We start from the raw sequence: 144,179 nt of genomic DNA on the forward strand, positions 1-144,179 counted from the left end.
TACCTATACATGTAGTTTAAATGTAGGGCACTACTAAGGACCTTTACCTATTTAAACGAGTAGTGACTGTACCCGTCCAATACAGCCACGCTGGCGGAGTAATTTTTGGTATAGGGGAGACAACTCGAACTATCAGTTGCATCTGTTTACAAACTGCCTTCTGCATTTGTTTGTAACAATATCGAGAGACGGAAAATGCAACAAAATTCGATGATGTGAAATTCATTGATTGAAATGAAAAAAACAACAACTTTGGTTAAAACTTCAGATAACATGAAATTTCACGGTGGGGTATAATGACGACGACCTTTCCATACTTGCAAATTAATTGCATAACTACTGTGTTTGTCCAGTTTTGTGGTAATAATAGAAATTTCATGGAAGTGGGGATAGGGTATAATCGCTAACCAATACGACTCGAAAGGTCAGGATAAACGTTCCAAACCAAATACGGCGGATCCTTGTATGATGCAGACATTGAAAAACTATATCAGTCTGGACAACTTGGGAACGTAAACCCGATATCTGTTGTAAACACACTATGGTATAACAACATCCTACACTTTGATATGACGGGTGGGGCTATGGAATATGGAGCTATGTATTGGGGTGTTGTTGTTCTGTAACACAACACTGACATGCTTTGGGTTTATACTGCCGTGTCTTACGTATAAGATCGGGAAATGATTTGATGGTTACTGTTGACTGTATGCATTTGTTATATGCGAATAATTCAAACTTTATCACAAGAATAAGATCCAAAACACGGGGACATTTTATAAGCGTGACATTCTTATTCACTCACGCATTTTATTTCGACGTGTATTTACACACAAAAAGACAAATCACGCAACCATGGTTTTACCATTTCAAGAATAAGCCATCAAAGTACTATGGATGGAATTTACACTTCTCATTTTGTAGTGACCGATTATACTCGAGGCTAATTTTATACAAACGGTGCTTGAATAATTGAGTACCGGATAATGCAGGCAAAAGCGTGGACAGCAATGGCCATGGTTATAGAGAAACCACTGTTTGTAAAATGGAACAAACGTTTTCTCCAATTGCCACTTCATTCAGACAAGATTCATCAAATCTGGGAAAAAACAGGATCTTATAGATTATCATTGTCCAGAAATACATCGAGAGTAAAGACTTTCACAGGGAAACTGCTGACACCATGATGGCATCCTACAGGCCTACAAAATAAAAACAGTACCAGTGCTATCTCAAACGGTGGGAGAGGTTCTGCACTCATCGGAATTTGGATCCATTTTAATCTAATTTGCACACAGTCCTAATGTTTTAACACATCTGTTTGAAGAGTGGCGGTATTTGGCGATTGACACTGGCAAGATGGCCCTAATGGAGCTTTGGGTCAACCCACATTGGTTAAGCGACTCACGAGAGGTGTTTATAGTCCAGTAAATAGAGATACACCCTCAAATGGGATGTGAAGACACAAGAGGTGTTTGTAATCTAGTGAACAGAGATACATTCTCAAATGGGATGGGAAGACACTAGAGGTGTTTATAATCCAGTGAACAGAGATACACCCTCAAATGGGATGTGAAGACACGAGAGGTGTTTATAATCTAGTAAACAGAGATACACCCTCAAATGGGATGTGAAGACACGAGAGGCGTTTATAATCCAGTGAACAGAGATACACCCTCAAATTGGATGTGAAGACACAAGAGGTGTTTATAATCCAGTGAACAGAGATACACCCTCAAATTGGATGTGAAGACACGAGAGGTGTTTATAATCCAGTGAACAGAGATACACCCTCAAATGGGATGTGAAGACACGAGAGGTGTTTATAATCCAGTGAACAGAGATACACCCTCAAATGGGATGTGAAGACACGAGAGGCGTTTATAATCCAGTGAACAGATATACGAGCACTATGTAAAGATGGATTAAATCCGTTATGTAACCAAGTGGTATCAATATAGACAAACCCCACAGCGCCAGGTAGACATTTGCTTCAGTTGCAGAGGCACAGGATGTTTCAATATCACATGTAAACGCAATATGGTGATTTGTAAAAACTTTCCTACTGTTTTATAACAGAAAGGATAGTTTGGGTTTTATTAGTTAAACGTCATATTAACAGCGCCAGGGTCATGTAAGGACGTGTCAGATTTGTTTGTGGAGAAAAACCAAAGAACCCGGAGAAAAGCCTTCCACCATCTGTCAGTACCTGACAACTTCCCAACATGTGATTCGAACTCGTGACCGAGAGGTGGAGGGCTTGTGGTGATATGTCGAGACATCTTAACTACTTGGCCACCGCGGCCCCTTGATCGGATAGTATTGTCTCGCAATCGCGGGGGCTGTAATCATTATTAGTGACATCGTAATTTTTGTTTTGAGATTTGTTGTTATGTTTTTTTTTCTGGCGCAACTCTCGAGTGATTTCACAGTGCCCTTGACATCTGATGAATTAAAATTGATAAATTAAACAAGACTTACCTGAAAGGTGAAGTTTGATTCAAAATTATACTTCATCATTGTCGGGAAACGGAGAAATTGCATGCCCACACTGAATGACTAAATGTTAGATAAAGAGAATTTCGTTTTCAGATTGGCACTTGGTTTTTTCCACTTCCATAGGGATCAACCAACTAAATAAAAAAAGACCTTCGAAAGGGCCCCTGTGTATACAAGATTGAGCCCAGGATAGAATTTTAACCCGGCCACTGATTGGCTGGCTAATTATGAATTTCAAAAGTAAAAATGTTTTCTGACAGGTAATTATTCCTAGATAACCGTGATATCAATTTGGAAATTCATATTGAGATTTAGGTTCAAAATATCAATTTTGATAATGAATAGGTAAAAACATTAGAATTTCCGGATTTTTTTAGTGCATAATGCGCCTGATTTCAATAAAGCTACCGTGGTTGGAGTTTGAGCAGAAGGACCCAAACTTTTTTTCTATCTAGTGTTATATGAGAACCTAGACTAGTTTAACACTGTGGTCTATGTAAAATCATTTAGTTGGTTGCTCTCTTCCATAAACATGTGATTATTCTTCGATAATTTTATGTTAATTATTGAGGTCCAGGTAGCTAGCGCTACCTCATGCGATTCCTGCGTTCCCGACAGTGATGGAGTAAGATTCCAATGAAACTTCAACTTCCAGGTAAGTCTCTTTTAGTTTATCAATCAGTAATAATTGTATATGGTTAAATACTAGTACATATACATCGAATTGCTCGGTAAAATTGTATGAACACAACGTTGATAAATTTATGCATTGAGGAAAAATGCATATTTTTCGTATTCTTTCTCCAAATAGATAATTTGAGGACAAAGAATGCGGGAACATCGAAATATAATATTGTAGTTTATAAATTTATCTGCATAATCATTGGTCCGGTAAACAACTTCATGTGACAAGTTTGTGTTTGACGATCCGTGAACAATTTTAGCGCGTTTTAGATATTGTATTTCAAATGGGTTAAAAGTAAACTTACCGTATTGCGTAGAATAGTTAATCATCATTGCGAAGAAAACGATGAATAACCTTTCCTAGATTTCTACCTGATCATCAAGGTTATACTAAATAACATTGATTCCAAAGGTACGTATTGGGGTATTATATTACCTAATTCTCAATGTGAATTGATCGCAATATTAGCATCATTGAATCGAAGGGATCGTAATTAAGAGAGATGTGGACATTTATGAAAATACTAGGCTTAATGTATCCGAGATAGCAGGTTTGTCGCCTGCCTGATGTGGACGAAATAAAAATGTTTCCTAGATTTTTACTTGATCATCAAGGTTATACTCAATTATGTTGATTCAAATCTCAATGTGAATTAATTGCGATATCAGTATATTTAAGGGATCGTAATTTAGAGACGTGTGGACATTTATAAAATACGGCTCATTGTATGCGGTTAGCAATTGGTAGACTGCCTGATGTGGACGACATAAATAAACTAATCATTATTCGTATTTATTTCTATATATTAAATTAATGTAAAAAAATGAAAAGGATAAACCAAAGTCTGAGAATTATGACGCCACACTGATTGGCTAGCGAAGGTAAAACATTTAGTTTATAACTCTCAGCAAAGTGTTAAACATGGCGAACTGTATGGAACGCCATAGCTCTCTCGTATAATTCAAATATACTATATGAATTTGTGTTTTCGTAATATAATATGGTTTTATCATTATATGATTTGATCTTATCAATATATGGTATCATTTTATCTATATTTGATTTGATATGATCAATATATGATTTGTTTTTATTATTGTTTTATTTTCATTTGTCATAGTAATATTTTCTTGTATCATTATATCAATCGATTTCACCATTATTTGATTTGGTGACATATTTATATGATTTACATCTACCATTGTTTTATTTGGTGTTATCATTGTATTATTTTCATTTATCGTTATATTATTTGATTTCATCTTTATTTGATTTGATTTTACCATTGTATGATTCTACTTTACATTATTCCCAAACATCATTATTTTATTCCATAGATACTTTATATGGTTATACTTTTCCATTATATGGTTATACTTTTCCATTGTATGGTTATACTTTTTCATTTATGGTTATACTTTTCCATGATATGATGATACTTTTCCTTTATATGGTTATACTTTTTCATTGTATGGTTATACTTTTCCATTGTATGGTGATACTTTTCCATTATATGGTTATACTTTTCCATTATATGGTTGTTCTTTTCCATTGTATGGTTATACTTTTCCATTATATGGTTGTACTTTTCCATTGTATGGTTATACTTTTCCATTATTAAGGTTATACTTCAAATAAAGATGAAATCAAATCAAATAAAGATGAAATCAAATAATATAAACAATAAAATTAAATTAAATTAAAGATAAATCAATTGATACTTATGGCAACCACGCCGCATTACTTCAACGGTTATTTCATAAACATGGTTTCTCCGAAATTTGGTCGTTTTATCTGGCCAATCGAGTCACTCACCTCGATTATATATTGACATATTTTAATTTATATTACTTATTAATTATGTGTACCTGGTACTGGAGTGATATGAAAATATGTGTTTGTGAAACCATCTTTGAAAATTTATCTTTGAAAAAATACGCTCTGATTTTCCTCTATTTTCATTGCCTAATACATGGTCACGTAAGGTTCAATATATAGCATATTGACTCGGTGTTTCAATTTTCAGAAACATCGATCGCACGAGTCAATATTCTTTTGCGAAATTAATTACCCAAGCGTTGCATTCTTCAGGGTGGTGTTCTTTGACCAATGCTTTTCTTGTAATTAATATGCAGATAAGGTTTAGTTTTTGACAAATGACATATCTAATATAGAAAATAAGGACCTTTGTTTCGGTTCATATGGTGTTATATCGCCCTTTTAGAATTCAGAATAATAACCTCGATCGATATAACACTATAAAGACCTCAACCAATGTCCATAATTGATATGCAATGTATATTTGATACTCTCCGATTGTCAATTATTTTCAGTCGCTAATGACGTTCAATATACAGATCAACTTACTGTTTCCATTCTTAGAAACACCGAGTCAATATGCCTCTGTAAACGCAAATGTTGCGTTCTTTAGGGTGGCGTGTTATGGTCAACGCTTTTCTTGTAAATAACATGCACATTTAGACGACAATGGTTTTGACATTTGCAAAAGAAAAGACATATCTTATATAAAAATAAGGACCTTTGTTTCAGTTCATATGGTGTTTATCGCTCTAGAAGAATTTAAAATAACGCCCTTGTTATTATATATACTACCAGGACGGTATAACACCAAATGGACTGAAACAAAGGCCCAATTCAAATTTAACTTTGGGAGTTTGAATTCCGATTGGTCAAAATTTAGATATTGTCTAATTGCGGTGAAACTGGTAAAAAAGTTTTATGGGATGCCGAATGCATTGGTACAAAGGAAGGGCGTTTGGATGACTTTTGTAATTGTAACTCATTACAACCATCACGTATTATTCTTATTCTTATATGTTATTGTTGTTGTTGTTCACCATTGTAACGAAATAGAGGTTGTCAAGTGGTCGAATTTAGATATACCCTGTTATCAAGGAAAATTGGTGCATAGTGGTTTTAAGGGATAGCGAATGTAATAGTACGACTTCAGGGGTGTTTGAGGGGCTTATGTAATGTTAACTCATTACAAGTATTACTTGTTATTAATTTTCTTATTCCCGCCAAGAAGGTTTCTAGGAATATAGGATCCGCTACTATGGTAAAAAGGAGGCCTCTGATTGGTCAAAATTTGGATATGTTGCTACAGAGGATGAAAATTAGTACATAGGGGTTATATGTATCACTGAACAGTGAACAGAAGGATATGATTGTGGTTGGTGTTTTGTAGATATCTGTTATGGTTCCAGTAATTGTTATTTATATGCTATTTATTTCACTAATGTCAATATGATACATTTGCTTTGTCCATAAGGTAAGATGAGAAAGCTGTCTTCAGGCGAGAAAACTTATACCCACGTGCACTCCGCCCATAGTACACACGCACCTGACGGTGGATGGGGCTGGATGGTCACATTTTCATCCTTTGTGATCAGTTTATTTGTCGACGGATTAAGTTTTACCTTCGGGATTTTCTTTCCGGAATTCCTCACTTATTTTGGAGAGAGCAAAGGGAAGACTCAGCTTCTGCATTCTTTGCTATGGGGCACATTTTTCAGTCTCGGTAAGTTAAAACGTAGCTGTTTAAATGTTAGCATTATCTACAATAACTTGATATACATGTATGATACTGCATGAAAAAGGTCAATTAAGTCGCATGTTGCATTAGGATACTGCGCGAACTGATGTTTATGCAGACATTTTTATTTGTTATTTTAGTCCAAACTGTTTTTAAAGGCTTCTATTTGACACAAATTATTAAAATAAGAATATACACCTGCAGAACACAAATATGATAAATGAAATATTACACCTGCATCAGCCATCTTGTATTATTCAATAAATTCAACGCGTTGTCAATTGATATTTTCTCAGACCATAGTAAAAAGCCATGACACTCATAGTATGCATGATATGTAATTTTCAAGGGAAACCTGTTGACAGCATAAGACATATTAGATTATTTCTGATTAACACAAACGTCTTAATTGGTATTTACTTCATCTATAAAATGACATATATCAAAATGAAAATACAAAACCTTGCACTAATCGTGAATTATTGTGATTATTCCAATGTGGGGTATTTTGTTTAAGGTCCTGTTGTCAGCATATTGGTGAACAAATATGGAAGCCGGTTGGTGTCCTCGGCGGGGTCAGTCATCCTGAGTGTTGGGATATTTCTGTCTTCATTTTCATCAAATCTGGAGATGATGATATTCTTCTACAGTATTGTTGGAGGTATTGGCAAAGTGTAGCTGATTTCAGATAGTAAAGACAACTTAAATATCTCATTTGAAATTCAAAAACGATATTTATTGGCAATTAAAAACTGTTAGATTAAAAATTAAATAATAATTAATTTTCAGCCTTGTTTATTTATTGGAAAAAAGGAATAGTAAATGTTGTCAAACATAAAAAGTGAGATGGAAAGGTTTGCTAGTATCCACCTAATACATTTATACGATAAATAAAATCTTCAATCTGTTTGAGAATTTTTATACATTCTAAACATTTGATTAATAGCACATTATTGAATTTGTTTAATATTTCTTGTAAACATAGTTACATGTACTCGTGTAGCATACTCTCTATCATGAAAGCCATTACATTAATTATTTAACTTCATAATTTGATTTCAAGGAATCGGCTTCGGTATGCTGTATTTGCCATCAATAGTGATCATTGGTGTCTATTTTGAGAGGAAGCGAGCATTAGCTACAGGGATCGCCGTTTGCGGGGCTGGCGTAGGAGGCTTTGTATTCGCTCCTCTCAGCGAATTCCTTCTAGAAGAGTACAGTTGGCGAGGAACGTTATGGATTATTTCAGCTATATTTCTCAATGGTGTAGTTGTCTCCACCACCTTCAGGCCTCTCAAATATCAAAGCCAGACGAGGGGAAATAACAAAATTAATTCTTCATCCCATAAGATCACTTCAAAGAATTCAAATTTAAGCCGCCGTAGATTATGCTTGTCCTGTCATGACATGTTTGATTTTGCTCTTCTCAAAAGTCCAACAATGCTCTTGTACGGAGCATCCTGTTTCCTTGTTATGTTTGGTAAGTATATTTTAATCAATTTTATTTTACAAGAAAACAATCATTGATATTTCAATGTATATCAAATTGTTATCAAATATAAACTAAATGCATTTCAAGACATAAAAATATATATTCGATACTACTGTAGAAACCTTTGGTAAAAAACCAGTGGCTATTGATATCCAACTGTTAAACGTCCTACCAGATACAATTCACATATCGTTTGTCATAAAAGAAATATATAATGTAGATGTCTGTTGGGGTTCAACCTTGTTTCTTTTCAGGGCTTTTCATTCCAACAAATTTCTTGCCTGCCCATGCTAGTGACGTCAATCTCTCAGCCAGTGAGGGAGCCCGTTTTATATTAATTATGGGCGTGTCTAACACCGTTTCACGAGTTGTGATTGGCTATATCACGGACAAACCATGGGCCAATAGTTTGATTATAAACAGCATTCTCCTTATCATCGGTGGTGGAGCCACGTGCTGTGTTCCACTTTATACAACGTCAGCAAATCTTATCATCTACTCTGTCCTTTTTGGGGCGGTTATCGGTAAGAATATCGAAAATAATATAACCTATCTGTAACTGTTGAATAAACAAAATGTGTGTTAGAATCTTAACAAATAAATGCATTTTCATGGGCAGCAATCCTTTTTGTTTTATAATGTGTGTATTTACTTTTTAAATATTACGAGAATGATACAAAACTATTTAACATGAACTATTACAGGCTGGTGATGTCTAATACCATATGATTCATGTTCGTTTAAACGTCACTAATAAATATTCTTGTTTCTGCACTTTAAAGCTTGAAGCTGAACGTTTTATTGGGAAACATTAACATCATTATCTTATAATTGTTAAACTTTTTGTGGTTTCACCAAATGAAATGGATGTGTATAACTAGAAAGATTTCGATTGATTTACTCATAAGACAACTCGTACACTATTAACATTTTTGTGTACTTCTTGTGACCAATTATCCGATGAAGGTGATATGCAGCGTATTACATCGTACTAGTCATCGAAACTATAAACATGAAAGATTCACTGACTATGTAACGAAGTAACAAATATCTTTATATATTCCAAGATATTTGCAGATAATTGTAATTAGTTTTTCTTAGCTTTGTTTGTTTATTGATATAAGCAAAGTTAATTGTAATATGTGGTTGGAGGAATGTGTTTTTATATTAATATATTTTCCAGCCACTTTTATTTGTCTGAGAAGCATCCTGATGACGGAACTGCTCGGCGTACACAGACTTAACAGTTCTTTTGGATTGGCGAGTCTGAGCATGGGGCTATCGACCTACTTTGGATCGCCAATAGCAGGTAATATCTAATATATAGTATTACATACCACTTTTGATGGGATAATTGCACGTACCATGCGATACCTGATAACGTTTGCGCTGGACTGTGGTTTATATAGGTGATGGAATGAAGCTAAATGTAAAAGATGATATTCCGCGCTAACGTCATTTCAGCGGGAATATTGGAAAATTACATTCCATCATCACATGAGATACTAGTCCCAAATTAACGTTATGGGGTATCACGTGGTACATTAATTAGTCTCATTTAAATATGTTATGTATTCGGTCATTAGATATGTAGGAAATTTTGACCAAAAGAAATTGAAAAAACCCAATTCGTATAACTTAAACGTTGATTTTTATTATTTCAGGAGCTTTATCGGACATCAGTGGGAATTACAACATGGCGTTTTACTTTGCTGGAATTACTTTAGCTCTTGGTGGTACAATTTGTCTTCCTCTCAGACGCATTTCTGAGTGGGAGAAAAGTCGAAGCTTTGACTTAAGCACTTCACTCTCACTCTCGTGTAATGAGGAAACAATAAGAGAAAGCAAAAGTGGGTCATCGTCAATCTATATAATATCAGAAAGCTGCAGAACTGCAGTTTGAAATACGTTGTCACAATGTTGATGTTAAAATAAGTAAATACATACATTTTTTGTAATTCCGTTATGTCTGTTTCACATAAAAAATATTTTATTCAATTCTTTACATTGTGATTGTATGGATATTTCGTTAACTTCGGGAACGTCGTTTTCACCAGTAAAGTTTATATATTAGCATATAATAAAAAGGCATGTTGGAAAGAATATAACATAAAGTGTCATGTCAAAATGTTAGAAACAATTCTATCACTTTGTTCTGGACATATGAACACTATCATTGTGAGGCAACAGATAAAAAATAAGTTTTTCGACGTGAAATTGTCTCAATTAATATGTTATATTCATTTACATATTGTATTACAAAACAATGGCATTATGGAATGATGTTAGAGAATACGTTGCTGTCATAAGATAAACCTCGATGGAAAGACATTTGATAAACAAACTTCAACTTTCAATTAACTTGCACCTGTTGAATACAAAAGAAGTTTATAATGGATAATAATTAATTTTTCTTTGTTTTCATACCAAATCTGGCTTTCTGATTGGCCAATATTTTTTTTGCATACCATTATGAAAAAAAATCCGAGAATGGCGCGAAACCCCGACGTTATAGTGACGTCACAATAGAGACATTGACGTTTCGTATTGATTCGGAAAAAAGAATCCCTTGAAAAACCACTATAATTTTACATTTAAACATACTTCATTTTCTCAAAAAGAGTATAAGATTAATTATAAGTATTGATGTCACTATTTTTTTTATTTTATCGGGTTATGAAAAAAAATGTTTGCAAACTTTTGTGAGAATCCACTACGCGGATTCACACAGTTTGCAAACAAATTTTTTTTCATACCCCGATAAAATTAAAAAATAGTGACATCAATGCTTAAATGAAAAAAGTATTTACAGTGAGAGTGACTTATTGACCGAATGCTTGTAGTAACCCTACACACTATATACCACTAGCCATCCAAATCTTATCGAGTTCTAAAATTACGTGGGGATTTTTTCTAGTGCTCTCGTTAGACAGTTGATCGGTGGTTTTAATGTATGAACTGTGGCATTTCCCCCACTTTCTAAATACAGCACGTAACTAACACACGCTATATGAACTTAATAGTATAATGAGAAATGTCACGAAATCTACTTCTAATACACATGGAATTCAATTGTTCATTTCTATATTAAAGAAGAAGAAAAGAGAGAAATTAACATGTGTGTAATTTGTAACACACTCCATTTTTACTGCTAGGTCCACGAATATACACTGATATTCCCCGGCGTTAGTAAACACCACAACTAAGTATTTTTTATAATTAGTAACCTATAGTTATGTAAATAACTTTTTAACTTATTTTTGTAATCCGGTTAAAATTTAGAATGAACCCTAGCGGAAAAAACACGAACCAAAGATGCAAAGTTCTAGCCTTAAACAAGTAATCAAATACCACTTAATAGCACAACATCGAACAATCAAGTAGGAAAAGTAGTGGAAAAACTATAAAACGAATTGTATAGTCTGTCTAAATACGACGGTATGTTACGAAAAAATCAGGCATATACCTTCAATATGTTGTCTTTATATCACTGAATAGGAAGAATTTAAATCCAACCGGGGTATACATTCAAGAGAGGGCAAATCGATTCCCTGATACACTTTAACACCCCATACACATGTAAATAGGGGGCAGACTCGGCCAGTATATATGTTCGGTGAACATGCAGATACGTTTTAACCTTAAAAGCGGCCTTCAAATCTACTGCTTTTGTAGAAATAGTCAATGGTCTCTCCTAGCATGTGTATCAAAATATATTAACTAACTTCAATAAAGTGTAATTTGATGTTAACAATTGCCTCGATTTGTCACTAAAGGGTTATCCGTGCTTTCTTTAAATTTATGTAAATACAAACAGTCCACCTTTTATTAGTAGCCCTGAATTCCGATGTCAAAATCTAGTATCATGGTACATGTATTATGAAATAATATCCATTTACTCGATATTCTATACCTCGTATTAAGACTACACATTTGTCGTCCAGCACGCAATATAAATATTATGGAGAGCAGGGTATCTATATAGAGATAGTTTTTTAAATTAGAAGTAAATGGGAACTCTTTTTGCATAATCATTAACGATAAAATATATGTGTACATTTTAAGCTTAGTTGAACACGTTTTTCTATTTTATCGACCTCAATTTATACACAATTTTTATTTGTCTTTTCAAATTGGCGTTTGTCATTTAGATGTTTAACGAAATCAATCCCTAATGCTGTAGTTAAATCCTGCTCGCTGAGGAAGTTTGTTTGTGGGTGAGAATGTCTGTGTGTGTGTATGTGTGTGTAGTTATTGAAGCTACCTTCCTTGTTAAGGGGTACGTGTAAAAAAGTTTTACCTGTATAAAGCTTTTAAGTGTATACGGGTGTTTTAGTGCGAAGATGATCGTGGCGTTAATACCAGCTGGGAAGTCAAGTGTAACGTTATTACCTGTACTTTTTTAGCGTGTTAGACATCTTGAATGACACCACAGATATTCTCGCTGGTTTCTCTATGGACTTTACAGCGTAATCGGGATATTACATCAAGTATAGTTAACTTATAGGTATGTACTTTCATATCTAGTTAGTATTTAAAGCTATAGTTCACAACATTCAGTGTTCATCGAGTGTGTGCCATGGGCTTTCTTAGAAGATTGTTCGGGTTTCGAAACACTAAATGGCGACAACATTTTTTTATCTTAGCTGTAGCAGTGGTAGTTCTCCTAACATGCATCATTAATCTTATGCCGCAGTTGCTCTTATCACCTACGACAGCTAAACCCGATTTTTACAAGAAATTTCGATTCATGCAAACTCAACTTGATTTCAAATTTACAAATGTTTTTCGTTCAAAGGATCTGAACGAAACAAGTTTTTGTCTGGACTACATCAATCCAAGGACTAAAACAGATTTTTCTACAAATTTTGACAGTATGACAAATCAAAATCAACCTATCATGTATTTTCGACCGGAAGTAAACATAACCACAGAAGAAAAGAAGCGGATCCTACGGCTCCTTCCGGATAATTTTCTTCACTCAAATACTCCATCTGATCGAGTTTATGAACAATTAGAGCATGTGCCTAAAGGTTATACAGATAATTCGAGCATAAAAGTAGTTTATATTTGGTATTTAGAACAATGGAAAAACGTCTCAACGGGCTTGGAATTCTTCAAACATTGCAAGGTTAACCGCTGCAGTTTGACTCACGATAGGGCAGCCGAAGCAACTGCTGATGCCGTAGTGTTTTCAAATTCTGGACATTTACCAAGCTCGCCTCCATTTAACAAATCCTCATCTAAGCAAATTGCAATAATAAACATTAACGAAAGCCCTGATAGATCCTGGTCAATGGAAAAGTATAAAAATTACTTCAATTGGACAAATACGTTTCGTGTCGATTCAATCATTTATGATCCTTATTTCAAAATTGGACGAGAATGTTGGGTACCTCCGAGTGTTCCTAATCCTGGTCGAAATTACGCGGAAGGTCGGACAAAGAAGGTAGCTTGGATGGTTTCTAACTGTTTCCTTGTTAAGAGTGGTCGTATGGATTATGCCAGAGAATTAGGTAAACACATTCAAGTGGACATTTATGGACAGTGTGGTACATTATCCTGTCCAGCGTCGAAACATCGAGAGTGCGTGGAAATGACTAGAAGAGATTATAAATTTTACCTGTCATTCGAGAATCACAAATGTCATGACTATATTACGGAGAAAGTGAAGAATGCATATGAGTAAGTTTTCATATCTATTTTCATATTGAGTTTTTCATTGTGATTTATGCTATTCAACATGCACTAATATTAGACATTTCCACCAACTGAGCGATTGTGAGAATAATCTGTGTATGTGAACTTTGACGAGGGTCGTCTCAAAACATTATTTGTTAGCTCAGTCGGTCAGACACGTGACACGTGGGTCGCTAGTTCGACGCACGTCTTGTCGAGATGAAATATATTTTTTTATATTATTCACAATAAAAATGAATATAAAACAGAAAACCCATTCATTTAATTAAAGATGCTCCATCGCCAACAGAGCATAAACGATACCCATCATTTGAACAATAATCGGTGTTAAATCATGTATATATATGTCTAATTGACACAAAATTATATGATTATAGAAATAATTTATTTTGCTTTTTTCATGCTCTATAAGCACTTAAATTTATTCCTTATTAAACACATAGTGCCAAGGATTTTTTTTCGGGACGCAATTAATTATTTCTAATATATTTTGTTTTCTTGAATTAGAATTATCTTTTCAATGGTAGTAATAATGTAAACTAAGTACCGGTGTAAATGTGTGTTTATATTCTGATAGCACACATATATAAAACTTTATATCAAGCGATTTACTTTTGAGACGATCTCCTGCAGAGTTCACATTCACAGCTAATTCTCACGTTCGCTCAGTTGGTGGAATTGTCTAAATATATTGATTAAATACAGACTACATGTACCGTCAACATAAACCAAATAAATACACTCACCAATCATATGGTGCAATCAGATGAATTATTGAGTGATACTTTAAATGTTGAGTGATCCTCAAAATTCATAGCCAGAATATTCAAAGTTAACTCATGACGTAAATATAACGAATGTAGGTCATAGCTACGATATGACAAAGTCATTAAGGTGAATACAATGTACATATATAAATACATATAACACGACATGCATGTATATGTGTGTACCTACATTATACACGGAGTTACATGACAAAAACGAAAGAAATTATCAGGTGTTTTTCTCAAAATTGTCAAACTTAACATAACATCAAATGAGTTTGTGAAAATAAAAAGATATTTATTAGATAAAACATATCGTCGAAAACATACGATTCACCGCTGTGCCGTTAGTTACAAAACGATAGAGCTATGACGCTTGGGTTTCCTACGATGGCTTAATCGCTGGTAGTAAGAGAGAAATGTTTGAATAAATGTTAAAATATCCATAAGAATAGTATTCAGATCGCATTACATAGAAAACTTTTGCACGATTTTGTTAATATCACGCACTGTGTTTTACGTTGTCGCAAAGCCACGTACACGCGAAGCGGCATTGAAGGGTGTAGTATATACATTAAAGACACCCCCTTCACGCAAGACTGCACACCCAACATTCTTACTAAAACAGACATTAAACCTCTACAAAATAGATATATCTTAAACTCGAATTATCATTTTGAGTGATAGCATTGTCAATACCGCAAGCATAGTGGAAAATAGTGAAACCGGGTCAGCATTCATACTAACGTTGTTATATTATAAATTCGAATAATCATTTTGACTTAGGTATGGTGGGAAATTGCAGAGTAAAATAGTTCAACCTATTGTCATAAACGCATACATATGTGACAGACTCTCTGCTTAATATAACATACGATCTACTATAATACATCATACTGCTGAACCCAAGTCAGATCTAGTCTACAGGGTATAAGATCCATTAAAACCACCAACCTATCCTAAAACATCGTGGTTACCTTTCGGAGTTAGAATCTTATCCAATAGTTAGACACATCTAGTGACATCGCCGTAATGTGTACTTATCTAGAGGAGGTTTTTAGGTCGTTTATGCTTAAATTGTTATGCACAAAGTCATGACTGTTTTGTATATTATTACACTACATAGTCTCTTATGTAGTACTTATAATAGCGTATCCAATGGTGAATCTTTCGAAACTTGCAGTACTACTGATAAAAATAGTTTTGTAATTCAAATAAATGATGAACGATCGGTGTGGTTTGCTTACATCTTTTTCATAAATAAGCAAATAAGATTCACAAAGGCAGTTGTTGAAGGAATAGTTAACACATTACGTGTATTGCCATATCTGTAGTAATGACTTATCAGTATTCAATTTGGAAACAATGTTTTGTTAACACAAACAAATACTACCATATTTTTATTATTAAAGTTTCTGTATATGATACCTAATTAGGGTTCACGACTTACTGTATTTCTGTGTGGCAGATTCATATAGGGAAATAAAAGTCTCCTATTATCTAACAAGAATATGAACAAGGCACATACTGTATGTTTGGATTACATTAAACCTTATAACTGTTTAAAGAAATAAAAATAGCAAGCTTCTTTACATGATTTCGGTTTGATTTAACAATATGCAAATGATTAATTGTGCTACATCTGTCTTGTTGCAGTGCCGAGTTAATACCAATAGTGTTGGGAGCCAGAAGAGAGGACTACGCTCAGGTTCTACCCAAACACTCCTACATCCATGTGGAGGATTTCCAGTCTCCTGAAGAATTAGGACAATACCTAAACCTTTTGGACAAAAACGATGACCTATATAATGAATATTTTAAATGGAAACAGACAGGAGATAAAATAATGAACGCTTTAAATTGGTGCAGGGTCTGTACACTTTTACATGAGACGTCACTTCCGGTTATGTGGTATGAGGATGTAGAACGTTGGTGGAAACCAGAAGGAGTTTGTAATGATGATAAGAATTGGAAATGAAATAAAGTTAGTTCATTATAAATATTTAGACTGTATGCACTGTATACGAGATCAGGCGTCTTTATCAAATAGAGAACAATAATAAACATGTAACAATGTCTGGATCCTTATTGTTTTGAAACAAATCAATTTGATTTTATTGACTGCTGTGATGATAAAAATCATAACATTTAACGACGCTAGATATTTTAGTTATTTCTAGACAACCATACCAAATTGTTTCTCTCTCTCTCTCTAATATATATTGTGTGTAGCGTGTGTGAAGGGCAAGGTTCGTGTTTAGGGAGACTGTGGTATGCCACCGAAAACACCTAGCAATACATCCCATCTGGTCACAAAATACTGACTACGGACGAACCAGTCGTCTTACTCCCTGTATGCTGAACACTTAGCAGGAGCTTAAACTACCACTTTTATAGACAAGTTGACACTAGCTGCACAGTGCACTGTCATTTGTAGCTACATGCAATACAGGGTACGAACGTCGGAGAACTAATTTTATATAGACCGTTAAGAACATCACGATAAAACATTGCTTCAATTACATGCATGATAACCAACATTAAATCGCAATGCATCATGTTCAAATTCCAGGTTGAAAATTACGTGACTCATTGTAGGCGGAATGTTGTGCAATAACAGAACAGGATATCGACATATTGTGATTTCACCACTTAGACAGATAGTCTGCATAGTTTGCTAGGTCACACAGCAACACGTACAATGTCAACAATTTTTGACTGTTTGAATGCTGCTTATCCATATGAAAAATGGTTATAAGATAATATCTTAAAGTCAACGACGGTGGTATTACACCATATGGATCTCAATGAAGGTCTATCATTGATAACAAATCGTGAACAAATATAGAAAGCGTCGGATGGACAGAAGTTGAGCAGTCATCGCGCCTTGACAATTTTTTCTTCTAGTATTTTTGCCAAATATTGACATGATGTTAAAATCAGCATACAGCAGAATGAGTTCCAAGACATAACAGTTCGTTGTTAGATTGATCATGGGGTTATCTTTCTTATTTCCAATATACTTTTGTACACATTTTGTTGATACGTCATGTGAACGAGTTCGCTTAATACTACACCTTGTTTTACTAACTGGCGATTATCAAAATTCAAATTATGGTCTGAATTTTGCACCACGTCGAATATCTTAAATTTGAACCACTTTTTATGTAAACCGCCAATGGCACTGGGCATGTGACCTTCCTATTTAACGACGTTACCAGGAATGCTAGCATTTGCCTGGATGGCGATTCAGCTGGCTATATGAGCAGAAAACATCTTTATTCGGCCAATGAATTCTAAAATGTTTGCTTTGGTGACTATTTTAAAAGGTGGTATTGGAACTATTGCATGCTGTGTATGGGGACACAACGAAGGAGTGTCAAAATATGTCTTAACAGTTGTCATGTTATACTGGTTACATAATGAAATATCGAAAAATGAAACAACTATACATCAGTTAAATATCATTATATATACTTTATTATAATTCAACATTTTTGCTCTTCAATATGCTTAATAAAATTGGTTTTCGACATTTTATAAGAACTTGTTGATTGAAGTGTTCTTTTTCATCTTGCATTTAAATTCATTTGACATATTCATTTCATAACATTGAATAAGGAATAAGATTGAATGTTAATGAATCAGCAATATCTTGATATTGTGTCGCTGAAAAGCGATGAGCACGTAAAAACTACGTCATATCCTTTGAAATGTATTTATCGCAAAGACAATCAGATTAAATCAGATAGAGAATAAAGACCAAATATACCAAACTGTATGAAATAAAAATAAAATATCATTTTTAGATCATATAAATATTACTGTACAACAGTACATAATATAAACCAAACAAGGAATACATGGGATTCTTCAAGGGTGATCGGGTGGTGTAGTGGTTAAGCCGCTCGCCTTTCACCTAGCCGGCCGGGATCGATCCCCGGCACGGACGTGAAAAGGTTAGGGGTCACCTGCCCGATCACGAGGGTTTTCTCCGGGCACTCCGGTTTCCTCCCACACTAAGACCCCTTACGCGCTTACATCCGGGCCATCGAAAGTGATTTGCATAAGTTGTATAACTTGTTTCGTAATCGATGTAAAAGAAAAGTTTATATTTTAATACATGGGATTCTTCTCGAATTGTTAGTGGACCCATTACAACCATTCGTGTATACGTACGTTCATATAGGTATGATACAAGTGTTTTGTAAAAGTTAAATAGGATGGAATGTGGGGATACGAGTTGAGTAATAAGGTCATAAATATTGTTTTGTTGCGGAAGATAGTGCTTCAAAATGAGGCATTGTGGTTTAGTCTATGTGGTTTGCATAGGGTCGGGTATAGTAAAATAATACAAAGTATATGGTGGAGAAATAGTATTTTGAAGTTAATAAAACATAAGTCATACCGATAGGTATATACAGACATAACATGTTCCCATGTTCTAGCTTTAAATGTTGATAGATATGGGAAATCCTTGCAAACAAGTTCAATCAGTCTTTAATACATTGTACATGGCATGTAAAATCATCTTCTTTTAAGGGTTTAGGCTTAACTATATAAACAAATTGTTTTTTGCTTCAATTGGCCTATGAATAACAATTGCATTATGTCATTGATATCGCTATATACCTGGTTGGTTATTCCGTTACATATACTAAGCTTATAATATACACATTTATCTATCTAAGAAATTAATGAATTACTTGTACCTGATTTGTACAAAGTAATGAATATATTTATATGAAGCATGCTCATATATATAATATAGTTATTATTACGATAAACTGTGGGTCATATCCGAAACATGCGGTTTAGTTGCCCTCTTTTCCTCTTGTACATATCAGTCGTTCTAAATCTTGGGTGCCGTGCTTTCGTAGATTTCCTGTGGGTTGCTCCTTCCCATGTCGATTGCTTCGTAATGTCCATCTGTAACAATAATTTTTATTTATAAATTTAAGAAAAAGATCGGTAATATCGTTCAAAAGAATAAAATTAAAATATAAAAGAATAAGCTCAAAAACACATTTTTTGTAAATTTTATTGTGGCGATATGTCGAATGCAATAGAATCCACCTATTTTGATTAATTTTTGTTATGCTTAATCATATTACTACTGCAACTTGGACTGAATAACTTTAAGCTATGCATACATTATATATTTTGTTCGGGAGACAACCTGTTTTCACATGGTTCAAAATTGAGGTCTTAAGTCTGCATTGTATTTATTTAGTATAATTTATCAAATTGGTGTCCAAAGTTTTCTCCTTCTAAAACCCGATTTAGGAACTCATCTTATTTAACTGACACCATTGTGTGAAAGATCCATTTTTACTTACTAATATATGTGTCTTATTTACAATATTTTCACTAAGACCTGGCGAATCGACCACCAGTCTGAAAGTTGATGTAAATGCCGATTTTGGGCGATTAATATTTTTTCCGGATATATTATCCGGCAGACGTCTCCTATTTTTTACACGCCTTGAAAATTGCGCTGGAAAATCTGACGGGATAATTTTGGACATCAGCACAGTGATTTCTATCACCACTATCGTTAACAACTACTGCGTAACTCAACAAATCAAGATAGGAGACATTGGTATTCGGTAAGAAATGCATATATTTGATGATACTGATTAAATAAACGTGAATTTGAACTGTTTCAAAGTGTTGGGTGGTCAACATAACCGAAATGAACAATATGAGTCAAAATGTAGACGGTACTGTTAAAAAGACCTCTCCTAGGTCGATGCAGACAAAAGGCGAACTGACGGCCAAGAACAAAAAAAATATGATGTCCGAAACGTCCGATGCCCAAATAAATGATGAAAGGTCGTCTCTTGAACGTCATGATCAACGTGTCAGAACTTTTACACAAACAGGAGAGACTATAGTCTTGATCAATTAAACAACCATTATCAAGTTTTAAAGAGACTTTCTGATTATATTAGTGAAATAGTTTCGGACAATGTTTCAGTAAAAGTAATCATCAAAAAGTACACGTCATGTATGCAAAACTATGAACTCTTTCTCCAAATGCATGAACATAATTTACAAAGAGAGACAGATAGTGACCAAAGGGACCTCTATACCGGATCGTTTATTGCCCGCGATGAGTTTCTCCGAGACTTCAAAGCTAAGACGGAGGAGTATTTCGTTAAAGTATCTGTCAGCAAAAGTCAGCATGAACAGAATAATGAGGATGATGAAGGTTCTCGTACTGGTAGTAGCAGGTCAACATCATCGAGCAAAATATCAGCAAAAAGACTCATCAGCCAGAATGCTGGCATTGCAGAAAAAACGTGAGATAGAAATAGCCAAGCTGTCCTTAAAACTTCAGGAGAAAGAACTTTAATTAAATACAGATTTAGCTGTAGCAAATTCAAAGAGTAAAATGCTCAGTGACTTAGAAAAAACCGACACTAGTGAATGTAGGGCACAGACATTTGTTCCCCAAACTTACTACGCCAAACCCAGCGTTCCTACCCCCGAACGTTATGTCGCGAGTGATAATAGACCATTCTTGTTCAACTCTATTAGAACCAGTGCGCCTTCGTCCGAACAGAACACGACAAATCCTAGCGTACCATTCTTGTCGAGCCCTATTAGAACCAGTGCGCCTTTGCTCGGACAGAACACGACTAATTATGACGTACCATTCTTGTCAAGCTCAATTAGAACCAGTGCGCCTTCGTTCGGACAAAACACAACAAATCCTAACCGCGCTCTCTTTTCGAACTCTGTCGGACCAGTCGCACCTACTACCGAACGGAATGATACTATTCACGTTGAAACACCTATTACAGATAACGCAACGCTTGTTAATTCAACAAAAGATGCTATAAACTCTGTTGTTCAACATCTGAGGAAAACGATGCCAGAAATTAAAAAGTTCACCGGTGATCCACTCGAATATAGGAGGTTCCTTAGACAGTTTCAGGCAAATATTATCGCGAACACTGATCATGATGATGAGCGGATGAATTATTTAGAACAATTAACTTCTGGGGAAGCATACAAAGTGGTTTCATGATTCGGACATCTGAGTGGAGATCGCGCTTATAACGCAGCTATGAGACAGTTAGAGGAGAAATATGGCGACAATGAGGTCACAGCGACTGCGTTCATTAAACGAGCTCTTGATTGGCCTACGATACGTGCTGGTGACTCCAAATCGCTGGACGAGTTCGCATTATTTCTTGTTGAATGCGACAACGCAGCGGAAAGCATGAATTCTGGGAATGATCTGGGATACGCCGAGAACATTAAACGACTTATGTGTAAATCACCTTTCCACATGCATGACAAGTGGCGCAATATTGTTTTCCGTACCAAAGAGATGAAAGGTAGCGTGAGATTTAAAGACTTTGTTACATTCGTAAAAACAGAAGCAAAGAAGGCGAACGATCCCACGTACAGAACCGCAGCTGTTAACGGCTCAAAAAAAGCAAAGTTCAAACGAAACGCACTTCTAATTCCCAACCATTGAGAAGTACAGCAGTCTCTAACGCAGCTGACGTTGAAGCAACGCCCAAATGTACTGGACCTAGTCAAGAACTCAAGTGTACGTACTGTGATTCTAGCTCACATTCAGTCGGTGACTGTTCTGGTATCAAGGCACTTGGCCTTGAAGACAAATATAAACACTTACGTGAGAAAGGCCTATGTTTTGGATGTTTGAAGAAAGGACACTTATCGCGACATGCAACAGACAATATCCTACGATTTTGCATGACAAATCGAAAGTGAAATTGGAACCGGAATCTCAAAGCGACGAAACTTTGAAAGGCGTCGTAAATATGAATTATTCTGCCGAAGAAGGTCGAGTAGGGGCCGCAGACGTTTCATGTGCTATGGCGATTATCCCCGTTAAAGTTAAACTTAAGAATCGACCTCATACCGTAGAATTCTATGCATCCTTTGACTCCGGAAGCAGCGTATCGTTCTGTACGGAGCACGTAATGAAACAACTGGGTGGTAAAAAAACTCAAGTTACTCTGAACACGATGGGTAATCACTACAAAATGAGCACTTACGCCTTGAATGGACTTCAAGTTTGTGACTTAGACATGGAAAACGTAATCACTCTGCCAAAGGTGTACACTAAAGAGGAGATGCCTGTCTCGCGGCACCATATACCGAAAAATGAAGAAATATCGAAGTGGTCTCTTCTGTCTGACATATCGATACCGAACATTGAGGCGAGCATTGGAATTATGTTGGGAAATAACGTCCCAGACGCTTACATCCCATTTGAGGTGCTTATCGGTCCGAGTGGCTCGCCTCACGCCACAAGAACGCGCTTGGGTTGGATCGTGTGGAATATCATACGAGATGATGCATCACAACTGGATGTGAATCGGCCAGAAGTAGAAAGCGATATCATGTTAAATGAACTTGTTAGAAAATCATTCAACCATGATTTCCCGGAGCGTGTTATCGACGACAAACATGAAAACTCTGTAGAAGATGAATATTTCCTTAGACAGGTAGAGGCATCTGTACATTTTGAGAACGGTCACTACTGTAAAGCTCTTTTTTTCGTGATCGCAACGTCAAATTTCCAAACAACAACGTGCAAGGCACACAGAGACTCAAAAGCCTGAAAAATAAGTTGGTCAAAAACCATAAATTCAGATCGGACTACGTGAACTTTATGGACAATCTTTTGAGCAAAGGTTACGCAGAGCCAGTTCCTGATGGTCAGCTTGAGAGAAACGACGGTCGCGTTTGGTATTTGCCTCATCACGGTGTATACCACCCCAAAAAGCCTGAAAAAATCCATGTCGTATTTGACTGCTCTGCATCGTACATGGGCTTATCTCTGAACAGTCAGCTCCTCCAAGGTCTGGATCTCGAGAATAAACTGTTAGGTGTTCTAATCCGGTTTCGCGAAGACAAGGTGGCCGTCGTAGGTGACGTGGAGGCTATGTTTCATCAGGTGATCGTTCCACCAATTGATAGAGACTGTTTGAGGTTCTTCTGGTGGCCTGTTGAAAATCTCGACAAAGAACCCAAAATGTACAGAATGGTGAGTCATCTCTTTGGAGCAACCTCGTCTCCGAGCTGTTGTAACTTCGCGCTAAAATGCACGTCAGGAGAAAAAGGTCATCAGTTCGAACCGATTACCACGGAAACCATCAAGCGTAACATGTATGTCGACGAATGCTTGACTTCAACCGTATCCGACGAAAAGGCAAAGATCAACGATCTATCGGCTCTGTGACAGGAAGGAGGCTTCCGTCTCACAAAATGGACAAGTAATAGTGCGGCTGTCTAGAGGTAATCCCAAAGGAAAACCGCGCGACATCAAAACAGCGAAACCTTGAATCTGATTCACCAGTCGATTGTGCTTTGGCGTACATTGGTTCACAGAAAAAGATACGCTGGGGTTTCAGATAAACGTGAAAGACCAACCCCCTGCACGACGAGGAATCATTTCGATAGTCAGCTCGGTCTATGACCCTCTTGATATCGCGTCGCCAATCATCTTGACGGCCAAGTCGAACCTACAGAATTTGTGTAAACAAGGAATACGTTGGGATGACGACATCACTGACGCAGATCTTCGCAAGTGGAACACATGGATTTCACAACTACACGAACTAGAAAACGTTGAAGTTGAAAGGTGTTACAAACCCAGTGAATTCGGAAACGTGACGTCAGTTCAGCTTCATAGCTTCTCGGACGCGAGTGATACAGGCCTAGGAATGGTGTTTTACCTTCGGTTTATCGACGAAACCGGTCGCGTTCATTGTTCTTTCCTACTAGGGAAATAACGAGTCCCGCAATTGAAAACTGTAACAGTACCAATAATGGAGCTTACTGCGGCTTTATCGGCCGTCTAGCTGTGTAAAAAGTTAAAGGAAGAACTCAGATACCCAATCAATGAAACGTTCTATTGGACAGACAGTACATGTGTTGCGATACATAACCAATAAGAACGCGCGTTTCCACACTTTCGTCGCCAATCGTGTATCGGTCATTCGCGAAACTACAGAGGAAAATCAGTGGAGGTACGTCAATACGAAAGAGAACCCTGTTTACTGTGTTTCTCGTGGTCTGAGTATCGGCAAGTTTCGACAGAATCCTCAATGGATCAACGGACCAGACTTTCTGTGGAAATCGGAATGGCCAGAGTACCACCTGGACAAAACAATTGAAAACGATGACGCGGAAGTGAAACGTAAGATGAACACAGCATCCTTGGACAAGACCAATTCACGTGAGGGAATGAACAGACTGTTAACGCGATTCTCGGATTACACGAAATTGAAAAGAATCACCGCATGGATGTTAACGGCAATCGGAAATCTGAAAGCAGCTGTGCAACGGACAAAAGACATAATTGACCGTATAAAGTCATCTGAATCCAACACGCAGAACCGTGAAAAAATGATGGAAACAGCGATACTTGCAGATAGACAAAGTAGGTTAGCTAGCAGAAGCGCCAAAACGAGTGAAATCTTTGTTTCTGACGATTGATGCTTTGAACCGATCTGAGATGGCACTCGCGCGGTATGTACAGTGAACAGACTTTCAAGATGAATTTGAATAGTTCATCGAAGCTTCGCGATCTGGATCCTTACATAGACAACGGCCTTTTGCGTGAAGGAGGAAGACTTGAACGCGCAGATATGTCGTTTGACGCGAAACACCCCATAATTCTACCAAAGGAATCGAAAATGTCTCAACTTCTAATTGAAAACGCACATCGGTCTGTTGGACATCACGGGGAAAACTCAATCTTGACTGTACTTCGTCAATGGTATTGGATTATCAGAGCGAACGCGTCAATAAAGCGAGTAGTGTCGCGATGCGTTATATGCCGAAAGTATCAGGCTCCGTCTTATAGTAAAAAGATGGCCAATCTACCCCGCGAACGTCTGGTTCCCGACAAACCACACTTTACCAAAGGCGGAATGGACTTTTTCGGACCACTTGAGACTAAGCGTGGTCGTAGCTGCGTGAAGAGATATGGATTGGTCTTTACATGTTTAAGTACGCGAACAGTCCATCTTGAGTTAGCGTTTTCTCTTGACACAGACTCGTGCATTGATGCGATTCAAGATTCATCGCACGTCGAGGAGACCGGAGTTCATAAGATCTGATAACGGAACTAACTTAGTTGGTACAGAAAGAGAAATGCGAGAAGAGGTTCAGAGGCTTAATAGTGACAAGATTCGCAACAGCATGGCTGCGAAAGGAATTCATTGGGAATTCAATCCTCCCTCGGCTTCACACTTCGGTGGTGTGTGGGAAAGGCTAATCAGATCTGTCCGAAAGGTGTTACATTCAGTCATGCGCGAGCAACCCGTCTGGCTAGACGATGAAAATCTCCAGACTCTGTTTTGTGAGGTCGAGTCCATCCTCAATGGTCAACCAATTTCCAAGTTATCGAACGATGTAAATGACGTGCGTGCACTCACACCGAATCACCTCCTTCTACTTCGACCCGGTGAATGGTTTCCCCCTGGAACTTTCAAGAAAACGGACAATTCCGTTAGGAGGAGATGGCGCCAAGTTCAGTATCTCGCTGACATATTCTGGACCAGATGGAACAAGGAGTATCTGCCCTTGCTTCAGAGCAGACAAAAATGGACTAAAACTTAGAAAAACTTGAAAGTCGGCGATCTCGTGCTAGTGATGGACAGTTCTCCGAGAAACGCTTGGAACATGGGACGAGTGCTCGAGGTTAACATGGACAACAAAGACGCTGTAAGAATCGTAAAGGTTAAGACCGCCTCTTCGGTTCTGACACGACCAATTCAGAAACTGTGCCTCTTTCTGGAATCTGATGTTTGTGACATGAGAACACTCATGATTTAATGTGTAATATGTGAACTTTTGAAGAAAAAATGACTCGTATAATTAAGAATAAAACTACTAATATGTGAAGGACATTGGAATAGAGACTCAGAAAATTAAGATTCGAATTCATACAGTTTTATGTTTTTTCGAAACATTTTATTTGTCGCGATAAGTTGAATTTCAGTTAATTATCATATCTAGATACAAAATTGGTGCATTTACTTATAATTTAGATAATTGTGTTCCTATGAAGAACAGCAATTAAGAGGCCGGTATGTAAATGCCGATTTTGGGCGATTAAAATTTTTTTTTCGGATATATTTTCCGGCAGACGTCTCCTATTTTTTACACGCCTTGAGAGTTGCGGCCCTTGGGTTGTCTGCACAGGAAATGGAACATCTGTCGGGATAATTTTGGATATCAGCAAACACATTTTGGTTAATCTATCACCACTATCGTTAACAACTACTGTGTAACTCAGCAAATCAAGACAGGGGACATTAGTATTCGGTAAGAAATGCATATATTTGATGATACTGATGAATAAACGTGAATTTGAACTGTTTACAAAGTGTTGGGTGGTCGAAATGAATTTGAATTTACGCTGATAAAACGGATCCGACAGTTGATTTAAGACCAAATTTTTGACCGCGTTATATCACTTTGTGGAAGCTTTGTCCTGTTCGAAATTTTTTCAAACAAACAAAAATGCAAGAGTTTCCATTGGCATTATTTACCATGAAACCAGGAGTTTTAACTCATTGAATGTATTGATGTTTTTTATGAGTGTCTACACATGCTTTGCAATAACAAATAATTTTTGAATACGAACCCTTTTCCTGCTCTTTTTTGAGGTTTGATCTTAATCTACAAGGGAAAATGTGTACACACTTATATGATGAGTATCCTTAACATATACATTCTAGAGGGTAATTACATTGTAAAAGGGGTGGATTGTAACCGAAAATACGTTAGGCTGATTACTACACTCTTACAAACGTTTGAACTGTAAATCGATCTGAAAGTAGGAATGAAACACAAACTGAACTCATTTTTATTATTAAAACAATGCCCCATGCAGTCATCATTTGTCTTTTAAATGGCACGTAAACAAAAACACATTACAACTTACTAGCAGTGTTTGTTTTTAAAAGCGCATACGACTTATATCAACTACACACATATATATCAAATAGACCAAAAGTAAACGGACATTTACCATATATCATGGATTCTAGATGAATGGTTATCATATAGGGTTTATTTGGCTTTACTCCTACAAGCCATGTTTAAATTTTATGGGAAAATCATCCGGCCATATCGATCCACATGCAGACATCGGCATGTATATATTGGTTTTATATCATTATCAAACCCATCAAACTTTTATTTCTTCCAGGTGGAGATAAATCGACATAAAAAGAGAACAAAGAGAGAAGTTCAATTAGTATAAATCAAAGAGTAATAGGCAAGCATTTACTATTTTGCGTGAATTTTCATCAAAGTCACTTTCACCATATTTAAAAAATCCAAACGCATTCTGGTAGATAATATTGGTAAAACTAGTACAAATCCGCAAAAGGAATGCATGGTGTGTATTATATATACGTACCGAAGCATTACTACAAAGGAGACGATAGCGGCAACCAGACAGAATGCTGCAATTACTGCAAGGACTACCACAACCGTCATGTTCTGTTGCTGTTCTTTGGTATCTGTAAAGAGAATATAATATGGTCGAAATTAAATCGTAGCATATTATTGTGCTATAGTATTATACATGATGCCAAACATATCTAATTGGTACGGTTAAAGTGGTATATTGTTAGGTATATACTAGCCCGAGATACTCTGGCCCTGTCACCAGACTTAGACATTGTGACAGATTGATGTCTGGTGTAGGGCCAGAGCGCACTTCAATATGAAACGGTGAAATTTGTCGACATCATTTGTTATCGAGCCGGGTCATGTTCAGTATTGTTTAAGTCTGGCGTCAGAGCCACAGTATCACGGGCTAGGTAAATAAGTGAAACAACTTATTTTTGTGAACTGTCCATTACAGTCAATTTATAAAAAGCATATATCACATTATCTCAGGTTTAAAAAACGTCTATGATACCAAAACGGAACAAACATCACCGAAAACAGAAATCTACAAGTGAAGTGAAACATAGAAGCATTAGATACATTATGTTCTGTGAAAATGTTTTGCATTTTCCTATATTCCCACCGCTGCCACCAAAAGGTTACGACTTGCAACGCTAGGATCTTGTTACACTTGTTTAGTCAGTTCCGAATAGGTTTCAATATCGGTTTTGCTGAAGTTGGTCCATAAACGAAACTAAACTAAATGAGAACGGATTTAGTAAAAATATGCCATAACTCTGTAATGACACCAAAGTTAATTTCCAATGTCCGGAATTACAACATCTATCCAGCCGAAGACAACAGGGCTATTTTGCCATTGTTTAACAGATTTATGAGTTCAGAATAAGGGGAATAACTCTCCCACGCTTATTTGTTTTTGCGATATATTTCATAAAAATGATATTAAATGGCTGATGAAGTTGAAAGCACGTTGAATATTACAAAAAACAAAACAGACACAACATATGTTTAACAAAACCGCTCTCAGCAGACGACAACTTCGGCGATGTTGTAATAAAGCGTTTCAGTGACCACGACTATTGCGTCCAAAACGCTGCCAGGAAAATTAGTCAAGGTACGTACATAACAGATTCCAAGTATGAATGGAAAATCATACAGTTTAAACTTATTATGAGTTTTATTTATCAAATATTCGGAACTAGCTAAAATTCGGAATTTGCAAAACAACTGTATTGTCTAGACAGATGAAGCGTAACTAGTACTTGAGGTGTTTCTGCATGTACTTAATGATGATAAAATAGATAAAATGTTAATATTGATTAACTTGTACATAGTCATACGATCCAGTTAGGCCATGGGCTAGGAGGTTCCCACATGCACCCCTCCCCCAAACCTCTTAACCCTTATGACCCACTGATCACAAATCAAAATGTTAACATTGCATAAGTTGGGATAAACTTCCGGTTATGACGTCATCAAGATGGCCGCCATCTCGAATTTCACTAAAAAATGAAAATAGTCATAACCTTGGCATTTTTCAACCGAAGTAGAAAAATGAGGTATCAAAATGACCACAATAGAACACCAAATACATATCAGGACCAAATAATCCAATATATGTAGTGATTTTTACGCAGGAAATGAAAAAAATCGGATTTTAAGCTCAAAAATGGTAATTTTTTAGTAAATTTTTCATATTTGGCTTAACGCAGAAAAAATGTTTTTCAACAGCAAACTGTTATTTCTAATCAGTTTTTAAAAATTTGTAAATCAGTTTAAACAACAACATCAACCTCGAATTTAACTAAAAAGTGAAAAATAGTCATAACAATGACTTTTTTCAACTGAAGTAGACAAATGAGGTTTCAAAATGTCCACAAAAAAAAAAAAAAAAAAAAAAAAAAAATACATATCAGGACCAAATATAATCCAATATATGTAGTGATTTGTTCACAGAAAATGAAAAAAATAAGATTTTAAGCTCAAAAATGGTAAATTTTCAGCAAATTTTTCATATTTGGCTTGACGCAGCAAAAATGTTTCCTAATACTAAATTATTATTCGTAATCAGTTATTTAATCTCTTGTCAATCAGTAAAAACAGCAACAGAAATATATAAAAATGCAAAAGAGAATTATTGTTATACCATCATTTGGTTTACAAAACAGTATCGGTGCGTATACAGGGCATATGACTGTTATTTGTTACCAAACCACCGACACTACAGATTCCCGGTGTTTTCGAATTACCTGAATTAAAAGTTGAATATCAAAGTGAGACTTCAAAAGAATCCATTTTCATGTTCGATATTTTGTAGCCTATTAGCGTCTCAAAATGAATTATTACAGTAAAACGCCAACTAATATATTAGCTGATGAGCTGATGTGACATTCAATTACTTGGTTACCATCATGGTTCTAACTTGTCAACCGTCCATGGCCAGAGTTAACATAAGAAACATCGGCTTCAGGGATGGAGGCTCTTCCTGTTTCCAACCTAGTGATTCACATATCGTATTTGACGTTCCAGACTTCCCCGGCATGATGGAAAAGACACCAGATCCACATTCTGCGAAGGGTTGAGCTGGTTCTCCTTAATTCGTATGAAGCACAATTCCTCAATCTTTTGAACCCTAAGTGACCATAGATGGCACAGGAGAATTCTTTAGGGTCATAAATGAGGTCTGCAGTGAAGTTCCACTATTTGTCAAGTCTGTAAAGCACTGTAGAGAACTATTTTCTGGAAAGTCTTCAATGGTCTCTTTCCGCATACACCAGATGTGACCAGATGTGACACAAACAGCACCTTCAACGGAGTGGGAAAAGTCAGACCAATGAAAAACATTTAACATTTATGACCTCATTAATGACCTCGATGATATCACCTGTGCCATTTATGGTCGCACGAGGGTCCACAAGATGGATGAATGGTACTTCATACGAATTATGAAGCTATGTGCAAAGGAGAACCGATTCCACCATTCGAAGAATGAGGATCTGGTGTAATTTCCATTTATGTCGGAGAAGTCTGAAACAACATATACGATATAAGAATCTGAGGGAGATCCCATATCTCTGAACCTGTTGTTCTTGATATGAACTCTGGCATGGATGGGTCATGAAAGATGACAGGCTAGAACAACACTGGTAATACAGTGATACATCAGCTCATCGACATTGAAGACGAAGCTATGGCTTTCGACGAATTTGATACAGATAAACTCTGATTTGGACTAACAGCTACCAGACATGCCGAGTCTCTTCAGTGGATGGAGCAGTGAGGTAAGAAAGCACACGCAATGATAATGGTTATCATTAAGAACCAGTGTAAAAAATATGTGAAACTGTATTAACCATCTGACATTTTGCTTATGCTATGGATAGGAAATAAACAATGAATGTGCTCATTTTCAAAGACACAAACGTTTTGGAAACTGTTAATGATATTAACGGAAACACAGGCTTAGCTTAGGTTACATTTGTTAAGCTATCAGTAGGTGTTGTGCTGTAAAAAATATTTTGAGACACTGCTAATCTCCAAAATTTCAAACATGAAAACGGATTATGTTAAACTGTGACTTGTCATACCTAGATTTTCTGTCAACTTTACATTATTTTTTTTTCTTTTTATAAATCGTCAATACTCAATGATATATTTAAGTAAAATGATACACCAGCAAACCGTAGTGTCAACGGTTTGGAGTTCGAAAAAAAAAGACATTTGTGCCCATTATACGCACCCGAAGATGTTTTGTAAACCTAATAATTCTCTTTTGCATTTCTATACATTGTTTTTACTGATTGATAAGAGATTAAATAACTGATTACGAATAATAATTTGTTGTTGAGAAACATTACTGCTGCCTCAAGCCAAATATGAAAATTTGCTGACAAATCGCCATTTATTTATTGGATTATTTGTATTTGTTGTTCTATTGTGGTCATTTTGATACCTTTTTTGTCTACTGAAGTTTAAAAATGTCAATGTAATATGACTATTTTTCACTTCTTAGTGAAATTCGAGATGGCGACCATTTTGATGACGTCATATTCGGAACATGTACAATGTTAACATTGGTTTTTGTTATTGTTGGTGTTTGAACTGATTAATAAGTGGTCAAAAAACTTATTAGAAATAATAATAGTTTGCTGTTTGAAAACATTTTTTCTGCGTCAAGCCAAATATGAGAAATTTGCTAAAAAATTACCATTTTTGAGCTTAAAATCCGATTTTTTTTCATTTCCTGCGTTAAAATCACTACATATGTTGGATTATTTGGTTCTGATATGAATTTGTTGTTCTATTGGGGTCATTTTGATACCTCATTTGTCTACTTCGGTTGAAAAATGTCAATGTTATAACTATTTCCATTTTTTTAGTGAAATTCGAGATGGACGCCATCTTGATAACGTCAAAACCTGAAGTTCATCTCAACTTGGGTCATAAGGGTTAAGAAAAATATTGGTTAGGAGGTTTGAGGGGGGGGGGGGGGGGTTGCATGTGGGACCCACCTAGCCCATGGCCTAAGTGGTATTCTTACATCCTCCTTCATTGTCAGAGTCTTTATCGCAGAGGTCTCCCCGTTTACCCGGACGACAACCTACAAATGATCAACGTGTCCCAATAAACAGACTGGGATATTTGTGAAATATTCGAACAAAACAGAATACGATGTTAGCGTTATCATGCTGATAGTATTGGATCGTAATGTTTTATTCTATTTAGCGAACACTTGTCAGGTTGGCACGATCATAATGTATCTATTATATAGAATACGCTGAATATACCTTAGACGATTTGATTAAGTCAAAAAGTAAGTCAAAAGATGGATAAATGTAAAAAATGTAGAGCTTTATGAAACAAATTAGCACAAAAATGTCTGATTTTTACTTTATGTTTTTGTTTATTTATAATTATAACTTAAATCAAATTCTAGAATCTTTATGAGTTTGTAGTTCGAGTATAAAAAAATCTTTGTATGAAGGTAGAGTGTCCTTGATTTGGAAATTTAAAGTACTTTATGGCTGCAGTTTTTGTGGGATTAACAAAATCCTTCACATATGATGAAAGTATATTGAATGTGGATAATTGTTTTTTTTATTAAGACCAAAAGAAAGTAAAAGTTATACAGAAATTATTGAACTGGCTATGAGGAAATATCTACTATGAATTCTGAGAAAAAAAGACGGCAATAATTATAAAGGCTGGGTGTTTTAGACCAAGCGGAAACTGCAATTACGACGGTATCGTGATATGCATGGTCAATATATGGTTTTGTAAACTCTAATATACTTACTGAAGCAGGAACCATTTGTAGCGTGACAGTTGCTTAGATAGCAGTTGTCGGAACAGACTCCATTGCAGTCCCCATATCCGTATGTTTGTCTTGGACAACCTACATACGTATTTATTAATTGTAAAATAATATAGATTAATTTTGTAAATGCATGTAAACAAGAGACAAAATAATAAAACAGAGGCAAGTAAAGCGGACAAAGGGAAATATCAAAGTTGAGCTGATCTGCTTCAGAAAGATGATTAGCACTGTAAACTTAGCATAAGTCTCAGATTTTTTTTTTTAATTTTCACGGGTGTTCAAAACATTACTTGCGAAACAGAGCAAAAATGACAAAAACACAAAAATGGGAGCGAAAATGAAATACGTGTTAAACACACTTTTCTCGTGTTAATTTCATTTCGGTATCTTTTGTGACGTCCCCTAGCTTCAATAACACTGCGACATCGCCGACGCATGCTAGCAATTAAGTCCCGTTTCCGGTTTTGCTGGATGGATGCCCATTTCTCTTGCAGGGGCGTTCCATGTTTTTGCAGTGACCTTGGCTGGTGTACGCCGGAAATAATGGATTCCTGTATTATGTCTTACATGTGCTCTATCGGATTTATATCCAAGGAACGAGCAGAACAGACCACGCGTTCGACAATTTCCATTTGAAACTCGTAGTCAAAGGTTTAGTAATGCTACGTCACTACGAAACGACTTTATAAACGCCACTAAAACTCGAATATCCACGCAATCATTTCATAAAAGACTTAGTCCAGTAAAAATACGAAAAATAGAGCCCCAACCTCCAAATAATTGCAATAGAATTTGTTTTCTGCTTTTGGGGTTGGAGGATCTTAGTATTTTACCATAAAAAAGTCGCCAAAAATCATATGTTCGGAAAGTCGGTTTTTCAACACCCGAAAAATAGGAAAATATAAAGAAATCACACGTTTGACCACTTTTAAAAAACAGTATTTGCTGTTTTTGCAATACTTGAAATATTAAATCGGGTATATAGTAAGACAAACTTTAGGCTAGTACAAATAAGTTGAAATTTCTGTCAATCCAAGAAATAAAGAAGGATGAAAACGGCTCAAAACCTTTTGAATTTAGCTAGCATTACCGTTTTAGATGTAAACATTTATAAAATCTTACACTGAACAATATCAATTTATGTTTTATGTCTTAAAGAATGACTTTTTGATATTAATGCATGACCGATCATACATAAACTAGGAAAAAACACTAAATATTAACCTGTCAAATTGACTAATCGTGCCAATCTGAAGTTTTTTTATACATGTACGTAGATTTTTGGCGAAACATCCATTTTGGTAATTAATATTTCGGAAAATAAAAAAGCAAATGCTTCCAAATATGTCATATCCTTTTTTATACATTGTACTTATTATTTTGATCATTTGATGTAAAAACGGTGTAAATATGCACATCTTATTTAGTAGTAAAAACTTCCTATGACGTTAATTTGGCTGAATACCAAAATATGTCTAAGTCCATAAATCCTCAATACAAAAATCTTAATTTTTCGAATATGCTTTATTCGTTTAACATAAAATTTTGCCAGTAAATAAATCAGAGCTGTGTTGATTTTTAGCTGTAAAATTGAAATTGAACTTTTATTTTATTCCTTTATCTCATTGAAAATTACGTAACTCCCATCCGGTTCCATTATGGAAAAATGAAAAAATGACCAAAAAAAACTTCAATATCAGTTTATAAAGAACGCTCAATTATGGTGGTAATATCATCCAAAGGATTTTGCAATCTGATTAGTAATAAAATAGATATTCCCATTGTTGATATTTCAACTTAAGGACTTGGCCAGTTATAGAAGTTTAGTCAAATTGGCACTAAATTAGGATTTGATCAACCTCACTCCTTTTATATATGGGGATATCTTGATATAGTTGTCTCTTTAAGGTGAGTATGGCCTACATAGAATCTGAATTGATAACTATCTTAACACTTGAGACGGTACTTACTGAAAAATTATTGAATAAAAAAGAGACATATTATTCAATTTGGACAAAATATCTTACCTTGGAAAAGGCCTAAAGACCAACTTTGAGCAACCATGTTATCTCAGATATTGAAAGTAAAATGTTTTACTTTTAAAGACTTTAATCAATAAGTTTTATTTTAAAAGATTCTACTAAAATGAGTATCAATGGTATTGTTGATGATAACATTTTTTTATCTTAACAATCCAACAAAAGCATATTTGGCTGTTACAAGGACATAATTATGCCATTTTCATGCTGTCACACTTTTTCCCTGTGTTGATTTAAACTTAGGTTTTTGGCAATCTGTGATGTCCTTATAACGTTCTTGTCATACATTAATTTTCTAGTATCTCATGATACCCATGTAAGTTTATATTTGGCTTCAAAGTTGGCAAATTATGCAAATATCCCTATTTTTCTGATTTTTTGGGGTCAAGAAAAACACATACCCATTTTTTTTTATTTGTGGCGACTCTTTTCCTTGTATAAAACAAAGTCAAATCTGTATGAAAAACAAAGAAAAAGTTCTGTTGCAATTATTTTGGGGTAACAACTATCTTTACTGGACTAACTTCACCTGGCAGGTCTGAGGGCCCGTAGACCTGAGTGACGATTTCCTTGATCGGTAGGCATGCTCAGGCTAAACTTACATGATCCCGCGATCATGCAAGATGGACTATCGGAGACCGAATTCCTTTTCTGTTCACAGACAAGTCCAGCTTCTGTCTCGACTTCACAGACAAGTGTGCTTAGGTGTGGAGACTATCAAATGAGCACTTTCACACAGCCAACGTGTCCGAACACGACCGACATGGCGGTGGGTCTGTGATGGTCTGGGGCGGTATAAGTGTCCAAAGTAAAACACATCTCCATTTCTTCCCGAACGGGAATTTCACGGCTCAGAAGTACTGCGATGAAGTCCTAGAAGTCTACATTAGCCCGTATACTGGTTCAATTGGTCCGGAATTCATTCTAATGTATGATAACGCTCACCCACATAGAGCTCGAGTCTCTGACGCCTATCTTCAGAGGAAAACTATCGAGCGCATGGACTCGCCTGCTCTTTTCCCGAATCTAAATCCGATAGAGCACATGTGGGATATGCTACAGGAATCCATTTCTCCCCGTGTAAACAAGCCAAACTCACTGCTCTGCGAGAGAGGAATGGGCATCCAACCAGCAAAACCGCAAATGGGACTTAACTGCGAGCATACCTAGGAGATGTCGCAGTGTTATTGAAGCTAAGGGACGGCACACAAGATACTGAATTGAAAATTACACGAGAAAACTGTTTTTAACGCGAATTTCGTTTTCGCTCCCATTGTCGTGTTTTTGTCGTTTTTGGGAGTGATGAAAGAGTACTCGTGAAAATTCCATAGTTTTTCTGTTGGAACCTGTGTTTAGACATCTTAAAGACACCGTTAAATTATCAATGTGAATAGTGTACATTAAAATAAATTTGATATACATAAATGTACTGCAAAATAAAAGTGATCCTTAGCAAATTTTGAGTAGTATAGAGTAGCTTGTACTCAAGCAAAAAAGCAGCTTACAAAAGGAAAACCTAACTTTGTCAAAGAAACATGATATAATTTGCACATCATGTACCAAATTATTTTAGATATTGATTTAGAACGAATATCATATAAGAATAAACAAACACATTAAAGGTTTATCTTATTTATTGCCACAAACACTGCCAGAGCAGGACCGAAGAACAATACTTCATTGTTTCCATGCGGAATGCTAAACTGTCTTACACTTATGTATCGTTTAAACATGTTAGCAAATAACCAACCATTTTTAAATTAAGCTTATGGTTTAAAATCTGATGTGTTAATCCGATGCATACCAAGAAATAGTTTACATTTGTTCTAACTTTAACTAGGTCTATTTATTTCATTTTGCTCCTTACCATGCATCAGCTTGTAATATGCATGCATATTTTCACTGAGAGCCATAGGGCACCCTACAAACAGTATCAGGGACCACTCACAAATATTGGAATTATATTGAGTTTTCAAAACCACCAATTTACTAACATAAATTTTAAGAGCGATCATAAATACTATTTGAGTTAGAAGAATATACAAATGAAAATAATGTGACCTTAAAAGTATTTAATAAAAGATTATAACAATGAAATATACTTAGGTATATTCTTTATAACCTTTGTAGTATACAGCAACTGTAAGATTGGGTGCGGAAATGTTTTCCTTTTTTCATCTGTTTTAATAACTTATCCCTCTTTTTTTCTTACAGAAATTCATACTTATGATTTACATACATACCTGTATTTTTGTACCATATCTATGCCTTACTTTGTAACACTTCGATTTTGTTTTGAGTATTTGTGAGTTTAAAGATAAAAAGAGAATAACAATGTACTTACCATATACTTGCACCTCACATAGCTCTAGATAAGCATACGTAGAATACCAATCGTGCCTTCTTGGATTGTTCCTGTAGTTGTAAATGGTCACATATTGAGCTGTATAAGGACACTGGTGGGTTATAACCAGTTCTACCTTAGTTAAATTATTACTCGTGTCTTCATAACAGAGGACGCCATTTCTAAAATCTGTGATGTTGGATAAATATAATTGGTAACCAGCAAAGCGAAATCTGAAGTTATCTGAAAAAAAAATATATTTTTACCTTTTCTAATAATAAGAGAGGATTACCGGTTGGTCATATAAGCTGATGACCTAAATTTTCGTGTCTGCATTTATTTTTAAGGTTGGACGTATGCTCTTGAAGTATAAGCAGAATACCTCAAATTCTTATGAAAATTTCACAAATTCAGTGGATAAATTGACATAAGATATAATACGGTTTTTCGATCTTCATAGCATTTAAACTTTTTTTTTATTAATTTGGAAAAAAAATATCACTGAAAATTTTTGAATCATTTTTATGTGTTGTCATTTGATTACCGGTATATCAAATTGTCATTAACTGTAGATCAATGGGAAGATAACCTATTAATTAGGGAGTTATTTCATTGGAGTAATAACTTCTAATCTTTTCAGAAGGAAAAAATGTTTTTTTTTTCTTTTTAAATTAGTTTTTACAGAAACAACTTGAACGAACTACTGAAGTATCCGTTTGTTTAAATAAACAACACAAATAAAAAAAATGACAATAAAACAAACTATGGATATACGCTATTTGCATTGATGATAAGAGATTGCACTGTTTAATTGATCAACATTTATTGAAGAACAATAGGATAACATGTTAGTTTAGAAGTTCACGTACCTCGATAGTATATGGTGATGTAACTAACTGTGGCTCGACTTCCAAGATCAACTTGCCACCAGACTTTATTTTGTGATTCTGCCGTGTGCGAACAGCAACCAGATTCATGTTTTTGCTTAAAACAGCCATCCACTGCTTTGACGGCGGCTGTATGTTTGCTGAAACTATTGCTCTGAACAGCAGACTTTCCGAATGACAGGTTTTCTGCAAAAGTAATTCTGAATGGTTGATGTGAAGTGATACATGCAGTTGATAAGGCATCAACAATAGCATAGTTTAATAAAAATGTGTAATATATTGTAGAGTCCAAAATAGACCTTTCCTGAAATAATGCATGCCTGGCATTCCTAAATCAAATCGAGGCTAAGTGGGCATATGCACCGTAACAACGTATATACAGTAGACACAACATATCTTACAAAACAAACCACATTGTTGTTCATTGTTATGAAAATAGGATCATTTGCTCAGTTTCATCAAAGTGCTTAATGCTAAAATGTAAATGCGTGTTGCTTATCAACATAGGAAGAGTAATCGGATATTTTCCTACCTTGAGGGTAGCACAGAAAAATCTCTTCCCGAGGAATCTCCTCCGAGGGTAGAGCTTTCTCTGTCCTACTCTTTAGGTAGGGAATGATCATGTTACCTCCCCTGTAACTTAAAAAAAGTGTTTAAAACTAAAATAGTCTAAAATGTAGCTTATTTCAAGAACCGAATTTACTAACTCTATCAAATTAAGGCTTTTTATTTTAATTTGTCATTAACTTTGTTAAACCCGTTGCGCTGTGACCAACAAGAATCTAAATCATTTTTAAATACTCACAGAAATATTAGCATACATTGTATCAAAACCATTTAAATACGGTATTTTTACCGGGTAAATATCAACGAAATATGTGAAGGCAGGTGGACTAAATGGTTATTTGCAGATGACGTTTTACATATTCCGGTTTAGTACCCGAATGTGTTCTACGCGTGCAGTCTATCTTGCCCAAGGAGGTAAGGCAAAGAAATCTTACCCCCACCAGAAGTGCGGATATCTCTGTCCGATGGGGTATAAAAAAGTTCATAATGTTGCAGGACAGTGTAGGCTTTTATGTACAATATTACAATATATACTTGTACTATCAGTTATTTATTTGTATACATATGAATTTATTTTCCACACAGTGCAAGAGTTGAAAAATTCATACATGTGCTTTACCTAAATAGAACAAATATCAAATTATCAGATTTGACAAGTGTTTCGATCTTAACCGTAATTTTCTAAGTGAATGTACTGGTTGATATTTCTATGCATAGCCTTTTCCTGCACTTTTTGTGCATTATCATTACGACAATGATTTCAGAGTTGATAGAATCTTATTATCATTTTTATGACGATAATTAGAGTGAATTATTTCTAAAGCTAACATCTTAAATCTATATTTCCTGTGGATATTGAAGAGCTGAAATGGACATCAATAATTATATGATATTATTATTATCATTATATATTTACGGATATGATCACTTGTACGATATAGTTCATATAAGGATTGGAAAGCGTTTGTATTGTGTGTTCGGTGTATTTAGGTTTAAAATGGGTGGTGTATCGATGTCCCATTTATGTGTTTGCTTATGCTTATGGGCAGATTTGTGCACTTATTTGATAGGATTTGTATTTTGTGAACATCAGTGATCTTTAAGAGTGGCCCTATGAACACCGACCCTTAAATTTCGAAAAATTGACCCTATGTTTCAGGAACTTTATTAACATTTCTTTGTCAATGCCCCCTCAAGAATGGCCAAATACTTGAAAATGACCCACACAGTTTTTCAGTTAAAATGGTCCTGCAGCATTCTTAATACACTAAAGTACTTTATGTTTGTTATATAATGAAGAAATGGGAAAAACAATTTTCTAAGTGAATGTACTGGTTGATATTTCTATGCATAGCCTTTTCCTGCACTTTTTGTGCATTATCATTACGACAATGATTTCAGAGTTGATAGAATCTTATTATCATTTTTATGACGATAATTAGAGTGAATTATTTCTAAAGCTAACATCTTAAATCTATATTTCCTGTGGATATTGAAGAGCTGAAATGGACATCAATAATTATATGATATTATTATTATCATTATATATTTACAGATATGATCACTTGTACGATATAGTTCATATAAGGATTGGAAAGCGTTCGTATTGTGTGTTCGGTGTATTTAGGTTTAAATATGTGGTGTATTGATGTCCATTTATGTGTTTGCTTATGCTTGTGGCAGATTTGTGCACTTATTTGTTAGGATTTGTATTTTGTGAACATCAGTGATTCTCTAAGAGTGAATCGCGTCATAGACTAATGGTGATTATTGGAATAAATTCCACGTTTGTTCACGCGTCATAGACTAATGGTGATTATTGGAATAAATTAGGATTGCAATTGTAAAGACGACAGCCAGAGCTAGGTGTAGATTGTGATAACAACTTTATGTGTACCTTAATATGAAAAGTAATAAGAACTAATGGTCTCTCAATTAGTTCAGTTTATCAGATGAAGACAAAAGAGTTACGCCCCCTGTCCTTCTATAGCAGTGGAACTCTCCTGTTGGGAGGTGAATAAAATCCTTTTTAATCTAGTTTACGTACAGGGAAGGTGCACAATATTTGCTCCCATAGATTTGTTTGCCAAAAAAAAAAAAATCGCTTGTTGAAGTTTTGTGGTGCCAGCAGTAATTTAGTGTTCATACGGACATTCTTTGTGTGTCTGTTATACAGAATTGGTTTTTTATTGAAGCGGATGTCGTTCGATTTTGATATATCGTGTGGTCAGCCGTACCGCATGGTGCGGCCATGGCCTTCCTACCATCGAACACGTGTTCGTCCCGGTTCCAGTTGTTAACACCGTTTAAAAAGAAATGTCTTGTTCCTGGCATCGTCGCTAATATTTTGCCGGAATTTTACTGCATTATCCCATACCGGAATTTATTTCGGTATTTTTATTTTATTGTAAAATTAATCTTGCACTTCTAGTTCATAGCAAACGGAGTTAGCATTAGCGGAGACATGAATTAGGTATTGATTTTGAGTATCACTATTTTTATTCGTATCGTGATATATTTTCAGACTGGTAGTCGTCATTATTTTTTAATGTAAGTGGCGATAATTAATTCGTTTAAGTTGTGTTTGGACCTTGGTATTGTCGTTGATGGGAGTTGCTGCCCTTTGATCATGTGTAAGTGTTGTCATCCTCGGTGCCCCGGGCGTTATATATGCTAACGCTGATAGGTAAATGTCCAATGCCGAGTTACCGAGGATGTAGGGGCATGTTTGTATGTCGGATAATGTCGACTTGTGTTCTATATGTCCTTATTTGAGTTTCAGTCGTGCGGGGTAAAGGAAAGCGACCCTCGAGGCTCTCTACCAGCCCCTATGTAAGGAACAAGAATGGTTCCATGTCGTTGAGTGCAGCAGCCAGTCGGAGTGAGAATGGTCCCAGTACTTCGAGTGTTACAGCTCCAGCAGTAGCTAGTGGGGGTAACATTGTAGATGATAAAGACAAGGCAAATCTATTAAATGAATATTTCTGTAGGATTACTAATATTGACGATAGCAAGTGCCTATTTTACAGTTGAAAACTAATAGTGTTTTAAATAATCTACTTGTTACTTCTAATGAAATTTGTGGTGTTTTAATTAATTTAAAGCTTGGAAAAGCTTCAGGTGAAGATGGTATAAGTCACCATAGACTTAAATACACGGCTGATACAGTTTGTAAACCTCTTAAGGTTCTTTCATCTACCTGTATATTTCCAAATATATGGAAAATGGCTAAAGTTATGCCTCTCTTTAAAAAAGGAGATAGACATTCTATATCAAACTATCGTCCCATTTCTCTCCTTTCTACTGTTCACAGTTGGGAAAGTGTTTAAAAGGGTAATGTTTAAGCACGTGCATAATTATTTAATAATAATAATAATTTATTTTACCAGTTTCAAGCCGGATTTATGCCTGGTCATTCAATAGTATACCAATTAATTGAAATATACCATAACATTTGTCTAAATCTAAAAAAAAAAAAAAAAAAAAAAACCATTACCCGGTACTTGTATGATATTCTGTGACATTTCTAAAGCCTTTGACAGAGTCTGCCACAAAGGTCTTATAATTAAATCAAAATCATATGGTATTTCGATCGGGTAACCTATTGTCCTGGTTAGAAAATTACTTAAGAGAAAGACATCAAAACGTATTTATAAACAATTCTTCTGATATTGGTATGATATGAGAAGGTGTCCCTCAAGGCTCAATTCTTGGACCACTTCTTTTCCTTATTTATATAAATGATTTAGCTGATGAACTTCAATCAACAACACGTTTATTCGCTGATGACACTACCCTTATAAAGTCATCATCTTCATGTCGTGAATTAGAAGCAGATTTACATAGGGATTTAGATAAATCAAATCGATGGGCAAAACGTGGCTTGTTTCTTTTAATCCTAATAAAACTGAGGTAATTTTTATATCAAATTTTGATAACATTGACAAATATTTGGACTTAATTTTTGATGGAACATTTTAGATTTTAGTAGTTTTCATAGACATTTTGAGGTCATTTTAATTCAAATGCTAAATGGTCTGATCACATCAATGAAATTTATAAATCAGATATGAAAAAAAAAAAAAAAAAAAAAATAATAAAATGGAAAAAAAATAAAAATAATAATAATATCCTAAGGAAAATCAAATATATGTTAAAGCGTGATGCTCTTTTAAGAATTTATAAGTCTTTTATTTTACCTGTTCTTGAATATGCATGTGAAGTTTGGGACGGATGTTCTCAGGCTAATTATTAGCGGATTACCGTGTTATACTAGAAATGAATCATTATATTTTGAAACAAATTTGGAACCCCTTTCGGACAGAAGAGCTAAAAGAAAACTACAGTTACTTTATAAGATAAATAATAATATGACTCCAAGTTATCTATCAAACTTATTACCTCCTACTAGGCTATCATAATCCTTATACTTTAAGAAATTGTGAAAGTTTCTAAATTCCAATTATCGACTCTACTACAACAAAATCTTTCTTTCCCACTACTTAAAGAAGCTGGAACAACTTAGATGTTAAAGTTAAATCTTTACCTTTAAACTAGCTCTTTCTCAGCCTATATCTATGAGTCTACCATGTTATTTTAATTATGGAGAAAGAAAATTTAATATTATACATACTAAATTAAGTCATCAGTGTAGTTCTCTAAAAGATGACCTTTTCCGTGTAAATTTGGCACCAAATTCACCAAATTCTATTTGTATAAATTGTGGCTACACTTGTGAAAATGCTAACCATTTCTTTTTTTTTTGTATGTTAAAATTATGCTGCTGCCCATACAGAAATGCTCCAAGTTTTAAATGATTTAGATATACAAGTAAATTTAAATTTATTACTTTATGGAAATGAAAACTTGGCTTTGGAAGTAAACTGTCATGTATTTGAACTTGTGCATTCATTTATAAAGTCCAGCAGAAGATTTGGAATTCTACATAATATTATAATACATAGTATATATCTTGTTATTATATACTCTGACAAATATACCCGTAATTATTATTTATACCTATAGTATGTATGTCATATTTCATGTTGATTAAAGAAGGCTTCTTAATTTGAAATAACTGCCTAATCAATTTGTACATTTATGACAATAAGATATGTTTAAAAGTCAAAGGGTAACAGGGAACCGGTCCATGGTCCTTTACCAGCAGATCAGCTGGAGTCTGTTTTGAGCAGGTGTCTGCCAGGGTTGCCCAACAGCTAGTGGAAGCAGTCCATCAGGCAACTGAGCTGGTTTGCACAACTCCCCGACCTGAAGGTACTAGTAATTCAGAATTCATTACAATCTTTGGCATGAAATGTAAGCCATTTTAACCCAATCCTACATCAGGTTCAAAGCGTTTGTGACGATTTGGGTGTTTCAGTATCATGCACTATAAGACAAAAGATAATCATTAGGGAATTTGTTGGCCTTGGGCAGCTTTTGTCAAAACCTGCCCCAATTGTTGAAGATAAACATTTTTCTGTTGTTAACGGGCAGTTGGTAATGTAAGAAAAACAAAAGAGTGTGAAGATAAATGACATTAATATGTGGACGGATGCTTTTACTATTTTCATTTCTGTCTATACATCTGCCCATCCTGAGGATATTTCTGGGTTGTTAAAGTATATGCATACAGTTAGGTTAGGGGCCAGGAGAACTGGGGGACTGACATGGAAATCTTATGACGAACAGTTTCGCCTTAAAAAGGTTCGTCACAATTCATTGCTATGGTATCAGGTGTACCAGGAGTTGTGGCTCCTCTATATGTATGGAAATTCTGGAGTAGTAGGTAATAAGTCTGGTCAAAAACAAACAGATGTCTGTAATTCATGTCAAGACTATATGATAGAGTTGATAGCCGTCTTCCTATCTCATGATTACCAGAGTTGTTAGTTAAGTTAATACAGATATTATCAGTGGTTTGTAGTTGGTATTATTTTCAGCTCGCCTTTTACAATTGTTGAACCACCAGCCCATTTAGTTATACATTGTGGGGTGAATGATGTAGCACAGGTTAATTCATGCGAGTTAAGGCATAGGCTGATATTAAGGATTGTTGACGAATTTTCAGGATATATTCCCTACCAATAGACTGGTGTGGTCAGCCATTTTACCTTGCATTAATTGGCGGGGTGAAGTTAATTTACAGTTAAACTTATTCCATTGAGAATCATTAGCCAGATAGGGTCTTGCAATGGTAGGTGAGGTGGTTGTTACATTGAGACATCCAGAAATAACTGATAAGAACTAAGTTTTGTTTTCGGATGGTGTTCACTTGAGTCGGATAGTAATCTGTTTTTTGTATCGTTTGCAGCATTTGTAACTAGCACAGAAAGAGTTTCTTCTCCTTTTGGCGAATTAGGCACTTGGGCCTGGTTGCTTTAGTTTTAAGCAAATGTAGTTGGTAATTGTTTGGTGCACGTTTCGTTAAGTTGGTGCTTGCAGTCAGGACAATAATAAAAAAGAAAAAAAAAAAATGATAACAAAATTTATTGATTGATTTTGTTTTGCTATGCTGCATTGATTTGTATATTTTGGAGGAAGAGTTTGATATTGCTGGTTTTATTTGTGGTCGCCCTAATACGCCCAAATTTTGGTTGGGTCGGTGTCCTCTTTTATGCGATTTGCATAATTTTTGTGCGTACATTTGTTTGGTTACGCTTCCAGCAGAGCAATTGGCTCATTTTGACATCTGCTCTTCCTCATATTTGTTATTTTGGCACTTATTTGTATGGTGCATCTTGTTATTTTAGCATTTTATATGCCATTTTTGATATGGCTTGGCACTTATTTGTATGGTGCATCTTGTTATTTTAGCATTTTATATGCCATTTTTGATATGGCTTTACGCAGCAAATTTATTTATATTTGGCCATTTTTTCTTGGAATTGTCCTGACTGTAACGCATTTCTGTTGGCGGTGACAACATCTAATGTTGTCATTTGGCGGTGTTTCACTTGGAGCAACAGAAAATGCTGATATAGAATTTGTAAGTCTATTATATACAACAGCTTCTATTTTGTGGAATTTCCTGTTCCCAGTTTCCATTTTAATATTAGCTGTTTTTAATTCTCATGTTGAAGCTTTGGCCAACTTCTGCCATTCCTATTAGGTTAAAAAATATATTCAAATATAGTTTAATATTCCCATTGAATGCTAAGTATCATTATGAAGGTTGTTATTGATTGAATATTGATTGGATATTTTCAATTAAAATTAAGTCTTGGTAAATATCAATTTTTTTGTTTGTCTTCTATTTGATAATAAGAACTAATGGTCTCTCAATTAGTTCAGTTTATCAGATGAAGACAAAAGAGTTACGCCCCCTGTCCTTCTATAGCAGTGGAACTCTCCTGTTGGGAGGTGAATAAAATCCTTTTTAATCTAGTTTACGTACAGGGAAGGTGCACAATATTTGCTCCCATAGATTTGTTTGCCAAAAAACCCACCCTTCCCACCCATTTTTTCTATTGCTAGTGTGCTGATTGATATCTTGCGTTTCTGCTGTCGGTTTTTAATTTGTATGTTTCAGCTCATCACTTCCTGTGTGAAGATCCTTCGTCGAGGCTTCAGCATGATTTCCCAGAGTGCAGTGGAAGTTATTCCAGGGCATCACAGATTGTTTGGGACATATTGCGGTAGCAAGAATTATCTGAACTTTGTCGTGAAATTAATTGTTCGGTGTAAATTCCATTTGGCGGTGTTTCACTTGGAGCAACAGAAAATGCTGATATAGAATTTGTAAGTCTATTATATACAACAGCTTCTATTTTGTGGAATTTCCTGTTCCCAGTTTCCATTTTAATATTAGCTGTTTTTAATTCTCATGTTGAAGCTTTGGCCAACTTCTGCCATTCCTATTAGGTTAAAAATATATTCAAATATATTTACACTTGCTAGGCTTGGTCACTATACGCTAATACTAGCCGATTTTGTTTACCATAACTGCATGGTCTGTGCGTACTGGTAAAAGGGCTACTTTTTTTAAAAAGAAACACATGGCTTTGTTTACATTTTGACGCAACATTACGTGTATATTGTTGTTTTTCATAGAATTTTGGAAAAATGTAAACAATATATACATGTTTTATATTTATATATGATTCAAACAATTTTTAAATTAACAATTGTATAAAGAAACGGAAAAAATATCCCGACCGGGGCGACGTGCTTTCATTTTGGTTAAAAATGATGGGTGTCAAATGTAAACATTACCTCTGTGCCTATGTTCGTCCTACGATCGAGCCTTTGGGGTGGACGGGTGTGAGACACTCTGATAGAGGTCAGTTATAAACATATCCTCTTGTCTTTGTTCTTTGAGTATTTAATCATGTGTATTATAAAACATGCACCGCTAATAATCCACGTGTTGACAGTTCCGCGTCACCACAAATACATTGTATCCATCGAACACAAGTGAATTTGTTTCATCTATCGATGGCGATATGGATCTAAGCGTAGATTATATAATCACATGGCTCCCAAGGATGTAATACCGTCAAGTCAGACGACATCTCAAACACATTGAGCTACTTGAAAATCGGTGTTTTGCCAACTTCGGCAAACTAAAGTGTGTAAGCGTGCGTCAGCTTTGCCTCGCTGCACAATAACGGTCACCGAGTTCACACATGTGGCCGTGTACAAATTCTTTATGTTATTACGCTATATATTAACTTTTAGCAAAATTGAATATATATTTAAAGTTCTGATCTGATTAAATAAAATTATCTCTGAAATTTACTTTGTTTGTCATGTTTATTTTACACTAAAATATTGAACTTTTTTGTCGTAACGGAAGAATAATTCTACCTTACGTGAAGCGTCACCATTCGCTGTTCAAATGAGTAAGCTCCTCCCACTTTTGACCGACTTTTATTGAATAATTACGTCACTATCAAATGACGATTTTATTGCATAAAATATAAATAAAAAGTCGTGTGAGTGTAAATATAGGGATTGGATTTCGTTTTTGTGTTAACCATGCTTGTATGGAGTAATTCCTCTAAGAATATATTCAATATGGCCGCTAACGCGCCCCATAGAATATATTCTTAGAGGAATTGCTCCATACAAGCATGGTTAACATAAAAACGAAATCCAATCCCTATATAGTTTAATATTCCCATTGAATGCTAAGTATCATTATGAAGGTTGTTATTGATTGAATATTGATTGGATATTTTCAATTAAAATTAAGTCTTGGTAAATATCAATTTTGTGTTTGTCTTCTATTTGATAATGGCATAATGCGATCAGAGGGGACAAATATGTTAAATATTAACAGACTGGGACCCAAATACTGACCTAAAAGGGAACGAGGGAGAAGGCAAATCGACGCTCTGAGATTGAAGGTTAGGAATGGTATTTATGTGATTTAATTGTTTGGTTAATGTCCCTTGTTTATAGCCGTATTCAATTAAGGCAATGAGTTTGTCTCAGTACAGAAAATCACTGACATGGATATCGGCATTTTCTTTAAAGGGGAAAGCACTAATTCAACCACTGATGTGATCAGATCGTGCAGAGGGCGCATGTAGGCTTTTTCTGCTCTCCGATGCAATTGAATCTATTGATTTAATAAAAAAGTTTTTGAAATGTGATCAAATTGATTTTATGCACCTTTATCTTTGGGATTATTATGTAAACTCGTTTATGTTTATCATGAAAAGAAAAGGTCAGTGAAATGATTACAACATATTCACTACTATTACTGCGCATGTGTAACTACCAATCCTATGGTCATCTAGCCACGGTTTGGTTCAAGCATGGACACGGGCAACATAGTTATGGGTTGAAAGCAGTATGTGCCCTTCAACATAGATTATCCACCTGAATATGATGTCAGAGTTGTCTCATGGAATTGCCATCTACAAGTACTTACATTCTGTTCTGTTTTGATGGACAAAGAACAGATACAAGGAAATTTGTAGAAAGAAAATCTTCATGGGAGCCATGATTGTATAAAATCCGCGGTTTTTCATTAGAAAATTCGAAAGTACATCAGGTCTATGCACAAATAGGCAGAGAATCTTGATGACGACCTCTTTCGACTGCTTATGAACAGAACACCTTTTAATCGCTAACAACTTGTGTTGCGAGAGGGAAAACATATTATCAAGCAATCTCACCTAGATATATCACACATAACTAAATCATGATGTGAATATGTAAACATAATAAACGGAAAACATGACTAGCAGGTTTTACAGTTGAATCAATGAAGAGGGTCGGTAATTATACGTCAGTCATAGGCTTGCAGTTGGTAACATGAATAATGTAAACTGAACTTCACTGGGAAATGCGATCGAGATGACTCGGCAGACCCTTATCTTCTCGGCTTTTCTAAGCATCACACAAAAATATACTTTGTATTATATTCTCTATATATCAGACGGAAGCCAGCCAGCCTAGTTGTATGTGCTCGGCCAATCTAATTACAATTAGTCTTGTACGATGCTCTACGTTACGCTACAATGCAAGATCTAACGATTCCCCGTTTATTTTAACTTTTCGGGGGGGGGGGAGGGGTGGTAAGATCGCAGATATACAAGGCATGACACCCCTGTAGCATTATTATTCTGCTTTGTTAGCATCCTGTTACCGAGGCAATGTTTCAGCCAATACCAATGAATTTCGGTAGTCGAGATCTTATGTTGTGTATTTATCCTTGTAGGAGTTTCAACCCTCTTCATAAGGTTCCGGTAGGTTTTCTTGAGAAGACGATCTCCGACAACATCTAAGACGTTTTCAAATTCGACGACCAAATTTCTTGAGAAGACGATCTCCGACAACATCTAAGACGTTTTCAAATTCGACGACCAAATAAGTTCATGTTTCTCGGACTGTCTACCCTCGGACTGTCTACTTTCACACAATAATATGAAGTATTATTGAGTTACAATGTGTAGGTTTTATTGAAACACAATTCCAGGCGGCAAGAAGTCTCCCGTCATTTTGTCTTGAAAATATTCTTTGATCAAATTAAAGTTGGTGTTTATTTAATGTTATATGGCTTAATTAACATTTATCAACAGCTGGTAGGTTGTTTAAAGATGGACTATCATGTATCTTTGCGTTAACACATGTTTTGCCATATATGACACATAAAGTCTGAAAGCTTATTTTCACAGTTTCACTGTTGCAAGCAGCTGTCATTTCTCTTCGTTTCTCGTTCTTTATCTTGCTGTCTTAAGCCGTTCGCTGTGCGCCGTCTGTAATGTTTACACATTTTGAACTTCTCAATTTCAACCTGTTAAATACCTACCTGAAATGATCCTGACATGATCTCGACCAAGTTTTGTTCTTTTTCATGTTGATCCTGATATAGTCTGGGTCAAGTTTGGGTTTTTACCAAATACATGATGATCACCATGACACCACATCTAATTAATTTCATATACGACTGCTGCCAAGTTGTCAGATGACCGTTTAGACTATTGGGTCTCTTGCTTTTTTCAGCTGTGTGTTGTGATCTTTCCCTTGACCGACTTTTTGTCTTTTTTGCCTTCTATCAAACCATGCCAACACTGCTCTGTAATAGTGTTTACTCTACTTTCTCAATATTCACAATGCAACGGCAATGCTTCTTTTTGATCATTGCTCAGTATTTTTCATATGAGATTGTGTAATAAAATTTGTCTGCTATCACTTCATGTGTCTTATTTCCCATGTCATTGAACCATACACCAACACATCTACAGTTCTTATTAGTGACTGAGATTACAATCTCGTTTCTGTATCTCTTAGTCTAAATTTATAGCGTTTCTTTCTTTTGAAATTACTTGCTACTTGGCATAGAAGGAGTCGGTTGTTTTAATCCAATTACTTTCTACTTCTTTAAACAGAATGCATTCTTTCAACTGGGACTATTGCGATGGAAAATATCGTTATCTTCTACGCATACATGAATATGATACTAGTCATTTTCTACCATGATACAAATTTATAAGGAGCAGATCTAGCGCAAGGTAGTCATCTGTCAACTTAATCGTGAATTTTGTGCTGGAGCAAAAACACACTCAATCGGTAAATATTACCTATCACATAGAGTAAATATAATTATCTTACAAGATAAAAAACACATAGTGAGTGAATGAATGGGATGGCCAATCAAGTAACAGTTTTTAAAATCTAGAAATAAAATATTGGATATGTGATAACTTATGACTAATTACAACACAACAGAACAGGATTCCCCCTTGCTTGGTCCTAAAAACAGCTTAACCTTTATATCAACATATGGATGTACCATGACCAGAAAAAAACTTCTCAATCCCTCGTGTCAAGCATATAGAGCATGCAAGCTATTTCTATACAGTCTGTTTCAAGATGAAATAATTCAGCAACAGTCATGAAGTTAACTTACGTCATATAGCGAATACTACATATATATTACCCAAACACACTAAACCATAAACACGATCATCATACGTGTACGCATTACATCACAATGCCACATATGTATTACTATAGTTATTTTTAGTATCAGCAACATGTTTGTATTATCAACTATGCATAATAATCATATAAGTATAATTAAGGTGTGAAGCCCAATTGTTACACAGCCTTAGAACGACTAATATTCACATGCAGGTTGTGTCCTTCAACGAAGACCACTCATCTGAATGTGATATCTGAATAGTCTTATGTCTACAAGTACTTACCTTCTGATCTTGTTTGGTGGACAAAGAACATGTACAAGTAAATTTGTAGAAAGGCAATCTTTCTGTTAGCCATGATTGTGTAAAATCTGCGTCGCTGTCACTGGAGAACCCGGAAGTATATCAGGTTTATGATGACATATTTCGAGGCTTGACTGCTTAAGAACAGAAGACTTTTTAATCACTAACATGACTAGCAGGTTTTACAGTTGATGCAATGAAGAGGGTCAGTATTTACGTCAATTAATCATAAGATGTTTGCTGCTGATAACATGTGTGATATATACGTGGCGTTTTTTCAAGATTTTCTCAACATTCTTTTAGCTTTTTCACTGACTGATTCACAGGCATTAAATAAATACCCAATTTTCGACAATATATGCCTTTGCGTTTCTTTTCAGCATAATTCCTAGCATAGTCAATGCTAAATGTTGGGTATGAAGTGGACAGTTTGGTTTTATTAGTTTAACGTCCTATTAACAGCCAGGGTCATTTAAGGACGTGCCAGGTTTGTTGGTGAAGGAAAGCCAGAGTACCCAGAAAAAACCACCGACCAGCGCTCATTACCTGGCAACTGCCTCACATGTGATTCGAACTCGCGACCCAGAGGTGGAGGGATTGTGGTAATATGTCGGGACATCTTTAACCACTTCTACCAAGCCACGAAATCAGTTGTTGACATAAATGTATATTTGTTAGTTTTTTTTTCTTTCTCAAAAGCTATAAACACTTAGAATCATATCCAATATTTAGACACATTTAGTGACATCGCCGTAATGTGTACTTATCTAGAGGAGGTTTTTAGGCCGTTTATGCTTTAATTGTTATGCACAAAGTCATGACTGTTTTGTATATTATTACACTACACAGTCTCTTATGTAGTACTTATAATAGCGTATCCAATGGTGAATCTTTCGAAAGTTGCAGTACTGCTGATAAAAATAGTTTTGTAATTCAAACAAATAATGAACGATCGGTGTCGTTTGTTTACATTTTTTTCATAAATGAGCAAATAAGATTCACGAAGGGATAGTTAACACATTACGTGTATTGCCATATCTGTTGTAATGACTTATTAGTATTCAATTTGGAAACAATGTTTTGTTAACACAAACAAATATTACCATATTTTTATTATTAAAGTTTCTGTACACGATACCAAATTAGGGTTCACGACTTATTTTTGTGTGGCAGATTCATATAGGAAAAACAAAAGTTTCCTATTATCTAACAAGAATATGCATACTGTATGTTGGGATTTCATTAAACCTTATAACTGTTTAAAGAAATAAAAATAGCAAACTTCCTTACATGATTTCGGTTTGATTTAACAATATGCAAATGATTAAATTTTAATTTTCGTACATTGTGCTACATCTGTCTTGTTGCAGTGCCGAGTTAATACCGATAGTGTTGGGAGCCAGAAGAGAGGACTACGCTCAGGTTCTACCCAAACACTCCTACATTCATGTGGAGGATTTCAAGTCTCCTGAAGAATTAGGACAATACCTAAACCTTTTGAACAAAAACGGTGACTTATATAATGAATATTTTAAATGGAAACAGACAGGAGATAAAATAATGAACGCTTTAAATTGGTGCAGGGTCTGTACACTTTTACATGAGACGTCACTTCCGGTTATGTGGTATGAGGATGTAGAACGTTGGTGGAAACCAGAAGGAGTTTGTAATGATGATATGAATTGGAAATGAAATAAAGTTAGCTCATTATAAATATTTAGACTATATGCACTTATACGAGATCACGCCATTAGCTTTATTAAAAAGAAAATTAGAATATGTTACATATGTAAAACAAATATTGATTTAGTCATATACGTACAATTAATTAATGGGTGTTTCGTTACTATTTTTACTTTAAGTGTGGTATATGTGTTTGTTTGTTTGATTAATTAACGTCCTATTTAATAGCCAGGGTTATGCCTCCAATATATATTGTGTGTAGCGTGTGTGAAGGGCGAGGTTCGTGTTTAGGGAGATTGTGGTATGCCACCGAAAACACCAAGCAATACATCCCATCTGGTCACATTACACTGACTATGGACGAACCAGTCGTCTTACTCCCTGTATGCTGAACACTAAGCAGGAGCAGAAACTACCACTTTTATAGACAAGTTGACACTAGCTGCACTGTGTACTGTCATTTGTAGCTAAATGCAATACATGTTAAATTGACAACTATGATGTATGGCGAAATATTGTTGACATCGGCAACCAATTTTATATGAACTGTTAAGAACATCCCGATAAAACATTGCTTCAATCACATGCATGATAACCAACATTAAATCGCAATACATCATGTTCAAATTCCAAGGTTGAAAATTACGTGACTCATTGTAGGCGGAAAGTTGTGCAATAACAGAACAGGATATCGACATATTGTGATTTCACCGCTTAGACAGATTGTCTGAATAGTTTGCTAGGTTACACAGCAGCATGTACAATGTAAAAAAATGTTGACTGTTTGAATACTGCTAATCCATATGAAAAACGGTTATAAAATAATATTTTAGAGTCAAAGACGGTGGTATTACACCATATGGATCTCACTGAAGGTCTATCATTGATAACAAATCGTGATCAAATATAGAATGGGTAGGATTGGCAGACGTTAAGCAGTCATCGCACTGGACATTTTTTCTCCTACTATTTTCGCCGAATATTGACATGTGTTAAAATCAGCATACAGCAGAATGAGTTCAAAGACATAACAGTTCGTTGTTAGATTGATCATGGGGTTCTTATCTCCAGTATACTTTTGTACACATTTTGTAGATACGTCATGTGAACGTGCTCGCTTAATACTACACGCTGTTTAAAATTATTAAAACTCAAATTATCATTGTAGGCGGAAAGTTGTGCAGTATCACGTCGAATATCTTAAATTAGAACCACTTTTTATGTAAACCGCCAATGGCACTGGGCATGTGACCTTCCTATTTAACGACGTTACCAGGAATGCTAGCATCTTTCTGGACGGCGATTCAGCTGGCTATATGAGCAGAAAAATCTTTATTCGGACAATGACGTCTAAATGGTTTGCTTTAGTGTTTTATGCCGTGTAAGGGGGCACAGCAAGGGATAGTCAAAATGTGTCTAAACAGGCGTCATATGATAATATACTGGTTACATAATGAAACATCGAAAAATGAAACAACGATACAAAACCTAAATATTATAATATATATACTTTATTATTATTATGAGATTCAACATTTTTGCTCTTCAATATGTTTAATCAAATTAGTTTTCGACATTTTTTAAGAATTTGTTTTATTGAAGTGTTCTTTTTCATCTTGCATTTGAAATTCATTTGACATATTCATTTCATAAAACGGAATAAGATTGAATGTTAAAGCGAATAGTCGGGCAAAGAAAACCAGTCTAAATGCGTTCATTGGCCTTCCAAAAGTTCTCACATATTAATACGACGGTCAAGTTCTGCTTACGTTTCCCAGTTCTGACCATTGAAATAAAGAAAAGTTGAAAGCATTGAAAGCTCCGCTGCGTGAAAATGTAACCACGGACATAGTCAGCCGGGAGGACGTTTTAGAATTCCCATACTTTAAATTAATTTCTTTGTACGCATACAGATTTTGACGAGAGATTTTATTTTTCTATTTCACAAGAAATTATACGGGATACCTACACACCATTTTTACCGACTTTAGGCATCCTTGCCCGACTGTTCACTTTAATGCATCAGCAATATCTTGATATTGTGTCGCTGAAAAGCGATGAGCACGTAAAAACTACTTCATATCCTTTGAAATGTATTTATCGTAAAGACAATCAGATTAAATCAGATAGAGAATAAAGACCAAATATACCAAACTGTATGAAATAAAAATGAAATATCATCTTTAGATCATATAAATATTACTGTACAAGAGTACATAATATTAACCAAACAAGGAATACATGGGATTCTTCTCGAACTGTTAGTGGAACCATTACAAGCATTCGCTTATACGTACGTTCAGATAGGTATGATACCAGTGTGTTGTAAAAGTTAAATGGGAGGGGGTGTGGGCATTGGAGTTGAGTAACAAGCTCGTAATTATTGTTTTGTTTTGTTTAAATTATGATGATGATGATGATGAATGAGTGAATGAAGACTATGAATGATTTGTGTGCTGATATCTAATGTAACTTTTACATTTTGAAAACTTCTGAAAAATAAAAAAATACAAAAAAACACCTCGTAATTATTGTTTTGTTGGGGAAGATAGTGCTTCAAAAATGAGGCAATGTGGTTGAGTCTATGTGGTTTGTATACGGTCGGGTATAGTTAAATAATACAAGATATATGGTGGAGAAATAGTATTCTGATGTTAATAAGACATAAGTCATACCAATAGCTATATACAAACATAACATTTTCCCGTGTTCTAGCTTTAAATGCTGATAGATATGGGAAATCCTTGCAAACAAGTTCAATCAGTCTTTAATACATTGTACGTCATGTTAAATCAGCTTCATTTACGGGATTTATATTATAGACAAACTGTTTGTTGTTACAGTTGGCTTATGTATAACAATTGCATACTGTCATTGATATCGCTATATACCTGGTTGGTTATTCCGTTACAGATACTAAGCTTATAATATACACATTGAATTATCTAGGAAATCAATAAATTACTTGTACCTGATTTGTACAAAGTAATGATGATATTTACTTGAAGCATGATCATAGTTATTATTACGATAAACTGTGGGTCATATCCGAAACATACGGTTTAGTTGTTTACTTTTCCTCTTGTACATATCAGTCGTTCTAAATCTTTGGTGCCGTGCTTTCGTAGACTTCCTGTGGGTTACTCCTTCCCAAGGCGATTGTTTGGTAATGTCCATCTATAACAAGAATGTTAATTTCAATATTTTTTTGGTAATATCGTGCAAAAGAATAAAATCAAAAACATAAAAGTATAAACTCAAAAACACATTTAAAAAAATTGTTGAATGTAATAAAATACACATATTTTAATTTATTTTTGTTCTGTTTAATCATATTCCTACTGCAAAATGGAATGAATAACTTTAAGCTATGCATACATTATATATTTTGTTCGGGAGACAATCTGTTTTCACATGGTTCAAATTGATGGTCTTAAGCCTGCATTGTATCAAAAGTTGTCTCCTTCTGAAACCAGATTTAGAAACTCATCTTATTTAACTGCCGCCATTTTGTGACAGATCCATTTTTACTTAGTTGTATCCAACAACAATATTTTCACTAAGACCTAACGAAAAGATCATCAGTCTGATAAAACTTGATTTTAGACTAATTGTTTTACCACATCATATCACTTAGCTTTGTCCTGTCGAATTTTATTTCAAACAAACAAAAATGCAAGAGTTTACATTGGCATTAAATAACCATGAAATTCGGAGTTTTAACTCATTGAATGACTGTCTTCACATGCTTTGCAATAACAACCGAATACGAACCATTTTCCTGCTCTTTTCTGAGGGTGGATCTTAATCTACAAGGAAAAAATTGTATACACTTATATGATGAGTATCCGTAAAATATACATACTAGAAAGTAATTACATTGTGAAAGGGGTGGATGGTAACCGTAAATAGGTTAGACTGACGCAACACTCGTACAAACATTTGAAATATAAATCGATCAGAAAGTAAAAATGAAACACAAGGTGAAATCAATTTTATAATTGAAACAATGCCCCATGTATACAAAATACATTACAACTAACCAACAGTGTTTGTTTTTAAAAACGCATACGGCTTATATCAACTACACAAATATATATAAAACAGGCCAAAAGTAAACGAACATTAACCATATAGCATGGGTTCTAGATGAATAATTATCATATAGGGTATATTTGGCTTTACTCATACAAGTCATGCTTAAATTTTATGGTGAAATCATTCGACCATATCGGTCCCCATGCAGACTTCGAAATGTAGGTGTGGGTTTTATATCAACTCGTATTGGTGCAACCATATTAAAAAAATCCAAACACATTCTGATTAATAATGTCGATTAAACTGGTATGAATCCGAAAAAGGAATGTATGGTGTATATTATACAGATGTACCGTAGCATGAATACAAAGGAGACGATGGCCGCTACCAGACAGAGAGCTGCAATGACTGCAAGGATTGCGATAACCGTCATGTTCTCTTTATAATGTTGTTGTTCTTTGGTATCTGTAAATAGATTATAATACGGTCGAAATGAAATCGTAATATTACTATGCTAACGTGTTATACATGCTAAAATTTTATATTATTAGGTGTATCAGTATGACAGATTATTTTTGCGAACTGTCCATAACAGGCAATTTACATAAATTATTGAAAGTATTCTACTATCAGGTTTGAAAAGTATATTTACCAATACGGAACAGACAGCACCGATAAGAGAAATCTACCAGTGAAGGAAACATAAAAAGTACAGTACATATACATTATATATTCTGTAGACATATTTTGCAGAATCCTATATAACCCCAAGACTTAAGACTTAGAACGTGATCTTACAATTATCTGGACAGATTAGACATAACGAGTACATAAGATGATTCACCTATGCAAACATGTGGTGATCATAACATGAATAAATGACGTAAAAAGTCATGAACAGGTATCATAATTTGCTTCAGGTATTTTGCTTTAAATATTGACGATTAGATAATGCCTTTACTGCGATATATAAGTCAATATTAATATGAATGAACTTGTACTTAGTCATACCTGTAAACGATCCATTGGTAATGTTACATCCTCCTTCATTGTCAGTTGTAGAGTCTTTATCGCAGAGGTCTCCCTGTTTACCCGCCCGACAACCTACAAACGATCAGCGTGTCCCAAAAATCAGAGCGTTCCTGGTATAACGAACCCCTAACGTACCATTAAATGGAACGCGAAGTTCCGCTGACTGATTCGGTTCGTCTGGTGCGCCTCGTGTGAGGGTTCCAAGTTGAAATACTCAAATTTGGGAATCACTATTGATTTCATAGTTTGATACAGGGATATACGGCATTGTGAGATATTTGATGCTGGCGTAACCATACTTGTATCTGACATGTTGGATAATGTACGCTTAGACAGCTATTGCTTGGTTATGTTTTGTTCTATTTAGCGAACACTTGCCCGGCTGGCACGATCATAATGGATCTGCTATATGGAATACGTTGCATATACCTAAGTTATAGTATGAAGCTTTGATTAAGTCAAAACTCGCGTCAAAAGATAGATAAGTGTTAATAATTTAGAACTTTATCAAACATATTTAGCAAAACAAATCATGTTTTTACCTTGTTTTACTGATTAATAAATATTGATTAAAACAAATTCCAGAATCTTGAACTTTTGTAGTTCTAGAATAAAACTCAAACTTTTGTATAGAGGTAGAGGTTTCCTGAATTCGAACTTTAAATTAGTTAAATCAGGTACATATTCGTTTAAAAATTATTTACAAATGATTAAAGCATATTAAATGTTGACTATTGATTTTTATTTAGATCTTCAAAATAAAAAAAAATATATGAATACAAATATACAGTATAACTTATACAGAATTGTAGACCTAGCTATGAGGAAATATACACTATGATTTCTGCGAAAAAAACGATATAAAATAAGTATAAGCATAAAGACACATTGTTTTGGACCTGGTGGAAACTAAGATTGCGACAGTACCGTGATTTATCCTGCAACTGTCCCACATACTGACCGATAACGACTGCCGCCGGATAAACTTGTGATTTATCCGTCAATACGAAATGGTTTATCCGCCAATACGATCACGTTAATTTTTTCCATATCTGATTGAACTTTTTCTAACTTGACCCAGAACTTGAACCTTCCGGTGAATGAAACGTCATTCAGTCCCGCCAAAACGTGACGTCACATTCACCTGAATGACGTCATTTTTACGCTATCGAAAATCTCGTTTGGCGGTGTCGTCTTTTTCTTGGCTCACGGCAAAGGTATGTATTGTGAAGTAATTCTTTAATGGGTATTTATTGTTTTTTTAAGTAATTTCATTTTGTTTCAGTGATATATCACATTGAATAGCATTACGGATACTGTTTGTGAATGCGCTTTCATTCGGTTTACAGGAAAGGGAAAGCCGAAATGACACGGCAAAGTCTCGTCATCTCAGCTTTCCTAAGTCTCGTACCAAAATAAACCTTGTATTGTAAGATACTAACCGTGTATTCTCTATATACAATGTCAATACTTGGTTTTGTCAACCTCTCATGTACTTACTGAAGCAGGAACCATTTGTAGCGTGACAGTTGTGTAGATAGCAGTTGTCGGAACAGATTTCATTACAGTCCCCATATCCGTACGTCCGTCTTGGACAACCTGCATAAGTAATTCCTCATTTTAAAATAATAAATATAGATATATTATGTAATTACAATAATATAATAATTGTATTCAAAATAAAACAGAGGCAAATTAAGTGGACAACGGGAAAGCATCAAAGTTTAGCTGATCTGCTTCAAAAAGATGATAAACACTGTAAACTCAGCATTACTCTAATGGTTTCTCGTGATTCTCATATACATTGACGTGTACTTATAAAATGAAAACCTAACTTTGTCAAAAAAACACGATGTAATTTTCACATCGTGTACCATAGTACTTTAAATATTGATTTAGAACGAATATCATATAAGAGTAAACAAGCACATTAAAGCTTTATCTTATTTACTGCCACAAACAATGCACGACCATGACAGAAGAACAATACTTCATTGTTTCCATTCGAAATGCTAAACTGTCTTAAAGTTATGTATCGTTTAAACACGTTAGCAAATGACCAACCATCTTTAAATTAAGCTTATGGTTTAAAATATGATGTTTTAATCCAATGCAAACCAAAAAATAGTTTACATTTGTTCCAACTTTAATTAGGTCAATATATTAATTTTGCTCCTGATCATGCAGCAGCTAGAAATATGCATGCATATTTTCACTGAGGGTCATAGATACAAACATTACCAGGGGCCACTCACAAATATTGGAATAATATTAAGTTTCAAAACCACCAATTTACTAACATAAATTTTAAGCGCGATCTTCAATAATATTTTAGTTAGAAGAATATACAAATAAAAATAATTTGACCTTAAAAGTAAATAATAAAAATACATGCATACCTAAATTTTGTACCATATCTATGTCTTCCTTTGTAATACTTATATTTTGTTTTGAGTATTTGTGAGTGTAAAGATGAAAAGAGAAAAACCTTGTACTTACCATATACTTGCACCTCACATAGCTCTAGAAAAGCATCAACAGAATACCAATCGTGCCTTCTTGGATTGTTCCTGTAGTTGTAAATGGTCACATATTGAGCTGTATAAGGACACTGGTGGGTTATAACCAGTTCTACCTCAGTTAAACTATTACTCGTGTCTTCATAACAGAGAACGCCGTTTCTATAATCAGTGATATTAGATAGATATAATTGGTAACCAGCAAAGCGTTGGCTCTTCCTTTCATCTAAAAAATAAAAACAATAAAAAAAAAACTATCTTTACCCTTACTCTGATTACCTTCACCGAATGGCTTTAACAGGTATATCAATGAAAATATCGACTCTGAATCTATTATTATTAAGTGGATTCATGCTAATAATAACTTACTCGAATGCCTTAAATTCTTATTATTATGAAAATGTTACAAATTCAATGTTTATTTAAAAGAGAAGATTTTCTTTTTAAAATGTTTTTTATAGAAACAACTTGAACGAACTATCCTCTCTCGGTTTTTAAATTCACAATACAAGTGAATATTGACAGTATGGTCATATACTATTTTGAATGATGACAAGAGTGTTCACTATTTGACTTATAACATTTATTTTAGACCTATAATAGGATAGCATGTTAATTTTAGCAACTTACGAACCTCGATAGTAAATGGTGATATAACTAATTGTGGCTCGACTTCCGAGATCAACTTGCCACCAGGCTTGTTTTTGGTCAGGTGCCGTGTGTGAACAGCAACCGGATTCAATTGTTTGCTTAAAACAGCCATCCACTGCTTTACTGGCGTAATGAGCGCTGTAACTATTGCTCTGAACAGCAGACTTTCCCAGTGACAGGTTTTCTGCAAAAGTAATTCTGAAATCTATCCCAAATTATGTGTATGCCTGACATTCCTAAATCAAATTAAGGCTAATTGAGTACAGACACTGTAGTAACCTATATGCATATCTTACAAAACAAACCATATTGTTGTTCAATATCATGAAAATAGAATTGTTTACTAGGTTGCATTCGACTTCTTAATGTTGAAGTGCAAACACGGGTTGATTATCAACATAGGAAGAGAAAAGGGTCCTTAATACATTGTAGACATTACAATATATATTTGTACCATCATTTATTTAGCTATATATATGTATAGTTCTTTTTCGTACAGTTAAGTTGAAGAGTGGAAATAATTCATACATATTCTTTACATAAATGGAACAAATATCAAATTATCAGATTTGACAAGTGTTTTGATTGTTGCTGTTTTTTTTTTCTTAGAGAATGTACCTTTTGATATATGTATGCATAACCTTTTCCATAAATAAAATAACACATTTCTGTGTATTATCATTACGACAATAGTTTTAGAGTTGATAAAATCTTTTATATTGTTATGGTGATTATTAGAGTGATTGATTAATATTTCTAAAGCTAACATCTTTAAAAAAGACACATTTCTGGTGGATATTGAATACCTTTTTATTAAAAAACTGAAATGATTACATGCATTGTATATATGTGATATCTTTTTTAACTGTATGAAAAAAATAGGTTGCACATTAAATCACAGCTCTTCTTTTTATTAATCAGTGCTTTCAGGTTTTAAGGGATGATTTACTGATGTACATTTATGTGTTTTCTCAACCTTAATGCAGATTTGTGCACTTATTTTATAGGATATGTATTCTATGGATCATTTCTTTGTTAATGGCCCATCAAGAAGGTACGAAATGTCAACCGAGAAACAGTCGGTACAATTAGTACAACTTAGACGTCAGTGTCTTCGTGAACAGTAAAATACACATGAGTCTCAATAAAAAAACGCGACTGCAAGGAAATTGTCCATACATGAAGATATGCGTGATATTTTCAACGCAAATCGCGTTGTTTGTATCTTTTAAAGTAAATCCAGCCTACTTTCTGAAAAAAATTGTCAAAATTGCACCGAGAAAATAGTAATTTTGTTGACGCTGTGATGTCTCGAGGCTTTATTGCATGAGTAGCCATACAATACAGCGTCAGGCGACATGAGTACAGTTTTAAACGTGTAGGTATGGGAGAATATACATGTATATACAACAACATAACCACTGATATGATCAAATCGTACATAGGGCTCATGTAAGCTTTGTCTGCTGTCCGATGCAAATTGAATCTTTTAATTAAAAAAATGTTTTGGAAATGTGATAACATTGATCAACGAACCTATATCTTTGGGGATATTATGTAAACTCGTATATGTTAATCAACAAAAGAAAAGGTCGATGATATGATTACAACAGATTTACTACTATTGCTGCTGTAACTATTATATTATATCAACACTATTATCATCTTCAATTAAAAATATTCATGAGGTTATACAGTGTTAACTGGACGTTGTAATTCTAACAGTCATCAACAAATTTGATGGAGAATCAACACCACAAAAATCAAGAAATTTCATATATTGTACACATGTGTCATTGGAAAACCGTCTGACAGGCTGCTTGTTTCATGAAGCGAAAATAACCAAGGCGAGAAATAACTCCTTCCTTGTGAAGTATCAGTTATGTAAGTGAGTCTGTCATTACAGTAAAGTGAGAGAACAGTTATAATTTCACTTTTAAGTATTCAAATCCAAATCACAGTTGTATGTTATAAGCATAAAATTGAACAATAAAAACAGCGTTCGGCTATCAGATAAATAGGTTACAAGGACGTCTATGAGATACATGTTTTAAGTAGTGTTTCGCCCCCACCAAAACAAAATGTGTCATGGGCCCAATATATGTTCGTATAACTCTCTTAAACACTATATAGCGAGTGCTACATATATATTACCGAAACACACTCAACCATGAACACTGTTACCATACGTTTACGCATTGCATCACAATGCCACATATGCATTACTATAAACGAATATATTTCCATTTTTTTATTTTTAGTATCAGCAACATCTTTTATTATGAACCATTCATGATATTCCTATAAGTAAAATTAAGGTGTGAAGCCCAATTGTTACACAGCCTTAGATCGACCAATATTTACGTCAAGTCTATGTCCTTGAACGCATACCACTCACCTGAATGTGATATCTGAATTGTCTTATGTCTACAAGTACTTACCTTCTGATCTTGTTTGATGGACAAAGAACATGTACAAGTAAATTTGTAGAAAGGCAATTTTTCTGGGAGCCATGATTGTGTAAAATCTGCGTCGTTGTCATTGGAGAACCCGGAAGTATACCAGGTCTATGCACAAATAGACAGTGTATCTTTATTATGAACTCTTTCGAGGTTTGACTGCTTACGACCAGCAGACTTTTTATTCACTATCAACTTGTGTTATGTGGGAAAACGCACAGTCAACCAATCTCACCTAGATACATGTATATCACAAATAACTAAATCAAAATTATTATGTTGTGAATATGTACATTTTAACAGTAAATATAATGAACGGAAACATGACAAACAGGTTATACAGTTGATGCAATGAACAGGGTCAGTGATTACGTCAATCATTTATAAGAGGTTTGCAGTTGATAACATGTGTAATATATATGTGTCTTTTTTCACGATTTTTCGAACCTTTTATGCTTTAAGCTTTTTATTGACTGATTCACTGACATTATATATCTTTGAGTTTTTTTTGTCAGCATACAACCTAGCAGAGTTCACATGTGTGCTACTTACAGGGGGATATAGTAAACTGACCTTTAGTCAATGGCAGAATTGTTTTATTTAGAAATTGAACGATTGCGTAATGGTGACATAGATGCTAGTAGTTACAAAGCAAGTTACTTCTTCACTCGAGTTGGTTATTTTTTCTAGATAAAATTTTACTTCTATCAAACCACGAAATTAGTTGTTGACATATATGTATATATGTTAGTTTGTTTTTATGTAGTTTCTCTTTGAACATTTTTAGTTAATGCTAAGTCTTGAGTATAAAGTGGACGATTTGGTTTTATTAGTTTAACGTCCTATTAACAGCCGGGGTCATTTAAGGACATGCCCGGTTTTTTGGTGGAGGAAAGCCGGAGTACCGTGAGAAAAACCACCGACCAGCGCTCATTAACTCGCAACTGCCTCACATAGGATTCAAACTCGCGACCCAGAGGTTGAGGGCCTGTGGTGATATGTTGGGACATCTTTAATCACTTCTACCAAACCAAGAAAATAGTCGTTGACATAGATGTTTTTATGCTTGTTATTTTTCCTTCTCAAAAGCTACAGAAAACATTGTTTTTATGTAGTTTTTCTTTGAGCATTTATAGTCAATGTTAAATGTTGCGTATGAAGTGAACGGAAAATAAAACAGTTTTACAAAGGAAAAATAAAAATATTATCGACAATTTGATAAAAAGGTCAGCACTATTTGTTTACATCTAAATACAAGTTATGTGATGAAAACGGGATGTGTTTTACTTGCAGTGTCGCCAGATTGTAAATATAAACACCGGAAGTAATGTATGTCTTGTCTAGTTATTCGAGCGTCCGGATATAAGTCTGCATAATTCACCGGTTGCATGTAACAAGTGCGCGATGCATTTGTAAGGCTACATATTGGTAGGAAGCCGGTTGGAGTATAATGTTAATGGCTAGGTATCCTACGTATTTGTTCGTAGTACAGGTACGATATCTGTTAATAGTTCTGTTGTTTATTTCTGCATGTAAATCGTATGTACATATGCTAATTATTTGTCGATTTATACAGATTTTCAAAGAGATATATAATATTTTTGCTACCAGTGGCATGCAACAGATTCCGAGATCTCCATCAAGAAGGATCAGCCCTGATACATATTACAGTTATAGAAATCTACCGAATTGATGTCCATTGTAATTTTTTCCCTCTCCTATTCTTCTTTTCCACTTCTTTGATTCGTTTTTAAAGTCCCTGTGTATCAAATATTATGGAAGTATAGATATACATTATGCATCCAGCGTTTTACATTCCGTTGTTGTGACCGAAATCAATTTGTTGAAATGGTGGATGTCGCACTTTCGTAGATATTCGGAGCGATTCTGCCACTTAAATCTATTCCTTCATACTGTGCATCTGCAATAATATCATCGATTTTATTACATGAACACTGATTATTAAATCAAAATAAAATGTTTTTGTTAGCTATCATAAGCTGTTCATATACGCACCTAATAATGAAAAATAAATCCAAACCCAGTTTGACAGAATCTATGAGTTTGAATGTATACATATTTTTTCTGTGATTTTTTTTTCTCATAGATTTTGATGTTAAGATAGCGTTCAGGTTAGAATTGTAAAGTTTACCGATTCTATAATTGATATTACAGTAAAAAAAATAATAATTTACTTACCTTTTTCTCGCTCTTTTCTGAGTATGGACCTTGACCTACAATATCAAAAACACTTACTCACCTAATGCAACATGTTATCAAGTACATCAGGTTATTTTAATCTGATTATTTTTGATAGAAAATACAACAGGATCCGTATAGGGTTACAGACAAAGCCTTTCATCAAACGGAAACTTATAACTCATATATAATTAACAAACGTAGCCGACCGCGTTAATTAACCAAACCTATTTTTATAATTTGTATAAATTAGTAAAATTCATATAATAACTATTATCACACTTTTGTTTTTGATAATGAACGTTTTGCCCATGCGATACTAGTGCTGTCCGTGCCTTCATATCAGCGCCTGGGCTGATATCACATTATGACGTCATAATTTGATATCATTATACAATTATCAACCTATTTCCAGGTGGATACGATGAGTTATCAACCCGAGTAAGTGATGTATCGGGGTTTTCGCTCGGGATTTTAGAGTTGCCGCTTCGATTCAGTTTCCTACAGACGATAAGTTGAATAACGGATACAATTTTCAATTTCAAAATAGTTCTCGGATAAACGTATTGAGAAAGATATCAGAAATCAGAAATAGTCTGTTTCATGATGATTTTACTGGAGATAAAGGTCTTGACTAAGATCAGGTTGAAATGAGTTTTGTCCAAAGTGCCGAAAACAAAGCATCGCAATTCACATAATTATAACAAAAAAAAGAATGTATTCGTTATAAATAAAATCAACGACATACGTTTGTCAACAAGAAGAGACACAGGAATAAATTAGACAGTTTAATACGTGTAGTTTAATTTCTCTGTCGAATTCATAATCATAATTCCTGTCCGTTGTAAAACTGATCATTCTGAAATGAACCCGCTTTGCCGGAATTTGTTGAAAACATTATCATTTTAAGTGATAGTTAACATTCACTAGGATCTTGTTAATTTTGCTTAAAATTTATGTTTCAACTCGTTCATTGAACCGGGGATTATGTATTTGTAAAAAACCTATACATGTACAGTGTACATGTAATGAAGTTTTTCCACTGTTTCAACATTAAATTGGCCCACAATATGACCAGTGGAATATCGGTCATTGATCAATACCTTTTAATACATGTTTTTAAATTGTTAAAATTTCTTTCTCTTTTTTTTCAGAATGTGTGATAAAAAGGTTATGATATGTCAATTTTGATATCGCACCCTTTATTAGCCCTTGACCTGATATCAGACCTCGGGCCTGCGGTCCTTGGGCTGATATGGCGGTCTCGGGCTGATAAAGGATGCGATATCAAAATTGACATAGAATAACCTCTAATTATCAGTAGACATACCGCAAGAGTAAAACGAACAGGACAATAGCCGTTATCAGACAAAGGCCGGCAATGGTTCCAAGGACTGTTACAACTGTGAGTTCTTCCCTAGGAATACACTGCTCTGTTGATCCTATGAAGAAAAAATATCATAGGCTTGATATAGAAAAAAATAGAAGAGACACATGTCATTTCATCTTATATTTTTTCTGTATTGCATCATTCGGGATACTGTAGAATTGGCCTCTGTTTAATATACAATAGAAAAATAGGTAGGAAAAAAAATCGGTTTCCAAGAACATTCTTTAAATAGCTACACAGAGGAAAATAATCAAATTACCTTTCTTCAACAAAAAATGAACCAACTTCATTTATTTTATTATCTATAATTGCTGATATAGAAAACTCTCTAAACGTCAACTTATTGTGTCAAGTTGTATAGTTACGTAGACTATTACTTCACTTTCAATGCTATGAATCTGTAAGGCAAATTTACGAAAACATGAAATTTAACTAAAGAACTAGTAATCAGACTTCTACTGTTCAATGGACCAGTCGTTCAGATATGACATAATTTGCTTTAAACCAAGTTTAGAGCATCTCAACATAAAAGTAAACATAATTTATATATCCTTTTAAATTAAAGCATTAATGATGTCCTATGATAATAATATAAGGTTTAGAGTAAATATTAGAGCTTTAATTAATTGAAAAAAACTGAGTTGCCTAGAATAACATCAGAACCATGTTAGGTACACAAATTGCTTTACCCACATCGGGAATGAATTAAACCGACATTTAGAAATATACAGTAGACGCGTGACATACCTGCACATGATCCGTTGTTAACGTTGCAACCTCCATTACAATTAGAATGACAATCCATGTCACAGACAACTCCCCATTTTCCAGGTGGACAGTCTACAATGGATGCGTAATTTCTTACAATTAAACAGGTGGGATCACATCGACCGGATGAAGGTAAGTTTATACCGCATGAGGGAACAATGAAACCATGCTATAGGAAATCAGGTATTGTTCCGAAAATGTTAATCTACCTCCGATATTTTTCTGTGAGAGGTTCGTTCAGGTGACCTAATGAGCCAACAAAATACAAAACACGAAATTATTCTTTCAAGCTATGGTTTTTATCTCATTTATCAGAGAGTTGCAATTTTGATGCTAATTTAATGAATAACGTATCTTTATGATCGAATTCAGGTATAAATGTCGAATGACAGCCTTGCGTTTACACAATTAAGCGTCTTTCTGATACTTACAAAGGCAGGAGCCAGATGAAGCATCACAGGTTCCCTGATAACAGCCATCAGGACACATCTCGTTACAATCACCGTAGCCGTATTTCTGTCTTGGACAACCTAATTAATTATTTATTCTTTGTTAAAAACCTTATATATCTTAAGGGACAATACAGTTAGTCTCATTCTATTAATAAACACGAAGCAAAATATGCCTAAAAACTTATGACGATATGAACAAAAATGATACGATTTAACAAGCACATTATTTCCGCTGTTAGGATTACATCACCTAGACCAGCTTAAATAAGTTTTGATTTCCGTTTAAAGTACAGAATATGCTAATCATTATTTAAATTTTTGACATCGATTTCAGCAGTTTCTTTATTTGATATTTTTTTATTTATATAAAAAATCAGGTAAATACCAGTACATGTATATTTGGGTCTAATAGACACGGCGATTGTTGTAAAAGGGAAACAAATGCTATGATATAATACAACAATACAATGTTGAACGGTGAAACATTAGAAATATGTTGATTAAGTACCTCTCATAGCAAGATAGGTGTTTCAGAAGAGAAAGCGCATCCTACGTTGACAAAGTCTTTTTCTGTATAAACCTATATTAAACCTACCTAAAACAGCATCCACATAGTATAAAGACACAGTTCTGGATCGAATGACACTAACTGAAGGAAACAAATTATCTTACGTACCATATACTTGTACCTCACAAAGTTCTAAATAAGCGTCATCGGAATACCAGTCGTGTCTCTTCGGATTACCTCTATAGTTGTAGATAGTCACATATTGGGCTACAAATGGGCACTGATGTGTTATCACAGTTTCTACTTCTGTTTCATTACTACTCGTGTCTTCATAACACAGGACGCCGGTTTTCCAGTCAGTGATGTTAGACAAATATAATTGGTATCCAGCAAAGCGATCCCCTTTGTTATTCAAACCATCATCTGGAACAAACCGTGACGCAACTTGTTCACAAAAATACGTGAGTGCAAATGTGTAATGCGTCAGGAAGTCGATTTCAAAACGGTACTGATGTTGAAGGAAAGGTTTTTTTGAAGTCGGTGAGTCAGTAAGAATTGTCAAACGGCGTTGAGCCCGGAACAGCTGGCTTCAATTTGGCGGGAAATGCTGTCAAATTCAGAGAGTACACAAAATATAGTTCCAAATTAACTTCATCTTTTTTCATACCATTTATACAATATTTGTTAAATATTTTATTTGTTGATATATAAATTAAAGATTTACATTACATTCAAACATGCAGTATATTGAAGATTTTTCATACAGATACAATAGGCCTAAATCTGAGGATGCGCATTCACATTACTTGCAGAAGTTAGAGTTCCGGTGTTTGTATTTTTGCGCGACAAACCACTGCGTTTACGCAAGTGTAAACGATTTCGCAGTTGGTAAGGTTATACAGCAAAAAGAAAACGGAAATGTAAATATATTGGGTTGAATACAGTACAATATTATATATTATCTTTTGCTCTTCTCACATATTCATTTTGGCTGGCTGTCTGAAAAGAGTAGAAGATATATAGCAGATTGTTTTTTTTAGATTTGATTGAAAAAGTCTTTCAAAGTGATGGAGAAAAAGATGGTACCAAAGAGCTACCACATCAGGCAGTCTGCTATGGCCTGGGGAATTTCTCAGAATGCATTATAGCAAGATACCAACTCTGTCTTCTGATGGCAATGAGGGAACACCTCAAGGTATGTGGACTTCTCAAAATTGAAAAGAGTTCAGCAAGATTTTACCAGCGTTCAATTCACCAAGAAGATCTGATTTCAAACAAACATATTTATTTTATAAACATTCTACATTCAAAAAAAATAATTTGAAGGGATATAACTCCACCACTAAGAGTTTTGAATCTGGTTATTGCTGCTAGGAAATTATGGTGTTATTAAGATATTTCCAGAAGTGTTATGTGAATATCACCGATATATTTGTGTAATCAACAGATTGATGCAAGGGAGTGCCTACTGTATGATCCAAAGTTCCGGAATGCAGAAATCCGAGATCCTAGGGGAACTTGGTTTCAAAGTGATTGACAAGAATGAAGTAAGTTGATGTTAATCAGTTTCTTTCTGACACTACGCTCTGATTAGTCAGTTTCTTTTTCTGACACTTGGTCTAATAGGTCAGTTACTTTCTGACACTATGCTCTGATTGGTCAGTTTCTTTCTGACACTATTATCTGATTGGTCAGTTACTTTGATATGTTTCCATTGGTTATTGTCTTGTTGGTATGTTCCACTTGGTCATTGGTGCAGCACACAGTCACATTTTGATACAGACATTTTGATGACTTCATTACATTGTAATATGCTAGCTCTGTATTTATGTTTTTGGTTGCATTTTGATAGGTTTACATTTTGTGACAATTATTTTGATCAGGCCTTTGACAGGAAAAGGATAGGCGGAGAGCCATGAAAATATGTTTTTAGACCACCATCATCAGATGATGGGCTATTCAAATCACCGGTCATCCGTGGTCTGGGGTCAATCAGTCCATCCTTCCGTCCATCCTTCTGTCTGTTAACAATTCTTGTTACCTCTATTTCTAAAAAAGTACTGAAGGGATCTGAATCAAATTGCATGCGCCGGTTCCCCTAGGTCCCTAGTTGTGCATATTGCATTTTTGGGACCAATCAATGTACAAGATGGCCGACAGGACGCCATCTTGGATTTTGATAATCAAAGTTTGTTATCATTAGGTCTCAGAAATTACTGAAGGGATCTGTATCAACTTGCATGTGCAGGTTCCCCTAGGTCCCTAGTTGTGCATATTGCATTTTTGGACCAATCAGTGAACAGGATGGCCGACAGGACGCCATTTTGGATTTTGATAATTGAAGATTGTTACCGCTATTTCTCAGAAAGTACTGAAGGGATCTGTATCAAATTACATGTGCATGCTCCTGTATGTAGTTGTGCATATTGCATTTTAGAATTGACCAATCAAGAAGATGGCTGACAGGTAGCCATCTTTGATTTTGGTATGTAGTATCAAGGATTTATAAGTGAGAAGGATTCGTGACTGTCTCTTTACATTACTAAACACCACGCGAGACGCCCATGAAACCGGGAATAAAAAACCATTTTTCTCAACAAATACTTGTCTTATCGAGTCAAACGAAACACCAATGTAAAGTTCATTAAATTTCACAACATTTATAACTTGATTTAAGGACAGAAGATTTAGAGGATATGTCTTAAATTTTCGTTAAAAAAAATATATGACAGCTCATGAAATGACGGCCCGCTTCAGAAAGTAAGACGGTAACCACAGTAAACACAAAAGCTCCTGCCTTGTACTCCCCCAAAACCCAGTGTGACTTATCCTTCTCATATACGTCCTTGTAGTATGTAGTAAAAGTTTGAAAAGCAGAGAAAAGATTGCTCTTTCCATTGTCAGACATAGATCATTCTTTGGTAGGCACCAAGATCCCTCTGGGATCTCTTGTACTTGTTGAAAGTTGCTTGGCCATGATTCTATTGAATGTACATATGAAACTTGTGTTCACAGGAATGTGATTCACCCTGAACCATGTATTTTGTAGATTCACCCTGAACCATGTAATCATTATTATTTTTAACAGGAAGGCGATTGGCCCTGAACCATGTATTTAGTAATACATGTATGTTCACAGTAACTTGAACCCTGAACATGCATATCATATTATGTTCACAGGAAGGTAAACGGCCATGTACCCTTGATACAAGGACGCTGTTTTATATGCCTCACTGTGGAAAGAGTTTATGTAATAATCTTCTATGGGCCAACTGGAGCAAAGAACACTTATCCAACATGGTTATCATTGGCAATAGTTTCACCAGCATAACTGACAAAGTAAGATACTTCTGTTAAATAAACACAGTCAAAACACATTGACTCCAGGACCATGTTATCTATTAAAGTTACCAGGGTATTCAATATTAGTTGAAATAGAAAACTGAAAAAGTTTTTAAATAACTTGGAACCAACAAAATACTTTAAATTAAATTACCAGGGTAATTGATTAAATTTGATATAAAAATAAAATGAGAATGAGTTTTGAGCTTCAACTATCTACTATAAAATAAGCATTATATTCTTTTCTCTATTCCTTCATTTTGTATTGATGTAATTTAAAAGAAGATGTTTATATTGAGAGTGGTTTTTTTCTTTTGTTTTAGCACTCCTAGCCGACTTCTAATGAAAACTGGTGGTTATATTCAATGTGTATCCTTTCCCATTATATATTTTTCCTTTTCTGTTTAATTCCTGGGAAGATCATTTAGTGATTCTGTATAACATATTTCTGTCATTGCATATTATAGTGTTATCTGCTCTTTAGGCTTAGGTATGTATTTTAAATAATTATGTCATTTGTTTAATTTGTTGGCAAAAATTACGTTTTCTCTGAAAATTATGATGTTTGCTCACTAACACATAATGTAACAACCAGCATCAGATAACTCTGTAATTAACAAATATATGTTCTATGGCCTTTTTTTCAAAAGAATATCAGCAAATGTACCAAACTGTAACTGGAATATTGTTGATACACTGTACTAGATTTGTCTGGGTACATGTACTTCCAGCTGTTCCAACCAAATTTGTGCCCCGGATGGAAAAAGTAAAAATATCACTTTTGAACTCATTTATCCTTCATTGCTAACAGATATATCCCTATTGTACAGAAGTGCCTTTGCCAACGACTTTTTAGATTTACTGACATTTTCAACGATACAGCCATTCATAGTTTCCGAGCCAACCAACTTGAAAATGCTCCTGAGGGATTCTGGGAGAGCCCTCCAGAGCCTTGTTATGAAGAAGAGGATGTAGAATTCATAGCCAATAAAAACCTACTATAACATGAATTGTATGTATATTGTGTTTTCATTGAAGTGTTTGGGAACAAGAAGCTACATATGGCTCATTTTCTCATAGACAGCTAACCAACTACACACTGAGTAAGCACTACATCAACATGTCAGCAAAGAAGAGAGCAGTTCCAGGCTTTTCAGGTTATCTAGAACATACAAATGTCCTAAAGCTGATGATTTCATAGCGCTGATAGAGGTGACTTTATAATTGTTAAGGTTTGGTTTTACCTATGCAAATCAGGGCATCCCACACAAGCTGAGAGATAGCATTGCAGCATTACCAGATCATTGAACACATTGCCAGCATTGTGGAGGAGTCATTTGATGGTAACAGCCTGGCAGGGTTCGTAGAAAGAGCATCGTAACTGATTAAACAGTATCACTTTTTCCTTTGATGATGGAGGTGAAGATAAGCATTAAAGCTGCTGAAAGAGTCAAGAGGTCTTAAGATGACCACAGTCCACAGGTGTCTCTCAACCATCAAACATGTTTTATGGATGACCTGACCGTGGACCGTCACAATAACTACCCATGTACAAGTACGATGGGTGCTATCCGTTTGCCCTCATCAGAGTCCAAGAGGAGTAGATCCCATCTATTGTCGACAATCCAATGAAATGTCTCGAACGGTATGATGACACATTACTGGACAAGGAGAATGTACATCATGTGTCAGGTCAAGCTAGCGACTGTATGGAAGGATTGAGAAGTCGGAATGACCTTTGGAAACCAATGATTGTTTGAATCAGCATGGCGTACGTCTATATTGTTTTGGACTCCTAGTTCTATGAACTTCCATTAACAACTATTGGATCACTGGAGAGAAGCGACAGAGATGAGTGTTTATGGCTGGGCGTACAGCTGCCCCTCCAAACTTCACCAACAGTAGACCTGTACAGCAAGACACCTCAGCTGCAGTTCCCGATGACCTTTGTGAGAAATGGATGCAAGGTGCCCTAGTGTAGACTTGTAACATGTGATTTTGAATGAGAGCAAGGTACAGACAGTCGGATTGGTACAAAAACAGACCAGATATGGTCAGATAGTGCCACTGTAAGCAAACCAGAGAGCACATTGGGGCTTCGGGACCTTGTAGGGAACATCAGCGTACATTTCCACCAGTCGAGCAAAGTAGAAGGCCGGAAAGAAGGAAAAGAGTAGTAGGAATGGATGGATCAGAGGGGGAACAACAGCACAAAGAAAAACAGCCGAGTTAGGCCAAGAAGAAATCATATTCTCGCTGTAACTTTATAGAACATATGATCACATGGAACGGCCTGTGTAAGACGGAACCCGTTGAAGATCCCTTTCATCCTCTAGAACAACAGCACAAAAGAAAAACAGCCGAGTTAGGCCAAGAAGAATCATATTCTCGCTGTAACTTTATAGAACATATGATCACATGGAACGGCCTGTGTAAGGACGGAACCCGTGAAGATCCCTTTCATCCTCAGACCAGTGTATCACATATTGCCATCTACAGCCAAATCGTGTTGATGGGATCTTGTTGAAAATTACGTTTTGTATCCTATGCGGCTGCGAAGACCTTGCTAGCACTTATACTCCCTGGCTCAGAGTGTGTAACTCTCCAACAGAGAAGATACCGTCAGCGAGATCAGATTTATGCAAGATCAGATTTAAATTGGTATCTTGGAGAAAGAGGTAGGGCAGAAGAGGCCAGCAACTCAACAGCGGAAACTCATCCACATGCAATACTGTTTTTTGATAGAATAGTCAATCACCTCTACCATCCTGTCACTCAAACAACCCCAACCCAAATGGGAGATGAGTGCAAACTTAAACAATTTTACTGTACTTCCGGATATAGCGCACACCTCAATTATACCAGACGTACAATTATAATGTAATGATATTGATCGTAGTTGCGGTAAATGATGAAATTGATTGCCATGGGAAGAAGAATTGTGAGGAGACCATGGGAGGAAGGCTGTCAAGTACCAAGGTATCGGACCAGTGTAGATAGATGGAACATTCGGTTGTTTTCTGGTCGAGGTTGATGTCGGAGGGTTTCCAGGTCATTCGGAGTGGCGAATGTTACAGAAGGTCGGATATAAACGGATACGAGGAGCTATGAAATCAGCTACAATTTAGAGCATATCAGTCAAGGCAGAAAGGACATCGTGTTGGTTATATATGGTGCTGACAAGATGAGCAGAACTAGGGACCTACTGATGACCCGCCAATCGTCGTAGAATAGGGGGATGGATTGAAACGGCCGATGAGTGTTGGAATAAAAAGAGTTTCCAGAAATGTCTTGGTTACTTAACGGAAGTTTTGGTTCCATCAACAGCTGTGAAAGTAGTCAAAAGTACCGGTTTTGGCACAGGGTCACCCAGTGCACCTCCTATATAATCCTTACCACCCCCTGGCACCTCCCTATGGCACCCCCTTCAAGAGGGGGGGTACCGATCGATGACGTCATGGGAAGAGGGGGGTTCTAATCGATATGGGTTTTCCCATCTATTTATATCGTCATGGGGTAATCCATCTATTGATAACGGCAACGATTGCATCATTTTTAATTATTACATAACGAATAACAAGGAGGTGATATATTTACAAACATGTTTTATTTTCCCGTCGCGATTGAATGAACATGGGTCGGAGAAGACATACACTACGTTAATCCTTACAAAATTTACTCTACTCTATCATGGACATAATTTATATTTACAGCTATCATGTGAGTCCATCTTACCTCCCACGATATTGTACTAGAGCGTTTCTGGGTGTATTGTACGCTCTAGTCCCATAACACGGGAGCGCCCTGTCATTGGGACCCTTTCGTTGGGTTGTTTAACTCTCCTACAAATCGGTTAAATCATGACGCGTATATCCAGGAATTGAATTTCTTTGGCCACAGTGATAGCCATTAACACGTAGTAATTGGTTGTTTTGACCTTTTCCTTTTGTTCTTCAACATTGGTTTCATCTTTGTTCACATGTCGTGCCCTTCCATACCTGACTCCCTCTTTCTGTAGTTTCAGTCATGGTAGAAAGTTCCCCTTTGATCTCGTCCCCCTCATAGTCTTTGACTCTATATAGAGGTAGACCTCCTCGAAGTACCTTTTGAGAAATGGAGAATATCTCTCCGGTCCATCTTTGATCATATTCCCTTGTGAAAGGATTCTTCAAATGAGTCAATCTCACTTTATCTCCAACCTTGAATTTGAACGGTTTACGAGTCTTCTTCGTTTTTGTCGACAAAGGTTGTTTTTTCGGCCAATACATCCTCCACCAGATAGAAGTTTCCTTTGTTTCGGTTACATTTGCCGGAGCCATACCGATCGTCCGGTGATATGTCTGATTGTAGCTATATCAGCAAACGACTGTAGTTTCTTTACGTACTCGTAGTTTCTATTGTGTGTGAAATATCTATACAACCTTGTTTTGATAGTCTATGATGACACGCTCGGGATACAGCAGCTGTGGTTTTTCGTTTTGTGCGTTTAGGTTTTGCGTGAGATGCCATATCGTTTTAGTTTGAGTTGTTTAAGTCCTTGGATCATAATTTGCTTGGCCCCTTTTCAACTACTGGGGATACGGACTGGGTTGTCTCACTGCGCTGAGAAGGTCTTGCAGTCGCCTTTGTCATACAGAAGTTCCCTTCCTTGTTTTCAGTGGCATCATCCACCAATGTATTTTGAGGAAACATCAATCACTGGAAAGTATATAAGAGTATCCTTCGGTTTTTACTCTTAAATGTGACCTTGTCCTGGAGGTCAGCGCACTCCACTGGTCGTCGATGCACGTTTCGTAAATTTTGTTTCTGTTGTAGGGATGTTTCGGAGTGCTATCTGCACCGGCTTGTAGGGTATTCTTGACGTTGTAAACCATTTTCTTATCTTTTTACTTTAACCTTTTGACGTATTTCCCTGCTTTCTTCAAGTATCTCGATACAGCTTGTCTGGTCCAGAGTAAAACTCCATGCATTGGCGGGATTGAAGTAAATGTCTTTTAAATAGTCTTCCCAAGACGACATCCTTCTTCGTCGAGTACTAAACTTTATAATGACGTCATTAAGATAAAAAAGTCTATTTATATCTGTTTTCATTCCTTTTCAGATTCTTCATCATCATCGCTATCTTCTTCCTCTTCATCTTCATCACCTCACTATCTTCACCATCCCACATCTCATCTAAGACATGACGGTTCTTTTTAAGAGCCATCTTGATTGCCTTGCGATCGTCATAACCATCGTCTATGAGCTCCGTGACATCGTTCATGACCTTTTCGTGGATCTTACCATTTTGTAGCTTAAGAATGGACATAATAATCGATCCATAATCTTTGATAAATTGATCCATATCTTTGACTTTCATCTTTTCCTCTGTTTTCGCTTTGGCTTCGTCATCAGACATGCCTTCATTTACGTATTTGTCATACTTTTTATTCCATTCTTCTTCGTTTACAGAGTTTGCTTTTGTCATAATGGCATTAAAAACCACGTGTTCTTCACTTTCATTTTCTTCGTCTTGTGATTCTAAACTCTCTAAAGACAACCATTTCTTGACCACTGGTTCATTCTCTTCATTTGATGGTAGCTTCCTTTTTCGGGAATCATTTTCTGGACACCATTTCTTTACGTGTCTCTGTAAATCGTGAACGTCTTGAAACATGATACCACAATCGTCGCAGGCCGACATATTTTCTTGATCTGGTAATATCTGCTGCTGCTGCTGCTGCTGCTGCTGCTGGGTATATACGTCTGCACGGTCGGAGTGTCAGTCTCAAAATGATCGTTGATGTGCTTTGTTGGTCCTTTTATAGACCGCTCGGAAAATATGTCATTGCGCATGCGTGATGATTCGGGTGTTGATGGTTTTAGATCGATGAGTAGGTAACCATATGGCTTATCAGTAGCCTCACTGAAATGTCTCATCAAATATTCATGATTCCCAGGGTACATCTGTCTTGCAAGAGTCATGACCTGCTGTTTGTCGATAGGATTGTTGAATAGCACTAAGTAGTGACAATTCCTCCTCTGTGTTGGGTCTTTATTGTAGTAAAGGTTTTGATTGATAGCCAAAACGGACAAATTTCTGTGATGACTCCCCTCCGTAAATAATTCGTTGATACGAGGATCTTTGCTTGCTGTCGACATGAGATCATCCAAGATCACCAAGTTTCTCACGTTTGGACTAATGAAAGAATCCTGGTCTAAATCCAACGGAATCCCTTGGATGAATTCTACCGCTGGTGAAACCGTTGCTTTGATGACATCATAAAGTGGCTTGCCACCGTTTGTAAAGCCATAAAATACGTTGAGGAGGTGGTGATAGTTTTGTCATACAAGATTGAAGCAGTGTTTTGACAAAATAAGTCTTCCCACATGAGGTCGGTCCCGAAACAGTTGCGGTAAATGGATGTTTAAATACAAAACTCTTGATGCTGCTGCTGCTGCTGCTGCTGCTGCTGCTGTTGTTGTTGCTGTGTTGCTGCTGCTGCTGCTGTTGTTGTTGCTGTTGTTGCTGCTGCTGCTGCTGCTGTTGCTGTTGCTGTTGTTGTTGCTGCTGCTGCTGCTGTTGCTGCTGCTGCTGCTGCTGCTGCTGCTGCTGCTGCTGGGTATTGTTCTCTCCTTCCATATGTTTATGTTTTATGTGACGTTTTAAATCATGTGGCCAGATATATTCACTAAAGCAAATTTCACACTGGTGCTTCATATCGATGTGTTCTCGTCGGCGTCCAGATTACTAAATGAGAGTTTTACAGTTTGTCCCTATATATATACCGTGTCAATTGCATTGTGGGTAAAAATAACTCGACCAATTATAATAATATTTAATATTTATAGTCCCTGTTAATGAGACGGAACACAAGTCAGGGACCCATCTTGTGTCCATCTGTACAACAATCTATAATGGACAATGTATATTTACAAATAGTCGAGAGTCATCTACCACCCGAATGATGGTACTCGAATAATCTGTGTATATGTACACCATTTCCCATCACACTATGTCTTGACATTAGACCTTTCTTGGGTAGTTTACTCTCCTGATATTCTCCAATGCCCGTATGCATAACTAGTGATGCCATCGGCAAGCAAATATCGTTTGTCGTCGAATGGCGAAAGGCCTCTTTTGGTTAGAGATACATTAAAAAGTTGATGTTTGTAACTTCTGATCTGGTTCATTTTTGACATTATGATTTTCTTTTGCAGAAGGCTTTCTTTGTAGTGCTCGAAACGGGTATGGTTTTCGATGACATATTTTTTTATGCCTTTCGCTTTTTTTCGATTCTACGTTTGTTTCTAACATTTTCCCATCTTTTTCTTTTTTACAATTGTAAGTGTAGGCATACATTTTCGCTTTATAATCCAACAAAAGCATGAATCGGGTTCCAAAGGTTTTCGTCCTTCATTTTCCCTAATACCTTTTTATTTTCCATGCTGTAGAGAGGATGGGATGTGCAATATTCTGAGGTGTCAAACAAATGTTTGTCTTTCGCACATATCTTGATAAATGTCCTCTGTCCTGATGACGTAGGCATAACTGTCGGTATCGGTAAAGAGGAGACGTGCATTGCATCCATATTTTCGTTTCATATAATTATAATGAAAGTCATACATCAATGTTTTGGAGACATCGAGAATACTGAATCCCACGTATATAGGTCGGTTCAGATATAGTTTTGATTTTAGCATGTGGACACCAACCAAATCCTCCGAAAAGATCCTAAACTCGTGGAAAGTTGGTTTACATGTTAATTTCATGGCCTTCTTCTCGCTGTTGACGAGTTTAACATCCATTCTCTTCCTTAAATTTTCCATGGTCTTCCCAAAAACGCTATTATTCATCAGCTTATAGAAATCTTTCTCGAAGCTGTTTCGCGATTGCTTCCTTTTTTGGGTGTTGTAATCAATATAAGGCTTCAGCCAAGGCGACTGTTTGAACGCTAATATTCTGTGAACATTTGTAAGCTTCATGCCAAGAGAAAGATATTGCTTCAGATTTCGATAATGTATGACATACTTCTCCTTGTTTTTGAGATTTGGTATGAGTTTTTCGGATGAGTGATAATGATCTAAGCAGTCATGCTGATTTCCGCAGTCTCCTAGATCCCGCCATAATGTTTTACTGTAGTTATGACAAATCATCCTTTCCTACAGTTATTCGTTCAGGAGCCAAGGGGTATTCATTGTGTATATCATGGAGATCTGTCGTATACTCGAGATTTACTTCTAATATGTATCCCTCACTTGCGTCATCCGGAACTGTCGTGACATCAAGCTTGTCTTTGTCGGTATCACTCAGCCAGAAAAAGTCATGAGTGGGTAGGGATTGAGACATGGCCCATCCATACAAATTGTTTGCATCTAAGTAGGTGATGTATTCTTTTGGTTTCATTGGATCATAACCTGGTACGTATGGGTTGTTTGCCTCTGCAAACCGATGACTGATCATGGATATACCCCCTCGCAAGCCTTTTTCGATAAACAGATGTTGATCGATGTCTGTGAGTAGCTCTAATTGAACTCCCGTCATTTTCAATGCTGCTTGCCACGCTAACCCAGGGGCGGTGTAAAAGTGAGCTGCATCGAGCCCGTATGACTCCAGACATAGATTCCTAAAGTTCTCAAACACATCGGCGAGCCCGAGCACATCAGTTAGCACGTAGAGATCCGAGTATTCTCCAAGATTGTTTATTCTAAATGTTTCCCATACTCGGAGAGCGTGTTCATACTTTTCATCAGATATGTCTTCTCCAGTCAGACTGCTCTGGAATGCTTCTTTTGGAGGAAGACTGGCTTCCTGAAACCTATGCGGACCATCGAAATAGTCATAGGGATACATCTGTTTTTGTAGGAGAAGTTCTATATCCTCTTCACCAAAATGCTGTGTCATGTGTTCAAACTTTTCTTTACCGTCTGCGGATAAATTCACGATGAGTTTTTCCAGTGATGTCCCCATAAACTGAAAAACTGTCTATGAAGTCCATACAGCCCATGGAGAACGAAATGTATTTCTCCATATTGTTGGGTATACATTTGATCTCTTTATCACACACCTTTTCAATGGCCTGCATGATTAGATGGGAATCGTAACCGCGTAAATTGTGAAATACAACCGGAATGCGTCCCGTGAACTTAAAGTTGATGTTGCACTCGTTGTGAGCAGCTCCCCTAAATTTACCGGTCACGTGACAATGGTCCCTTACTCTGTCCACACCTAAACCTTTTCCGCAAATGTGACAGTTAGTTGCTTCATCGAAGGCTTGCCAGTCAGTCCCCGTCATATCCATTGGCTCGACGTGTTTGAACCTTTGCTCTATTTCTTCCTGTTCTTTTAGCATGCATTCAACAAACCTTTCCGTGACATCTGGTCCTCTGTAGACCACGGGTTCCTTTGATGTTTCTTGTATGAGCCCTACGACTTTATAGGCGAAGCTGGATGGTACATGATGTGTGGTTTTCTCCGTGTGGGATTTGTCTGGGTCGACATCACATCTCTTTATAGGGCACCTGGAATGACTCGAAATCCGCATATATAATGTAAGGTACCTTAAGCTGCTTTCTCACATCCTTATAGAACAGCCACTTGTCCTCTTCTGTTGGTAGTTTAATTTTTTGAGTACCATGCTCTCGGCAGTAGGATATGTGATCTTCTAAAATTCTTTGTTTTGTAAATCCTTGCAAACAGTAGATACAGAAAAAGTGACGGTGACTGTCACTCTTTTGATTGTTTAACAGACGATTCAGATCTTTAATCCAACAAAAATGTGACTTTCGTCCATCTGACATCAACAATAAATCGACGTGTCTCTCAAACCTTTGCTTTGTCACGTGGATCGGGAAAAAGCGAATCTTTTTCGTATCCTAATACGCTGATGCTGATTTTGTTCAGTGTTTCAAACTTGGTGATGTCGGCTACTTTGACGGGAAAAGTAATGCCTGTGAAATCGAGTTCATTCTGGTGGATACTGTATTTACTGACTCGCTGGGAATCTCTCTTGGCCGAGTGTAATGCAGCAAGCACTGACCACATGAAACATTTCTTGTCTTTGTTTTGAACGTTGATGATGGCATGCTTTGATCTCAGCTTGATCGGTAGAGGGATGTAGCTAGAGCCTTTAAGAGGTTTATAGCGGGCAAAGTGTATCTGAATTTGAATCACCTTGTCCAATGTCCAATTACTTCCCTGACGTTGGTATTCGATGAAGGAACTTTGCATCTTTCGGATAGATTCCTTCATACCTTCATCTATATCCAATGGCTTTAAAGTTATTTGACACTTTCCACGGAAATGTGGTGTGACGTGCTAAACTGTTTCTCCTTTTCGGTTTTGACAGCTGTACTTGTATGGATAAGTACCACTTGACACCTCCACCGACAACAGCTTGCTCTATTATCTTCTTAATGGGATCGTATTGTTGTTGTATAAAGTAGTTGTGTCTAATTTAGCTTGACTCTCGGCAGGAATGGCTACTACTTTGAAGGTTCCCCCGAGCGCTTCTTCGGAGCATGCATCATTCTGTTGGCTATCATCAGCTTGCTTTACAGCAGCCTCGGGGACTAAAGGTGTGTTGTTCTCCTTGTTGTCCTGCCCGCCTATTTGGTTTGATATGTGACTTTCCAAATGCTTGCGGTACTTGTCATTTCTCCAAAATGATTTTCCACAACAGGTATGCTGAGGTTCACCGTGTATCTTCTTATGTCTTGTGAGTCTATCTTTTCGCCAAAGTCTTTATCGCACACATTACATTCCCATTTCTTATCTCCATGTTCGGCCATATGTCTGGTAAGAGTTTTTTTGTGTTCAAAAGATTTATTACAGTCATCGCAAAACCATTTCCCCTTCTTAGCCTGACTATTATCGTGATCCATAGCTTTCCTTTTCTCCATAGTTTCTACAATAACAAAATATACCGATAAGCTCCCTACGATGTATCCTGAATGAATGATGTTTGAAAATTACAAGCCCGTCCATTTATATCCTACAAATCAATGACGTCATCCCCTCAATTTGATTGGTTAATATTTTTCAGATACTATTAGTATTAGTAGATTTTTTAAGATTACATACGTGTTTTAACGACTGATTAAAGGACCGGAGTCCTATGGCGTTCGTGCGAAGAACACAGACTACTATCACCAGTAACTGGCATCACCCAATGGGTCCACATGAATTATTGGTCGGAAAGAGCTTCCTGGATATCGCGGGGACATGTCACATTATAGCGCCCTCTTTCCGTTGTGGACTTGTGACATCGCCCTAATCCAGTACACCTAATTCATGCGTGACAAACACCTCAGACTTTGTTAGTACTTGTGCTGAAACTTACCTTTTCCTCAGCTGTATATATTCCAAGGGTTCTGCTGCTTCTCGTTCCGGGGTCTTCTGCAGAATGACTTATTACTTCATTTACGCCTGTATTTATACCCTCTCAACCACTCCATTATTTTCACGTAATTTGATTGGTTAATATATTTTTGTGCAATTTTATTTTTCATTTTTTTTTAGTGTCATCGTAGTGGTCGGACGTGTTTTTACATTGCTCTGTAGGGAAATACAAATTTTATGTTGAAATACAAATTTCATATTTTAGGCGACACCGGCTCTGTGATTCGACCCAACACCTGAGTTAGGCTGTGAATGCTTAAAAACCGTCTCTAGACCGCTACGCTACAGGGGCCGGATATTTACTAGGCTATTTAATTTTCTATGTATACACCTGTGTGTGTATATACACATAAATAGGTAACGCTTCCTGTAAGCGGCCATTTGCAGTTATGGTGATAATAGTGTGAGCGGAATTTAATACGTTTAAGGTTTGTTATTAAAAACATTTATTCTCGACTATGTTGAGATTATACCTAAATACGTTTTACACAGTGACTGCATTTCGAGTAATAACATATTAACTATATACGAGGAAATGTACCGATTTACCGGCACATGTAATTAAATGTTTACGTGTATATAACTAAAACAATGAACATTGTTGTATGTGAACACAAAGAACTTTTAGTTCGTGGTAACTTCTAAAACAACTTCCTATAGTTTTTGATAATTTTACACATTATCAAATCACATCGATATATTCATATGGAACTGGTCAACAGTGTCACTATTTCGAAACGTGATCCAAACGTATTCGCTAGAGCTAATCGTTGTATATGTAAACCCGTAGTGTGTAGTTATATATATAGATATGTAATCGTGTTGATTTATATGATAAACGGATTGTTATTCTCTAACGGTTTGTAAATAAAGCCATTGTTGCCGTGTTTCTCTATTTTATATTTATAATTTAGGGATATTCATCTTCAATCGTTTTTGCTGTGTTATTTATGTGTGTCAACTCTGTGTTACTATAGTAAACAATAAACAACTTATTCAATATATATATGTATCATGGAAATATAATATTCCTGAAGGTTTGACGAAACACGAATAGCATAGTTAATGAGTGATCATAATCGAAATTTACAAGGGTTTAGTAGCCATTCTCGGCGTTGTTTACACAACAGGTTGAAACTTGTTTGACTATTTCTAAACGTGATGCAATCGTTGCCGTTATCAATAGATGGATTACCCCATGACGATATAAATAGATGGGAAAACCCATATCGATTAGAACCCCCCTCTTCCCATGACGTCATCGATCGGTACCCCCCTCTTGAAGGGGGGGTGCCATAGGGAGGTGCCAGGTGGTGGTAAGGATTAAATAGGAGGTGCACTGAGTGACCCTGCGCCAAAACCGGTACTTTTGTACTACTACAATGTATATCCCGAGTTTGGAGCTAAAACCGCGTCCCGCGGGAGGATTTTTAGCCCAAAGGTTGAATCTGGCCATTAAGACCGTAACAAAAATTCGTTGTGCCTTTATTTAAGTGTATCGAGGGATGTAAATATCTATATATACATGTATATATGGACAGGGCAAGCTAACAAGTAAAGCTGGTTTCCAAATGGGTATTGTGTATCTGTACTGTGACCTTTTTGGCTTTTAAATTACGTAACTGGTATTTTTCGTGATTCGCAAAAAAATGAAATCTTGAAAAAATCATTGTAATATAGTATAGTACGGTATGTACCACATGGACTTGGTACGAATGCTACATGTAATCCACAAAGCACAAACAGAGCTTTTAAACGAATTTTCAACCCACGGTTATATATATTAATAAATGATTATGGCCAAGAAGATGGAAATTTGTTGTACAAAGCAGAGTCCTTTTGCACTCTAACTTCCTCAGCTCGGACTAACAGTTACAATGTGTACATACACGCAGGCTACAGCTGCATGGCCGGGATGTGCAGGATCACATTTTTTAATTTTGAAATCAAATAAATAAAAACTTTTCTGAATTAACAAAATCAACGTCGAACTCTGCTGTATGGTGCCTTGCTGCATATACACAGTGCCCTATGAAAGGGTGGCCTTTGAATTCCACTTTCAAGACCAGATGTCGACATCTTTTAGTTTAGATGTCGACATCAATAACTGACAAGTCGGTGTCAGTCGACATATTCTTCTGTTTATGTCGACATCTTCCGATATGATGTCGACTTAATGCCTTAATTATGTCGACATCATTAAGTCGTAAGTCGGCAACTCGATGGCAGAAATATGCCACCATACTATGGTACAAGCACTGACTTCAGTTTTCTATATTCAAAGATAGTGGCTATTTCATATGATTTGCGCATGTGTAACAGGAAGGCGACAAGTCGACAACTCGACAACACGACAAGTCGACATTTTACCGCGACTACACGATATTCTGTACGCGCTAATTAGCGTGTTTGAAATGTCGACTTGTCGTGTTGTCGACTTGTCGTCTTGTCGTGTTGTCGACTTGTCGCGGTTCGAAAACGCGACAAGTCGACATTTTAACTGTTAAATCTCGGGTTGTCGCAGTTTGAGACCGCGACAACTCGACAAGGCGACAACACAACAACACGAGATGGCCGTAATCAGCCACCATAGTAGTTTGGACATTTCTGATACATTCATCTATTTCCGTATAATTTTCCAGTACCATTTAAATCCTGCCGGTGAATGTCGAACATCATTACATCTCCAAAGTCGCGACAATGTCATTTGTTTCAAAATTTTTTGAAGGGTTCGTTCTCTGATTAAAACCATGTTCTGAAACCAACGTAGAAATTATTTCCATTTGTAGCAATCCCAAATCAAAGTAGAGAGTGGCCAATTAGGTAGCGTCCATCTTGACCTGGAATAACGTCCATCTCTAACGATCTTATTGTGTAGCCTCACAATAATATTGTGTTCCCTCACAATAAGATTGTGTTCCCTCACAATAATATTGTGTGGCCTCACAATAATATTGTGTTCCCTCACAATAAGATTGTGTGGCCTCACAATAATATTGTGTTCCCTCACAATAATTATTGTGTGGCCTCACAATAAGATTGTGTTCCCTCACAATAGTATTGTGTGGCCTCACAATGTTATTGTGAGGGAACACAATAAATATATTTTTGGTGTGGCGCCAGACGGCTTCCTTATGCAAGTCATAAGAGACACAAACATCTATTTCAGAAAAAAAAAACAATTTACTTTAATTCTGATATACAATATGCAAGTCATAAAAGACATACACATCTATTTAAGAAAAAATCAAAAGAGTTAGAAAAATAGAGAATGTATGAATAACTAGAATGCACATTTCTGAATTCCATTACCATTAATTAAATAAAATGAAATGGGACAAATAATGTTTTAAAATACATAACCCATTCATACCCTCATAAAATTTGTTTGACAAATGTGTTCATATGAAATAGTTACTATTAAGAGATCTAATACATTATATCCACCCATGGGCTAATCTCATAGTAAAACTGGAGGCAAAACACACACAGGTAATTTGATCCTTTGATGTACAGTAAAGGAAGGAATTGTATAACGGTATACAGTTGGTGACTTTGTGGTTTTGAAGTTGGGCGTCGCTCTTTCTGTAGTCTTCAAAGAAATTTTTGCAGGCTTGTGATAGGTTCAAATTTGTTCCCCTGAGCTGCCTTCATTTTTACTATGATAAAGTCCAAGGGTGTAGAGATCGTATGTGATTAGAACCCCTGGAGTATCGAGAATGACATTACTATTACACAATGATATATTGTTGCGTTCATACGTTAATGATAGATTTCTGGTACAGGATAACATTACTCCAGAATTTATGATAATATATGATTTTATTTCTTGTAAAGTCTTCAAACATAAACTGGCAATGAAGTTCATTTTTGAAATAATTCAACTTTCTAGCACAAGCAATACTACACGTATATGGTACTAAATTGGATATTTGGTTAAAGCGAATAGTCGGGCAAAGAAGGGCTAAAATCGGTAAAAATGGTGTTAATATATCCAGTATAATTTCTTATGAAATAGAAAAATAAAATCTCCCATCAAAATCGCTCTGTATGCGAAGAAATTAATATATATTATGGGAATCCTAATGCGTCCTCCCGACCGGCTATCAGTGCAGTTCAATCTTAACGCATGCGCAACATCCACCACTCTCCGTAGTAAACAAAACATGGCTACCGTAGTTTTGAACCAAAAGGTTTCCGCCAAAACAACCAACTGACTCACCTAAAATGCGAAAGGAAAGGCAATGGAGCAGCGACAATCCCAACAAATGACTCGGTAAACATTACGACGCATGGAGAGGGTTAATACAACTTGTTATAGTGAAGAGAACAGTTCAAATACAGGGGCCCGTAACTGCTGTTTATATTATAATATATATTTTCAGTCACTGGGTACGTGCCGTAACTACTGTTTATATTATAATATATATTTTCAGTCACTGGGTACGTTATATCCCAATACGTATTGGGATATAACGTACCCAGTGACTGAAAATATATATTATAATATAAACAGTAGTTACGGGCCCCTGTGGTTCAAACGAGCACGCGGCTCCGGACCGCTACTGTACATACCTAGGCCTAAGTCTACCCGGTACTCTCTGCTCAGCTGATAGTAAGTGAGTCTTCGTATTTTGATCATTATGTAATTAGTCCCTAGCATTATTTTTTCATGAATGAGTGGTCACATATGGTCACATGTTTCATACCTGTTCCCCAATCGCGTAAAACGTAACCCTGGGGTAAATAGCGGTTCTTTCGTGGGGCCTCTTTAGGGGTAATGAATGCCCTGTATATTTATAAAATGTACCGTTGTAATGCATGTACAGTTAGAATGTAACCGCTAGTGCATTATCAAGCTAAGATTTGTTTCAATTAATCTATAATATTATGCTACCGGTCAATTCATACAGTTCTGATGTATATATTTATAGATTTTTAATTTGTAAATTATTGTTCTGTATATGTTCTGGTAGTGTTATACACATACATTGTATGTAGGATTTACATTGTAGGTAAGCTTGTATTGTATATGTTCTGATATACACATATACATTTGTACCGGTACATGTAGGTTTTAGCTTGTTCTTAAGATATATTTGGAGGACACATACAGTATTATTTCTTGGTCATAATAATAAATAGTGTTTGTATATTTATTACAACTGTACCTGGTTCATGTGTATATGACAAACTTTACAGAGTTGAAATGTACTGCGGCCATGTACAGTATCATTTATAATTATTCTGAATTTTTGTTGGAACTATAGATAATGAATTCTGTATCTTTTTTTTAAACAATATTCGATTCTATTAAATGCATCAGTGACACATTCACAACTTATAAAATGTTTTCTCTAAAATAAAAAAAAACTGTAGAATATGAACCTACATTTATTCATTTATATATATTTGAAATTGATCATTTCAATTTTTGTCATATTCAACATATATAAAAAAATTATTGGTTCTTTTTTTTCAGGCATCATGCATGCATAGTGACATGAATACAGAAAGTTCATCCCTTGGACCTGTATACAAGTGTATACTATGTATACATATCAGGGGCGTAGGAAGGGGGGGGGGGGGGGGGTGGGGGGGCAATTGCCCCCCCCCCCCCGCCGTTCCCCAGGACGGGGGGGCAAACATGTCTTTTTGCCCCCCCCCCCCATTTTCGCCGACTGAAATGTTCTAAAAACGCACATTTGAAAGAAAAAGGGTCCTCCTGCACATTTTTCGTACTTTATTTTAGAAAATTTTCCGCTGCGCGGCGCATTTCCTAAAACGTTCAAGCACAAAACGTTCAAACCTTTAGTAATAAAATTCAATACACATGAACTAGACTAAAAATGTCCACCAAGGGATTCTATTATTTCAAAAAGTCTCTCTTAAAAGATTATTTTGTTTATATGTCTTAGCAAGACAATTAATTCATTATTATTTTGAGTTACGCAACAATATGCCTATGGTGTGAAGCCGGTATGCAGATCGAGCAGGGTTGCATAATGATATGACGACATTCACAATTATCATTTCTAAATGCAGCTAGGTAACTTTAAATTAAAAAAATAGCCATGTTAAGAATGCTTTAAAATCATTAAAATACATCGTAAAACTAATTTCAGCCATTCTAAATCGTAATATTTTTGCCGGAGGGACACCCCCGGACCCCCGAAACACCAAAATCTCGCGCCTAAAGGCGCTTGCAAATTCATCAAAATGCATCGTAAAACTCATCTCAGCCATTCTCAATCGTAATATTTTTCCCGGGGGAGACCCCCGGACCCCCCAACCACCAAAATCTCGCGCCTTCGGCGCTCGCAAAATCATTCAAATACATCGGAACACTCATCTCAGCCATTCTAAATCGTAATATTTTTCCCGGGGGAAACCCTCAAACACCTAAATATCGCGCATTCGGCGCTCGCACGCCAATTTGGCCAATTTGCGTATTCATTAATTTCCTTTTAGCGACACCACTGTCTATAGATGTGTACAGAAATTATATTTAATGACATATGAAAAAGGTATTTAAAGAATATATGCTTGTGTGTTGAATTATTCTCCTCCTATGGGTGTCTGGCGCGATGGGGGGGGGGGAGGGTTACAAAATATTGAGGACCTTTGCCCCCCCCCCCCCCATTACGTTTCATCTTCCTACGCCACTGCATATACATACAATTAGCATCATATGAAGACTGAAGAATGTTGATTTGAGTGCTCTTGAAAGTAAACTTTACCAATATGGACCTAGAAGATCATGAACAGAACATTTAAACAATATTTATTTATTAAATGTTCCTTTCAACTGTAATCATTAAATAAAATTATGATGCAATACTTTTTCATTGTTTAACTTTGTAGAAATATTTGTTTATATTAGTCCTCTAGATCCAGTGATTATAATTCATGCATCCATATGCCTGCCCATTTGTTTGTCAGGGCTTGTGAGATTGTGAGATAGCTTTTCAATTACTTTTAAAATATAAAGATTTTTTTACATATAGCAATATAGATACCATTGTCTTAGGATTTCTAAATTCTACTTTACAAGAGAGTAGACTCAACATATAAATAAAACCATAAAACTAGCAAGTTATCTGAAATGTTACAAATCTTTTTGTCTGAACCAAATTTCACATTTATTGTCTATGTGTAACTTGTACATAGACCATTTATGTATTAATATTGTAGTAACAGTGATTACAAACACATAGACTAAAATGTAGTATGTAGTACTATGTACAATTCAGGGGTGTACAATTCCCACTAGCCCGACGTCCGGGGCTAGTGAATTTCAGGTCAGGGCTAGTGGCTTCACGATCATTACTAGCCCGTGGGCTAGTGAAAATTTCTGTTAAAATCCTATATTTCACATTGAAATTTCAGTTGTAAATCAGCAGTTTAGCTTCTTATTGCCAATTAGAATTTCTATAGAGCAGTTAAATTGTGTCGTTCCAAAAAAATACCACCTGAAGGGGGCAAAAAAAAGGATTATAGATGGCCCATTTTATCCACAGGTGGTTTTTCCCAAAATAACGTTAAAATATACCATTTCTTCTTCTAGGTTGCATCAAAAAAACGTTTTTTTGTTATGTAATTTGATTGAAATGGTTAAAAGCGCGTTGGGTGACCCTGATTTGGCCATGTTTTTAGGCCGAGGGTTGCTGGGGACCAGGGGGGGTACAGGGGAAAAACGGGGAAAAAATCCTAGCTTTTCATTGACCTCTAGAGATGAAGAAAATTCTAATTATGAAGTGACAGTTTTTATTAAATCTTGCATTCATTTTATCATTTTTTGTTTGGTTATAAATTTGAGTATATGGGGGGTTTTGGATTTTCAGGAATAACAATGTTTCAAATACTGGCTGTGAGAATGGGTATAAAAGCGGAAGCATTTTGGGAACGTGGGATTAAAAATTAAAACACGGGTTTTAAAAAAAATTGATTTGTTTTTTCATGTTTAACTATATTTACATGAGTATTTGCTTTAGTTAAACTCCAGTTGGACCAACTAATTTTACACCAACTGGGAAAATTGTTTTTTCAAAAATAAAACTTTAAATTTTTATGGATTTTTCTTTTAAATATTTTAGGTTTTAACCAAATATTGTTTTGCATTTTATTTTTTTTCATCTATCTTTTTTTTCGGGGCTTTATTTTTAGGATTTGTTTGAAAAAAATAAAACTTGTTAAATGAAATTCAAGCTGTTTATTACTTATTTTAATTAAATATTTCATTTTACCAAAAAATATTTTTCATAGTTAAATTTGTAAAAAATTGTTTGTGTTTTGTAGTTCTTTGGAATAAAATTCTATATGAATAAAATTGGCATATATTTGATTCAAATACGAAAATGTATCATGAAAAATGTTACTAGATAAAGGTTTTTTTTCAATGCTCAGAAAAAATTAGGGAAAATAGGTAAGTGTTCAGTTAAAAAACAGTAGTTTCAATTAAAGATTTTTTTTACAGAATTTTCATGAACTGTACTATTTACTAAATTCATCATACCTATAAAAAATGAACAACAGTAGGTAATAAATACTGATTGTTCACTTTACATTTTTTCTGCTAAGCTTTTAATATCAAAGTTTAAACTTTATTAGATATTTTTTACGGATTATGTTTTCTTTCTACTGATAGTTTTTAAAAAAAGGAAATATCTGAGTGAAATAAGAACCATAATTTTAAATCTAAAGTATTTTTGCATGTGATGGCATTGTTGCCTTGTCAATATTGAATCAAGAATGTTTTTACTAAATGAATACCTGGTACCTGTGAAACAATCTGTGCGATATCTTTATTAGCAGAATGGTATTTAACACACTGTTAGACATGTACTTGTTCTGTACAGGTTTGTAAAAAAAATCCAGATCGAGTAAAATGCACATATAAAAAACTAACAAAAAATAGGGCTAGTAGACTTCTGATCAGGGCTAGTGAAAAATTGATGCTACTAGCCCTTGGGCTAGTGCAAAATTTTCAGAATTGTACACCCCTGAGTACATCTGTCTTTGATTTGAGTTCTAAACAAAAAAGTTGGTACCTATTGGGAAGTTGTAACTGGGCGGGGGGTGAAATACAGAAGAAATAGCTACACATGGAAAAAAGAAAGATATACAGTACCATATGAATTCAAAGTTGCTCCAAAATCAATGAGACTAAATAACCAAAAAAAGCCATGTAAACCCCAAATATGTAATGACCAGATCAATGATAAAGCACCCTTCCACTTCCAGTTATCTGTAGCTATTTCTTCTATATTTCAACCCCCAACCAAGTTACAACCTCCCAACCTCATGACTCTTCTGTCTTTTAGCCCCCCCCCCCTCCCACTCCCCAACACACACATACCTGATTGATTGTCATGTTATTTCAGGTTCCTATTCAGGTATTATTCCTAAAAACCAAAAAGGTTATACACACTGTGTACTCTCAAAGGAGGGGAACCACTTCATTCAAAAATGGAATTTACAATTTCATCTTAATTTTGAAATTTTCAATTTAATTATTAATTACTGGACTATTAAAACAGTATAGAACCCCTCGGCTACAGACAAAGTACTGTGGTACACATTTCTCTTAATTAATTACTTTTCTTCCAACTCAATCATCTTTTTCTCCAGAACACAAAAAAGAACAAGAAACAACAGAAAAGGAAAGTAATATACATGTAGGCCTATATGTTTTCTGGAAATATATATGATGTGTTAATTCTCACAGCATAGGCCTACATGAATGTGAAGAATTAAATATTATCAATGTTTGAGAGAATTTCCTAGTTGTAATTCTATAGCAGCTACATGGAATGTACGTTTACATATATACATTGTACAATACATATACATCATAAAAGTTTCTTTCCTTCCAGCTGGACATTCATGTCATCTCTCTCCAGAACTCAAATATTGTTTACAAAAAAAACCCAGAGACATAGATAATTTAATTAAATCTCTGCAAAAAACTACACGAATAATTGAACACATATATTGTACTTGTAAAATATCTATGTACAAGGACGTATTTCAGTTATAAATCCTTGCTATGTACATGAGCTAATTTATTTTCACATCTTTGACAGCTACATGCATGGACGTTGTATGGAACGTTTTCGTCTGGTTTTAAATGGGAAATTATGTTACGATTATTTGTATTTAACCTTCATGATTCGGTTGATGTGAAACACGACGATTGCGATGCTGCAATAATTGCCCCTTGCCGGGGCCCCATCTCTGCATCGGCCGAATATTTGTGTCGATTTCCATGTCTAAAGATGCTTTTATCGAAAAATGATTACAAAGCATTGTCATTAATGTAAGAATACTTCATTTGCATCAAATGTATCATCTCAAAACAACAATTTACATACCGCATTAGTGGTTTATCACACGAAACGAAACCGACACGACTGAGAAACACATGTCCATGTTGACATTTCCACGCAGCCTCGTTTTCAAAGAGTTTGGCGAATTTATATTTAGAACTGTGCTAAATTTACACGGGGCTTCCCCAAAATTTCAATGGTCAAAACTGGACACCGTAAGCAGAACTTGACCATCATTATGGTATACAATGACTTTTGGAAGGCCAAAGAATGCATTTAGACTGGTTTCCTTTGCCCGACTATTCACTTTAAAATAATTGGTATCTGGTCCTGTCGTACAATAAAGTATGTTTCAAGCCGAGGTGGTTCCACACCTATATGCAAGGAATTGCTTCTATTTCCGGTCTTAGTTGAAACATCCATACTCAGCTTAAATAAATGATAAAAATAATTATAAAGTGTTTCCAAGTTCACAAGTCCCTTCCGTTCTGACTTAAAGGATTGGATTTATGTCTTCTGCAGGTGTTTGTGTGTAATGAAATTATTTTACTCTCACTGTACGAGTTATTCCCCCTGGGCGACGCTCATTATCTTTGATTAACTGAGAGATTAATTAAACAGAGAATTTGGAGCCGAATCGACGCGTTTTTTTTTGTTATCCCCCGCCCAACGAAGTTGGCGGAGGATATACAAATGGGTTTCGTCCGTCCGTCCGTCCGTCCGTGCCAGCATCCGGCAATTAAGTGTTAATCTATACGTCAGGGACAGACTAAGGAGTTAATGTAAAATTAAGTCGTTAACACCTAATTCTGTTCCCAAAATTTGCCCACTGACTCCTTAGGTTGAAATCTATCGATCTACAAATTAAGTCTTAATTCCAATGGACAACATTTTGTCCGTCTCGACGGACTCGCCACTTGAGTTACTTCCCTTCCCGCAGTTCGTTGATATGTCGATCTAGTATCGTTCAACTACACGCTTGGTACTATGTATTCAAGTCTGCGTGGTCAACAAGAGTTTAATTGACCGAGATCATGAGTTTTCCCGCGAAAAACGATTAGCGCCTGCGCAGTGGAACTTCCGGCATAGCAGTACAAAGACGAAGCGGCTGTGGCCCGGATAGGTCTAATCGTACAAGTAAGTGCATCTTTAGCCTATGTTAAACGTTATTTATGCCTCTTAAATTGTGAATTTAATCTAATTGCGTGTATAAAGTTTAACCTATATTTTATAACTCGTGTAATAGTAATTTTAACCGCACATTTCATGATCTTGTTTCTACCGATCTAAATGGTGCATTCTTCCAGCCAAAATCAGAGATGGACCAATATATCTTTATTTTTATTTCATAACTTTAAACAGATGTCCATTTGTCTGTCATCAAAATGCTGACCAACCTGTGCTAGACTAGACTTAATCAGCGAATCATACAGTATCTGTTTTTAACTTATTTCGCGGAGTAGGATGTTTATTGTTTGTATAAGTGATAATTGATATGATTCAATTGCTCGCAAAAGTATGAATACTCTGTTTTTTGTTTGTTTTTTTTTTGTATGAAGGAGGTAACAATACCTCACGATTTCGGGTAGTGTGAAGGTACGTAATTTCGCACAGTACGTAATTTCGAATCCCAGTTAAAACGGCCCCACTGTAAAAACGGCCCCAGTCAGAACGGCCCCACTGCAATAACGGCCCCAGTCAAAACGGCCCCGTTACAATAAAATTCAACTGTATATTCAGCGTTGATTTTGTTAATTTTATTTTTTGAAGAATTTATGTATTATCTTGTACATTATAATGATAGAAAAATATACGAAACACGGCACTGATTTGTAATTAATCATTTCATTATACATGTAGAATTTATGCCTAGATATTCTACAATGCTTGTTACAGTGAAATTGTTTAATATCTTTGATAGTTTTCACTTTTTCTTGCTGTGTTTTATTCTTTCTTTTGTACAACGTATTTTTGTCAAATTGGAAACTATTATTCTAACAGAGACTTAGATATAATATATATATATCTAAGTCTCTGATTCTAACAACACTACATTGTAAATTATACACCTCTTTTAAACGTTTCTTTGACAGAATAAATGTTAAATTATGGATACTTTTATTTCTGATTTTTTATTATTAGATCAACGAATGGTCAAATTAGACGAAAATAGCCGTGAAATTGGTCACGATTCTAGCGATATGTACATTTAGTCTTTTAATATAGATCTAGTCAATGAAATATACGTGTTTATCACGGAGACTAAGAACGGACTGTGGGTCATAGACAAAAAAATGTTCGAACATAAAGTACATTTATTTCTAAAACATAACATTTTAAAGTGAATAGTCGGGCAAAGAAAACCAGTCTAAATGCGTTCATTGGCCTTCCAAAAGTTCTCACATATTAATACGACGGCCAAGTTCTGCTTACGTTTCCCAGTTCTGACCATTAAAGTAAAGGAAAGTTGAAAGCATTGAAAGCGAGGCTGCGTGGAAGTGTAACCACGGACATAGTCAGCCGGGAGGACGTTTTAGGATTACTATACTTTAAATTAATTTCTTCGTACGCAGACAGATTTTGGCGAGAGATTTTTATTTTTCTATTTCATAAGAAATTATACTGGATACATTCACACCATTTTTACCGACTTTAGCCATCCTTGCCCGACTGTTCACTTTAATTTTATAACTATATAGCCTCGGTTAAAAAACAACTTTAATACAGATAGCTTTTGCTGGATATACTTTCGAATTAACTTCATACAAACATCTTATTATTGCATACATCTCGGTTATCTGCATAAGGTGTGAATATATATAGAAAGGAGAAGAAATCAGAGAATATTGCATTTTGCAATAACGATAGTGAGGGTGAATTTTATTTCCTTAAAAATGCAAAGTGTATGAAGATTTCATATTAGAAAACCATATTTTGTCCGATATCCCAACATGTTTAAGTTGGTTCAATTACTTAATGCACCAAAAAAAAGAATAAAATAATCTTTGTAACTATATTTCATTAGCCCTAGAAAAGAACATTACTGTTATTAAGATTAAGACCAAGTTTTGTGATCTCTTTCTCTACTACAGTACATTTCAATTTTATCAGGAATGTGTGTTTTTTTATCAAAGTTGTGTTAGTGTGTGTGAATGACAGGTGTCACCACAAGATGAAATAGCCGTGGTCAGTGTATACGTAATTATATGGTAATTATATAGTGTACACTGTGTAGTTATTCCTATTACGCAACGGATAGGCGAAAGGATTAAGATTATATACATACAAGTATATAGTTATTTATTAAGTTATCAAACACCATAAAAATAAAGATGCAATCCATCAGAAGAAAACTACGGTGGCTGATTTATGCCATTTTCGTCTTTTCGTCTTTTCGCCCCGAAAAGACGAAAATTAAATATCTTAATTCTCGTCTTTTCGTCTTTTCGCCCCGAAAAGACGAAAATTAACAAATTTTAATTTCGTCTTTTCGCGGCGAAAAGACGAAAAGACGAAAAGTCAAACACGAAAAGACGAAAGTGAAGCACGCTAATTAGCGCCTTTAATTTTCGTCTTTTCGCCTTCAAAAATCTCGTCTTTTCGTCTTTTCGTCTTTTCGCCCCGAAAAGACGAAAATTAACAAACCTTAATTTTCGTCTTTTCGTCTTTTCGCCCCGAAAAGACGAAAATTAACAAACCTTAAATTTCGTCTTTTCGTCTTTTCGCCCCGAAAAGACGAAAATTAACAAACCTTAATTTTCGTCTTTTCGTCTTTTCGCCCCGAAAAGACGAAAATCAACAAACCTTAATTTTCGTCTTTTCGCCCCGAAAAGACGAATATTTAAATTTTAATATTAAAGATGCTCCATCGCTGACAAATCGTATTTTTTTACTATTAAAAACTGGAGCAAACGATTTAGTATTTTTCTTTAGCTACATAAGTTACTTACTTTACACCATTACCACAATTGAAAAGTTTGAGCTTCTAATTCTATTTTAGGTTAAAAATATAAAAAATAATTAATTGCATCCCGAAAAAATTCCATGTCACTATATCCTATATGGAATGAAATACTGATTGCGCATGCACCAAAAGCAAAAATAAATTATTTTGTGTATTTTTTGTGTTAATTAGACATATACATACACGATCAAACACCAATTGTTGTTCAAATGATGAATATCATTTATGCTCTGTCGGCGGTGGATTATCTTTAATTTTCGTCTTTTCGTCTTTTCGCCTTTTCGCCCCGAAAAAATACAAATTACAGATATGCTTTGTCATCTATCATATACGACGAAGATTATAATGTAATTTCTAATGTACAATTATGATGAAGACCATGTCGTGTATGTAGTCAAAATGTCTTTTCAAATAATACACAGTACATTGTACCTACTGATTGACTGTTCTAATTAACTGTATTTGAGCAATTTCTTGGTACAAGTCCTTCCTTTAAACTCAAAGTCTTCACGAGTTGTCTTTCATAAATTATTTTGTTAACAAGTTTATCCGTGGTTCAAACGCTTTCAAATATTACCCGCCGACAACTTTTTTTTTTAAAGTTGTGTAGGGGAGGCAACTCCTCTAAGTGCTTGTTTAGCATCTTAAGTTCATTATGGTCCTAAATATACACGGCAATGTTTTGATAAGCGTAATTGCTAAAGAGGGCGATTAGAACACAAAAAATAAGATATTAATGAATTTTAAAAAATGTATCAATCACGCTAAAGGATTTGCGGAATGATGAATCTGTTAGTGGCACGTGGCATATGCCACGTGTGAGAAATCTACGTAACTGCTGTAAACAAACATGTTGACTTCTGTTTTAAAACTTCTAATCTTAGTTATTGATGAAGATACTTGTAATACTATCAATTTAATAAATCGATTGTTATCATAAACTTCTTTGATGCTTCCATATTGAACAATTAAGTCAATATTAAGATAAAAAGATTTCGAAAAGACGAAAATTAAGGTTTGTTAATTTTCGTCTTTTCGGGGCGAAAAGACGAAAAGACGAAAATTAAGGTTTGTTAAATTTCGTCTTTTCGAAAAGACGAAAAGACGAGAATTTTGAAGGCGAAAAGACGAGAATCAAAGTCGCTAATTAGCGTGTATCACTTTCGTCTTTTCGTGTTTGACTTTTCGTCTTTTCGTCTTTTCGCCGCGAAAAGACGAAATTTAAATTTGTTAAATTTCGTCTTTTCGGGGCGAAAAGACGAAAAGACGAAAATTAAGGTTTCTTAATTCTCGTCTTTTCGGGGCGAAAAGACGAAAAGACGAAATGGCACAAATCAGCCACCGTACTAATTAGCGTGTATCACTTTCGTCTTTTCGTGTTTGACTTTTCGTCTTTTCGTCTTTTCGCCGCGAAAAGACGAAATTTAAATTTGTTAAAGAATAAGCGGAAAACAGATATTTTCTGTGGATACCCTATGATTTTCTTGACCTCGTTTGTATTGTTTACAATGGGAGGCTGTCATTTTTTGTAACAAAAATGGCGGCGAGATGTCACTTTTTTATTTCTAAATATAATTGGGCTTTGATGTCATTTCAAGATTGGAACTATATATACTAAATCTTTGTTAATTATGTTGTTGGTCTATGAAATGTTTGAAAAAAAAAATCATTTTCTCAAAAAACAAGAAAATTTGAGGGGTGTGCGAAATTATGTCCCCCAAACCCGCTCAACCACAGGTTTAACCTCAAGTTTTGTGAAGCACTTGTACACCTACCAATGTAAGTTGAGTCTTTTTGATTCGGAATGAAAATATTTTACGTACCCCCCACTCTATCATTTTTCAGTAGATTACATTTTTTCGCCATATTAGTAAACAAAGATATATTTCTTACACATTACAAAAACATTGCACTGTTTGTCTACAATCTAAAATGGAAGCTTAATTCACCATCCTGAAAAATGAGTTTAAATCTTTGCAAATTGACTAGTGTCAAGATATAGTCAGATGGGCCTTGGGGCCTTTTGTTCAATTATTGAGTTTGTTTATAAATTCCATAATCACACAAACAAATAATAATTCTTTAGTATGTGATATTTGAACAAGAACATAAAACCATTATTACAATGCTTTCATTTTTGTGAACTAGGCTCAGGTGTTGTAAAGAACGACTTGGATCTAAGCTGAAGTATCCAAAAAGGATTAAAGCAACAAACCTGAGGAAACAGACTGCATCTATTGCACAGGTAACGAGACCCCATCATTTAACAGTGATACAATGGCACAACTGACTTTAATGACCATTATCTTTCACAATAAAATCCTACATTATTCAACAGAATATGTCATATAATTTACTGTCATTTTCAACATGTTTGATATTGACATCGTCATATGCACATTAATTCCTCGCATTCAGTCACATACAGTGTTACTAATGTTTATATTAATGTACCTCGATAATGTTTTTATCAGCTGAGATTAGCTAGAAAATTAAAGGTAGTGCATCACTATATATATATGGATGAGGATAGCAGTGTCAGTGATAAGTCATTTGTTGAATGTCTAAATCATAAATGAACTGATTGTGGACACATGATTTTTTATGTGTTCTTTATATTCCAGGTGTTAAGTTTGAAGGAACAAGATTAAATGGTTATGTATCCATTTAGGGCATACTAGGCATGTCCATGACCAATATTATAGACTGACGTCTTGACTTATAGAGAGAATCGACATCACAAAGCTTGTGCTGATGCAAGAGCACAATCTGGTTGGGAAGTATAACATGAGCCTTTAAGAAATTCAATTTGTTGGTAAGAATATATAATTTTGATGTCTCCTGTGACTTGGTGAAGGTGTCTGTATTTCTATTTATTTGGAGAGGTAATGATCATTTGTATCTTTTTTCTTTAGTGTATACTTTTCTAACTGTCAATATCATAATTTTTGTATTTAACCATATGCTTCAAAATTACAGGTCTCTTAAGATTTAAAATACTGTATACTTTAAATTGTTTTGTAACCTCATATTGAAAATCATAAATTAATTAAACTATTGGACAGTTTTATCCATTTAAGCATTGCTGTAATCTAATGTTAAATTCATCTTTTGCGGAGTAAAATTTTAACCAGGCTTTTGACTAAACTTTGAATTTATAGTCGAACTTCGTCGAGTTGAACTTCCATGTATAAGTCAAATATTTTGATATGTCAAACATATTGCTTGGTCAAGATTTAATCCCCTACATAAAACTAGTTATCGAATCGCATTATTAGTCGACGTCACAATGAGTCGGATTTTTTATCATGGTCCCTTCAACTGCGACTCATTAAGGTTTTTACTGTAGTTAGATAACACTTGCCATCTAAACACAACATTAATTATGAAATATCTAAATTTTATGGACGGCTTATCAAGATTTTGTGATTGTGATTATAAGTGGACTGAAGAAAGCAGAAACAAAAACAAAAATTTGACTTTTTTTGATGAGTTGCACAGTTAAGTGCAAGCAGAGAATGGTCAGACATGTTGGTTTATAAATCGTGCTATTTATTTCAGAGCTTCTTCAAGATCAAAGAACTAGCAATGACCTGAATGCAGAGCCAGAGGAAAGCATCCAGGAATATGAAACATTTGAAGAAATCCTCCAAATTGATGACGGAAGCATCAATAAAAGGTGAAAATCGACTAACAGGGTGAAATGGCCAAAGATGAAGAAAAAGAAATACATCAATATTTGGCTAAGTACTTAAGTGATGACATAACGAAATCATGTCCTAGTCAAATTGACTGCAAGGCAGCTATTGTCCATTTGAGAAGGTGTTAATACAGTCCAAGAAATGAGTGGTAATATTGCATATCATAAGCTCTTAGTTATATGGACAAAATGTTAACCCTCTGTTCCTGGACAAGTGTGTAGTCCATTTATTAATGTTTCAACACAGTCAAAGAAGTGAGAGTGGTAGGCAATATTGCATATAATTAACTCTTAATTATATGGACAGAATGTTAATCCTCTTTTCTTGGACAAATGTGAAGTCCATTTGATAAGGTGTTAATATAATCCAGGAAGTGAGTGGTAAAATTGCATATCGTTGGCTCTTAGTTATATGGACAATATGTTAACCGTCTGTTCTTGGACAAGTGTGTAGTCCATATGATAAGGTGTTAATATAGGCAAAGATGTGAGTGGTAATTATATAAATATTGCTTACATAATATCATGAGCTCTTAACTATATGGACAGAATATTGTGAGAATACACAAGAGGCCCAAGGAGCTCTTGTTTATCTTTATTATTTTGTTTAATTAAAAAATATAATTTAATTAAACAAATATTAGTATGCATTTCTATCAAAATAATTTTGCATATTAAGACTTTACATTGATAGCACTAAAGCTTGCTAGGAACCAGTTTATTCTGTGTTTTAAGCTTCAAAGTTGACCTATAACAGTTTTTCATTCCCTCATATAAACAAGTTTACAATACATTCCAATTTCATATCGCAATAGGTCTTAATGGATGTTTTCTTATAAAGGTTTATTATGTCTACAGTTGTGAAAGTCTGTATAAACGTAATCGTTATCTTGTTTATTATGCTTGTTATAATTATGGTACCTGTTAGTACCTATAATAGAAACTCTTTACTAAAGTTAATTAATTCATTGTACTAGGTTTTTAAGGTGGGGGAGGGGGACTCATCACAACAAAAATTCAGTGTAAATGACATTTGCTATTGTGTATATGAGCTATTAAGCATATGAAACAAGTTTCCTGAAAAGAGTTTTTTATGTTTATCATAGGAAAAGCAATTATATTCCTTTCAGTCAGAGCAAAGGAATTATATATAAAAAGTGAATAGAAAGGTAGTTTCAATAATGTATTACAGATGAGGTAACATTGTTTATGATTGAATTATATTTTGCTGATAATGCCTAGAAAAAATACCTCTCACTTACTATTTTTTGTATCTTTTCTGATTTTGTTTGGCAATTTTCAAGAAAGGATTATTAAAATAAGACGGTGTCAATGTAACCATATTTAACCAGCCCCAATTTCCCTGTCATTTTAGCAGAGAAACAAAAGTATTTTTTGTTCCTAAAGACATGTTTACGAACTTTGACTTTATTAAGTATAAAAATGTGGGAAAAATAAATTTTGCATCTTATGAAGTAAAATATGATGAGTGAAAGATTGCTTTTGTGTCCATATTTTTATTTGGAATCCAGAACTATATCATGTATCAAAATGTTTTATTAGAATGTTTTTCATTAATGAAGGTTATTAATCACGAAAGAAGGTAAAAATGTTATACTAACATCAATATGGTACTGCATCAGAAAGATATTTTACAACGGTTTGTAGATCAAATTGTCCTGAAACGAATGACTTACACATTTTACCTTCTATTACCAACCTTATTTAACTTATTTAGACTAAACCAATGATAAAATCATCTCCACATTAGCCGAGTCAAGAAAACTAGTCAGTGTAAAGAGTTTTTGGAGTTTGGTGTATGACAAACTTTTTTGCCATCATGATTTGGGATGTCGTTTACGACATGTATACGGTACAAACAATTTAAGGATATGAATTATCTAAAACTGTGCTAGATGTATTGCAGTGGTTCTTGGTCATAATATAGATGAAAATCTTGTCAAAAAGAGTAAGGAAGGAATCACAAATTATAATAATTGTAGCGATAAATAAGCAGTGAGGAATGCAGTGAATTGTCAAAGGAGGAGGGACGTTTAAGATCACATCAACGATTATTTCAGGAATGGCCGAATGATGTGATATAACCGCATGAGTGTCATGAATATAATCATATGAGTTTCCTCAAGACTGTCATGTGTTCTTTATGATTAGCAGTTATAGCTGTCGACATAATGTTAACACTTCATTCTTGGACAAGAACCAAGTCATTAGAATATTTGATGATAGCACTTAAATATAAGTTAGCTCTGTGTTTCAGAACAAGTGCTTAGTCCATTTGATAAGGTGTTAATATAGTCCAAGAAGTGAGTGGTAATATTGCATATCACTAGCTCTTAGTTATATGGACAGAATATTAACTCTCTGCTCCTGGACAAGTGTGTAGTCCATGTGATAAGGTGTTAATACAGTCCAAGAAGTGAGTGGTAATATTGCATATCATTAGCTCTTAATTATATGGACAATGTTAACCCTCTGTTCTTGAACAAGTGTGTAGTCCATTTGATAAGGTCTTAATACAGTCCAAGAAGTGAGTGTTAATATTGCATATCATTAGCTAGCTATTTTTTTGGGCAGAAAGATCTTGTATTAAGAAAGATAATGAAACTGGAATTTTGTCAAGCAATTATTTTGTTGAAAACAGCGGTGTAAGTGATGTACATGTTCATATATGAAACACTTTGATAATTCAATGAATGGATTATACAAGCTGAAGTGTGTATGTTTTAAGCGATCAAATTTCATTTGCTGTCTTTATACATAAATTAAGATATATACTGTAAAGTGTCTGGGATAAAGTTGTATCAATCAAGTGTTCTCAGTATTAAGTAACATGTTTGACATTGAAAACTGAGACATATCCGTTCCACTATTATACATTTATCTATCCTCCTCTTCAGTAGTTCGTCGGATAGGAGCCCAATATGGACATAATGTCAACTCAACTTTTTAAACTCAAAGATTTTTTCTCGTGTATTTGTCACTCACTAAAAATGAATCAAAGGACATTACTAGCCATTGGATATAAAATGATAAAATATTTACCATTGTTAGCTTTGAAAAGATAAATTTCTTGTCTTTAATATTAAGATTTTTATGTTCATTTGTTTATAGTAATTAAGTGTTACTGAAGAATACTGACATTAACATCTATAGCATACAGTTGTTTACATCTAGAACATAAAGTTATGATACCCTTAAAGAACACCTCATTTTAACAGACGGTACATATTGTAGCTACATACTCAAGTAATTTTGTAGGATACTAAATTTCACTAAGTGTTCTGATAAGGCAACTTGCAAATTAACTCGTTGTTATTGACACAATAATTAATATTCTACCCCTTAAATCAATGGACATATTAACACATAAGGGCTCAAATGTTAGAACGCTTTTTTTGGAGGCCCATGATTAGGAGTTAATTAACCCCTAATACCACTTAGCACCTTATTCTCAAATGGTGGTACGTCCGTCTGTCCGTCCGTCCGTCCGTACGAATGGTTTCCGGAGCATAACTCTAAAACCAGTAGAGATATTTCCACGAAACTTCATAGACACACTGTTCTTATGGTCTAGTAGTGCCTTTTGCTATTTTTAGGTTTTCATTTTTTGCACTTTTTCCGAAACCACGGAAACATTGCTGAAAATATATCATATTTTGTACCAGGTTCGTTTCCGGAGCATAACTCTAAAACCAGAAGAGATATTTCCACGAAATTTCATAGACACATTGGTCTTATGGTCTAGTAGTGCCTTTTGCTATTTTAAGGTTTTCACTTTTTGTACTTTTTTCTGTAACCATGGAAACATGGCTGAAAATGGCAGATTTTTGTGTAAGAATCGTTTCCGGAGCACAACTCTAAAACCAGCAGAGATATTTCCATGAAACTTCATAGACACATTGTTCTTATGGTCTAGTAGTGCCTTTTGCTATTTTTAGGTTTTCACTTTTTGTGTTTTTTTTCTGTAACCATAGAAACATTGCTGAAAATATCATATAGTTGTAGCAGGTTAATTTCCGAAGCATAACTCTAAAACCAGCAGAGATATTTCCACTTCATTGACACATTCATTTTATGGTCTAGTAGTGCCTTTTGCTATTTTTAGGTTTTCATTTTTTGCACTTTTTCTTGTTTTTTTTTCGTACACATAAGTCTCCACAATCAAACTTACTTCAGCTTTGATATCTCCATTGGCGGGGGATCTGAATGACTATGTCCTTGTTTGTTTTTTAAAGAATCAAGACATGTATAGAGCGAGTTCCCCATCCTAACCTCACGTCCATGACATTTATACTGTTAGTACACATCATATTTTATATACACGGTTTAGTATGTATGCTATACTTCATTCTTTTCCTTTCCGGTTGCCCTTTTCTCAAATTGACTGTATTTAAAAAAGAAAAAACGGGGATGGGGAGTGAATACTACCACCTGGGTTAAAGGCCCACTACCTTTCCGAAACGGCTTTTAATTTTAAGAATGGGAATGTAAAACGAGATCGATAATTTTGTAGAGTCAAAAAAGTTATTAACTTACCGTTAATACTATATTTATCATCACCTTCTGAACAATTTTATTGAAATAAATAAAATGTTAATTTTCAATACGCGAGCCGTCTTATGTTTCCCGCCGTCATCCTAAATACCGCGCGGTAGTTGACTATCCCTGCTCCATACGGCAAAACAGCGAAACTACTCTCCACTGTTTTCATGTATTACGCATGAAACTTGCATATTTTTGGTGTATATATTTTCTGATGATATTAATGTTTTTTAAGAAAACTTTATATTTTGCTCCGAAAAGGTAGTGGACCTTTAATAGGATTTGGTATTTTACAAATTTATTAAAGTCCTGCCAAATCTCGGGAAATTGGATATTCCAAATAGCATGTTGTATTAAAAATTGATATACACATCCATGATTGGTAGTTGCAGAATAATTCCTTTGTCTTTGAATGTTAAGGTGGTTGTGGAGCGGAAAACGGTGACGAAGATAAATACATTGTATATCACCTAATGCAATCCCCGCACCACCTGGAAAAATCAAAAGAATAGACAATACAGATAAGCAACTAAAATATCCCCTTATATCTGTATAAACCGCATACAAATCTGGAAATTCATTTTAATCTAATTACAGTACACTACATTTTGATTTGTGAATTATCATAACTCAACATTTTGTAGCTGCGCTTACAACACGTCAAGCAGCATATTAGCTCATAAAGCTTTTGATATTGGATTTGCATGTTTTGATGACTGATTTCTGTCATCTCGCGTTGTCGTACCATTTTTTACCTGAACACAGCGCTCGTTTTTAATTAAAAAATATAATTTAATTAAAAAAATATTAGTATGCATTTCTATCAAAATAATTTTGCATATTAAGACTTTACATTGATAGCACTAAAGCTTGCTAGGAACCAGTTTATTCTGTGTTTTAAGCTTCATAAAGTTGACCTATAATAGTTTTTCATTCCATTCCCTCATATAAACAAGTTTACAATACATTCCAATTTCATATCGCAATAGGTCTTAATGGATGTTTTCTTATATAGATTTATTATGTCTACATTTGTGAAAGTCTGTATAAACGTAATCGTTATCTTGTTTATTATGCTTGTTATAATTATGGTACCTGTTAGTACCTATAATAGAAACTCTTTACTAAAGTTAATTAATTCATTGTACTAGGTTTTTAAGGGGTGGGGAGGGGGACTCATCACAACAAAAATTCAGTGTAAATGACATTTGCTATTGTGTATATGAGCTATTAAGCATAATGAAACAAGTTTCCTGAAAAGAGTTTTTTATGTTTATCATAGGAAAAGCAATTATATTCCTTTCAGTCAGAGCAAAGGAATTATATATAAAAAGTGAATAGAAAGGTAGTTTCAATAATGTATTACAGATGAGGTAACATTGTTTATGATTGAATTATATTTTGCTGATAATGCCTAGAAAAATACCTCTCACTTACTATTTTTTGTATCTTTTCTGATTTTGTTTGGCAATTTTCAAGAAAGGATTATTAAAATAAGACGGTGTCAATGTAACCATATTTAACCAGCCCCAATTTCCCTGTCATTTTAGCAGAAACAAAAGTATTTTTTTGTTCCTAAAGACATGTTTACGAACTTTGACTTTATTAAGTATAAAAATGTGGGAAAATAAATTTTGCATCTTATGAAGTAAAATATGATGAGTGAAAGATTGCTTTTGTGTCCATATTTTTATTTGGAATCCAGAACTATATCATGTATCAAAAAATGTTTTTATTAGAATGTTTTTCATTAATGAAGGTTAATTAATCACGAAAGAAGGTAAAAATGTTATACTAACATCAATATGGTACTGCATCAGAAAGATATTTTACAAGGTTTGTAGAAAATTGTCTGAAAACCGATGACTTACACATTTTACCTTCTATTACAACTTATTTAAACTTATTTAACGAAACCAATGATAAAATCATCCACATTTAGCCGAGTCAAGAAAACTTAGTCAGTGTAAAGAGTGTTTGGAGTTTGGTATGACAAAACTTTTTTTTGCCATCATGATTGGGATGTCGTTACTACGACATGTATACGGTACAACAATTTTAAGGATATGAATTATCTAAACCTGTGCTAGATGTATGCAGTGTTCTGGGTCATAATAGATGAAAATCTTGTCAAAAGAGTAAGGAAGGAATCACAAATTATAATACTTTGTAGCGATAATAAGCAGTGAGGAATGCAGTGAATTTGTCAAAGGAGGAGGACGTTTAAGATCACATCAACGATTATTTCAGGATGGCCGAATGATGTGATATACCGCATGAGTGTCATGAATATAATCATATGAGTTCCTCAAGACTGTCATGTGTTCTTTATGATTAGCAGTTATAGCTGTCGACATAATGTTAACACTTCATTCTTGGACAAGAACCAAGTCATTAGAATATATGATGATAGCACTTAAATATAAGTTAGCTCTGTGTTTCAGAACAAGTGCTTAGTCCATTTGATAAGGGTGTTAATATAGTCCAAGAAGTGAGTGGTAATATTGCATATCACTAGCTCTTAGTTATATGGACAGAATATTAACTCTCTGCTCCTGGACAAGTGTGTAGTCCATGTGATAAGGTGTTAATACAGTCCAAGAAGTGAGTGGTAATATTGCATATCATTAGCTCTTAATTATATGGACAATGTTTAACCCTCTGTTCTTGAACAAGTGTGTAGTCCATTTGATAAGGTCTTAATACAGTCCAAGAAGTGGAGTGTTAATATTGCATATCATTAGCTAGCTATTTTTTGGGCAGAAAGATCTTGTATTAAGAAAGATAATGAAACTGGATTTTTTGTCAAGCAAATTATTTTGTTGAAAACAGCGGTGTAAGTGATGTACATGTTCATATATGAAACACTTTGATAATTCAATGAATGGATTATACAAGCTGAAGTGTGTATGTTTTAAGCGATCAAATTTCATTTGCTGTCTTTATACATAAATTAAGATATATACTGTAAAGTGTCTGGGATAAAGTTGTATCAATCAAGTGTTCAGTATTAAGTAACATGTTTGACATTGAAAACTGAGACATATCCGTTCCACTATTATACATTTATCTATCCTCCTCTTCAGTAGTTCGTCGGATAGGAGCCCAATATGGACATAATGTCAACTCAACTTTTTAAACTCAAAGATTTTTTCTCGTGTATTTGTCACTCACTAAAAATGAATCAAAGGACATTACTAGCCATTGGATATAAAATGATAAAATATTTACCATTGTTAGCTTTGAAAAGATAAATTTCTTGTCTTTAATATTAAGATTTTTATGTTCATTTGTTTATAGTAATTAAGTGTTACTGAAGAATACTGACATTAACATCTATAGCATACAGTTGTTTACATCTAGAACATAAAGTTATGATACCCTTAAAGAACACCTCATTTTAACAGACGGTACATATTGTAGCTACATACTCAAGTAATTTTGTAGGATACTAAATTTCACTAAGTGTTCTGATAAGGCAACTTGCAAATTAACTCGTTGTTATTGGACACAATAATTAATATTCTACCCCTTAAATCAATGGACATATTAACACATAAGGGCTCAAATGTTAGAACGCTTTTTTTGGAGGCCCATGATTAGGAGTTAATTAACCCCTAATACCACTTAGCACCTTATTCTCAAATGGTGGTACGTCCGTCTGTCCGTCCGTCCGTCCGTACGAATGGTTTCCGGAGCATAACTCTAAAACCAGTAGAGATATTTCCACGAAACTTCATAGACACATTGTTCTTATGGTCTAGTAGTGCCTTTTGCTATTTTTAGGTTTTTCATTTTTTGCACTTTTTCCGAAACCACGGAAACATTGCTGAAAATATCATATTTTTGTACCAGGTTCGTTTCCGGAGCATAACTCTAAAACCAGAAGAGATATTTCCACGAAATTTCATAGACACATTGGTCTTATGGTCTAGTAGTGCCTTTTGCTATTTTAAGGTTTTCACTTTTTGTACTTTTTTCTGTAACCATGGAAACATGGCTGAAAATGGCAGATTTTTGTGTAAGAATCGTTTCCGGAGCACAACTCTAAAACCAGCAGAGATATTTCCATGAAACTTCATAGACACATTGTTCTTATGGTCTAGTAGTGCCTTTTGCTATTTTTAGGTTTTCATTTTTTGCACTTTTTCCGAAACCATAGAAACATTGCTGAAAACATCCTATTTTTGTACCAGGTTGGTTTCCGCAGTATAACTGGAAAACCGGTTGAGATATATGCATGGAACTCCATAGGCACATTAGTCTTATGGTCTAGTAGTGCCTTTTGCTATTTTAAAGTTTTCACTTTTTGTACTTTTTTCTGTTGCCATGGAAACATTGCTGAAAATTGCAGATTTTCGAGAAGAATCGTTTCTGGAGCACAACTCTAAAACCAGCAGAGATATTTCCATGAAACTTCATAGACACATTGGTCTTATGGTCTAGTAGTGCCTTTTGCTATTTTTAGGTTTTCACTTTTTGTGTATTTTTCTGTAACCATAGAAACATTGCTGAAAATATCATATAGTTGTAGCAGGTTAATTTCCGAAGCGATAACTCTAAAACCAGCAGAGATATTTCCACTTCATAGACACATTCATTTTATGGTCTAGTAGTGCCTTTTGCTATTTTTAGGTTTTCATTTTTTGCACTTTTTCCTGGGTTTTTTCATACACATAAGTCTCCACAATCAAACTTACTTCAGCTTTGATATCTCCATTGGCGGGGGATCTGAATGACTATGTCCTTGTTTGTTTTTTAAAGAATCAAGACATGTATAGAGCGAGTTCCCCATCCTAACCTCACGTCCATGACATTTATACTGTTAGTACACATCATATTTTATATGCACGGTTTAGTATGTATGTATGCTATACTTCATTCTTTTCCTTTCCGGTTGCCCTTTTCTCAAATTGACTGTATTTCAAAAAGAAAAAAATGGGGAGGGGGAGTGAACACTACCACCTGGGTAAAGGCCCACTACCTTTCCGAAACGGCTTTTTAATTTTAAGAATGGGAATGTAAAACGAGATCGTTAATTTTGTAGAGTCAAAATAGTTATTAACTTACCGTTAATACTACATTTATCATCACCTTCTGAACAATTTTATTGAAATAAATAAAATGTTAATTTTCAATACGCGAGCCGTCTTATGTTTCCCGCCGTCATCCTAAATACCGCGCGGTAGTTGACTATCCCTGCGCCATACGGCAAAACAGCGAAACTACTCTCCACTGTTTTCATGTATTACGCATGAAACTTGCATATTTTTGGTGTTTATATTTTCTGATGATATTAATGTTTTTTAAGAAAACTTTATATTTTGCTCCGAAAAGGTAGTGGGCCTTTAATAGGATTTGGTATTTTACAAATATATTAAAGTCCTACCAAATCTCGGGAAATTGGATATTCCAAATAGCATGTTGTATTAAAAATTGATATACACATCCATGATTGGTAGTTGCAGAATAATTCCTTTGTCTTTGAATGTTAAGGTGGTTGTGGAGCGGAAAACGGTGACGAAGATAAATACATTGTATATCACCTAATGCAATCCCCGCACCATCTGGAAAAATCAAAAGAATAGGCAATACAGATAAGCAACTAAAATATCCCCTTATATCTGTATAAAGCGCATACAAATCTGGAAATTCATTTTAATCTAATTACAGTACACTACATTTTGATTTGTGAATTATCATAACTCAACATTTTGTAGCTGCGCTTACAACACGTCAAGCAGCATATTAGCTCATAAAGCTTTTGATATTGGATTTGCATGTTTTGATGACTGATTTCTGTCATCTCGCGTTGTCGTACCATTTTTTTACCAGCGCTCGGTGTTGACTTCAGATCTGTCTATCTCAGTCTCTCACTAGGCCGCCTATACTGAATGTCACTGTCCTCATTTACAATACGTATTGTCTGGCCTGACAATAAGATTGTGTTCCCTCACAATAATTATTGTGTGGCCTCACAATAATATTTTGTTCCCTCACAATAAGATTGTGTGGCCTCACAATAATTTTGTGTTCCCTCACAATAAGATTGTGTGGCCTCACAATAATATTGTGTTCCCTCACAATAGTATTGTGTGGCCTCACAATAAGATTGTGTTCCCTCACAATAATATTGTGTGGCCTCCCAATTATATTGTGTGGCTTCCCAATAATATTGTGTTCCCTCACAATAATATTGTGTGGCCTCATAATAAGATTGTGTTCCCTCACAATAGTATTGTTTGGCCTCACAATGTTATTGTGAGGGAACATAATAATATATTTTTTGGTGTGGCGCCAGACGGCTTCCGTAACTTACTATTGTTTAGTTTGCCAATATGTGTAGGTGTACAATCTCGGAAGTGGGGTGGGGGGTGGGGGGGGGGGGGCTATTGTAATAAACATTCGAAAAAGTTAAAAAAAAAATCCGCCATAAAATTCTCTTACATTATCTGATTGAGATATCCATACGCTGCTAATTCACTATATCTATCAATACAAATTGTTTTTGAACATTAGATGAAATTGCAGTGATGTAATCATGAATATATTTGAAAACTAAATAATATTGTTTTCCTAAAGCTGTAGTATTTGCTTGAGGTTTCTAAAAATAGACCTTCGAACAGTTATATTTTTAGATGACAACTTTATCGGCATCATTTTTTTCTTAATTTTTCACCATCCTTTGTTAACATTATAGTCCAAATAATAACAAAATATGCTTGATGTACAAGAACCGAAAGTGGGTGTACCAGTTAGTTAAAATTTTGATATTGTTAAAAATAGGCCTCCAAATTTGGTCATTTTTTGGTTTCAAAAAATATTTTAAAAACAAAAATAATCCACTTTTTGAGAATATGATATTTTTTTTTTTACGAAAATGAACATCAATTTGATTTAATTTTGGACCAAAAAAGGAAACCTGGTATACACCTCGGGAGAGCAATATTGAATCATACCTAGTACAGGCCCTGGGGCCGTTTGAACTTTTTAAATGTATCTTACAGGTTCTTTGTCATAATACTATAAAATGCACCTGGATTTTGTTAAATTGGTTCGTAGGCAAATTCAAATGGTAGCTGTAACAGGCTCTTTAGATTATAAAGATGGATTTCATGGCTATCGGTGTGAGATGATGTGTCCGACCGAGTCAACCTTTAAGTGGTTGTATGATGGGAGGTGTGAAGGTAGGATTAATCGTTAGATTAATTTGAGAGGGAAGATTATTCCTTCTTTGCATATTTCAAAATAATATTTATAGTGATATAATTATTTTGTGAGTGAGCAAAATTCACAGTTTTCTCTGAAAAGTATAACGTTATGCTGACAAGCACATGCCGTCTTAATCAATAGCTGTCCGCAAGGACAGATGGAATTTAATGTTATCTGTTATTATTGAATTAAGTCCTGTTTTCAAATTATTTATAGTGTATACTGGTATTCTAATATAAAGCAAACTGGTTTGGTGTTATGTGGAATATAATAATATGCTACGATATTGTTTACCAAGGTTTCACAACGAGTGGTTGTTGAATATTGAATTTATTCCACACGAGTGAGTTACTATCTAAACGTACAGATTTTATACCACGTGTGGTATAAACCAAATGTCAAGGCAGTCCTTGCAGCTATTGCAACACTCCGTCTGGTGGCGGCAATTGTCTCCTTTGTATTTTAATGCTACGGTACGTCATATATCACAGTGAGTGTGTAGTCTGATATATATCACCATTACAAAAAAAAATTGGACAAACTTCCGTTTTTTGTTTATGACTTAATAACCCCAAAAGATATTGGAGAAAAGGATTATAAATACACCTTTCAATTATGTATTTCATCCGCAAAACATTTTTGAAGGATTTAAATGTTTAGGACCATGAATACCATGTTCTGCCAGTAGTTGGATGCAAAATCTATTCAAAAATAGTAATCCGGGGTAAATTACGCAGATTTGGGTGAGCAGTTTATATGAAGTAATCGTGCGTGTAGTGTAGTGTTTATAGATATCGATAAGATGAATTTTTTACACAATGATAAACATGAGTTTGATTTAAGTTGATATTCATATTTGTATAACAATAAGAAATGTACATATACCATATTAATCCGTTTCAAGTTGTCAACTACATATTGTTGTTATTGCAGACGTGGATTTTTTTTCAATGAATCATAACACATGCCATATTTAGTTATCGTGTGGATAAAAAAAAAAAAAAAAAAAAAAAAATAAAAAAAAAAAAAAAAAAAAAAAAAAAAAACACAAAAATAAAAAAAAAAAAAAAAATAAAAAAAAAAAAAAAAAAAAAAAAAAAAAAAAAAAAAAAAAAATTAAAAAAAAAAAAAAAAAAAAAAAAAAAAAAAAAAAAAAAAAAAAAAAAAAAAAAAATAAAAAAAAAAAAAATAAAAAAAAAAAAAAAAAAAAAAAAAAAAAAAAAAAAAAAAATTAAAAAGAAAAAAAAAAAAAAAAAAAAAAAAATAAAAATAAAAAAAAAAAAAAAAAAAATAAAAAAAAAAAAAAAAAAAAAAAAAAAAAACAAAAAAAAAAAAAAATAAAAAAAAAATAAAAAAAAAAAAAAAAAAAAAAAAAAAAAAAAAAAAAAAAAAAAAAAAAAAAAAAAAAAAAAAAAAAAAAAAAAAAAAAAAAAAAAAAAAAAAAAAAATAAAAAAAAAAAAAAAAAAAAAAAAAAAAACAAAAAAATAAAAAAAAAAAAAAAAATTTAAAAAAAAAAAAAAAAAAAAAATATAAAATAAAAAAAAAAAAAAAAAAAAAAAAAAAAAAAAAAAAAAAAAAGAAAAAAATTAAAAAAAAGTGTCAGCCAAAACAACAGCGAATTTCGAAAAAAAAAAAAAAAATAGTATAAAAAAAAAAAAAAAAAAAAAAAAAAAAAAAAAAAAAAAAAAAAAATAAAAAAAAAATAAAAAAAAAAAAAAAAAAAAAAAAAAAAAAAAAATAAAAAAAAAAAAAAAAAAAAAAAAAAAAAAAAAAAAATAAGAAAAAAAAAAAAATAAAAAAAATAAAAAAAAAAAAAAAAAAAAAAAAAAAAAAAAAAAAAAAAAAACAAACAACAGAGTGCTGGACAATATAGTGGATCTTAGAACAGACTCCTCCATTACAAATGTGGCAAAAATAGACATTACAGTTTTTTTCAAAACTTAAATGCAGCGATATTCTATTATGGAAATATTCAATTTAACTAAACAACTTTAAATATACAACGTATGTTATCCCGTTGACTTATTGAATGCGTGCAGTGTCTAAATATAGAGATGTTTTACACAACGATAAACGTATTGATTTAAGTTGATATTAGCATTTGTAATAGGAATGTACATAGGAATTGTGTGCATCCATGCAAACTTCTTATACTCAAAAATCTAGCTCGAAACATACATGAAAACTGAATTCCACATCCAGAAGTCACTTGCTCTGTACATTCATTATAAACTTTAAGGTTTGATTCAATATCAAAATCAAAAATGCTATTTTTGGATAACGTAAGACCTCCTAGCAACATGTTGAGTTTTATCTTATCACAGTAAATAATAACAACTTTATATGGTGTATAAAATATAGTGATTCGTTACATGCTAAATTTGCCACGTGAGAAGATAATGCTGAGTCATTCAGATCCTATTGATAGAAAAACTTTTACAAAACCAGAGCCACAGCTAAAAGAGAGCCATATATCGTGAAGGTAAAAATGTCACACCTACCTGTGCATTGACTTGAAACCATGTTTTAACTGAATAAGTGATGCATTAAAAATGAGGATACACAGTGTCATGCAAACAATGTACTTCCAGTTTGTCTGGTAAAAACGATGTGGATTACAATTATGACTCATATCAAGATAGCTGTAAGTTTACAAATTAACTTCAGTTTGTTCTATGTCCACCTACTGAGATATTGAAAACATGTATCACAATGTACATTAAATAAAAGTTTAATTAAAAAATAAGCTTGATGCTTTCTTATTTTTTTCCTAAACTTGTCAATTATGCGTCTCAGACAGCAACAGATATGACACCAATTCCGATTCATGTTAGGATAAATCGACTGTTATTAATACATAATACGATATGTAGCAAAGGTATTCAAATGAATCGAACAAGCATATCACAAAATAAACAAACCAAGGCGTACACATACATATGTACGACTGAATATATCGCGATGACAATCATATCCAACTGTACATCAGATTATCTTAACACATCTGTAATATGAGTAAACGGTATGACATGCATGTATTATATTCATTGAGTCCATAGCTTGCGTTTCCGCTGTTTACATACTGAGACACACCTTGCTTAGCGTCCATGTTCACCATTCAATAATAACTGGTTAGACTAATAGTCAAAATAAAATCCGGAATTTCCAAATTAAAGATGCCTCACCCCCGACAGAGCATAAACGACACCCATCATTTGAACGCACAGATACATTATTTATTTTGCTTTTGATGTATGCACGATCAGTACTAACTCCATATAGTATATGACACAATTGATTATTGTTGATATTTGTATCTTGAATTAAAATATGAAGCTCTAACTTTTTCAATTGTGGTTATGATGTACATGATATTGATGTAATGATGCATTTACCTTTTGTAACTGAAGAACAATACTGACCGGTATTCGTTTTTTGTTCTTGCATTTGTCAACGGAGCAGCATCTTTAAGTACCAGAACCTACATGGATTTGGAATTGCTGAAATAAGCCGATGCATCCACTGTGTCTGGAGTAATCATAATGGCATTGTCAGAATCCTCATTTCAAATTTGTTTTATTGAATCATAGAAGTTTTCAGAGAACATTGTCTAATAATTGAATTTCCTGGATGATATTGAAGAAATTTCCTTAAATATACATCATTTCAAATCTACAATTTACCTTATGACCTTCGGGATAGTTAATTAAATCTTTATATTATTTCCTATTAAAAAAGCTCTTTTAAACCTCCTAAATAACCGGCTGAACGGTATATAACTTGAAGGCAAAATAGGGATATGGATTGTGTGTACTGCAGACATGTATAAAAAATTTTAAAAATGAAGATGTTTACACCAATGATAGTTACAAACTTAGTAAAACAACCCTGATTGTCATACTGAAAGTATCAGTTACAATAGGAAAAAACCGCTTCTCTTACAGGCATTTACCTTTTCTCGGTGCACACGTTGAAATGAAGTGATGAAAACCAAAGAAAACTAATTATAGCAGTGTCCTTGTGGTATAGTTATACACAGAACAAGTTGAAGGCATTTGTATGAATGGCGGTGTTGTTGTGCAGGCGTTATTGCATTTACTAGGCATAACGTCCGGGTTGATCAGTATTCAGGGATAATCAAAATGGGCTTTTCAAGTCTTTTAATATGTGTTAGTTTGTGTTTCATACATATTGTGCAATCTGAAGGTAAGTGAATAATTGAACTTAAAGATAAGATATACCGGTATGACATATATATTTCAGCATATTCGTACTATTTATGTAAAGGTCATATGTTGCATTTTTACAGAATAAAATATTAGAATCAGATTAAAAAGTTCAAACAGTATATAATTCATTTAAGCAAAATTAATAATTAATAAGATATGCGCTGCGTAGACTGGGCGATATTTTTATGTTTAAAATGTCTGGCTTTAAACTTTAAACTACATAATGTAGAATATTACATGTCCCCTCACCTCACCTGACTTTTTGTAGGTTAATACGAGGAATTGTTGAACCTGAGAAAAAACTGTTTTGTTATATGAAACGATACAATGATACAAGTTTTGTTAATTGAAGCAATGCTTAAGCAAGGATAGCTCAATGAATGATTAAACAAAAAATCAAAAACATATTCATCCACGTATCCTCAGTAGGTACTTTTTAGTACTTCTGCTGTACTTCTTCACAATATAACTTTCGAACATATAGCTACATTTAACATGTGTTAAAACATCTTGCCTTATCCTACATCACTGTTGTCTGCCATGCTGGATTTGGCTATTTTCCCGATGATCGTCAATGCTCTATTTTGATTGGTCCAAAATGTTGAAGGGACAGGGAATTCCCCGTGTCGATTTATAGCGAGGTTACCAGATTTGCAATGTTAACCTATGAACGGGTGTTCATCGGTCTCAGGTTGACATTGCATTTTCTCAGAACTGTCCTAGCGGATTAGACCAATCAGAAAACGGCACAACTCACAGTCATATAACAAATTCAAATATTTCCCGATCATGTTCCTGACGAGTCCTAGACTAAAACATTGTGAAGATTAAACAATTGAATTGTGTATTGATATATTCATAAGAATTAAGAAATCTAAGCAACTCAGGCAAATTCAATTTTCAAGTGCCGCATAAAAACTTTTATTTTGCAGAATTGTCAATAAATATCGTATTGTTAAAAGACTTGCTGTGCTAACTAGGTCTACTAAATACTAAATATTTATAGGGTGGAAATAATACTGAAGATTACAAATACTTCAACTTATATAAATATGCACATATGTAATCCTAATGACAGGTGGTTACGTGTGATGTGTCTCAGTCTAATTCAACCCAATCATTTGACCATATATATCTGGACTATTCAGACATCGATTCATTTATTTGTAAAGTTGCACGTTTAAACGGTAGGAGTATACAGAATACAATTTCATTTCATTCATTTGTGTGTGTGTGTGTGTGTGTGTGTGTGTGTGTGTGTGTGTGTGTGTGTGTGTGTGTGTGTGTGTGTGTGTGTGTGTGTGTGTGTGTGTGTGTGTGTGTGTGTGTGTGTGTGTGTGTGTGTGTGTGTGTGTGTGTGTGTGTGTGTGTGTGTGTGGAGGGAGTTTCTTTTGAGACACATCGGATTGCTAAATTGCCAAGTATTGCAATCGGTAAGGACCTCACATGTTGTTTGTGACGATCAGATCACGTGGTGTTCAGTCAGTACTGCCAGACGTTATACAGTAGCTGTATCTAGCTGTAATACTGCACGCATGTGTCGTGATTCACATGCTTTATATCAAAGCAGGCGAAGGTGATGGTTTCAAGGTAGAGGAGAAACTAAAATGGCTGACATATCATTAGATTTGACAAATAATGTTCTGAAAACAATTATTTAAATCGTAGACTTCATTCTTGTTTCGATCCTGATGGCACTATTTTTCACTTGTATTTCAGCTTTAAAGTCCCAATATCCGTATCTGTCATTTCATGATTTAAAAGGATGTTTAAAAAAAAATGAGCGATAATGATTCGGAAACTAATGATAAAAATCAAATAAATGTTGAACATCGCTAGGTGGGTCCCATTAAGTCAAACAAGCCGAAGTTAGCCGACATAGTAACGTCGTTGGCGAGAACATGTGACTGCCGTAACTACGTAACCTCTATCCGAACTCTTCCGAGAACGGGTCATGAACTTTCCGACTTCCGTTCAGCAATTATCGTAACTTCTATGGCGATCAAATTAAAATGAAGACTTGTTACAAGCATCGACTTTCAACAACTGCTGTACCAAAGTTGTTAAGAAACTATTATAAATATTGTTTGAAATAACTTAATTTCAACAACATCTACAAATACTAACAATATCGGGGTATAATCTATCTGGATATTGTGTTGATAGTTACGTGTAGTGTGGCTTTAATATGCTAAGTAAACAGATATTTTTAAAATAAGTCTGAAAGTAAGGAATGGGTTAGGCATTCGTATCAAAAGTCATAGCCATAACGTTACATTTATGAAAAAACTCACCACTACTACTTAGATTATCAATAAAACATGAATAACCAATTATGTGTTTGCGTGATAACATCATGGCTCGAGCTTGTCTAAACTATTTTTAACTACGTTAATATTGTGTTTTCGTATTACACGAGTTTGGTATAGGTGTCATACTAGTTATTTAGAATTATATAAATTGTTTTACAACATATCAGATGTGTATCCACTAATTGATTTATTGGTTTTGTTTGAAAGTAAACCTCTCCATTGGAAGAACTTCAAAACAGAGTACGACAAGTGGAAACTATTCACCCGCAAAAGGCGTTGACGGATGTACATCGCAAAACATCAAATCTGGGTGCTGTTCACATACATCAGCAAACGAAAAGGAAGCATGGTGGCAAGTTGATTTGGGAACGGTATCCACCATCAGCCATATCAAAATTTACTACCGAGGTAAGACTTATATTGATTAAACTACAGCTCTTTGGTTTCAATTGAAACTAGCTTCAGATTTTGTACTATCTGTTTGAATAGGGCTGGAAAGTCGGACACGAGATTATCTGAGATTCGACGTGACGCATTTTGGATACAAACAAACCCACGTGGTTCGGGTAGTACAATGCAATGTTTACGCCCGCGTCTGTTTAAGTTGATAAACGAGCTTTGAAACTACCTTTTCTGTAAAGTTTTGGATAAAATAAACACTTTTGGACGAAAATAACGATCCTACAAGTCAGCTTCTGTAATATAACCGGTTTAAATAAATATTTACAGCATATTCCAATCGTAGCACCGTAGACCAGTATCTAAGTTATACATATTACAAATTTAATTCATAAAAGATTTATATGCCTATTTATATCTGTAGATATTTTCGGATATTTATCTTTTCCTCAATTTTCTTGGTTTGCCGAGATATTTTACACGTGTAGTGTGTAGACAATCACCCATGTGCATTTGTATGCCAGCTACTTTAAAGCTTAAATCAATTGTTTGGATTTTGTTAATTAACCTTCATGTACATCGAAATCTCATTAACTGTGTTCAAAGTTGTGCGAATAGGACACAATAATTATGTAGAAAAGATGACTGAAAATACTGAGGTACTTGTATTCCCTTTATTAGCTAAATCAGCATAATACTGAAAATAACATGTTAATGAACTATAAAGCCAAGTACTTACTATAACTTTATTAAGAGTTTCTGAATTACACACAACAAACCCTGTCATTTCTCTGGTCCTAAAGCCTTGCTAGTTGTGCACATACAAATTACTTCATAATTTATGCATCATCAATAATGCACCATATATATTTACATGTAGATATTTTTGTTGTTTTTCATTAATGTTACACCACCTTTTTGTCTCTTAATGAACAAAAAGCACCAAACAGACGTGTGCCTCGCACCGGCCTGACTCCGAGACTGATTCATAAAACAAAGGGAAAACAGTTATAATGGGACATTGATAAGACCCCATGATCACCTTCCCATGGTGTACCATTACTGGACAGAGGAGTATCAGTTATCTTTGACCCTGGGTCCCATAAACATGTGGCTGCCACAGGGCCCTATCCAAGTGACTCAGATAAGCTAATTATTGGAACATAAGCCAGCCCCTTACCTGGTAATTGATACTAAATTACCTGTCAGCATCTATACAGTTTATCAGTTACTCTCTGTCCTTAACACCTCCCCTCTTAAAATGATTTTATGGGGACATACAAATCAGCTCAAGGTCAAGATACCAGTCACACGGATTCCACACAGGTGTTACACAATTTAACAAACATGTGTATTGAGAATTATCATTATAGAAATTCAAATAATCTTCATGATGTCAATCTCTTTTCGTTAATTGTATGAATTCACTTTAGCCAAGTCCATTGTAATTTACCCAATATGATATGAATTCACTTTAACCAAGTCCATTGTTTATTCATTAAATTTTACTTTAAATCCGATTAAGAAAAATAAGCACAGTTCTGTTTATGCATCGTCAATACACCACTGCGGTAAGTGCCCTAAAAATTGATAGTAAATTTTCTCATTTATATCTAAAACGTCATTATTTCTTCATTCGATGCGCGATAACCCGTCCGCGTTGGCATTGTCCACACCCTTTCTGTAATTAATTTTGAAGCAATAGGGCTGTAAAGCTAATGCCCATCGTATCAGTCTCTGATTTTTAAGTTTTGTTTTCTCTAACCAAACAAGCGGATTGTGGTCAGTTTCCACAGAAAACTGAACACTATTCAAGTAGTACGCGAATGTTTCGATGCTCCACACGATCGCAAGGCATTCCTTTTCTACGGTCGAGTAATTCACCTCTCGAGGAAGTAATTTTCTGCTCGCGTACGCGACTGGATGTTCATCATCTTCGTCATTTTGACTCAAAACTCCTCCTATCGCTGAATTGCTCGCGTCTGTTTGTAGAACGAAAGCCTCTGTGAAATTTGGTGTTTTCAAAACTGGTGCTTTCGTCATGGCATCCTTTAACTCCTGAACTGCCTCCACACGCTTTTCTGTCCAAACTATTTTTGTTGGCTCCTAAGCTTTTAAGATGTTGGTAACGGTTCTGCAATATGGGCATAGTTTTTGATGAACTTTCTATAGTAACCTGTCATTCCAAGGAATGAGCGTACTCCTTTTCTTGACTGAGGAAGTGGAAATGCGGTCATGGCCTTGATTTTCCTTGGATCCGCTTTGACGGTGCCATGTCCAACCACATGTCCAAGACAGTACAATTCCTCCTCTCCAAGTATACACTTAGATTGCTTCACAGTAAGGCCAACTTGTTTAAGCCTTTAAAATACAGCACGTAGATGATTAACGTGGTCCTCCCAGGTCGCGCTGAAAACTACAATGTCGTCAAAGTAGGCGACAACATTTGTTAGTCCCATCCTTGTTTCATTCATCATGCGTGCGAAAGTCGCTGGACGGTTTTCATTCCAAATGGCATGACATGAAATTTGAACTGACCAAATTCAGTAACAAATGCTGATTTTTCTTGTGAATCCCCCGCTAAAGGTATTTGCCAGTAGCCTTTGGCTAAATCCATAGTACTGAGACACTTTGCCTGGCCCAGTTTCTCGAATATATCATCTATCCGCGGAATCGGATAACCATCAAACTGTGTTACCTCATTTAACTTTCGATAGTCCACACAAAGTTTGATTGATTTGTCTGGCTTTTCTACCAGAACAACGGGTGCTGAATAGGGACTCGCTGATGGCGATATCTGACCCTTTTCCAACATGTCATTGATTAGCCGTTTCACTTCCTCACGTTTTGATTGAGGAATTCGGTACGGTTGTTGCCTTATGGGTTTTTCGCTTGTTGTCTTGATGGTATGAGATACGAGAGATGTTTTACCTGGTTCTGAGGTTATTACATCTCCAAAGTCCTCACAAAGCTTCCGTAATTCATTACACTGTGACCTATTGAGTCCTGCGCCATACTTGACATCCGCAATTTCATCAATACTGTCCCCGAAATCCACTGCTGGCTCAAGATTTGCTTGTTTTTGTACAAATCCTATTTGAGGTACAGTTTGGTGATATTTCCTGAGTAGATTGATGTGATACACGACTCTCCAACGTCGACCGCCTACGTTTATCTCGTAGTTCACATCATTTACCTTCCGTATTACACGATAAGGTCCCTTCCACTGCGCTTCCATTTTTGAGGTGTCTGAGGGCAGTAGTAATAACACTTCATCACCTGGACGAAATTCTCTTTGTGTAGCGTTCTGGTCGTACCATTGTTTGATTTTTTGTCTTTTTATCACAAGTGTCTCTTGTACAGTTTCTCGTATTTCGGCTAGTCTTTCCCTCAGTTTAACCACATGATCTACAACGTTAGTTTGTATCTCGGCCTCACCTGTCATGGCCTTCTCCAAAATCTGGAGTGGACCGCGTACGGGCCAACCATAAAGCATTTCGAAAGGAGAGAATCCGGTCTCCTCATGGGGTACCTCTCGGTACGCAAACAGAGCGTAAGGTAACAAAGTGTCCCATTCCTCATTGTTGCTAGTTGACAACTTCTTCAAAATAGCTTTTAATGTAGCATTTTTCAGCAATTCAGAGGTAAAATTTGTACCCTGATCCGTAAGAATTACTTTCGGAAATCCAACACGCGAAAACATGTCAATAAGCGTGTCAGCCGCTGTTACAGCATCCACATTCCGGAGTGCAAATGCCTCTGGGTATCGCGTCGCGTCATCCATGATCGTAAGGATAAAACGATTCCCCTTCTTTGACTTTGACAAAGGACCTACTACATCCATTTAGTCTTGTAAAAGGGCTCACCCACTATTGGAGGTTGCACTAATGGCGCTTTCTCGTCACTACGCCGTTTTGCCACGTTCTGGCAGATGTCATAGGCACTACAATACTCTGTAATGTCTTTGAAGACTCCAGGCCAATAAAACGCAGTTAAAACTCTCTCCTTTGTTTTCTCTGCTCCAAGATGACCTGCAAGTGGCCTTTCATGTGCCAACTTGATCACATTCAGCCGAAGTCTTTCCGGTAAAACAACCTGTACTCCGCTCTGAATACCATTTGATGACATCCATTTACGCTTAAGAATACCATTCTCCCAGTAAATCGTGTTCCTGTCATCATGTACTAAATCCGCTGACACAGCTGATTTTCGTCTTATGTTTGCGAGTGTAGGGTCCTCCGATTACAGCCTACTGAGCACTTCAGCATTAACATTTGAGAGATCTACCGTCTCGCCTAACACACATGCGTCCTCTTCGTCGGTGTTATCGCCACCAGTAGTATCCGGACGTGTGTTCTCGTTAGCATCCTCATCGACACTAACAACTTCTGAGTGATCATAATGATCCCTCCTATCATTACCATGATAGGTTTCCTCCTCGATATGATGATTTCCATGATCATCCTCAGTAGCCAGTCCAGCTTTTACCTGGCAATCCATGGCTACACCTCGAGCTATGTCCTCGAGCTCCCGTTCACGTCTCTGTTGACGGGTTATGACGTTGACACCCTTGCGCTCGATGATATCTATCCCGAGCAATGCCTCTGCCGCCAGGTCTGGCACCAACCCTACCTGAGCATGTCCTCTATAAAAGGGAGTGCCCATCTCTACTACAGCCAATTTAGCAGAAAATGGCTGTCCAATAGCAGTATATAGGGTTTCTCTCTGTCCCCCTAATACATACTTTGGATCGACTAAATCTTCCCGAATCAGGGTCATAGCCGCTCCTGTATATTTAACGAAACTAATGTCTCGCCCATTCACCTCTCCAGGCACATGAATGAGTCCTGAGTACTGTTGAACCAAATAACTAGCCATATTTGAATTGTTTTTTCTCTGAGGGCATTTGCGAGCGAAATGGCCATATTTAACACAATTGAAACAGTTCTTTGACTGGCCCTGTTGATTTTCCTTCTTGATTTCTGACTTATTTCTATCGAAAGAATGATGACTAACCTGACTCTGTTTTGGTTTTTGTCCATATTTATCAGGCAGTATATATAATCCTCAGCTGCCTCCACCACACTTCCCGATCCTTTATTACGGCGTATCCACTGTGCTTGAGATGTTGGCAGTGCATTTAGGAAAAATTCTTCCTTGAATTTGTCCAAAGGGTCCTCCATTGTATCCACAAATCTAGCAAGATACTGTTCAATCCTTGCCTATAGTCCTCTGCATGTCTCCTGAGGTTCCTTCTGAGCTGCTTGAAGTAACTTAAAATACTGATATGGTCGTTTCCCATATCTTCATATGATCCATGAGCTTGAATTGCGACTGCCCGAGCTTCACCAGTCAATAATGTCCTCAGTTGTAGCATTTTAACTTCCTCGGTCCATCCTGCTTGTGATGCTAATCCGGAAAACTCTGATAAGAATGTCACTATATCCTCATTGCCTGCGTGGTTGTAAGGTTCCAGTTTAAGTCTAATTGGAAAAGAGTTGTACTTTGTGTCACTTTTCTCATTGTGAATTTTGGCTTTTTCAAACTCTAATTCCATTTCCTTTAGTTTTCGCTGGTGGTCTCTTTCTTTTTCCTCAGCATCCATTTTCATCTTTTCTTTTTCTAAATTCTAAAGTTCTCTTTGTCTTTCCTCTTCCCTTTGTCGTCTTTTTCTTCTGTTTCAATTTTCAATTTTTCAAGTTGAGTTTTTCTCTGTCTAGCTCTGCTTGGATTTCAAGTCTTTTTAATTCCAATTTTGTTTGAGCTGCAGTCATTGTTCGTTTCTTCAGGAGTTGACATATTGTTCTTTCACGAGCGTTATCCTTTGATAACGGAGTCTCTCTCGTAAAGATATCCTTTACCGCTGCCACCAGAATATGTTACACCACCTTTTTGTCTCTTAATGAACAAAAAACACCAAACACCTTTTTAAAGTAGAACACTTCGTAACTTGTATTTGGGTAACAATATATTTACAGACGTGTGCCTCGCACCGGCCTGACTCCGAGACTGATTCATAAAACAAAGGGAAAACAGTTATAATGGGACATGATCACCTTCCCATGGTGTACCATTACTAGACAGAGAAGTATCAGTTATCTTTGACCCTGGGTCCCATAAACATGTGGCTGCCACAGGGCCCTATCCAAGTGACTCAGATAAGCTAATTATTGGAACATAAGCCAGCCCCTTACCTGGTAATTGATACTAAATTACCTGTCAGCATCTATACAGTTTATCAGTTACTCTCTGTCCTTAACAATTAACTGTATTGTATATACATTTTTAATACTTTAGTGCCATTTCCGGTCAATTTAGAAACATTTTTTAACAGCATTTGAAATTTTTACAGCACAAAACAATACACTTTTTTTGTGAATACTGAAGTTTAAAAAATATTATAATTCTGTTATTGTTTTAAAATATTTAGACTTTGCTCTCATTCAAAGAAATTAATATGTATAATTTTCAAATTCCCTTGAAAAGAATAACCCGTTATAAACCTATTATTTGAAAAATTTGCTATCAAATCATATTTTGAATATTACTGGAGTAATATTCTTTCTGGAGTTAAAATACCAGTACATGTTAGATAAAAAAGAATAATACACTTTTATTTTTCCGTAGTCAGACAATAATATGTTTCCAATGTATGGATCTATACCTACAAGTAGGCCTACCCCATGAATGGAACTGGTATACATGCATACGGTGATGTAAAGATCAACAGATTGTTGAAAGTTACAAATCCATGTTTCTGACTAAATACTCCTACATAAACGTTTCTATCAAGTATACATCCCTGAACAAGTTTATATACTAAATAAGTTTAGTTGTATATATAGATATGTATGTTAAAATACCATAATTTTTAATATACAAATTTTATGAGTACAGTGTAGAGGAGTTGGTGTGTTATATTGGCTTTAGTTCCTATACAAAAAAAGTATCTATAAATAAAACATACCCCCTGGAGATGTTAGTTATTACACAGAGGTTTGCTGAATTACCTTAATTCAGTTTGAAAACAAATTAACAGATATCATTCATGATCCATTTTGAAGAATACATCCTAAAGGTTAATTTTACAAAAGACATTGTCAGAGTACAAAGTGTGGATAAATAAAAATATAAATCCTTCAACATTACGTAAACGTTTAACGTGCTCACGTAATAAGTTTTACGTGAGCACGTAAAAGAGAAAAATATCTTTCACCCTACATAAAATCTTGTATGGTATACACGTGTAACTGCAGGGAAAAAATAAAATATAGTATATGAATGACAATGCATATCCGGTATATATGAGAGAGTACCATTCATAAAAAGTTGTGTGCTTAAAGGGTGTTATATTTTGTTTTTGTTTTCTTTGATTTTATTTTTTTCTGTTTTAAAACACCACACTTTTTAATATACAGATTTTGTGAGTACAGTGTAGAGGAGTTGGTAGTGTTATATTGGCTTTTATTCCTATACAAAAAGTATCAATAAATAAAACATACCCCCTGGAGATGTTAGTTATTTCACAGAGGTTTGCTGAATTACCTTATTTCAATTTGAAAACAAATTAACAGATATCATTCATGATCATTTTGAAGAATACATCCTAAAGGTTAATTTTACAAAAGACATTGTCAGAGTACAAAGTGTGGACACATAAAAATATGAATCCTTCAACATTTATTAAAGATTTAAAATAATATTCATGACATTAAACTATGAAAGAATGTATTTCAATATTTCAATTTCATTTGTATTACATTTACCTCCTATGAATTAACATGACTGAATGAATTCAAATAAAACAACACCTGTTTGTGGATTCATGTACTGAATATCAGATAGATACCAAGGAAAAGAAATAATTTTATTTGAATCACCAATATTATATTTTATTCTTACAAGTCACATCTATGTCTAATATCCATCAATAATTGATATTGATAATGATTTGTTAGAAAGAAATCGTACTCTCAAAGATAGTTTGCTGTCTTACTAGTAAAAATAATAGCCATATCATTGACACATTAAATAAAATTGCTACAGCATCATTGACACATTATTAAGGATCATGGAAAAAAAGGGAAACAAAATGTAGCCAGTAAATGAAGAGAAAATTCTTGGTATTGCTTAGAAGAATAAAGCAGTCAAACAAACAAACCAGGGTAGAATAAATAAATTCATGGTTTCTAGTTCAAAATATCATATGACACTGCCATGGGGCCTGTCAAAGAGGGAATTTTATAAAAAGAAATGTATATGACAGAAACACATTTATGGTATACACGTGTAACTGCAGGAAAAAAACATAAAAATATATAGCGTAAAAAATGAATGACAATGTATATCCGGTATACATGAGAGAGTACCATTCATAAAAAAGTTAAGTGTGCTTAAAGAGAGTTATATTTTGTTTTTGTTTTCTTTGATTTTATTTTTTTCTGCTCTTATTGTTTTTCTCTGTCTTTCACTCATCTAGCAAGTAACTCCTTTCTTCTTCTTTTCTTCTTTCTTTTTTTATATATGACTTTCATTTCTATATTTTGTCCTTCATTCTGATCTTCTTATTCTGTGCAGTCAGTTATATATATTAGCATTATTTATGTTTAAATGGTATTTTCTCCCTGCTCTGGGTGTTTGTTAATATTACTATCTCAAATACATTTTACTTAATAGTATTTTTGTACTGTTAAATACACTCTTCAAAGTTGTATGGTCTCTAAATTTCGCTCTTTTTGTCATAGTAAAAACAGTTGAAGTGTTATACATATTTTTCTCCGTCTGTCTGAGGTTTAAACTTTCTGATTTTACCACTTTTTATAAAGTTGCAGCAGTGGAAGTATTTTTACTTATCATTGAAAAATCTTTTTAACGTGTACACGTGGAAAATTTTCTCGAAAGGTGCCGAATCATTCCAAACTCTTCCGAACATCGTCGCGACAATCTCGAAGTAACACGAGAGTTGTGAAACCAAGAGAAAATTTCAACAATTTTTCATAAACAAAACATTTGGTCGACCTGTGTACATACTTCATTCAAATCTCCATTCTCTATTTTGACCATGCATTGTAAATTCATGTACATGTATGCAATATTATTATATTTCTTTGGTATTTGTAATGTCTGCAAGATGGTATTCATGTTAACTGGGAAAAACAATGTATTGATAAAAAAATCTATATATATTTATGATAATGGAATGATGCTTAAATGATTACACTATATCTGATACAGATGAACCCACTGTCAATAATCGAGCTCGATTTGCTGGTTATCAACTGTATCTGTCGAACACCACTGACTGGAGATCTGGAATCATCTGTTACCAAGACACGAGTAGTAGCTTGGGGGCTGTCAAACTTATAAATACGCACTAGTGCCCGTATGTAGCTCAGTATGTGACCATCTACAACTACAGGAACGATCCAAAGAGATATACATGGTATTATAACGATGCTATCTTGGAGCTTTGTGAGGTACAGGTGTTTGGTAAGTTTTACGGTTTATTACTTTTAACTTGTATGTAACATTAAACACAGCTAGTACACACATCACACCACTAATAATAGATATAGAAATATAATAAAAAACTTGTATTAGTTTTGACAATACGAAAAGACAGCAAAAGAAGATAAAACGATATGATATAATCATATTGAAATAAACGCAAACAAAAAAGGGTTAGTGAAATAAGATCTGGGTTTTAAAGACACAACGAGTTACAATGAAAGATGAGTTAAAGTGTTCACACTGTGTTTCGGGATTTATTTCTTACAATAATTCTCATAGATGGAGTTCGTTTTTTTATTTTCGACAAAAAGACTATATGAATGTTATGCAAAAGCCTTTACTTATTTTAAAACTTTTAGTACATTTGTATACACATTATTTAAAAAAGCAATGTCAAACCAATAAACATTAACTGGTTATTTGTTTGATATGAGTTATCGAAATAAAGTATGTTAAGTAGGACTATATTTGAAAGTGTTTAACATACTGGCTGGTGCTGGTATTGCATTATTAATCAGGTTAAGCGTGGTCAATTGCGATCAAACTTTATTAAATATATACCCATATGAACAAACTGAGCTTGCCCAAAACCATACCGTGTGCGTGGTGGGTAACACATTACTTAAACTGAAACCTATTGATGGAAGCGAAACACTCAATTTGGAGAATGAATGGAATTTGAAAATAAAAAAAAATGAGAAACAAAAATTGTAAAATAAAAAAAAAAATTATTTGTCATTTTAAAATACAAACATGTATTTCAAAATAAAGAAATATTTTTTTGTTCTTCAACACGAACAAGTCATCATATATTCAAAAGTAAACGATTAACCAATAGGAGTATTTTGTAGGTTGTCCGACAGGGAAATATGGACTCGGTAATTGTGATCAAAGATGTCCTGACAGGTGTGTTGGTGGAAACTGTAAACCGGTAAATGGTTACTGCTTTTGTCAGTATATAAACTACAACCTAAAATATTTTACATTATATTTGTGCAACCAACTTAATTCAAAATCATTTACGTAGAGATAATGCTTAATTTAAAATGAGTTAAAACTCTATGTTTACATGTATTTTTTGTGTTTTATAATGATTTGGACAATGTAATGGCGTAGGGCGGAAATGGAAGAGAATGTAAGATATTTCCCATTTGCCACGGAATGCCGACACGAACTACACATACTTAATATGTGCATATATTAGATATGCTGTGATTATCGGCTATTACTGGCTTGGCTTAGCTTGGCTAATACAAGGGCACATGCCGATAAATATATAGCATATTGACTCAGTGTTTCCATTTTTAGAAACACATTACCCAAACGCAGTATTCTACAGGGCGAGAGGGCGTTCTTTGACTAACAGTTTTATTGTAATTCTATGCACATTGGAGACTATTTCGACATTTGTTAAAGAAAAGACAAATCTAATATAAAATAAGGGACCTTTTTTGTTTTAGTCCTTATGGTGTTATATCGCCATTGTAGAATTTAAAATAATGACCTAGAGCTATGCACTCGGTAATTATTTATTCGAAAGTATCTACTCGAAAGATATAATACCATATGCACCTCAGCAAAGGTCCATGGTTGATATATATATATACATGGAACATAATAACATGTTAGTAAAAGTAAAAAAAATAACGTGTGTGTTTTAGACTGCCAATCGGGAAAATGGGGCGATATATGTGATAGGAACTGTCCTAATGGATGTTTGGAAGACTGTCACATCCAAAGTGGATTCTGTACAGGTACAAATATAACTGCGACTCTTTATTAACTTAAATCTCTTGAACGTGTATCCTTCAATTGTCTTTATTTTCCCGATCTACCAATGGTTCCATATAAAAAAAATGAAAAATATGGAGACGTACAAAACGCATCCGGTCACATTCAGTAACTAAAATGATTTAATGCATAAAGCAGTGTATGTCTTCACTTGCTATTGTCCAATAAGCGTGTTCTGTGTGCTCTTAAATCCGAACCTGATCAACACCTATACGGAATCTTATATTACAAAAGCGATATAACAGAGTCTTTCTTTATATCTAAAACAGCCAAAACAGCATATACAGGGCAAATAATCTGACAGGAGTCTTTATGTTTATTTAAAGCAAAGCCATTTCAACCCTAATGGCATGCAAAACTTGTTACATATATACATAATGTCACTATTGCAGCGATTTAATGCTGATCAGGCCCCGGTTTCTCGTGCAGACTTATGTCAAAACTTACGTTTTTCTCCTTATGAAACTTATGTGAAAATTTATGACTTAAATCAGTGTTTGACTTAAGTTTGTTTCGTAAAATCGGGGCCAGTTTATAAGAGATATTTTCCTTTCATTATCATTTTACAAAATGAAAATTACTACGCTTAGTAATAAGCTAACTTAAATATACTGCTTAAAAAGTGTGTATATTTGTTTCAGAGTGTAAAACCGGAAAGTATAGTGACACATGTAATCGGGATTGTCATACTGAGTGTGTGGGAGGCTGTGAACAAGATTCCGGTTTCTGTGGAGGTAAGTTTTTTTCTTAAATAACCATTGGAAACCATTTCATGATAATCAAGTCATATTCTATGAAAATGTCAAAAATATCAGTCGGATACATTACGATGAAAACATTCGTTGACGGTTACATCTTATAACAGTCAAAAAGAAACAAAAGAAATCTCTTTATTATCATGCCTGTGAAATATTGAATATTTTTGCAAAGTATTATCATAATACGTTCTTCTGTTAGACTGCAGAGCAGGCAAATTTGGTCAAACATGTCAGTTGTTTTGTCCAACTCACTGTTCGGATGACGGATGCGATAAAGATTCCGGATCTTGTGTAGGTAAGACTAAACACGTTAGTTATCAATATTAGTTGGTTGGAAGAACTTTCCTTTCATGTGAAAATGAATTTACAAAAAGTCAATCTTTTATATTTTTTATATAACGAATGCTTTCACGACTCTGAAATGAAAATACATATATTGTATAAAACGTTATAAGATATTATAGTTTGTATCTTAATTCGTTATTCAGATTGCAAAGTTGGCAAACATGGAGAAAGATGTGAGCTTGACTGCCCCGAAACATGTAAAGGTCTTCACTGTGAACAAAATACAGGGTTCTGTTCAGGTAAATGCAATGTTTGTTTTCAACAGTGGTCACTTACCATGAAATAAGTTCTCGTTCATAAAAAGAACACACGATATGTTAACCATGTACAATACTTTTCTAGTAACGGCATTTTACATTTGTATAATTACTGTCTCGTCTTTTTAAATTTAAATCGACTGAAATGTTTTGATCACTGGGCGTAATAATATATAACTAACTCAGGTATGAAGGAGAAATGGCAATGTTTTTTTCAGATTTTGAAGAAAAACTTTAAAATGAGGTCTCACATATATGCTGTCGTTTTTTTGTTCAGCGCATAATTAGTTTCCGTTTTCCTGATTTGTTTAAACTTTGTGTTGATAACAAGTTATAAAGTAACTTAAAACCTAAGCAATAAACTAGTTATCTATTATCTATTCTTGTAATGGAATGTAAATAATTCTGGAAAAATAGTTTAATTTCTCAATAACCAATACTTAGACATCAAAACCATGTATTGATGAATTAAGTATTAAGGCAAAGCTTATACCAACTTAGGTAAAAAATATAACATCTGAATTACGTATCGGAAAACCAATATTAAGCGCGACGCGACTACGTAGTCCTTAACCCAAATTTGAAGAAATTGGTATCTTGTACACGCTCTTAACAATCAGAAACAAATACCAATTGACACGTTTTTCTTTTTTTTTTCTTTTTTTTTTACAATTTTAAAGCAAAAAGTGCCTTTTTATGTATTTATGTTTCAGAATGTAATGACGGAATGTACGGTTATGGATGTAACAAGAGTTGCCCTTCACTTTGTGGTCAAAACAAATGTAGGCGATACGACGGAGCATGTCAAGGTATATTTATATATATATATATATGAGGTCTGTTACAATAATGCATTCAATCAACGAGATTCGAACTTTTTCTCATTTGTAGATAGATTCAAAAGTATATCAAAAATATGGATTTGTTATTTACTGACTGACGTTCAATATCACACTGGCTATCATTTGACATCCGCGATATTTAAGGGTCTCTATCACTTTTGCTATATTCCTGGACCACGTCGTAGTGAAAATGAAAGCATTTCAGGATAAGAAAACTGACCAACCACGGGCCTTTACAAAGACTTTCTTTAGTTATTATATCATTGAAGACAACAGATCGACGCTCAAGAATAAACTACCAGTCTTCTTTATCAGTTGTTGCTTTTGTCGCATACAGAGCATCCAGGCTTGTTTATGACATAGTCCAGAGCAAGGTTGAAAGTAACCCCTGGAGTATAAAGGACTTACATAGAGTATATTACATTGTAATTTGTACTTTTTTCGCCGAAGACAATAGTTAATATAGTTAATAATTATCTTACGCATATCTTCAATTATACACTTTACTAGTAAGTCAACTATAAAGAGGTAAGTTATAACTGGTCACTTATAGACATGTCTGATGAACTTGATTATGGTGAAAAACTATTATAACGAATACATTAGTATAGGGTGATTATAACTTGATGACGTCTTACACTTAGTGTAAAACCAATTTTCTTTCGCGGCTTTTTAATTTAGCGATTTCTATTTCAAAACAAGTTCACAATTAACACCCGCGGATTCAAAAATTTAAAGGGGATTCCTATCAATACAAGTGATGTAGACAGTAATTCGCGAATACTCTTGCAACACGAAAGTAAATCACACGCGAAAGAAAGTTGGTATCTAGATTAATTATGGAAATTTCCATATTCGAGACATCCGAGCAATACAAGATATAAAATCTGACGTTGAAGTTCTTGAATGTTTATGGTCGTTCATCTCCAGGCAACGTGGTATTTATTTGAACTCTTATTTACTTTATACCAGTCACAGATAATGACAGCTTGGCAACTGGTCAGTGTCACAGTGCAGACAACATCCCGGTTATAGCAGTCTTAGCAACTATTTCGGCACTTTGTCTGGTGGCAGCCATTGTCTCCTTCGTCTGTATGTTACGGTAAGGTAGTATGTCTACGATTGATAGTTATTATCATAAATGGTTTTATCATTTGAGCATTATATTAACAGCCTTTTAATTTGGATCGCTATATTTACTATAATTGTCTGCTGCAAACAGTTCAATCAATCAATTCTTTTTTCCCTTTATTTGCACATCTTATTATTGTTTTAGCATGGACATATGAGGTAATGTTGATATTTAAAGGAAAAATCAGTGAACATATTTAAACCGATTAAGTTTATGAATTATGTCACCGTTCTAGAACCAAAGCTGGAGCTAAAAGAGAAAGAAGGGAACGACAGAAACGTACGTAAAAAGATATTTTAACATCCCTTTTAAAGTGAAAATTAACTTCGTTGGTTTGTTGATCAGGCTTGTTTAGGTAGGCGATTGTATTGCGTGTGTTAAAGTCTATATGTTTCGGAGGCAGATCTATAATCGAGATGTGTCCCCTTACTGAGGCCTGACATGAAAGACTCCGAACAGCACACCCCACCTGGTCCAATTATACTGATATAGGCAAACTACTCGTCTCTCTTCTTTAATGCTGAGAGCTAATCTGGAGAAAAATTCGCCAATTTATTAATATATGTATTTTGTAAAGGTTAAACGTGGGGTAACTATTGATAACTGTTATGTTTTCTTTAATATCATTTTATTTTTCCAGATTGTCTTATTTTATCTTTTATGTATTTATTTTATTTTTACAGAAGAGAACCACTACACAGACATAGATATATCTCCAAGAAATGCATATGACATATACGTCATACCACCAGAATAGGTTAAAAGCATCTCTCTAAAGAGAACAAACCATTCTATTGCATCATTTTCTATGCATGTGATCCTGAAATATTTTACTACCTTCAAGTGTTGTGCTATAATATTGTTTATTAAAGTGATATAAATTACATTGACAGAAAAATGTATATACACATTGCTATAAGAATTAGCGTTTAAAATATGCATCGAGGATTAATCTTTTCTACAGAAGTTAAAAGTAATACATACAGTAACGTGACGCTACCCAAATTGAAATGCTACCCAAAATGAAACACTTTTTAAAAATGTGATACAGAATTTTCCGTGTACAATCTAAACCACCAATCACTGTCATGAACAAAAATTAAGGTACTGAATAGTAACTGTGACAATTTTTAGGTGTCATTTTCTTTCAAGTTGCTTATTATCTGTATTTAAAAACGAAATAATGAAATTGTGAAAAAATCCGGGAAACAAAGTCGTGCGACAACCTTAAAAAACCATATATTTTAAAACAAGAAAAACAAACGTACAACGGGATATTTTTGACATACATGTGACTAAGATAAAAAAATATATTTGAATGCTCCTTTAAAGAATTCCAAAATTTTGTATGATGTCTATCCATTTTTTATCAAACTATATTTAGGAGGTGTTCCATTTTGGGTACTCGAACCTGCTGAAACACAGGGCTAGAACGGGCATGCTTCGAGCTCTCTATTTAACAATTAAAGGATTGTTAGATTGCATTTATTGGAGCTATAAATGCAATCTGGGTGGCAGATAAATAGAATAGCGCCCGATTGCATTTATATCTCCAATGATTGTTATATTTACATTTTACTTTCTAGTTCAAAGTAAAACTTAATTTAGATGCGAGTGAACATTTTAATTTCCTGCTTCAGCCATTTAACCTCAAAACAGCCAAGTTCAATGCGATAAAAATAGTCCCTATAAAAAATGAAAAGATAACAAAATTTCAATGTTTTCAATAGCTTTTCAGTTTACTTTCAATTATTCAGATATTTAAAAATATTTTTTCATAAGTTTCATAACCAAAATGGTGTCGGTAAACAAAGACCCACATTCATTTATGTAGATATTACTACACCAAGTCTAAGGCTGCATTTATTGGCTCATAATGCAGATCACGATTATCATTAGAGTAATGGGAGTCCCAGTGGCAAAATGTAAATATTTCAAAATATATGCATTGCTGACAAGTAAACGAATCATGAAATTAAAACTGAATGCATCTATTTGTGGAAAGTTAAGAGAAAAATCTGGATTTATGCACATGTTAGAAATTTTTCACAATTATCATAAAAAAGTGTTCCAATTTGGGTAGCGTCACGTTAGTAGAATTTATTTTACAGACTTTTAAAAATAAAAACAAAGTAATTGGAATGCATTCTTTCAATGCCAACGATATAGTGCATTTGAGTTGCCCAAGGATTGGACATACTCCTTCCAGCGTCTTCTGCTCAAAAAGTGTTATCTACTGCTTAGAGACTACAATTCGTCATAAGTTTTTTTAGGATTTAATGCAGAAGATACACTTTTACATTTAAAAGATTTATTCCGGTTAATCTGAAAATTTGTACATATATACTCATCTTGTTTCGTCTTCGCTACAAAATATAGTCTTAATTATTGTCAGTGCATGATATAATGATTAATGGTAACTAGAGACTGATACAAAACTTGCAAGAAAGAAGCCTTTGTGAAGAATACAAGTTCATTTCTACCTATACCAATAATCTACAGTCAATAAATATTGACAGATATGTAAATATACATCTGAATTTTTATTTTAAATGCCAAACAATGTTTGAGACATATATTGTTCCTCGCCCCAAATTTTAATTGGTTCACATTGTGATAACACATGACGCCTTTATGTAATATATCAATATTTTACGTGCATGAGGCTGATGCATGACATGCCTGCTCATACAACTATTTCTATCACAGTTCTCACGTTCATATCATTACAACTGAGACATCTCAAAGCATTCAAATAAGTATGCTTGGTAAAAAGTGACTCTTGGCAAAAAAGGTGTTTTCATTTGTATGGCTTGTCCTGACAGTGTCAGGCAATAAATATAAAAAGAAATATTCTGATATATATATATATATATATCATATACATGTATATTACCATTGCTTCTTTACTAAATGTAAATAATGTTAACAAAAAGTTGATGGTGATGTCATCGAGTATATTTTCCACACAATCCAGATGCAAACGACTTTATAAGGAAAATAATCTGGTTTAATGCACCAGAGCAATTACATGTGCTGCTCCGATTACGAGTTATATAGAAAATATTCTTTTTCTATCATAATACGTCTAGTTATTCCACTCTCGGGCCATTGTATATATATGAAGGCTGTTGGATAAATATATTGATATTCTACCAGTGGAATACACCTTCCGGCTCTTTGATTGGTCGATATTTTATTCTTTGACCGAACTACCTTTTTTCCATTGTTACGTCATAAATTGTTAACGTCATCAATAGTTGAATGACGAAATGTTGCTGTTCTCCGATCGCTGCTTGCAAAACACACAGCTCTTGAAAATGGACTTGTGACGGCGTTGGAATCTCTCATGTATTTCCATTCGTAGCCTAAACTATTGACTAAAAATTTATAATTGTCCTTTGTTTAGTTGTACATATCGGCGTAGGAGGACCCAGGGGATGATTTTGATTGAATAGATGCAGCTAGGCCGAACTTGAACTTGGAAACAATGGTTTGATGATTATTTGGCGGGAAGTACATGTAGATGTCACTTCGCCATAAGCATGTTCGGATATAGTTCCGCAACGATAAGTTTATTGTTAAAGTACCTACATAATGCAATAGATCTGCAATTAAAATTTTTCAATATTAATGAGTGCCTGTTTAAGCTAGGTTTACACTATGTTCCCGGCGACCACGGTAGCCCCGTTTGCTCGAAACGTGGTGCGACGTGGAATTTTGGCTATTTTTGTCTCTGTATTCAAGGTGAGCTAGGTGTTGTGATGTTTTGCCACGGTCTTTTACGGATTACGTGGTGGACCGTGGATATAGGGGAAAGTGCTGTTCCCGGAGGTTAAAGGTGCACTACGGCTTTAGCACGGTCTATCAAGGATACCACTACGTTCTCTCTAGGCCTGTTACGATCTGATGAGGTCTGCTACGTTTTACACGTTTCGATCAAGCTCCGATACGTTTTTCACGGTCCGTCAAGGCTTACTAGGGATGAAAGTCTCATGCCGGGCTCTTTTGGAGCAAATGAAACAATATTTATTGGCGAAAATGTCATTTCAAATTGTTTTAATTACAAAATTATAATTACTATAGCCAAGTGTTTCTACGCAAATATTTTTTTTGTAATGGTTCTCACTTAAGCTGCCTTTTGCAATAATAGCTTTGGTGTAATTTGATGGTTTAAATGTGTTTGATAATGACTATTTCTATTTATTAATACAAATAACTCCATGAAGTAGCAAATATGTACCAGGCCAGACAATGATACTCCATCATGTCTTACTTGCAACGTAAGACCGTAAAAAGACGTAACACGCCGTATCACGTCGGGCTTTCAACCGCTACTAGCCGTGATGTACCTTAATAGAACGCATCGAAACGGCTATCATCCACCTTGGTTTGCCGTCGAAACCTTGACAAACCTGGACAAAACGGCACCAAACGTGCAGCCAATCTGCATCAACCGTGAAGAAACGTGGAAAAAAACTCAACAGAACGCCACAAAACTTGAAATCACCGTGAGATTCCACGGATCGTGCTTGCTGCCCGTTCCACCACTGACCGTCTGGAAGTTTTGTTACGGCCTCGTACGCACAGTTACGTTTTGTTACGTCAATCCCGTTTTATTAAGTCCTGTTGCGTTCACCATCTGTACCGTGACTGTCGTGGCAAATTTTTTGACAGTTTAAAAATCTGGCACGGCATTCACGGTATTCACGACCGCTTACGTTTGTCTATCACGTCCTTCTGCGCTGTCTCACGTTGTCTCGCGGTCACCACGTTTTGTCCACGGTGGTCTGAAACGGGGCTGCCGTGGCCGCCGGGAACATAGTGTAAACCTAGCATTACCTATGATGATATCACTACACCTTATTTGCATATGTCGGCAAATAACGTTATCGTATCTTGGCCTTCTTGTAGATTATTTAATTGTTGTAGAACCAGGCCAAACATACTGTATATCTTTATACATGTATATAGTTATGATATACATATTTACATGCATATTGATTCCAGACTATTTGTTTTACAGTTTTCTTGGTTTTTTGTTTTTTGTTTAAACGGTTCAGAAAAGATAAACTGCGAAATTACCTTAAAGTTTCAATATACGCAACTAGATCAAATTGGGTCTACATACATGTAATGATATAATTTGTAGATGCAATTAAAATTATGTCTATACCAAAAATGCTAATAATGAAAACTAGTATTGCTACAGCAGTTGTTGAAAAATTATGATTTTAAGTATGCCTTTATTTTATACTAGCCACCATTCCAGATACGATTGTTGCCGAACGGAAGTCACAAAATTTATGACATGTTCACGCGTGAGTTTGAAAAAGACTAAACTAGTCACGTGGTGTTCTCGACAACGATATTAAATTAATGAGAAACTCTGAAGCTATTTTCATTTTATCTGAATGTTCAAAAAACAAGTTTCCAAATCATTCAGTGATTAGTTGATTGTGACTTCAATTAAGTCTGTTTACAGTAAGATTTTCTGCATCATGCAAAATTTGAGGTAGATACATATAATGGGACTGTAAGGTTAGCAAGTGATATTCAACATATATTCATGGGACGTTTTCCCCAAATGTTTTAATTATATGCTATAGGGAGGTCGAAAGACAGATATGGTTAGTTATCCGATGTTTTGGGTTTTCTACACCATCTCCTGTCCAGGTTAAATTATCGCAAAAACGTCGCGACTGCAGTTGGGCCAATGCGGTTTGATAACAGTTTAACTCCGTTTGAATATGTGCATTACGCTAGATGGTTCTCAACTGGAAATAATTTAGACTCATTTGTCAAAAATAATCAATAGATGATAAACTCATATCAATATTACGTATATAGTCACCAAAGTTATGACCAAAACTAAATTAAAACCTAGGACGTGTTTTAACTGCTGTTCTTTATTTTAAATATACTGCAGATTTTATATGAAATGATCGTTGGTAGTGTTCAAACACTGCGGCATTTTCAACAATGATTAACATTGTTATAATTCGATTGTACCATGTTAAAGGGAAAAAGAAACACCTACTTTTTGTTGTTATTGAAGTTTTTTTTTTAATTATATAAAAAAATGTATTTCTAAGTTATCGGTTGATAGATGAACAAAGTGTCAGGGTATCACTATTGTTGTACCTTGCGGTATGACCTTCAGCGTTACAAATGGCAGTTGGCAGTGTTTAACAGGAAAACTGTTGTTCCATCATAATATCGAAACAAATCTTCCTTTAAAGGACTTTATTACCACACAGTTTGATACTGGACTTCTTTAGAATATAGCTTGTTGCAAATATCCTATATATGTGTATTGTACATTTAATTTATGATTTCATGAAACTGCTCTAGATTTTTTTTGTCGCCAGAGCTCTGAACATAAAGAAAAATAATTTATTAGATTTACAAAGAAATGAAAAACAAAACCTCATTCAAGATCTTTAATTATATTAACTGAATTAAAATGTGAACATGAATTTTCTTTTTCTTTTTTTGTTTCTATCTTCGTAGAAATATAAAACAGATCCTTTTAATCAAACAAAAAAAGATTAACATCTTATTTTCTAGAAACGTTTTAATAAGATTAAGCTTAGATATTCATAATAACATTAGCATACAATTAGTAAAGAGGACCCGGTTAATAGCTCGAGGATTACGGGGTATTCGAGTCTTCAGAGGTTGATCGTCGACAGTCAGAAACTATGATATAAAATTCTGATAAAATATACAGGTTAATAAAATTTTGATATTTTCGTTTTACTAAATTTTATTAAATTGATTTTTCAACCGTTGTAATAATAATATTGGATAGAAATGGATTCACTTTTAAATGCTATAGATCAACAAATCTAAAATACCTGTTCGATGAATATATGATTTAATTACTATTTGGAGCAAGGGGAATGTATTTCTGTTGAAGAAATAAAGGTATTCGACGATTATTCTAGCTATCAGGGGTTTCTTGACAATGGGCACGGTCGGGACCATTTGGCCAGTTCGACAAACAGGGATATTCGAAAAAGGCGAGTTCGAGTTAGAGGAGTAATACTGTACTTATATCAACTCGATCAACCATATTTGATAAGCATACCAAGATACATGGGATATACATAGCGAACATAAGAATATTAAATATCTCCCTGTTTAAGTCAAATACCGCGAATGTTTCCTATTTACCACACCATTTGTTATGTCAGGTATTCTAACCATCTAGCATCTTATTACATAAAGAGCAAAAAGTTGAACGTCATTCGTGACATTTTTTTATACAAACAATATACGTCCTTGTTTGCTTTCTTAATCCTTCATTCAGGCTATCAACCATGGCTGCTGGGACAGTGATTTTCCTCTCAAACTTTTGTGTGATTTATTTGTTCTTCTGCGTTCCATCAGTGACATCAGAGGGTATGTATTAACACCTTTAATGTGACGGAAAGTATTAACAGATTGACGAACTTCGTATGCAGCCTATATTAGGTAAGCAAGGGTAGCTTACAAAGTCACCTTGATACATTATATACCCGAGGTATGTTAGGCTATAATGTATAACACATATTGAAGAATTCAGTGTTGAGGATACTATCGATAAGAAAGCAGAGAGCAAATCCTGAATATCTTCTGGTGAAGGTGATATTAATGCTAGCTTCTCTGACATAAGGTTTTGAAGGTTATGCCGACATCATAGAATATAACGCATAATAATGTTAACATTATATGCATAGCTTTATAATAATAATGATAATGTATCCGCCTATCCTATACATTGTACCAGTTTTATACCGTATAGTCAGTGATTTTTACGGGTTAAAATTTCGCGATTTGAACTTAAAACGAAAAATTGATTTTTAGCGGTTTTTTATTTTGTACATATGATTTAACAATTTCTCAAAATTTCAGCGATCTTCCTTACGATATGCTGGCTATACGGTATACCGGTACGCATTATGACGCTTCGCTGTGATAGGCAAAGAATTTATACGAAACTGCATCATGGCTGTTAGAAAATCACAATTATATAGAGCATAAAAGTATAGGCTGTTTAACTGTGTACAAATCCCGACAAATAAGCTTACACTCTCTGGTTAAACGTCAAGGACTATTAATAGCGGCATGCTACCTGTAAAGTGTGGGTCGAGCCAGGTAGAAACGAATGATATAACTAATGTAATGAAACATGGATGCATAGGTATCACCTTGCACTTGTATAGATATATACATGTGTATTTTCTTCTCAAATCTCATGATAAAAATTAACAAAAACAAAAAACAAGAAAAAAAAAACTTTAGCATATCATTTTTTTTTTACAAAAGTTGGACGTTGAATTAGGAATTCTATTAAATTTAAGTTTATTTTACAAAGATAACATTATGTTTGACATTCATCGCCAAAAAATAACATACAGAGAACGATATCTAAAGGATGTTTAAGTTTCTGTTTGACATCTTCATTGTTTCGTT

The 144,179-nt window shown here is 34.9% G+C and overlaps 7 protein-coding genes across 8 annotated transcripts; 4 read left to right on the forward strand and 3 right to left on the reverse strand.

Annotated features, from left to right (window-relative positions):
• The first annotated feature begins 3,494 nt into the window (after positions 1 to 3,494).
• LOC138325443 (monocarboxylate transporter 13-like) lies at positions 3,495 to 10,233 on the forward strand. Its single transcript, XM_069271121.1, has 7 exons — positions 3,495 to 3,595; positions 6,477 to 6,725; positions 7,258 to 7,401; positions 7,804 to 8,220; positions 8,487 to 8,756; positions 9,416 to 9,541; positions 9,897 to 10,233. The coding sequence occupies exons 2-7, from the start codon at positions 6,482 to 6,484 to the stop codon at positions 10,133 to 10,135; spliced, it is 1,440 nt and encodes a 479-aa protein (XP_069127222.1). The 5' UTR covers positions 3,495 to 3,595; positions 6,477 to 6,481; the 3' UTR covers positions 10,136 to 10,233.
• Positions 10,234 to 12,330: 2,097 nt separating this feature from the next.
• LOC138325444 (glycoprotein 3-alpha-L-fucosyltransferase A-like) lies at positions 12,331 to 16,775 on the forward strand. The gene is made up of 2 exons (XM_069271122.1): positions 12,331 to 13,917; positions 16,356 to 16,775. The coding sequence occupies exons 1-2, from the start codon at positions 12,812 to 12,814 to the stop codon at positions 16,675 to 16,677; spliced, it is 1,428 nt and encodes a 475-aa protein (XP_069127223.1). The 5' UTR covers positions 12,331 to 12,811; the 3' UTR covers positions 16,678 to 16,775.
• A 383-nt stretch (positions 16,776 to 17,158) lies between these two features.
• Positions 17,159 to 64,542, reverse strand: LOC138325442 (uncharacterized). 2 transcript variants are annotated; one of them, XM_069271118.1, is made up of 11 exons: positions 64,320 to 64,542; positions 61,862 to 62,062; positions 61,208 to 61,453; positions 60,209 to 60,307; positions 38,691 to 38,894; positions 37,822 to 38,064; positions 33,418 to 33,516; positions 32,662 to 32,721; positions 28,126 to 28,228; positions 27,346 to 27,380; positions 17,159 to 19,628 (listed from the first exon to the last, which is right to left on the reverse strand). In XM_069271118.1, the coding sequence occupies exons 1-11, from the start codon at positions 64,390 to 64,392 to the stop codon at positions 19,552 to 19,554; spliced, it is 1,440 nt and encodes a 479-aa protein (XP_069127219.1). In that variant the 5' UTR covers positions 64,393 to 64,542; the 3' UTR covers positions 17,159 to 19,551. The 2 variants fall into 2 exon arrangements, with proteins under 2 accessions (XP_069127219.1, XP_069127221.1); XM_069271120.1 differs by lacking the exon at positions 32,662 to 32,721.
• A 1,009-nt stretch (positions 64,543 to 65,551) lies between these two features.
• On the reverse strand, positions 65,552 to 70,309 carry LOC138326411 (uncharacterized). Its single transcript, XM_069272520.1, has 7 exons — positions 70,305 to 70,309; positions 69,823 to 70,241; positions 69,126 to 69,224; positions 68,674 to 68,766; positions 67,867 to 67,978; positions 66,537 to 66,571; positions 65,552 to 66,258 (listed from the first exon to the last, which is right to left on the reverse strand). The coding sequence occupies exons 1-7, from the start codon at positions 70,307 to 70,309 to the stop codon at positions 66,173 to 66,175; spliced, it is 849 nt and encodes a 282-aa protein (XP_069128621.1). The 3' UTR covers positions 65,552 to 66,172.
• Positions 70,310 to 70,391: 82 nt separating this feature from the next.
• On the forward strand, positions 70,392 to 74,006 carry LOC138326412 (SRR1-like protein). The gene is given in 8 exon segments (XM_069272521.1): positions 70,392 to 70,396; positions 70,681 to 70,849; positions 71,102 to 71,152; positions 71,154 to 71,201; positions 72,835 to 72,992; positions 73,320 to 73,365; positions 73,808 to 73,846; positions 73,848 to 74,006. Coding segments are annotated over 8 exon segments (669 nt in total). The 3' UTR covers positions 74,001 to 74,006.
• Positions 74,007 to 78,067: 4,061 nt separating this feature from the next.
• Positions 78,068 to 79,618, reverse strand: LOC138326413 (putative uncharacterized protein DDB_G0274435). The gene is made up of 3 exons (XM_069272523.1): positions 79,527 to 79,618; positions 78,903 to 79,174; positions 78,068 to 78,741 (listed from the first exon to the last, which is right to left on the reverse strand). Exons 1-3 carry the CDS (start codon positions 79,616 to 79,618, stop codon positions 78,068 to 78,070), a joined length of 1,038 nt encoding a protein of 345 aa, XP_069128624.1.
• Positions 79,619 to 130,214: 50,596 nt separating this feature from the next.
• Positions 130,215 to 142,171, forward strand: LOC138326414 (scavenger receptor class F member 1-like). Its single transcript, XM_069272524.1, has 11 exons — positions 130,215 to 130,244; positions 130,462 to 130,573; positions 131,446 to 131,544; positions 132,256 to 132,348; positions 133,027 to 133,119; positions 133,343 to 133,438; positions 133,632 to 133,727; positions 134,459 to 134,554; positions 135,560 to 135,689; positions 135,955 to 135,998; positions 136,403 to 142,171. The coding sequence occupies exons 1-11, from the start codon at positions 130,215 to 130,217 to the stop codon at positions 136,474 to 136,476; spliced, it is 963 nt and encodes a 320-aa protein (XP_069128625.1). The 3' UTR covers positions 136,477 to 142,171.
• Positions 142,172 to 144,179: the final 2,008 nt, after the last annotated feature.

The sequence above is a fragment of the Argopecten irradians genome, chromosome 6 (genome assembly GCF_041381155.1).
Source record: "Argopecten irradians isolate NY chromosome 6, Ai_NY, whole genome shotgun sequence".
NCBI lineage: Eukaryota > Metazoa > Mollusca > Bivalvia > Pectinida > Pectinidae > Argopecten > Argopecten irradians.

What these genes read in the sequence shown, in the direction of transcription:
- LOC138325443 (XM_069271121.1), top strand. Translation starts at nt 6,482, where the DNA reads ATGAGAAAGCTGTCTTCAGGCGAGAAAACTTATACCCACGTGCACTCC. An exon ending in GGGCACATTTTTCAGTCTCG is followed by an intron (nt 6,726 to 7,257) that starts GTAAGTTAAAAC and finishes ATTTTGTTTAAG; the next exon opens with GTCCTGTTGTCAGCATATTG. An exon ending in CTTCTACAGTATTGTTGGAG is followed by an intron (nt 7,402 to 7,803) that starts GTATTGGCAAAG and finishes TTTGATTTCAAG; the next exon opens with GAATCGGCTTCGGTATGCTG.
- LOC138325444 (XM_069271122.1), top strand. Translation starts at nt 12,812, where the DNA reads ATGGGCTTTCTTAGAAGATTGTTCGGGTTTCGAAACACTAAATGGCGA. An exon ending in AAAGTGAAGAATGCATATGA is followed by an intron (nt 13,918 to 16,355) that starts GTAAGTTTTCAT and finishes GTCTTGTTGCAG; the next exon opens with TGCCGAGTTAATACCAATAG.
- LOC138325442 (XM_069271118.1), bottom strand. Translation starts at nt 64,392, where the DNA reads ATGGCTCCCAGAAAAATTGCCTTTCTACAAATTTACTTGTACATGTTC. An exon ending in TATCACCATTTACTATCGAG is followed by an intron (nt 61,454 to 61,861) that starts GTTCGTAAGTTG and finishes TTTATTTTTTAG; the next exon opens with ATGAAAGGAAGAGCCAACGC. An exon ending in ATGTGAGGTGCAAGTATATG is followed by an intron (nt 33,517 to 37,821) that starts GTAAGTACATTG and finishes ATACGTATGTAG; the next exon opens with GTTGTCCAAGACAAACATAC.
- LOC138326411 (XM_069272520.1), bottom strand. An exon ending in TAACAACGGATCATGTGCAG is followed by an intron (nt 67,979 to 68,673) that starts GTATGTCACGCG and finishes TTTTCTTCATAG; the next exon opens with GATCAACAGAGCAGTGTATT. An exon ending in CAGAAAAGAGCGAGAAAAAG is followed by an intron (nt 66,259 to 66,536) that starts GTAAGTAAATTA and finishes ATATTATTGCAG; the next exon opens with ATGCACAGTATGAAGGAATA.
- LOC138326413 (XM_069272523.1), bottom strand. Translation starts at nt 79,618, where the DNA reads ATGGAAGGAGAGAACAATACCCAGCAGCAGCAGCAGCAGCAGCAGCAG. An exon ending in CAGCAACAACAACAGCAACA is followed by an intron (nt 79,175 to 79,526) that starts GCAACAGCAGCA and finishes TTCTTTCATTAG; the next exon opens with TCCAAACGTGAGAAACTTGG. An exon ending in ATATTTGATGAGACATTTCA is followed by an intron (nt 78,742 to 78,902) that starts GTGAGGCTACTG and finishes CCGACCGTGCAG; the next exon opens with ACGTATATACCCAGCAGCAG.
- LOC138326414 (XM_069272524.1), top strand. Translation starts at nt 130,215, where the DNA reads ATGGTATTCATGTTAACTGGGAAAAACAAT. An exon ending in TTGTGAGGTACAGGTGTTTG is followed by an intron (nt 130,574 to 131,445) that starts GTAAGTTTTACG and finishes AGTATTTTGTAG; the next exon opens with GTTGTCCGACAGGGAAATAT. An exon ending in AGATTCCGGATCTTGTGTAG is followed by an intron (nt 133,439 to 133,631) that starts GTAAGACTAAAC and finishes TTCGTTATTCAG; the next exon opens with ATTGCAAAGTTGGCAAACAT.